Source organism: Poecilia mexicana, unplaced genomic scaffold, assembly GCF_051168715.1.
Source record: "Poecilia mexicana isolate PSO_F unplaced genomic scaffold, ASM5116871v1 scaffold_2, whole genome shotgun sequence".
In the NCBI taxonomy this organism is placed as follows: Eukaryota; Metazoa; Chordata; class Actinopteri; order Cyprinodontiformes; family Poeciliidae; genus Poecilia; species Poecilia mexicana.
In genome coordinates this window covers 1,831,169-1,975,347 of record NW_028263371.1, presented here as the reverse complement: position 1 = coordinate 1,975,347, position 144,179 = coordinate 1,831,169, and the positions used below count along the sequence as shown (strand labels likewise).

General features: G+C 39.4%; 6 protein-coding genes across 8 annotated transcripts in view; 4 read left to right on the top strand and 2 right to left on the bottom strand.

The window, feature by feature from the left end:
• Nucleotides 1-9,352, top strand: part of klhl2 (kelch-like family member 2) — a 14,655-nt gene extending 5,303 nt beyond the window's left edge. The window contains exons 5-15 of one of the 2 annotated variants that reach the window (XM_014974391.2): nt 485-647; nt 844-953; nt 1,043-1,159; nt 3,822-3,971; nt 4,076-4,193; nt 4,625-4,822; nt 4,927-5,028; nt 5,337-5,465; nt 6,204-6,344; nt 6,433-6,576; nt 7,994-9,352. In XM_014974391.2, the coding sequence (XP_014829877.2) occupies nt 485-647; nt 844-953; nt 1,043-1,159; nt 3,822-3,971; nt 4,076-4,193; nt 4,625-4,822; nt 4,927-5,028; nt 5,337-5,465; nt 6,204-6,344; nt 6,433-6,576; nt 7,994-8,022 (1,401 nt within the window). In that variant the 3' untranslated portion in view covers nt 8,023-9,352. The remainder of the gene's footprint in view (nt 1-484; nt 648-843; nt 954-1,042; nt 1,160-3,821; nt 3,972-4,075; nt 4,194-4,624; nt 4,823-4,926; nt 5,029-5,336; nt 5,466-6,203; nt 6,345-6,432; nt 6,577-7,993) is intronic. The other variant, XM_014974392.2, reaches the window with a different exon arrangement.
• Nucleotides 9,353-9,960: 608 nt separating this feature from the next.
• msmo1 (methylsterol monooxygenase 1) lies at nt 9,961-15,386 on the top strand. Its single transcript, XM_014974393.2, has 6 exons — nt 9,961-10,003; nt 11,599-11,869; nt 11,957-12,105; nt 13,064-13,190; nt 13,286-13,440; nt 14,617-15,386. The coding sequence occupies exons 2-6, from the start codon at nt 11,615-11,617 to the stop codon at nt 14,804-14,806; spliced, it is 876 nt and encodes a 291-aa protein (XP_014829879.1). The 5' UTR covers nt 9,961-10,003; nt 11,599-11,614; the 3' UTR covers nt 14,807-15,386.
• A 947-nt stretch (nt 15,387-16,333) lies between these two features.
• Nucleotides 16,334-34,073, top strand: cpe (carboxypeptidase E). The gene is made up of 9 exons (XM_088008800.1): nt 16,334-16,751; nt 26,988-27,184; nt 28,478-28,645; nt 29,305-29,422; nt 29,732-29,914; nt 30,911-31,050; nt 31,405-31,504; nt 32,476-32,594; nt 33,018-34,073. The coding sequence occupies exons 1-9, from the start codon at nt 16,505-16,507 to the stop codon at nt 33,114-33,116; spliced, it is 1,371 nt and encodes a 456-aa protein (XP_087864926.1). The 5' UTR covers nt 16,334-16,504; the 3' UTR covers nt 33,117-34,073.
• A 15,149-nt stretch (nt 34,074-49,222) lies between these two features.
• tll1 (tolloid-like 1) lies at nt 49,223-100,477 on the top strand. Its single transcript, XM_088008798.1, has 21 exons — nt 49,223-49,916; nt 70,021-70,143; nt 70,279-70,356; nt 70,939-71,112; nt 71,209-71,326; nt 72,255-72,433; nt 74,191-74,296; nt 74,884-75,008; nt 76,528-76,643; nt 76,870-76,972; nt 78,505-78,621; nt 78,854-78,999; nt 80,778-80,973; nt 81,203-81,328; nt 83,721-83,881; nt 84,003-84,183; nt 87,222-87,347; nt 92,030-92,157; nt 94,799-95,012; nt 95,274-95,524; nt 97,015-100,477. Exons 1-21 carry the CDS (start codon nt 49,736-49,738, stop codon nt 97,147-97,149), a joined length of 3,084 nt encoding a protein of 1,027 aa, XP_087864924.1. The 5' UTR covers nt 49,223-49,735; the 3' UTR covers nt 97,150-100,477.
• A 3,979-nt stretch (nt 100,478-104,456) lies between these two features.
• On the bottom strand, nt 104,457-129,798 carry stox2a (storkhead box 2a). 2 transcript variants are annotated; one of them, XM_014971168.2, is made up of 4 exons: nt 129,367-129,798; nt 119,524-119,676; nt 112,272-114,783; nt 104,457-105,354 (listed from the first exon to the last, which is right to left on the bottom strand). In XM_014971168.2, the coding sequence occupies exons 1-4, from the start codon at nt 129,722-129,724 to the stop codon at nt 105,153-105,155; spliced, it is 3,225 nt and encodes a 1,074-aa protein (XP_014826654.1). In that variant the 5' UTR covers nt 129,725-129,798; the 3' UTR covers nt 104,457-105,152. The 2 variants fall into 2 exon arrangements, with proteins under 2 accessions (XP_014826654.1, XP_014826655.1); XM_014971169.2 differs by lacking the exon at nt 129,367-129,798 and adding an exon at nt 120,931-121,191.
• A 2,133-nt stretch (nt 129,799-131,931) lies between these two features.
• casp3a (caspase 3, apoptosis-related cysteine peptidase a) lies at nt 131,932-141,744 on the bottom strand. The gene is made up of 6 exons (XM_014971170.2): nt 141,406-141,744; nt 141,065-141,204; nt 135,578-135,706; nt 134,677-134,852; nt 134,468-134,576; nt 131,932-134,378 (listed from the first exon to the last, which is right to left on the bottom strand). The coding sequence occupies exons 1-6, from the start codon at nt 141,468-141,470 to the stop codon at nt 134,149-134,151; spliced, it is 849 nt and encodes a 282-aa protein (XP_014826656.2). The 5' UTR covers nt 141,471-141,744; the 3' UTR covers nt 131,932-134,148.
• Between the last annotated feature and the right edge of the window lie 2,435 nt (nt 141,745-144,179).

Here is a 144,179-nt window from a genome sequence, read left to right as displayed (position 1 = left end):
CGAGAGGAAAAATGGCGGATGCACAGAACTGATTAGTTGTAAATTCATGACCTTGTTTAGCAGTTCCACAGCAAATACTGTGACGGAATAGATGAGAAAATGTCCTGGACTTTAGAGAAAAAGAAATGGACTGAAAAAAATGACCCATAAAGAACATAAAGATATCTGTGCAGCACAGAGAATACATGTAAATTATCTGCTCTCCTACACACTCAAAGAGCACCAAAAATGTATTTAAGGGTTAAAAAATTAGATTTTTCATGGTATGTCCCCTTTTACTTCCACTTACTTCCATGTCTTTGCTGAGGATGATGTCACCACTCCCATGTTTCACAGTGTTGGTGGTGTGGAACATTAGTTTTCAGAGTTATGGTCTCATCCAGAACACCTCCCTTCAGCGGCCCCCTGCTCAGGTCTATGCTAAACTGTAACCATGACAGCTGCTGTCTTTCTCTTTGCCACTCTTTGTGTTTGCGCCCGCCAGGCTCTGCTGCCTGCAGCGGGACTGCTGCAGCTCAGCGAGGTGAAGAAGGCCTGCTGCGAGTTCCTGGGCTCCCAGCTCCACCCGTCCAACTGCCTGGGGATCAGAGCCTTCGCCGACCTACATGCCTGCTCCCAGCTTCTGTCTCTGGCTAACAGCTATGCAGGTTTGTGTCCTCAGACTCTGGCAACACTTCCCACTGCTTCATTAAGTGCAGTTTGCATTTGTTCGGGTCTATCTAGGACGGGGGGGGGGGGGGTGGACGAGACAGAATGAGGACAGGTGTAATTAATGGAGACGCTGTGGAAAACTTCTGTTGGTGCCTGAGAAGTAGTACCGACGCATTATGTCTGTGCTGACAGAGCATAATTTCACGGAGGTGGTGGGGAGTGAGGAGTTTCTGAACCTGGGCATGGAGCAGGTGTCCAGCCTGATCGCCAGTGACAAGCTCACCATCCCGTCAGAGGAGAAGGTGCACGTCCCCGCCGGCCTGCGCTCAGGTGTGACACAGCAGACACACACACACACCTCAGCCTTACTCAGGTCTGTGTTTCTGCAAAGGTGTTTGAAGCAGTGATCGCTTGGGTCAACCATGACAAAGATGTCCGACAGGAACACCTTGCCCACCTGATGGAGCATGTCCGCCTGCCACTGCTCTCCAGAGAATACCTGGTGCAGGTACGCTCAACCTGTCTGCTTTTTGTTCATCAGATAAAATACCTACATTATTTCAGCAGAGAAGACTTCTTCTTACTGCATGAGCCATGAGATTCCAACTTTTACTTCATCAAAGGGGGAGTATCAACCTTTTTGAGCATTACATCATGTTATAATGTTATTCCCTCAAAAACCATATCTTGGGCATTGCTTTGATTCTTTCATGCATGTTTGAGAAATCCTTTAATCTCCATGGCAACCATTCAGCTGTGGAATCTATCACCACCTTTCAGTCGAGCTGCTCCTCAACAACTGAACCTGTGAGCTGCAGTTTCCAAGCTTCCACCTCACAGGAAGCTTGGAAACTTCTTGTGAAATTCCTTCAGACTAGCCAGTGGCATTTAGCAAACACCTGGTGGAACTGCACATCTGCTGAGCTTATATGAGCTACTTCTCAGTGAAATGCTGGTTAAAAACATTATTATAGGGTTAATTTAACCCTTTTCACCCCTTGACATCACACCTTTCATTTATAGTGAACTGGAGTGACTGTATCTGGAAGCTTGACTCGCCTCAGGATGAGTGATTTTTAAAAGTGAAGCGTAGGCAGTCACTTACTGTCTAATTAATTCATCTTTTAAAGCCTGACCTCTTGGGGAAGTCATGTCCTTTCAGAAAAATAAAATGGATTGGGATGGTGGTGAACAGTAATGCATCAGGTGAAATTGCAGCATATGAACATTAATTCTACCTCATTGATCCTAGCATAAAACTGCTGTCGGAAGATGGCAGATCTAAACACATAAACATGGATACTTCTGAGACGTGACAGAACCTGAGTTAATTACAGATTTGTTTGTTGGAACCCCCTGCAAAAAGGACAAACATCATTTGTGCTTTAAAATGACTTTCGTCAAATAGTACAGTAGGAGTAAAGTAATCTCCAGACAAGCCCTTTTTACACCAGATCAGTAAAATTAACAGTTTTTGCTATAGATGGAGGCATAGAAACACATACTGTAGTCTAAATTATGCAAAGTTTACATTTAATAAGTCAATGCTGAAGATTTGATTAATTATGTGAACAAATTCAGTTGAGATGGACAAAATTATTTATTTAAAACCTGAGAGAACATGCAGTCTAATAGAAACTGAATCTGAATTGACTGAAAGCATCCAACTGTGGTGAATAAAACACCTTGACACAAACAAGCGGAGCAAGAAGCTCTCAGTCGACATCCCAGCTGATTCAGCAGCTGAGGTCTGTCAGAGATGAACACAGATGGTCACGACTCAACTGTTCCGTACGTTTGTTTCTGACTGAGTGCGAGATGATTATTCATGCTTTAGTCTCATCTTATTTAGACTCTTCTAATAATCCTTTTACCTATTCAGTAGGAACAAGTTGGCTTGTTTCCAGGCAGAACTCTTTACACCTGCTTTAATCTCTTTACAGTGACTGCTGGTAAGTCTTGGCATGAGTTGTAAAATTTCCAGTCCTCCTGTTCAGAAGCAAAGCTGTCCAGCTTCAGTTTTTGAGTCTGAGTAGTGACAGTTTGTCTGGTCAGAGGGTAAATTAGTAGTACAGACTCATGTAGTGCGACAGCAGACCATAACGCATCACTTCAGTCTTTGACTGCTGTACATTATGCTGAAATCTAAGTCATTTAGACTTAGATTTATGTTATTGTCATTGCACAAAGACACAACAATGAATTTAGCAACAACATGTCACAGAAAAATCACTGAAAAACTATAAGTATTACTATTTATACATGCAGAGACAGATGTATACATATGAATACATACAAGTTACTGGTGCAGGTGACTTAAATTAGGTAAATGTAAACAGAGTTTTGATGGTGAGATTTTATAATTTCTTGTTTTCATTTTGACTTTAATACTGTTTTAGGTGTATCACATTTATTTCTCTGTGTTGTGAAGCACTTTGTGATTTATAATTGTGAAATGATTTATATAATAAGATGATATTTACTGTAAAATTGGCGATTTGACATGTGAAGTTACTGAAATAACCTAAATATCCCTTCTTAAGTCCTGGAATAAATTGTATTACTTTTTAGCTGCTAAGACAGGGCAAACAGAATAACCTTTGACTTAAGAATTTAAATGAAAGAAGTAACTGCTATCCAGGATTCCAAAATCTTTGCAAATCCTGTAGAGTTTAACAGGCCAGGTCAGTTCAATGTCACATTCACAGAGATGTTTGAATTCAAATAAAAATGATTGATCCCAAAGGAAAATTTAATCTTGTTGTAAATCATAGAAAAGGGCCAAGATGTCATCCCTGAGGTACGCCACCCCTAAGCCAAGCCACTGCAGCTAAGTAACAGCAAGTCTCCTGTTAATTTAAATGGATGACCTCAACAAAAACGCTGTGATTGTAGACATTGAAGAGAGTGCAATGATCATTACTATCTGAGCTGATTAAACTGTAGTGGATGAGTATTTGCACATTTTAGACATTTTATATTGTATGTTTGTTCTACAGTTCTTGTCTCTGGCAAGAAAATGTTTGCTCAATTTAAATCAAGAGTTTGTCGATGTAAATGGCCAATACCAAGAACGTTTGCTTCGGCTTTCTTCGAGCTCGTCCTTATGGTTACCAGAACCTGGTAGCTGGCTAGTTCCGTTTTCTGATTGGTTTCCGTTTGGCCATCAGCGTGTCGAAGAAGAGTCCCTGATAAAGAACAGCAGTGCCTGCAAAGACTACCTGATCGAGGCCATGAAGTACCACCTGTTGCCAGCCGACCAGCGAGCTCTGATGAAGACCGCTCGAACCCGGATGAGAACGCCAGTCTCCTGCCCCAAGGTGCAGATTGTCACCACTCAGAGCCTTTTCTTCAGAGGAGCGGAGATGTTCCAAGTGTTGTTCAAACACTCTTTTAAGTGCTGTGTCACTTCTCTTGCATTTAGGTGATGGTGGTGGTTGGAGGTCAGGCGCCGAAGGCCATCCGAAGTGTTGAGTGTTTTGACTTTGAGGAGCAGCGATGGTACCAAGTGGCTGAACTTCCTACTAGAAGATGCAGAGCAGGTAGGAAAACCTGAACTGCTAAAACTGCCTTGTGATAGTATTCTCACCCCGTGAACTTTTTCCCACATTACTGCCACAAACCTGAAAATGTTTAGCTCAGATTTTATTTCGGAGAGCAATTCAAAGTTGTACTTAATTATAGCAAAGTGGAAGAAAAACTATGGAGTGCTTGTGATCGTTTCTCCCTCTAGAGCTGTGGGCCTTGATTTGGTGTTTGAACTGGGTCAAATGTGAAATCCCTTCTAGGGGAGTGAATATATTTGCACTGCTCTGAATAAAGTGCTGTGTACTCTGAAGATGGTGGAAAGCTGTGTCTCCAGAGTACGAATGGACCACCCTAAGGCTTCCTCTAAGATTTATTGAAACCTCTAAGAGAACACCAGTAAACAACTACTTGGTGTTAAATTCACTGGTGTGTGTTGGGTCTCCAGGTGTGGTGTACATGGGTGGGTCTGTGTATGCCGTTGGTGGTTTCAACGGCTCTTTGCGAGTGCGGACGGTGGACTGCTACGAACCGGTGATGGACCGTTGGACGAGCGTGAGCAGCATGCAGGACCGCAGGTCGACGCTCGGCGCCGCTGTGCTCAATGGACTCCTGTATGCCGTAGGGGGCTTCGACGGCAGCAGAGGTACCGCTTCCTCCTTCTCTGGTTGAAACCTGACGAGACGTGTTTGTGAAGTGATGGATGACGGACGGTAGTTCCTCTTACTGGTTCGTTCTCTGTGACTGCAGGTCTTTCCACAGTTGAGGCCTACAACGCCAAGACTGACGAGTGGTTCCACGTGTTGCCCATGAGCACCCGGCGCAGCAGCGTAGGAGTTGGTGTTGTCAACGGTGATTGCAGCTCTGTTTTTGATTTGAAGGTTGACAAATAGGCGGTACAAGAAAATGCGCAAGAAATAACAAATGTTTAGCCGACCGCGGTCTTAGGAGCCGGGTTCATTGAACCCCGCAAGCTTTTTACTACTGTCCAGAGGAGTTAGCTTTTTAGAGTTTTTTTCTTTGCCCTCCCCGCTGTCCGAACGTGACACCTGCCATGCTCCTCCTTAGTGCCACGCTGAGACCGCTGTATTTTAGTTTTACAGGAAACCACTTTAAATACCATTAGTTGTTCAATTTGAAATGATTTCCGATGCTTCCAGGGATCCTGTATGCTGTGGGAGGTTACGACGGAGCCACCAGGCAGTGCCTGAGTACAGTGGAAGCTTACAATCCTAAAAACAACGCGTGGAGCTACATAGCAGAAATGGGCACGAGACGCAGTGGAGCAGGTGTGTGTTTGTGTCATCAAATGTGAGAGTTTAGGTTTTATTAAAGGGTTAGTGATATGTATTACAAAATTAACTTTTGTTAAGCTTTACATCATGTTACAATTTTATATCCTCAAGTGTCACAATGATTCTTTCATGCATGTTTGAAAACATTTTTTAACTTTCCATGGCAACCACTCAACTGTTCAAGTGGACCTTACACAGGTCCACTCTGAGGTCAGAGGTCAAACGATAAAATAAAAATAAATAAATCTCAGTCAGTGAGTCCATGACTCCATGCAGTCTGCAGGGTTTTCTTAGAAATATAAACTTTTTCAACTACTTTGCTTAATTAATTGAGCACACAGTATTGTTTGATAAGTAGGATCAATTGGAATGTATGTGTGATTGAATTGAAATTATTTTTTAAAGTGCCTTGAGACTATATTTGTTGTGATTTGGTGCAATACAGATAAAATACAATTTAATTCAGTCGGTGATTGCGCCACATGTAAGAGGCTAATTTGTGCAAGTAACAACTCTTTGATGTAGAAGTTCTTACTGTGGGAAGAAGACTCATAGTTTGGTGGTTTATCTATCTTGATGTCTCTAAAATATAAGAAACTACTAGAAAAACGCGTTAAAAAAGGCACACTACTAATGTTGACAGCTCTAATCCTGCTTGCTGGTAAAATGAGATACTCAACAGTTGTGTTACTGCAGCACAATAGATCTGATCCTGTACGGTGCTTTTCCCAGGTGTGGGTGTGTTAAAAGGTTTGCTGTACGCTGTGGGGGGGCATGACGGTCCGTTGGTGAGGAAGAGCTGTGAAGTTTACGATCCAGCCACCAACAGCTGGCGGCAGGTAGCCGACATGAACATGTGTCGACGGAACGCAGGTGAGTCTGGAGGACTAACCCACTCGGAGGCATCAGATGCTGGTTTTTCCATTGGTGGATGTTCGTTTCTGTGTGTCTGTGCTCTCAGGTGTGTGTGCCGTAAACAACCTGCTGTACGTGGTGGGAGGCGACGACGGCAGCTGCAACTTGGCCTCAGTGGAGTTCTACAACCCAACCACTGACAAGTGGACGCTACTGCCAACCTGCATGAGCACAGGCCGCAGTTATGCAGGTCACTGAGCAAGTCGAGCCCCAGACACAATGTGACTTTTACCAAGTTTTTTTTTAAAACCCTTTTTTTCCAGATAAAAATAATTTAAATGTGAATTACTGGGTTCATACTTTGAAAACCACATTTTGCTGCAATTAAAGCTGCAGATATTTTGGAATATGTCACCTTCCACATGTTTGCTGTGCTCTGGACTGAAACACATTTGACTTTCCTCTACAAGAACACTCAGCATGTCCACTATGGACTTAAAGTTTTATCACAAAATTTTGTGACAAAATTTTGTATTATTATTATTATAACAATCAAAATGACGATGGGAATTATTTATTTTTTACTCTTTTTTTTTTTTTTTTTTTAGGTATTCCTGTGACTGCATGGCACAACAATCATAACTCCTTTAGTAAACCTGTCACATGAATATAGTAACTGCATTAATCATATTGATATGCCTTTATTGAACAAACAGTGGAGAAAAAAAGCAAAACTAACAATTTCGACAATATGGACAGTTTTAGGGGTTTTTAAACTTCATCAATTGGAATTTAGTGGGGCAAGGATAAATCAAAATTGTATTGTGATAAATTTATCACAATAAATGATAGATGATACAACAAATGCCTGACCCTACGTCTTCCATCCTCTGCTCAAAAGAGTGGTGACAAAGGCAGGAAAATTAATATTCCTTAAAGTGGCAGTATTGTGTAGAATACTGCCTCTTGTTTGAGCTTTACATCATGTTATGTAACATTATGTAACATGATGTAACATAACCTGATATGTTACATTTTGTTATGTTGCATAACATGTCTTTCATGCACGTTTGAGAAGTTGTTTAATCTCCCATTACAACCAGTCAGCTCCAAAACACCCGGGTGGACCTAGCGCCTCCTTTGAGGCACAGTTTCCAACCTTCTGAGACTCCCCCTCTCCTTCAGACTAGCCAGTGGCAATTAGCAAACCACTGGTGGAACTGCACATCTGCTGAGCTCATTATAGGAGCGACTTCTCAGTGCAACGCTGATAAAAACATTGTTAAAGGGCTAATAGAGGAGTGATGTTGTGGTGACTTCCTGAATGCGGAGCTTCAGAGAGAGCAGGAGCTTCTTAAAGAGGCAGAGAGGCAAGGCGTTTAAGACAAAATTCTTTTCAGTCATATTTGATATGTACAGCATTTTTACAACAACTGAAGGTAATATATGTACCTGATTGTGCTATAAAATTGCAGTAGGTACCTGGAAAACCCCTTAAATATTGTTGCTTATCTGATAAATCCTAAATATTTAGCAGTTCTAGCTCTTGTGTTGAAATGTTCCCATTTTATGTACAGTTTTCTGAACATCTAAAGGACTTTCATTTTATATGACCTATGTGTGTGACATGGCAGCAGTAATGCAGCTCTACTTCCTCCCTGTTGCAGGTGTGACGGTGATTGACAAGCCCTTATGACTGCTCCTGACTCCTGCCTCTGATTAAAAAGCGGAACGCGTTCTGCTGAACACCGATCTTGGATCTGTCTTCGATGCCAATGCGGAGATGGGCAGCATTAGCACAGCCACCGACGAAGATGTTGATGCTGGGAATGATGAAGGTTCTTGCACTTACATTGGGAGGCACCGCAGCGGACAAGGGGCGTTGAACCTGCGTTTAATTTGGCTCCCGGCGAGACTGCGGCTGCGGAGGGGACAGTCAGGTTGGAAGCACCACCTGGATCACTGCAGTGCCATCGAAACGCTACTGATATGAAGCTGCTATGACTGCAAAGTTACTTTAACACTAGTTAATTTTAACACAAACCAGAAGCGAGAGAGAGAGACCACCTGTCAGATCTGTGGGGGAGCGAAGGAGAGGAGGAGCATTTCTGTTTTTATTCCTCTGGGGAGGAAGCTGGTGTGCTTGCGCATTAAGGTGCTCCATTGCTCGCACATGTAAGCATGTTTTTGTTTGCATCAGAGAGTCCGTGTGGTGAGGCCTTTTTTCGACGCTGCATGAACACACTTTGTCTGACTTCTTAGCTATCCCAGTGTTGCAGCGAGGCCCCGACGAGTGCCTGAATGTCAGAGTCCTCCATGTTTGTTTTGTAGCTTCGGTACCAGAACCAGGACAGCCGCTATTCTGAGATAAACAAATCATGGCTTTAGGACGGTGTATTAGCTAGTGTTGAGGCAGAATAACAGAATGTTAAAAAGCACTTGAGAACTTGATTATGTACTTTTTTTTTTTTTTTTGTTGAGATAGGAGACTTTAATTTTGTCAGGAAGAGAGAGAGTGGAGTCTTGTTAACTAGTGGCCATATTTGCCGTGGTTGGAAACACTAATGAAAGCAGCAGCCGCAGACTGAACTCAATGCATTGACTCTGTCTCTAACCTGTTCGCCAGTTTCCTCCTTTCCTTTGGTGTAATGACGTTTATAACTACTGCACACCCTGACGTAATATGAATGTGCCAATTTTAATGTCTCCTTTTTTCTGTATCTTTTTATGGCTCCGTGTTTCTGATCTCTTCTCTCTTTCTGGAAAGTGACCAAACCTCCTCCTAAGTTTCTCTCTCTTCTGTCTCTTTCATCTCCTGCTATTGTCAGAGTCGCTCTGAAAAAGTGAAAGTGGTATCGCTGTTTCTCGTCAGTGTATTGATGAATGTCATGTAGACTTATAACTGAAAATGTTTTATTACATGTTTTATATTATCATTAATAAATATGCTTCTTGTATTTAAAGCTGTGAAATGCTAATAATCTGTTTTTAAAACTTTGCCAAATCAGTAAAACATTTAAATTACACGTGTCGTGTGATTCTTCTGAGTTTGCTTGTTGTACATGTGCGTTATTTCTCCTGGTAGTCTGATTTTATTTACATTTCCTGTGCAAAATAAAAAAAATAATAAAAAACTAAAAAATGTTGGCATGTAATTTAAGGTTAAATTAATTATTCTTATACACATCATCTATTTAACTCAAGTTTTAATTGTTGTACAAGTATTTTATTTTCATAATGTACAGTTGTAATTAACTTATTGATGGTGGTAAACAATTCTTCCTTAGACTTGCATTGTATTTGTCCCACGTTTTATTCAGCTGAGCCTTTAAGTCTGGAGGAGCACGTAGCAATATTGGAAAAACAAACTAAAGCCAAACATTATATAAAAAAAAAACTAAATGTGACTAAAGTTCTCAGGGCAGACACCTCCACCACCCCATTTCTACCCTTATCCACCCTGCTGGACTTATGAAAACAGATCCGGGCTCCTATTGGCTTTCACTGCAGAGCCCTCCAGTCTCACTATCATCACTCCATTCCGCGAACCAATCATTGAAGTCGCTCTGGTCATGACGTCACTCTCCTCTTGTGTCGGCCAATAGAATTTTCCAATATTACTGTACTTGACCCGGCAGTCCGCCTCTTCCTCAGGTAGACGAACGCGCTGCGGAAAGGTAAGGCTGTCAAGTTGTTCAGTTCTGCAGGGGAAACAGCGGATTTAAAAGTTATTAAAACATGTTTTGTTAAGTTAAAAAGGTTTATTATCTTGTTTCGATATTTACGTGGGATTTTAGCTAATAAGATGCATATTGGGCTAACGGTGTGGCGTAAGTAACTTTTTATCTCTAATAAGGCTAAATATGTTATTGTTGCTTGAGTTTTGATATATCCTTTAGTTGGTCTTGATTTAATTAAGGTTTTTGAAGGATTTTAAACACTGTAACAAATAATAGTCTAAAGTAGGCTGTCTAATGTACGTATTTGCAGATATGTGGTATGAAGTTTGGTAGACGCAGCAAATGAATCTTTATTTTGTAAAACTCGACACCGTATTTGCTTAATTTAAATTGGTAAAAATAAGAAACCAATTCTATTTTGTGTCATGACCAAAAAAGTGTGTCGCCTTAGTTTTGAACATTTTGCTTCCAAAACGCTGGAATCTTTATAGTGGTCAAAATTCAGAGTGTTCTAAAAACAAAGTTCAGAAGCACACAGAGTGACTTTAGAAACATATAAAAATGGTCAGAATAACGTCTACATAACATAAGTCATTAGACGAATAAATAATAAATAAATGTAAATGATAAATAGTTTTTCATTATAAAATGACATTGTAGCAAAACAGAACAATCCAATTTATGAGGATAAAGACAAAAAAAGATTAAAAGAAAATCTTTCATGTCCGTTATATTCTGTATTTCTCTCTCACTGACTTTCTTGAGGCTTGAAGAGTGAAAACGCCTTAAACCAGCAGTTTAATTCAAAGTGTTTTTGTAATTTAATATTTTGTTAGTCCTTGCCTGAAATTTTGAATGGTTCGTCTGTGTGTGTTTTAAAATGCAATTTTGGACATTTCATAAGAGAAACATAAATACTTTCTTCTTCCTATTTGCATCCTTGACTATCAGTAGCTCACTGACAGTAAACATAGCCAACTGAGTCTCCTACCCTCAGTAATGGCATCTGCAGTGAAGAGTGTTGTTACAGGAGACCTGCTTTATGCCGTGTCTGTTGTTTCGTTTCCAACCAGCCAATCACCTCTCAAAACTGATCAAAGGTCTGATTCCGACCACAAAATAGCTTCTAGTCTGTCTTTAAATTGGTAACAGTGTGTGTTATTTTGATGATTATAGTAATTTCTGCTTAATCAACAGAAATAAATATGACCTTTGTGTCTTCTGGGAATAAAGTTCTTGGGAGAGTTCCAGCTTCACCGATACAGGCACAGAGCCGGCTCAGTTTAGCAGCTGTTTTTTAATGGCTGAGTGATTCTTAAGTTGTCAGAGTTTAACAACTTAAGAAGCAAAAGCAGCTCTCTGAAAATGGGATGAGACAGAAAATAATTGAAAAAGTAGCCAAAGTCCAAAGAAAAACCATGAAAGTCTAGAAATGAAGGCCCAGTGCTGTACATATAGCAAATAGACTTGAAGTAAAGTGACACATACTGATAAATGATATCTCTGAAACAGTGTAGTTACATTGATTTCTGCTTCTGACGTATAGCTACAGTGTAATTACTACGTCTAAGCGTGTTGGTCTCTTCCTCCAGACTGCATCCTCACATCATGGCGGCAAACGGGACGTCAGACATCCTGAGCTCTGCCTTCCTGGCAGTGGAGTACGTAGATGCTGTGCTGCCAGAGAACCCCCTGCAGCCCTCCCTGAGGCATGCCTGGGGTTACATGCTGGACAACTACACCAAGTTCCAGATCGCCACCTGGGGGTCGCTCATCGTCCACGAGTTCATCTACTTCCTGTTCTGCCTGCCTGGCTTCCTCTTCCAATTCTTGCCCTTCATGCAGAAATACAAAATCCAGCAGGTCGGTGTTTGTTCTACGCTGCTTGGCGTGGTTTTAGGTTTTGATATGTCGCTTGTGCACTGTGACAGAAGTGTGTGTTCGTTGCAGGACAAGCCGGAGACGTGGGAGAAGCAGTGGACGTGTTTTAAGATGCTGCTGTTCAACCACTTTTTCATCCAGTTTCCTTTAATCTGTGGAACATACTACTTCACAGAGTTCTTCAGCATCCCATACGACTGGGACTCCATGCCCCGCTGGTCAGTGAGAACTATTTTACAACAACCTCCCACATAAACCATTTGATATTAATTAGTTGCATCATATTTGTTAGTTTGTTAAATATTAAAAAGGCAGTATTATGTAAAATTGACTTTTTTGAACTTTACATTGTGTTGTAATATTATTTCTTCATCAAAAACTCCTGGAGTCTTTTCTTGATTCCTTCATGCATGTTTACAAAATCTGGATGTAGGGTGAAACAACGATGTCAGCTTTCTGCCAGCAGTGTGCTACTGGTCGCTAACAGATCTTAGGCAGGAGTTTGTTCACCCTACCAACTCCCTACATCCTGCGTTGGTGCAGGTTGCCACCATCGATAGTAGCCTCACAGGCACACCCGCTAGAAGGAAACAAACGCACCCCATACAACACTTTAATTCTATTGGCTGAGACATTGCCAGGCTACGGTGCATTTTTGTTCCAGAAGCAAGCAGAAAATGTTTTGTAAGCGAGCAGAGAGTCCAAGCAGAGGCTATGTCTGAGTGCGAGGAGAAGTTTTGAGTTCAAGCATTGCAAGTTTTGAGAAGAAGTACATGAAGTCCTGCTTTCAAAATGAAAATGTAGGCAAAAGTATTAAATGTTTTGAGAACAAAAAACATGATATCCTGCTTCCAGACTGAAATGTGTGCTCTTGGATTATGTCAGAAAAATTCACCCATACACTATGATTATTTATGCAACAACTGAGTGCAACAAATTAGTTTCACTATACTTTTAAGATTGAAAGGTATAATTTATTATGAAGTCAATTTTTAATAGTATGTTTTGTAGGGTTGCATCAATCCACAAACAGTTTAAGATTTTTCAAAATTGAATCTGAATTGACTGAACTGTGGAGATCAGATTTATTGGACGTGCTGTAGTTTGTCACTGGTCTGTCAGGTGAGTCACTGGGTTTTTGTCTAACCACTCCCCTCGTCCTCTGCTGTCTCACAGGACGTCTCTTCTGGCTCGGTGCTTCGGCTGCGCTGTTGTTGAGGACACCTGGCACTACTTCCTCCACCGTATACTGCACCACAGGCGCATCTACAAATACATCCACAAAGTCCACCACGAGTTCACGGTGAGCCAAGCAGCCGGGCCGATAAACAAACACACAGTCTTTACTGAAGAGTTACTTATTAAATGTGACGTGACGTGTCCTCCGCCGTGTCCCAGGCTCCGTTCGGCATGCAGGCGGAGTATGCCCACCCTCTGGAGACCATCATCCTAGGTGCCGGCTTCTTCATCGGCATCATGATCTTCTGTAACCACGTGTTCTTCCTCTGGGCCTGGGTGGCTTTCCGTCTGCTGGAGACCATCGATGTTCACAGGTGGGATCAGACCTTTAACATCTGCCTGTGGTTCATGGGGTTGACCATTAGAGGGCCACAGAGGACAGTATTAACACATTTCAGGAAACACGAAGCTTGTTTTTTGTTGAAAAGTATCTCAATAATGTTTCTTGTGGATTTTATTTATTGTTTTTGGCTGGTGGAGAAGAGAAGAAAAGTCTCGTTTGAAGCAGAAATTGAGCTAAAAATGTTTTAGTTAAATGAATGAAAAGCCGCTATGTTATTGAAATATCTGTTTTAGCCCATACCATTCATTAGACTGTTTTACAAATCAAGTGTTTTAGTCAGAAGCTTCTTCAAATTTGCTGTAATACAGACTGCTACAGGAGATCTAACCTGCCAACAGCCATCACCATCTAACGAATTTGAATTAATATGAGTTAGAACAATATTTAACTTCTGCTTTGGGATCAAAAAAGTATTTTTGAATCGAATTGAATTTATCTATGTATTTTTGCCAATTCTAATGAAATTAATGAAATATTTTATTGTCTTTGTATGTATGCCACTCTTGTGAGAAATGATTGTAGTTTCTATTTAATCTAGTAAATAAGTGGCATTTATTTCACTTTAACTCCTTTTAGAATTAAAACTCACAAAGTACATCACATTATAATGTGAAAACCACAATAAATGAAAAAAGAACATAAAAATGGAAACATTTCAATTTTTTAGTTGAATGTCACACATGAAAGTAAGGCATGCATGCATTGAAATAATGTTTTTATGTTATGTTTACCCTGAAACAAACAAAAAATTTTCTAGTAGTTAAAGTAAGTAAAGCAGTAACAGATAAATCATCCTTTATTCAGCAGGATTGAATTGATTTGTAGATCAGACAAAAGTTTTCTTACCAAATTAGAAAAATGCTGTAGCCTATTATTCTAACATACTGGTGTAGTTGTTTGCATTAAAAGGCAGTAATACTTTAATAATAATTGGAAACAAAAGAAAAGATCAGATGTCTTCTTTGTTGAAATGACGATTGTGACTGAATGTGTTTTTAAGAAACCAACAAGTAGCAAAACACAGCCATCATTTCTGCTGTGTCACAACTAGATTACCTCTTCCTGTTTTAAGAGAGGAGTCCTTCTCCTCTGCTCTCTCTCTCTAAACGTGACTGACCTTCATCCCCTCTGTCATGTCTCATCACAGCGGTTACGACATCCCTCTGAACCCGCTCCACCTCATCCCTTTCTACGCCGGCGCCCGTTTCCATGACTTCCACCACATGAACTTTGTGGGGAACTACGCCTCCACCTTCACCTGGTGGGACAAGCTCCTGAACACCGACAACCAGTACAACAAGTACCTGGAGAAACAAGGAGGGAAGAAGGAGCAGTAAAGCGGACTCTGTCCAGAGAGGACTGTTGGTCCTCTCTGCTCACTGAATGAAACATCCAAGGAAGGGGTGTGGAGAAAAACAAAACCCTGCTCGGTTGTGTTGTGAATCCGAATCAGACTGAGAGCTGGCTTCAGTTTGCCTCCTGTGCCTTAATAATCATGCTATCTCTGTCACCAGCTGCAGGCTGAATAAAGAAAACATCAACATCCTCATTTTGCTCTTTGCTTTTCAACAGATGAAATGTGAAGACGTTGCACCGTGTCACTGTTGTTGTGAAATGCTCCTGTTTACCTCTGAATGTTTCAGAACTTTAGCACTTCCTCCTTTAGCTGTTGAGTTCTTCCAGCTAATCCCCAGGCTTCAGCAGAAACTATCTGATTGGGGTTCGATGCAAAAGTTCTTGTAAATTTTAGGTAGAAAAAGGGAATTGGCTCGTGTGTCTCTTCCGTGTTGTCCCACTCTATTTTTCATATAAGAATCAAATGCCTTTTTTTAATTTGAACGGTAAAAGAAGCGCTGACTGTGTATTGTTTCTTCTGTACTTGTGTTAAAATAAAAGCTTGTAAATACATAAAGTGGATATTTTGGTTGAAGTTGTGTTTTTTGATCATGATAATGGTCTGAATATTATATTTTTCTTTTTTGAAGAGAATATGTTTGCTATTTTGCACCATCAAATATCCCCTGCAGCTTCAACCAGCACACAGGCCTACACAGTGTAGTCGACTCATCCAAAAGCAGCTAACGCAAACAGGAAGTAGGGTAATACTTTCAAAACATATTAGTAAATAATTCAGAGAACATGCAGGTGTTGCAATTTAATTTCATGTTACATGTATCAATTTACATTAATCAAGTCTAGAATAAAATAAAACGTTCTCGGAAGAAAATGTTTTTTAATAACTACAATAATTGTTTTATGATTGAAGAACACTGATCGTAGCTTTTTGTTAAATTTGATATTTCGAACTTGGGCATCATAACTTGTTTTAACTTTTCTTTTTCTTCTTTCTTGATTTTACTTTTGTCTGTTCGAAATGAATAAATAAATATTTACTGCATTGCATTTGTGAGTCACTTTTGATAACAGCGTCCACCGAGTGCATAAGCATATATTTCGTGCATTTTATTGGCTATGTAATTGAAAAGGTTATGTAAATGTCTTCGTCTCTTCAAATATAACCCAATAACTTTAATTTATTTTTATTTTGCAGGTATGAAAATTTACATAGAAAATTAGTTGGAAATTACCGTGGAAATTTCTGAGTTTTCTTGCAAATTTGCAACTTTTCAAACTCATAAATGTCCACATTTTTTGTAGGAAATATTTTAGATTAATCTAAAAAAATTCGGATTCTTTTTTTCTAGCAAATTTGCAACTTTTCGAACGCAGAAATTTCAAAGTTTTTCTCAGACTTCTCGGCGGAAATCTACTCCTTTTATTTTAAAACGCTGTCATATGAACGCCTTCATTTTGGAAGTTGTGACAGGAAGTGCGGGACTTCTGTATTGGCTTCACGTCTCTCGCGCTCCTCTCAGGTACAGCAGCGCATCACGCGCAGAGGGAAGCAGAGGGAGGCAGAGGGAGAGATATTTATAGCCCAGAGCGAAGCGGCTGCGCATCGATAAGACTCTGGAGCAAGCCGCAGGCAGACGAGGCTGACTTACGGTTAAACGAGGAAACGAGAACGAGACGAAATGAAACCGCTCTTTTCTTCTTTTCTGTTCGCCGCCGCGGCGCTCGCGCTGGCCGCCGCGGCCAGTACCGGTACCGAGCCCGGGATCTCCTTCGAGTACCATCGTTACGACGAACTGCGGAAAGCGTTGGTATCGGTGTGGCTGCAGTGCCCAACCATTACCCGCATCTACACCATTGGAGAGAGCTTTGAAGGCCGAGAGCTGCTCGTGCTTGAGATGTCTGACAACCCCGGGACGCACGAGCCAGGTCAGTTTTTACGCACACAGCCTGCGTGAAAATACGCTGAATTTATACATCCCACTTATTCTGTCGGGTTTATTCTGCTGTTGAGAAGATGTCACCACTTCTTCTGATCACATTGACACACGAGGCAGTTTGGCGCATAGCAAATTGTTTATTCTTATTGTATGGAGTGTATAAAAATACATAAAGGAAGTGCGCAGGTGTGTTTAATCTGCGTCTCCAGACCCTGGTGCATCACCTCCCAGATATTCAGATGATAGATTGTAGCACCAGCAACGCAAAGCCGCCATTTTGCTGGTTGATCAGCATCTTTGAGTCGTGATTCTGGGAAAACACCTCTCTACCACACCTCAGAAGACTCTGAGAGATGATGAACCACACTTTGTGCTAAAGCAATTTGAAATCCACTCCTTCACAAAGTGAGAAGTGTTTCTTTCAACCCTTATTGGCAGCCTACAGGGGAAGAGAAGCCACAGTGGGTTTTTTTTCTGTTACAAGAAAAACAAAAGTGGGAGACTGGTCTTAGATTAAAATCATTATATATTTTTTTAATTTAGCTGCATTTACATATCTAACAATTTGTACAGTTTTGTAGAGAGAGGGAAAATAAATTTACACATATACATATCTCAAGTTTTTATATATATTCAAGGGAGGAGTTGAAGTATAACTTATTTTGTCCCACCTCTGTTCTAATCATGTAATTACTTTATTCTGCTTCCAGTTTTATGTCAAATGTCCCAAGTCTGATTAAAGACAGATCCACAAATCAATATATAGCTTCTGTACTCTAATAAAATTCCTGACAAAATTTAAAAAAATAAGTTGCGAACGGCCCTGCGACAGACTGGTGACCTGTCCAGGGTGTACCCCGCCTCTCGCCTGAAACGTTCGCTGGAGATAGGCACCAGCACCCCTCCCGACCCCACTTGGGACAAGGGTGTAAAGAAAATGGATGGATGGATGGAAATTGCGAACGAGGTTCCCAAAGATCAGACTTAAAAGTTCTCAACATACTGCTTTGAAGAAAAATGTAAAGGAGTGAAGAAAACCTAACCTGATTTCACACCTGGAGACAAGCCTGGAGGAAGGGTGACATTCTGGGTCTGCTTTGCTTCTTCAGACCCGGGATGATTTATTGTAATCGATGGAACCATAAAGTCTGCCCTATAACTACAAAGTTCTATCTTCACTTTGTGACCTTACATTCTAAGAACACTACGGTTACTCAGCAGGCCAGTGATCCAACGCACTACTGCAAGTCCACCTTTCTAATGGCTAAAAACAAAAAGGTTTTGCAGTGTCCTTGTCAGTTTGGGTTAAGACCTTAAATAGTCCATTAATTCTAGAAAATTCTCCAAAGTGTCTGAATAAAGACAATTCTGACAGAAAGGGGCCACAGCAATTTAAAAGACCTATTGCTAGTCTTTGAGAATAAGACTTATTAAAGGGCCAGTATTATGTGTTTCCCAGGCACATAGTATCATTTTGTTGCAAGTAACTATGTTACTGCTGTTAATGTCAAATATGACTTTAAGGAGATTTTACTTTGTAATTTAACGCCTTAAAATTGGACCTCTGTCTCTTTAAAAACTACCTGAATATATAGAATAACCAGGCTTTTCCATTAATGACAACACTAAGTAGAGATGTGCTGATCAGGTTTTTTCCTGCCGATTCCGATTCCGATCACCCATGAGGGCCGATCACGGCCGATCACCGATACCGATCACATAATTATTATTTTTTTAATCATGAGCACTACCGGCTACATTATATGGAAAAAGGAACCATGAATTCACCTTAATTTAGACAAAAACTTGTTTTTAACAATTTTTTCCAAGAAAAAACCAAAGCAGGCATTGTGCAAATTTTACGCTATCGGTATTGCTATCTTTAACAGACTGAAAACATGAAGGCTCTGAAGAGGCTAACTAATGCAAAAAGTCAAATAAAACCTCTCAACATTGCCAAAAAATTCAAGTATAAAACTTAACATTCAAAGGCAAATACAAGTTCCATTATAATAAACAATCCTGAGTTACTGAATGAAAACTTCCCGATATCATGGCGGCTAGCTGATTACTGCTAGCTCTGATTGGCTGTTTCTGACTGAGTGGAGTAATTATGCAGAACAGGGAGGAGATCGATTATTTTTTTCAGAGATTATTTGTCTCATGTTATGACAGCGAAAGTTTTAATACGTATGTAAAAATAAATGTTTAAGTTAGATGCTGCAGCTTTAAGCAGAGGCCGATCGATCGGCCGATTATGATCGGTGGCCGATCGATCGGCACACCTCTAACACTAAGGGTTAATCAGGGCCAAACTGTGAACGAAGTAAATCAAAAATTCTTTTCACGCATAAATTGGCTGCCACAGACTCTGGGCCTTACCTTTTTTTGTTTTGTGGTCATTTTTAATTTTGGGCAGGTGGAATCTTTATTTGCTTCCCTTTGGAGAAATTCTGCTAGAAAATCCCAGCATACAGCCCACAACATCAGAAAAGATCAAGTAAATAATTTGTGAGGAATTTCCTCACAAATTGGACTGAGTCACAACCAGTGTATGTTCATTTATAATGCAACCCTGTTAAATTAGTTGGATAAAAACTCTAAATCTTATTCCAACTTGGAAATTATGTTGCCTGTCACAAGTTCTGAACCAGAACCAGAACCAAAGCCAAGTCCTGAACCAGAACCAGAACCAAGTCAGGCTGAATGTAAACACCACTGGTTCTGGAGAAAAACCGGTAACACTTTATTTGAAGGGGGTTGAATAAGACTGACATGACACTTTCATAAACATGACATAACATGAATAAGCCTATTCATGTTCATGACATGTGTTATGTCATGTTTATGAAAGTGTCATGTCAGTCTTATTCAACCCCCTTCAAATAAAGTGTTACCGAAAAACCAACTGATGTTCAAATCCTACTGCCTGTACCATCCAACCAGACCAGGTGATAAGTTAATGATTTAGGATTCTCTCGTGTTGCATTCAGGTACAGCTGGGACACAAGGCTGTCACAGAATCCAAACAATTCTAAAGTGATTTAAATATGTTTTATCTTAAATACGGCCGTAGTCTTATTCACCAAAAAATGTAGACATCAACTTTGAGCATTTCCGTATGGTTATAGGCATTGGCTGTGCCTGCCTATAGCCCACTACTTTAACCAGATCTACAGTCAGCTCTATACTTTCTGCTTTTTGACATTTTAGAACAAAATAAAATGAAAATATTTTCAGAATACTATAAGTTCCACCAAAAATAAATAAATAAATAAATAAATAAATTGTTTCATTTGTTGTTTTAATTCTACCTTCAGTGCAAATTGTTTACTTCAGACAAGAAAGCAGCTTGAGAAACACGCCTGGTCCCAATTAGAGAGGTAACGGATTAGCCTGCAGTTCTTTTATCCTTTAATGATGTTTGGGAGTGGTTCACTGATTCCTATCTTAGACAGCAACAATAGATTTACTGTGACAAACATCAGGAAGTGATTTACTTCTTAAAAATCCTCTCCAACCTCTGGTAGGAAATAACGTTACATAACCCCTCCCCAAAAAAAGGTCATGGAGAGAATTTTGTTGGATTTTAAAAAATGTTTCATGCAGCATTTACTGCATTAAGGTGTATTTTCTCCTCCGGCAGTGTTTGGTCTGGCCGCAGGACTTCAGTGCAGCTCACCTCACACGGTCTCACACACACAGTAATGATCGTACACTAAATAAGCTTGTAATAGTGTTGTGGGCGTATACCGGCATGAGTCACAGTAGCAGACCGGAGCCCTCATTACTAACAGATGAGTTTCCAAGCTGCTGCTGCTCTTCTTTTTCTCTTTTTTTTCCTTTTTTTTTTTACAGCTCCCTCATTTTGCTGAGCAGAGCATCTGGCAGTGGAGCGCAGGAATACAGGCACAGAAATGTGGGTTTGATTTGCGGAATAAAATCCTAATCGTCCTCTGAGATATCCCTCAGATATCTGTGCACCGTGTTCACATGAAGGTGGAGCTGAAATAGCTGTTGCCAGGGCGACAGATCGGCTTAGTGCGCTGAGCCGACTGCTCGGTGATTGGCTGGCTGACTGCTTCTGAAAGACTATGGTGGTTGAATGGATGTGTCTGTCGGTGAGCAGCAGCCATCTGTCCGCGGCACAGGGACTGCCCATAGCCCAGCATGTAAACACAGGCCACAACTAATACAGCAGTTTGTTTTGCTGTTGTTGTTTTTACAGAAAGAATGTGACATTGTGCTCTCAAAAGCATTAACTATCCTAATTTATTTTCATATTTGCATCCAAGTAACCACAGCTTCTGCTAAACATTTTTATGTATTATCAAGCCTTTGCTAAGTGTGTTTTTATTTTCACTAATTTGTGAAATTCTGTTAAAATGTGCTTGAATTTTTAGTCAAGCTGCATATTTTTACAACAAGAAGGGATGAACCGATCCAGTTATTTCAGTTCCGATGCCGATTCAGATATCTGAGGTTGAGCCAGTTGGTACAGAAAAACAGTCCTGAATTTACTTTAAACCTTTCTTTTTTTAAACGCACACAGAATTGTACTGAATTGCATATTTATTTGGTAACTGCACCAGTATAGCACACTTAAATACAACAATAGCTTTGGTCAAATATGTAAAAACAACACAGCTTTAATTTGTCCAGTCAGTACAATTAGGAGTAAAATAAGTAATAATGAAACTAAAACTGACAAAAATAACAGGCTGACTACCTTGGTTAAATATGTAAAAATAAACTGCAACAAACCTTTCAAATGGTCCAGAAAGTGCAATTAGGAATTCTAAATATAATGTAAAATAAACAAGCCATCACTCAGAGCTCGTCTCATAAAATTAGATTGAATAGTTCGGTCCCTATTGGGAACAGAGTCTTCGATACCCGATGTAGAATTTTTTCAGTATCAGGACAAATACAGATATGAATTTCTTTGCTAGGTTTGATATTTTGTATAGATTTGACTCAGGAAAGGGAAAAGAAAATGGCTTTATGACAAGTTAATGATAACAGAGTGCTTAAAACGCCAACATTTGTTTCTTCTGTTCAATAGACATTTTATGCTTGATCGAATCGTACATCGGAGTGAAGTTCATTACACACACTGTGTTCTGTTTGTCAGTTTTCTGTTTCCAAGTATTTGGAAACAGAAATCTGACCTGCCAATGGAAATTTTAATAACTCTTGTAATAGAAAATTTCATTTTAAGTATTTCATTTTAATTTGATCTAAATTTGGATCGACAGTGCTTTGTGTATATGAATGTTTTTCTTTAATGTTTTGTCACTGTGTAAGTGTGAGAGGGCTTGCATCTATGAGTTTATTCTCCTCTAGTAAGGGAGAACCAGAAGTTTCTGTTATGACTCCTTGTCAGCTCTCATTTCCTGCCAGTCATGTTGGGTGTGAGTTTTTTCAACAAAAGTCCAACTGAAATTGTTCCCTCCAGTGAGGTGAGGGTCAGTGGGTAAAGATGTGTCTCTGTTGTCCACCTGGTAACGGAGATCAGTTCAGACTTGGGGTGTGTTCTGTTTTACTGACTATATAATAAAGTGATGTGTGTCCTTCAGGGCTTTTCTGTGTTCAGTGAGATGGGTTTTCAAATGCTTTTGCTTTTGAATAAAAATAAAGACAAAGATTAATCTTTCTCTAGTTATTGGAACAGACTTTCCATATATGATAACAGAAATGTCCACTCTAAAAACGAGCAGCATTCTAGATAGATGTTTAAGAACAAAACACACTTCCACATAGAGAGCAGCCAGAATCCCAGCTGAATATGTCATAAGAGTTGAAATGCAGTGTACTAAATATAAAAGTGCTTTTTGAAATGAAATGAGTTTTGTGTAGAAAGCCAAACATCACAGAACGAAGAGCAGTTACTGTGTGCATTTTTGGACATTTTGTTCCCTTGTGGACTTGGATCCTCTTCCTGTTGGATGGAGGAGGAGGTGATGAGAAAGAAAGAGATAAAAAAAGAAAAGAAAGATTGTTGAAGAATCTGAACATATGCCCTGAATGCAGACGTGACAAGGGACATGTAAGAGTCAGGTGGGCAAACAAACACAGGAGTGTTAAGGGAAGCTGAAGGAAAGGCCAAGCTGTCAGCTTGAGGTCATTTATTATACATCAGACCACCAAAGCTGCTCATTTCCCTCTGACGTCATTCTGCTTTTACTTTCTCACAGGAATGTCCTCCTCAAGGAAGGAATAACAGCCAAACAGAAGAGAGAAAATATAACAATATTTGAAATAATAGGAAATAAAGAAACCTCATAATGAACGATTTTTTTTAGTTTCTTAAGGCTTTTTGTAGGTTTATTTATTTATTTTTTTTTTTTATTGCAGTGTTTGTTTAATTCAAATAACAGAAGAACATCAACAGCAACTAGAAGTTGATGTTGATGTTTTTTTTTTTTTTTTTTTGCTTCAGAATCTTTTCAGAAATCAGTTCACCAGAAATAAAACACACCCACAACATGATGCTGCCACCACCGTTCCTCACCATGTTCTCAGTATTGTAAGAGTCTCCCTTTTTCCTGCAAAATTAATGATGGCCATCATAGCCAAACGCATCAATTTTAGTGCTATCAAAACCGTTGTTAAAGGGCTAATAGAGGAGTCCTGTTATGATGACTTCCTGAAGGAAAGAGCAGGGATTTCTTAAAGAGATAGAGGCTCAATTTCAAGGCAATGAATTACAGCATTAACTGTTTTAAGTCATATTTGATATATACAAAGTTTTTATAACAACTGAAGGTAACATAGTTACTTGATTGTGCTTTAAAATGGCACTATGTGCCTGGGAAATATATAATACTGCCTCTTCAAAAAAGCAGGTTGAAACCTTCAGTCATGACACAACTATACTACGATACAATCCAAAAGAATCTATACATCACCGTGGTTTTCTCGTTTGTGTGCAGGGATGTCAGTAATACAAGCTGTCAGAGCTTGTATTACAGAGCTAACAAATATCTCTCCTATGATAGTGATGCTCTACTGGAAGGACCAGCAGAGTGTGTTTGCTCAGTCTGCCGCTTCGTTTGTCTCCTTAAGCACCTGCTGCTGTCAGGGTTGCCACGATGATGAGGGCACTCTGATGTGACGCTCCATTACTGACTCTGTGGCCGCAGTCATTACGGCCAGGTCACCTTAGAAACCTTATTGATCACCTGTCAGACAAGCGGAACAAACAAAGTAGGATGGGCCGGGGGGGAATTAGGAGATGTGTCACATTTACAGTCAGGAGTCAGAAATCACCCGGAGTTAGAGGAACAACCCGCGTCTTTATTGATTTGATCAAATTTTGATTTTGACTTTTGTGAAATGGATGAGAAAATGTTTGACTTTTGAAACCCAGAAATTTAACATTTTTTTTAGAAACTTAATGAAATTGATGTCAAAATTTGTACGATTTTTTTGACAGCAATGTACTCATTTTTTTCTATCTTCAATGGCCCAAATATGCAGTCGTAGTCCAAAAAATATGTTATTTTTGAGGAACCTAAATAAAGTTCAGTCTTAAATCCACCTGAGATGCTGTGGCACAATCTTTAAAAAGCTACTTCTGCTCAAAACTCTCCAATGTGTCTGGATTAAAACCATTCTGCCAAGAAAAGTGAGCCAAACATCCTTCATAGTAAAATACAGCACACACCGGTGTAATCATTTACAGCATATAAAACATGGCTGTTCATGTAGAAGGGGCCTGTCTCCAGGTACAAAGCATAAATCCAACTTCTAGTAGGTGTGTGTGTATGCGTTTGTGTGTGTGTGTGCGTGTGTGTGTGTGTGCATGCGCACGTGCTTCAAAGTCTGTAAAACCAATTCACCAGTCTTGAAACCATTAGTAGCAGAGAAACCAGATTTGAGCGTTTAAAAATAACCTTATAACAACCAGATGTGTGTGGGGGTGAATGAGTGGATGTGTCACACACTTCAAGAAACATTAGAGAAAATAAAAAGGACAAAATAAACAAGCTTTCACACCAGAATAGGGGTGGCCAAGATGGACTTAAAGTTTTATCTGAATATTTTGTGATAATAATAAAAAGGACGATAACAACTATTTATTAGTACTTTTTTATATAACTGTGTGGTTCAGCAATCATAGTAGCCCCACAGACACAAATACTGCTCCTGAGAAATGCACAGAAGTGTGATTTGTATCACTAAACTGTAAACAGTGACTGAATTTAATCATATTTTCAAAGGTATTGACATATGGAATTTATCGTGACGATAAATCAGAATTCTTATCATGATAAGAAATGCATTGCAATAAATTATATAATAAATGCCCACCCCTACAGCTGAATAATGATTTTGATATTATGATTGTCTGAACAGCATCATTGAGACAAAGTAAAATCAGAGTTTTTACAACCCTTAACAATGTTGTGAGTGGATCTGAACAGCTTTAAACAAACCAACTCCCACCTCATGTTCTCCCCATGTGCCAATGAAGAACTCTGATTCTCTACTGAACAAAAGTGTTTTTGTTCCCCAACACACAGAGAAGCTCTTTTGTTTCCCAACAGCTGCACAAAACCATTAATAGTCAAACACACGATGTTTACCAGCGCCCGCAGTGGTTAGCACTGCTGCCTTGCTGGAGGAGGGTCTGCAGTTTGAATCCCAGCAAACTTTCTGCAGAGTACATGTTCTCCTTACACATGCATGCTTCCTCTCTGGGCATTCCAGCTTCATATAGCAGTCCAAAATCATAAAGTTAACTGATTATATACTAAATAGATGTTTGTTAGTCCTGTGTGTCTGTGTGTTGCCGCGTGATGGACTGGTGACCTGTCTGCTTCTTGTCCACATATTGCCTTACGGTGTGGTGTGAGGTGAAACTGTGTGTGAATGTGTTAATGGAGCTGTCAGCAGCCGGCGGCCCTGCACCAGCCATCAGACTGATCAATCAGTGGCTGCCTCACTTTAGTCTGCTGCCTCCAAGTCATTACTGTCTGAACACGGCTGCAGCGTTCAGCTCTGGTTAGCCTTCCAGCAGATGAGTCAGGGCAGACATTACTGCTGGGTTCCTGATGTACCACAGTGCGACAGGTTACTCTGGGACAGACGTGTCCAAATGTCTGTTTACGGCCCCTGGACTGAATTTGTGCGGTCCCTTGAATGATACACCTATGCAGGTGTAGTCTTTATTTTATCCAATTAGGACAAAGCTACTTTTTTTAAATAAAGAGCAACCTAAGTCATGTTTTTAATTGCTGAGAAATGACTTAATCTTTTTCAGTTGTCTACAGCCCAAAATAAATTAGCAAAATGGTTGCTGAGGTTTTGTATTCATAATGATTCCTACAGAAAAGTTTGACTATATTGTCTTTGTTTAATTAAAATATTTCATGCTTTGTTGTTGTTTTTAAGCAGGAACAAAATTCTTTACAAAACCTTTTAGTGTTTTTGTCAAGTCCTGGGTTGCTTTGAGATGATTTGGGGTTTGATTCATTGATTCTAGTTTCATTCCTTAGTTTCTTTCTTTGATTAGAAAGAAACTGAGGCCTTGTTTCTGTTTTACCATAGTTCTCTTCTTCCTAGTGATTCTAGTGTGTTAGGTTTATTACATGTCTGGCTATTCTTTACTTTCTTAGATTCATTTTCTTAGTTTCCTTGTTTTAACTCCCTCACCCTAGCTGACCCTGTCTCTCCTCAGCCTTCTGCTCTCTCCCCTCACACCTGCAATCCGTTTCTAATCAGCCATCTCTTCCTTGTTCAGTAATCAAGCTCCCCAGTATATTTACCACTTATAAATATACTAAGACGATTCTTGGTAATTCTTCCCATTACGTCTTAGTTTCTTCCTGGTTCTCATTTCCCCGTTGTTAGTTTACCCTGACTTGCTGCATTGTTTCTGGTTGTTGTAAGTTTTCATGTGTATTATTAAAGAAAATTTAACATTATCCATGTTCCTATCTCCTGTTTGCATTTTGGGCCATCCACAAACTCAGTGCTCATGCCAGTTTTAGTTGGGGAAAAAAATTGGCCCTTGAGTGTCCTTGATTTTGGCTCATGTAATAAAAGGTTTGGACACTAAATTGCTTTAGGGGTAGACATATCTGAATGATGACTTCTTGCTTTAAAGATAGTGGCTGTTGTCTCTTGTGCTGTCATTGGTTAAGGAAAAAACCTGAATAACAAGTGTAGTTCCTCCTCGACTGAAGTGATCTTAGAGCTGTTCCTGTTTTGTCTGCAGGTGAGCCTGAGTTTAAATACATCGCCAACATGCACGGCAACGAGGCCGTGGGCAGAGAGCTGGTCATCTACCTGGCTCAGTATCTCTGCAATCAGTACCAGCAAGGCAACGACACCATCATTGAGCTCATCCACAACACCCGGATCCACCTGATGCCCTCCATGAACCCAGACGGCTTCGAGAAGGCAGCCTCACAGGTCAGGACACTGCCTGAAAAGTTTGACAGATTTATTACACTTGCATCAAAAGTCTTTTAAAGAGGCGGCATAATGGGAAAAAAGTAAACTCCAACCTTTATTTGATTACATTCTTTCAGTGAGAAAAGTCAGAACCAAGGTTAAAACTCACAAAAACTAAGACGGAGAAAACATTTTCATTACCTGAAAGAAATAAACATGACAATTAATGGGGAAAAACTGGAACTAACTGGAACTATGTTGTGCGTTTATAAACTAACTAAAACATACTGATATTCTTCTATGAAATATATGAAATATATTTTCCTATCCAAGCAGTTTATGTCAGCTGTCTGCAAATTACTATGTTCCAGTTTCCTGCTGGCGGTGCTCATGGTAATGCACAAAATGACAACAGCAATAGTTGGGAGAAAACTCCAGTCAGTTCTTTATTCAACAATAATGGAATCCACCCATCCATTTTTCATCCACGCATGCACAGGGAGAACATGCAAACTCTGTGCAGAAAGACCCAGGCCGGGAATTAACCCAGGACCTTCTTGCTGCAAGGCAACAGTGCTACCAACTGCGCCACTGTGCAGCCCCTTACCCATTAACCAATTAATGTATATTTAATCACAATACAATACTGTGTCTACATCTAAAATTAACCAAAGTATTAACAAACTATAGCTACTACAATATTTAATAAAATAAACTAAAATTGGAATTCTTTATTTTTACCACAAAACCAAGTGATTTTTTTAACATAGAAGATATTTATAAATATGGGAAAGTTTTTTAGGGGTTCTTTAGGTTTGGGGTCTTTACATCATAATAATTGATCACTTGCTCCTAAGCTGGATTTTCCTCTCTTCTTCTCTCTTCGCTTCAGCTCAGCCCTCATGTTTTCTTTTGGATTCAGGTTAAGTTTCTGTCCAGGGTCTTCTGTTTTCATCTGACCTCATGTTTTGGATCATAATCTTACAGAAAGGCCCAGTTTTGACCCGTTTTCAGTTTCCTGGCTGAGGCCAAAAGGCTTTAACTTGAAGCATTCCTGCTACATCATCATAATTCCTCCATCATACTTGTGGGCTTTGGGTCCTTTTCCGCATATGTCCTTTGTTTAACATCTAATATAATTTCATCAGACTGTTATTTAAATATCTATAGCACTTTATTTTAAAGTAAGGCCAGGGTAGTGTGATACGCTATTGGTACAGAATTTGTACAAATGTTGGCTGCTGTATTCAGCTGCATTAATTTGTGTGTTTGTACATTTTCTAACCTCTTCTTCCTGTTCCCCCTGTGAAGCCTGGAGAGATCAAGGACTGGTTTGTGGGCCGGAGCAACGCTCAGGGAGTGGATCTGAACCGCAACTTCCCTGATCTGGACCGCATCGTCTACATCAATGAGCGGGAGGGCGGGGCCAACAACCATCTGCTGCAGAATATGAAAAAAGCCGTGGATGAAAACACGAAGGCAAGCAATTAGTCAAAGTGATTCAGTGACTTATTTACTCAGCTTTTGCAACTCATCCCCAAGCCAGTTCCTTCCTGTTATGTCAGAGATCTTTACAGTACTAAGCAAAAGCTTCAACCCGCCCCACAAATCATATTTTTTTCTGCTTTAAGGGAGCCAAAGTTTCTTGTCGTTTTGTGAAGTGGTCCCTGGACTTTGTCTAGACTGTCTTTTTTCCAGTCCAGTTTTTAAACAACTTGCTTTAAAATGACTAGAGGGGGAATGTCTAAAAATAGCTGACAGTAAATATTACTTCAAAAGATGCTTTTCCTGTAAATTTGGTTGGTAGTGTAGCTATTTTACATTATTTATTTACCAACATTATTTATTTTGTATACAGATTTTAAAGGGGCAGTACTATGTAATATCAACTTTTTTGAGCTTTACATCATGTTGTAATGTTATCTCATCAAAAACATACCTGGAGTGCTGCCTTGATTCTTTCATGCATGTTTAAGAAATCCATTAATCTCCCGTGGCAACCATTAAGATGTGCACTTGGGTGGTAACAAGTGCAGGTAACATAACTACTCGATTGTCCTATAAAATGGCACTACGTGGATGAAAAGTGCACATTACTGCCCCTCCCTTTAAAAATAACATGTTTTCTGTCTTTCCAGCTGGCTCCTGAGACCAAAGCAGTGATCCACTGGATCATGGACATTCCCTTCGTCCTGTCAGCCAACCTGCATGGAGGAGACGTTGTGGCCAACTATCCCTATGATGAGACCCGCAGTGGTGAATATGAATCTTATACACATCTTTTTGTTCAGTACGAAGGTGTTTTTGTGTTTGTCATTAATTTGCTCAAAAATATTTCAGCTATAATAAAAACACCAAATACTTTATTAGTTTAGTCTCTCCTCATAAAGTTAGTTGAAACCAGAAGGAAAGTCTTTGATTTGACTCCTGCCTCTGTGTTATTACAGAGCAACCAGACTGTTGTCTTCTAAGGTGGAACAGATGCATGTGTTCTGCTAACACTTTATAATGGCTGTTAAACATTTCCTGGTTGTTTTTCTTTCGCCTCACACCGATCCTTTAAAGAATCCGCCCACGAGTACAGCGCCAGCCCGGACGATGTGATGTTCAAGTCTCTGGCCAGAGCTTATTCCATGTTCAACCCCGTCATGTCCGACCCACACCGACCTCCCTGCCGTAAGAACGACGACGACTCCAGCTTCAAGGATGGCATCACCAACGGAGGGGCCTGGTACAGTGTGCCGGGAGGTGAGACTTCCTGCCAGGCAGCGTTGTTCTGGGCAGCTCTTTTCTTTCTGCTGTGTTTTGTTATATTCGATTTGGAAATCACCTGTTAAAGAGCCAGAGTGTGGGATGCAGTGGCATCTAGTGGCTTAAATCGCACATTGAAGCCTGGCTTTTTCCATGTGGGGAAATTAAACAAAGCAGACTGGGCTGTGGTTGCTAATGCTGGACATGGATTTTTACTTGACAACATATGTTAAGAATAATAGAATTTAGATAAATTGGAATGCTTAAAAAGAAACTACACAATGGGAAATGCATTTATTATTTTACCTATTTATTATTAGTTTTCTAAATGCTTTTTAAAAACTGATTCAAATGGTGGCTCAACAGAATAGATGTCCATCTAAAAATAAAACACAAATCTTATTGAAAAGTTCATGAATTTTTGTGACTCCATCACTAAGTGAAACATAGATTAATTCAGACACAGATGATTTTTTAACCCTTTATTTTTGTTAATTATGAAAATGTACAGTTATTTAAAACATGACTTTTGATATAGTATTACATTAAACCATTAAAAATGCTAAATACAGAAATGTGGGTTTAAAGAAAAGTGTGTTTAATAATTGGCTAAAGGTTCTTATTTTTAATCCGACCAATGAACCTCAATATATTTTCTATGTTATTGAGATGTACCTTCATTAGTTTAGACACACTTGGGCAACCCTCTTATTGCAGGTTTTTTTTTTTAGCTTTTTCAGTTTTCCTCCTAACAGATTGCTCCTCAACTAAATTGCACAGAATAAATATCACATTATCTTCTCCAAGAAAGCTTTGAAATGAATTACAACGGTCTCATTTTAGGAAATCACCTTAAAAAAATAAATAAATAAAATTCTTGCACCTTTGAGATCCATGTGAAACTTATGTGTCTATGGGGGATTGTCAGTTATCTTCACTTGTATCATCAGTTTCCTGGTCTTCCAGCTCTGTAAAACTACTGTCCTGTTATAGGGATGCAAGATTTCAACTATCTGAGCAGCAACTGCTTTGAGATCACCCTGGAGCTCAGCTGTGACAAGTTTCCCAACGAAGAGATGCTGAAGAACTACTGGGAGCAGAACCGCGACTCCCTCGTCAACTACATTGAGCAGGTTGGCATCACTCTGTGTTTAGAAATCCTGAACGTCATTGCCTTGTGTCAGACACAACTTAATCAAGAAAATATTCCTTCATTTCAAGTAACGAGACTCCAGTTTGTGATACAACAAAAACAATCTGGCAGCTGTTTTCAGGACAGTAAATCATAGCAAGTCACCACAGTCAAAATAATATTAAGTTGTGCATTTGTTGCTGTAAATATTACATCTTTAAAGGAATTCTTATTTAATAGCATAAATGAAAATCTTTTGCACTTATCTTATTCTTTTTTTCAATAATGTGGTGACATCTGCCACCAGAAAGCTTCTTTGCTGAGTTTTAGAATTTTCTTTGTGCGTTGGGCTCAGACTCATCGCGGTGTGAAGGGCTTCGTCCGGGACCTGCAGGGAAGCCCCATTTCCAACGCCACCATCTCTGTGGAGGGAATCGACCATGACATCACCACAGGTAATGACCTCACAGAAAATGAATAAAGCCCCCATGACAAATCTGATGTGCAGCATGATAGAAAAAAAACAAAAAAACACACATTTCGACAACTCAACGACCCCATCTTGTGCCCAAAAGGTGTACTTCATTTTTTTTTTCTGAATGAGTCTATAGGTGACGTGTTCATACAGTGAGCTGCTGAGGTACTGACGGCGGTTTCATTTTTTACATTTTGTCTCACTAAATAGAAACTTGAAGTGGTTGCTCTGGGGTTTCATGACGTTGTTATGTTCAGCCTCCACACTTTGTAAGGACCTCTGTTTGCTGCAGTTACAGCTGCTGGATGTTTAGACTCTATCAGCTTTACACATCTACAGACTGAATTTCTCCCCATTCTTCTTTGTAAATTAGATTTTTAAAGAGACAGAGGTCCAATTTCAAGGTTTTAATTTACTAAGTACAATTTCTTTTAAGTCATATGATATATATATATATATATATATATATATATATATATATATATATATATATATATATATATATATATATATATATATATATATATATATATATATATATATATATATAACAACTCAAGCTGACATAGTTACTTGATTGTGTTATAAAATGTGCCGGGAAGATATAATTCTCCCCCTTATAGGCAATTTCTGAAGTTTTGGGTTTTTGCATAAAGGGGGCTGAATGCAACTGCACACCACACTTTTCAGATTTCTGTCTTTAAAGAAATGTGAAAAACATTCATAAATTTCCTTCTGTTTCACTATTATGCCCTACTTTGTTTTAGTCTATCATACATAATCTCAATAAAATACATTACAGTCTGTGATAAGAAAAAAATGTGAAAACATTTCAAACGGTATGAATACCTTTACAGAACTGTTGATCACGGCATCAGCGAGGCAAAACACTGATGTGATGCTTTTCATAGCTCAGTATCAAACATTAAACCATACATGTGTGTCTTACAGCCAAAGATGGAGACTACTGGCGCCTCCTGGCTCCAGGAAACTACAAGGTGGCCGCCTCTGCTCCAGGGTTCCTGACCGTCATCAAGAAGGTGGCTGTTCCCTACAGCCCTGCCACCAGGGTGAGACCCGTAGGCAGTGACAGCAAACCAAAACAAGTTCTGTATATCTCTTCTCCCAAACTGAATGCACTCTGGTTCTCTTCATCTCCTGTTCTTTGACCTTAGTTCCTAGAAAGAAAAGTTGAAAACGGCATAGTTGTTGTCAAAAATGTTGGCGTCACCATTTAACTTCATTTTAAAGCTGTAGAAAGTTTTCACCTGTGAAACCTTGAATCTACTTGTAAAAACAACATGTTCTGTGATGCAGAGGGAGGGTCTCTCCCAGGTCACCATTTGGCTTATTAGATCTTGGTTGGTTCATACTGACCTAATCAAAGTGTTTGAATCCTGCTGGAGCAGATTGCATCATCTGTAATTGCATCAGTATCATTCTGTGCACCTTTTCAGAACAATAGTAACATGTTCTGACCACTCTGGTCTCAGGTGGACTTTGAGCTGGAGTCCCTGATGGAGCGGAAGGAGGAGGAGCGGGAGGAGTTGATGGACTGGTGGAAAATGATGTCGGAGACGCTGAACTTCTGAGCCGTTTCAGACCACCTGCACATCCGTGTAAAATACATCCATCTTGTGTGCCCGTCCCACTCTAAAGAGTATATATTGTCTCTCTTTTGTTCCTTTTACATTAATATCAGCTAATATAATTTGACTTTATCTTCATAATACCTGTAGATTGTTGAAATATGGAATAAAAAGCTGAAAACTAAGGAGGAGCTTGGTGGCAGGTAGTTTGGTTGCAGTGAGACTGCTCTTTGTTTCTGTGGTGTTATTTCACATGAATGGTGAACATGGCCTATATAACAAATTGATGACTGAAGTAATGAGTAATTATGTATGTAGAAAAGGTGTTTATATCATCTTTTTGTTGTCCTGTTTTAAATGTCTCTGTTTCTCCAACCTTTAGTACAAAACAAATCCACATTTCCTACACCTTTTAACAACTGTGAGCACACTTGCTGATCATTCACCCTGTTTATTAAAAATAAATCAACAACACTATGGTTCTGAGGTAATCAGGGACATTAAAACCACTGTAACTTCAATGTAAACAGTCTGTCAAGACAGGCTGATAATCCTGTATGTTATTTATTTTTTAGATTTTCTTATTTTAATCTTAAGCACACACTTAAGCTAAAAATGGATGTCCATAATATATACTGTATTTATAAACTGCATATAACTAGAGATGTGTGTCGTTTTTGTTACTAAGATATAAGAATATGAGGCCAAAAATGCTTAAAAATATTTATTTGAAAGCAATTCCTTTGCATGTGCACTGCACAAAAAATAGTATGAAACATAGTATGAAACATATATATATATATATATATATATATATATATATATATATATATATATATATATATATATAATATACCAAGTTTGAGAAGAGTAAAGGTTGATTGAATGTATAAATACAGAAATAGATGTGAAGCGTGAAGAATAATCTGATTAATAAAATTCCCCTCTTTATGTTGTCAAGCTGTTTTTTTGTCTTTCTTTTGTTCAACTCATTCCAATATTAGCAGCCTCCTCAACCAGAGAGAGCACACAGTCATGGCAGAATATTTATGTCTGGAGTTTTTTTTTGTTGTTTAGATAAAAATAAAAGTGTCAAATGGATTTTATGTGATTGCAAAGAGCTTTGCTGCACCTTGTAACCCTCCTGCGGTCTTAGCATGTGTTACGCAGCAGATGTTACTGTCAGACAGCGGGAGGGTAGGAAGGTGTACCATCAGACTGTCAGTTCATGGAACTACATGAAGTTTTGAGTTCGACACAAAACTCAGACGTGTAGGCGGAGTCAGTGCGACCTCGCTGGATCACGCAAAGGGCAATGAATAATTTGTGGGGTCAATTGACTGTCTTTTAAGATTTTTAAAAGCATGCAAGACAGTAATTTTTTCACATTTTTTTATGTTACAGCTGCAAAATTGTGTTTTCTCAAAATTTTATGCAACAGACCAACATAAAATAGGTAATAATTGCTAAGTGTAAATAGAGTAATACATGGTTTTCAATAAGCTAAAAAATAATTTAGGATACTCGGAAGGTAACTAAATTAGTACATAGAGTCCAACTTTTTTTTTTTCTTACAGTTTTTCTGTGAAGAACTCAGAGCTAGAGAACATTAGTGAACAGAGCATCATGGAGAGACATGACCTGCATGGCCAGCTTTAACCAGAGAAACAGATGCGGGAGTATTCTAATGGGTTTTTTTTTTCTCTTTCTGATGAATTTTCCTTCTGACTGTTTTAGATGTTTGAAAACTCTTTTGTTTTCTGAAAAAAAAAGATTAGCAATACCATGTGTCCTGTTTGGTACCAGCCACAAGAGAAATGAAGAGTATCTTCAGGATCATTCTGGTGATGATCTGTGGATTTTCCAGCATGATGGTAAACTGATAACTATGCAGTAACTCAGAGAAGGTGACGGTAAAATATTTGAAATGCAGCCACAAAACTAAAGCTCTGAGTCAGGATTTAGTTCAGAAGTTGAAGTCCATCATGATACATCGAAGTAATAAAGTTTCAACATTGGACTCATGCATTTTTTTGGATCTATTTGACAATGAAAGTCAAATAAAGAGTTATGAAATTGTTTTATTTTCTCAATGGAAGACGGGAATATGCCAAATAAAATCATAAATCTGTCAAATAAAATGTTGAAGCCCTCAAAATGTGATGCTAAATGATCATCAAACTTCTACATATGACTGTGCTCTCTGGTATCTAAGGTCATGTTACTGAAGTTTCTCTTTTTGTTAAATGCTATATTAACTTCCTCATTTTGATTTTGTTTTATTTTATTTTATATTTAAGCATGTACTAGGAAAAACATCATGTAGCAGAAACTACCAGAGCCATTCAGCCTTTAATATGTTTTTATTTGTTGTGATATTTTCTTTGATAGAAATGTAAAGAATACTTTATGTAATCACAACTAGCTTAAGAATACTTTCTTCAACAAATGTTTTACAGTAGCTTAACTCATCAACAGGCCAAATCAATTTAGTTAACAAAAAATATCTAATTTAAAGACATATTTGTCGTAATTTTATGTTAGGATTGTATTTTTCCCCTGAAATATTTAATATACACAGAATATTAAACTGTTGTCTCACAGAGTAAGTTACCTGTATTTTGAGCCACTAGATGGCAGAAAAATATCTATCTGTGTTTGTTCTTATTTTAAGAGCAAGAGTTGAATTTTGTTAAACAAACATGACCAAATAGTTCTTCACAATCGTTTCATACGTCATTTTGTAGTTGTTTTTTCTGCATCATTTATGATTTTTGTCCAATTCATATGTTTTCATTTCCTGTCTCTGACGTCATGGAGAACTTTACTATTATCTGTGGAAGATGCCATCAAAATACATGTATTTACTTTACTTTGCTGCATAAGAAAAAATGCATTTGGCGAAGGCCAGCAGAATTTATAGAGCATCACTTATTTTCTCAGGAAGACAATCAATAATATGATATATGCTGTACAAAATTATCTTTATCTTAATTTTCAATTTTACTTAAAAAAATCATATTTTACAAGATTTTACAAGCTGCTATGTCAGTCAAAAACATAGTAATATTAAGTTCAACTCTTACAGTTGTCCTGCTTCTGCAGGGTTTACATAGTTATTTCAAATTAAAAGTGACTCTACTTGGTGATTCGAGTTTATTTGTGAAGCAGATTTCAGCAAGAGGCAGTTCAAGATGTTTTACACCATAAAAACATAAACAAGCAATAAACATTACATTTTCTCAAATGTCATCATAAAAAAATAATCAAATATTAGAATAAAACCTAAAATTGATCAAGGTTGCAGTTAACATGAATTAAAGGCTACTCTGAACAGGTGGCTTTTTTATTTTACTTCATGTTTTTTGCATTGATTTAAAGAAACTCGGTGTTTCGGCTGTTTTGCAATTTTCTGGAAGTTTGTTCCAGATTTGTGCTGCATAGAAGTTGAAAGCTGGTTTTCCATGTTTGGTTCTGGTTCTGATGCAGAGCAGAACCAGAACCAGAAGACCTGAGAGGTTCTGGGAGGTTGATACAACAACAACAGCAGACCTTTATTGAATTGTGATGCTAAATTGTTCCGTGATTTATAAACTAACAGCAATATTTTAAAGTCTATTCTCTCAGTATAGGGACTGTAGAACTGGGTGATGAGCTCCATCCTTCTGGTTTAGTGAGAATTCTGAGGAGCTTCTTCATCTTTGACCTCCTCCCGGTACTTTTCATACAGGCTGACCCATTTTCACCCTCTTAATCCATCTGTTTCCAAGTACAAAGTCACATATTTTCACTCTAATTAGTTCATTGTCCAGATCCTTCTAGTTCTTCCCCCCAAAAAGCTTCAAACTCAGTTACAGTCTAATGAGCTTGAATAAGTGAAACTAGCAAGCACAAAGATAAACAGCAAATAGAGATCAGGAACAAGAGGGAGGAGCTGCATTCTTTGTGATTATCATGGACGTCGGAACATCCAGCTTCGGACAAATTTGTTGGGGCTTCAAATATAAATGTGTACAAATCTTGTAAGAAATTCACATGTTATAGCATTAAATCACACTGACATTTTTCAAACTTTCAACATGAGTACTGAACTTGTCTCACTGAGAAAAGTTCAGTGAAAAGAAATAATTTTTTAGCAAAGTAACCAATAGCACGATTGCTTAAATCTCAATCAGCCTCTTTATAGGGGCAGTATTAGATGTTCTTCACATAATATTATGCCATTTTCTGGCATAGTGAAGTTACCTTCACTTGTTAGGAAAACGCTCTACACCAAAAGGACTTGAAAGAAATTTGACTTCAATTTAACAACTTGAAATTGGGCCTCTATCTCTTTAAGAAACTCCTGCTCTTTCTGAAACTTCCTTCAGGAAGTCATCACAACATGGTTCCTCTACTAACCCTTTATCAACAATGTTTCACTGAGAAGTAGCTGCTGAAATGAACTCAACTAATTGCTGATGCTAGTCTGAAGGAGCTGAGTGAAGGAGTTGAGCAACACTCTCTCACTCAGCAACACTCCAGGTATGTTTTTGATGAGGGAATGACATCATAGCATGATATAAAGTTCAAAAAAGTTGATTTTTCATAAAACAAATATAATTTGGGAAAGACTAAATCAGTTATTAGAGCTTTTAATTTGATCACGTCAAAAACATATTTACTTCATTTGCTTGATTGAGGATCTATGAGGTCACTAAAGAGGTGTTGGAGAATTTTATGTAAAATGTGTAAAATTAAGGGATGTGTTCAACTTTACATGAACAGCAAATGAGACTAACAAATGCATAGGTATCATGAGGTTATGATGCTTTATTTCTATCAAATTTGGGACACATTTACCTGTGCTTTTAAATGGATGTGTGGCATCCCTGCTTTAAAAAATAACTGCACATATCTTATAATGTGAAGACAAAACAAATCTGCATACATTTTAAGCAAATCTTTTCAGTTTTGTTCTCCAGTAGAAGACACTGCTTCATTTCCCTCCTCTCCACTTCCTCACCAAGCAACGGTGGCACTTTTACTCCAACTCTGTGGCTGAGTCTGCAGTTTAAGCTTTGGATGCTAACTCTGCAGATCAATGAGAACCTTTGCCTATTAGTCATAGCGACCCTATTAGCATCTGCTATTAGCATCTTGTCATCAATACCATTGATTGACCAGCTCTGGCCCGAGGACGCGGCGCGACTCAGAGGAGGAAGAGGACATTAATCTGATCCGAAAGGCCACATCAGTCAGATCTGATATTAGACACGACAGCTGATGTTTTACAGTCTGATAATAAATCTGCAGCAGATTTAAGTGATAAACAAGGGTGCTGCTGCAATTATAAGTCAAGTAAATAAAGTGATTTTTTTGGTTGGCAGTGTTATAGACAGTAAATGAATCAAGAAATTGACAGAAACAAGTGCATGTTAGCATTTTTTTATTTACTTTCCTCATTCAGTCTGTCTACACAAACATGGTATGAAAAAGTTAAGATGTTCTTATAATTGGTGTTTTTCTTCCAGGTAATATTTCTTCACAAATCGTAACTTTTCTGCTCTACAAGAATCCAAGATCCAGTTTATTTATGAAGCACATTTAAAAACACGCAAGCTTGCCAAAGTGTTGCACACATTAATAAGAAATAAATCAAACAAAAGCAAATAAAAACACATAGGTCCAGCAGACGTTTAGAGCAGAAGAAACAGAAGAGCAAATCAACATGACTAATCGAAGGAAAAGGAAAGAGACTTAAAAACCAACCGGAAGTGAAGATCTGTGTTTAAAGAAAGTTTTGCAGCCATAAAGGAAAAGGCTGGATCTCCTCTAAACTTTCGCCTTGTGTTTAGGACCAAAGGAAGCAGCTGATCGGCTCCAGGTACAAGGAGAAAGACCATGCAAACTTTTATAAGCTATCAGTAACATTTTAAAATGAATTCTGTCCTGCACAGGGAGCCACTGAGGAGAAGCAGGACAGGACAGATCATCTCTCTGTCCATCAGTCAGGAGGCTGCAGTGAAAACATGGAGCTGGGAATCTTCCTGAGACTGAGCACCTGAACAAAGTGACTGCAGGAGAACAGCAACGACTCATCCAGGAGGTCACAGCTAACCCAGAGCAACTCCTAACAGTCTGCAGACCCCACTTGTCTCTGTTAAGGTCAGAGTAAATAGAGATGAAATAGACAAAATGAGAAAATAAAGCAACTGGGCAAAAGTAGCTAAAACACATTGTGTTTCCATTGACAACATAATTGTGGAATTGGAATAAAGAAAATAAATTTGCTTAATGCAAACATTGGAATTAAAAAAACCCTCACAATTATTAAGTTTTTGCACTAGAATGAGATGGTTTTTCAGTCTCATCAAAATGAATATTTTGCTAAAAAATTAAAGTGTATTGATCATTGAGAAGGTGTATGTGCACTAATATTAACATAAAAGTAATCATTTCTCAATAATGATGAAGGGTACTTCTTCCATTGGCAGATTATTTTACTTATTACAAGACACTTCTCCAATATTGCCAATGGAACAAATACTTTTTCAGCAATATTACGAATTTAATACAAGCTCCTATTTCTTGCTGAAAGTTACTTGTAAGTTAGTTTCATCTTATTTCAAGCGTACTAAGATAGAAACCAGACCAAAAGTACTGGGGATGATGTTGTGTTTTTACAATGCACTCTGTTCCCAACCCTAATCGTAACCCATAAACACCACTTCTTGCTCACAACATAGTGTTTGTTGACAAAATGGACCTTAAAATGTATTAAATACAAGGACACACACACACACAGAGTGTGTAAGGTCCATGCAGCATATTTCTGCTGCTTCTCTGAAAGGAAGCATATCTGCAGGGAGCAGAGGCCAGTGGAGACTCTGCTGAGTTCCTGCCATTTCAGAGGATATTACATTTTCTCTAATCTGAATTTATGGGGACTAAGTTTAACCCTGATGACCTCATGCTGACCTTCTAAGGCAGGACCCAGCTCTGAAACTTTACCTGTTTTAAGCCATACAATGTGACCGTAAACAGATTTATGTTGTTATTAAAAACAGACTCATGCACACACACATTGCAGTTCCTGGAGAACTGCTGTGCCGATGAATGAAAGCTCGGCGCCCACTTCAGCTTCTACACAGCAGGACGGTGTGAACGCGACGATTCAGTCGCTCCAACGGTCATTGCTCTGTTTGCACGCATTTTATGGCTTCCACTTCATGCAAATGTTGTAGTCTCACTTCTCTCTAGACTTCTTTTATCCAGTTACCCTGCTATTGCAAAAGTTTAAAAGAACAAACACAAAAACATTTTTTATTATTTTTTCAGGTTATCAGAAAACCTGAGGTTACTTCAATCATGCCCAAACATAATTTGACTCGCGAAATATATATACTTTCTTTTTTTCTAGAAAAAATGTTCTTTGGTTACAGAAGCTCATAAAATCATAGAGTGCACAGACCATATTATCAGAAACACTATTAATGATTATCTGATAGGTTTAGATTAAATGTCAAAAATATTTCCCCCCATATTTGCTAAAACTGTTACCATGTTGTGACAGTGTAATATGAGACAAATAATCAGTGAAAAGAAAAAAAAACTCCTCCCCCACCTCCCAGTGCTACTGTTACCAAAAACAACCAATCAGAGCCAGGAGGAGGGGCTTAGCGCTGTCAATCAATGCTGTTTCTCTGCATTGATTGATAGCAGTCAATGCAGAGATTGATTGCTGTCAATCCAAGTCAAAGATAAAAATTGCCCATCATGTTCATATCTGTACAATCAGATGTAAACAGAGCTGATGTCCAGAATTATAAGCAACATCTATAAGAGTTTTGGGTAAAACTGTCAGGAGGCTGCACTGCTTCTTGCATGAAATTGTGAAAAACTAAGTATTTCAGAAAACCTCTAGAATTTCATTTACACACAAGATACGTACATAATGCTTGGATTTAAAGAGGATGCCCTATGAATTAGGGCATCCATTTTAGTATTTCTTGGAAATTGTTTGCCTTTTGTCATTTTCATTTTCCATAAAAATCACATATCGTTCCCTTCTTCTTCCTTTTATTACCTCGATTACAGAATCATTCTTCAATCTTTCAGAGACACGACAAGAATCTTTTCACTTAGGTCACAAAACTGACACATGCCCACTCAATGGTTCACACAGGCCTGCCGTGAAACTCACCAAAACCAGAGGTGGAGAGATGAAAGTGCAGAATTGTGTTGCACAAAGGAGGAAATAATAACAGAAGGGAAAGAATGGCACTCACAGCTTGGCATTCAAACAGAGGATTTCCTCTCCGTTCCTTGTCTTCCCTCCTCTCTTTCTGTTTACCCACGGCTCATATGTGGGTCTCGTACGCGGAGCGGGTTAATGACCATCTCATCACAGTCTGAACCTGAAAACTTGGAATCTGAAGTTTCCCCGCCACATCCTCCTGTGGAAGTGAGTTGGTCTCTTCAGAGCTCGAAAACTTCCAAGACTCCCCAAGACGCCACTAAAGGCGAAATGAGATTTCAGCAGCAGAAGGGATGAGGATATTAAACTTCAAAGACATTTTTTGGGCTTACTGAACAATATCCAAGTATTATTCATAGTTTTACTATGTTGTTGAGTCAGCAGACTGTCTTCCTGTGGCATTTCAACAAAAAAAAAAAGGTGATGAATGTCTCGGGCCAAATATTTGCTCCCTATAGGGGAAGTTCATGAAACACTTAAGACACTATCACAGTCAGCAGGCCTGGGAGAAAACATGTTGTTTTCTTACGTTTGCTGCACTTCTCCTTCCAGCCTCATAACAGACAAAACATGATGAACCGGTTTTATCTAAATGTTCTGCAGCAAACTCAGCAAAAATAATTACATTGTCACTTTTACCTTGTACTTAAAGCTGCAGGGTCTAACCTTTACAAAAATATGTTTTTACATATTTGTTAAAAGTGTCACTATGTCATGATATCAGCTGCGTTTCCACTGACTGTGCAATTTGACATTTTGAAATTCACTTTGCTTAATGGACAAAACACTAATTTTGAAAAATCTTGTTTTTGGATAGAATGTTTTGGTGCTGAGATGAGGTGTGGGGGTTTTTTGTCTCCAATGTTAAAATTGGTTTATATCGCAAAATTTGCATCACGAGTCACAGTGGGATGTTGCCACTGGAGAAAACCATGAAGAAGAAGATGACAGGAAGTAGTTGGATGATGATGTAGCTGCATGATTTTTTAATAGACTTATCATGAACAAATATATTTATCTATGATTTTAATTGTGTTTCTTAATTAATGGAAACACTGCAATGGTGAAATTGTGCTGTTTTAACTTTAGCAGAAAGTAGACAAGGTTTTACACACGTTTGTAATGGAAACAAAGCTAACTTAAACCTAACGTCAATGTCAAATTTGACAGCATATCCATAACGAGAAGGCAGAGAAGTTTGATTATTTGTCTCATATTATACTGTCACAACATAGTGATAATTTCATATAAAAAACATTTTTTTTAATAAAAGTTACATACTGCAGCTTTAAGCCTTAATGAAGGTCATAAACTAACCCAATAGCCACTCATTTATGATTTCATATTTAAGATATTCATTTAACAAAAAGGTATGAGCACATTTTGAAATGCCTGATCAATAAGAGGTGCTGCCCATGCACAGGGAGAACAAGCTAAGATGCACTGACTGGTCTATTTGTGTACAGACACCTGGACCTAGCTCCACCTTCGACGACGAAGCTATAGATGCAGCTTCCAAGCTTCTTAGTTTCCTCCTCATAGAGACCTACCCCATGACTCTTCCTCTTGGCTTCTTCAGACTAGTCAGCAGCAATTAGCAAACACCTGGTGGACCTGAGTATCTGCTGAGCTCATTATAGGAGCTGCTTCTCAGTGAAGTGCTGGGCAAATGTTGTTAAAGTGCTAACAGAAGAGGGATGATATCCTGAATGTGGAGTTTCATAGAAAAAACAAAAAACAAACACAAAAAAACAGTCTCTGTCTTTTTAAAGAGACAAAGACCCAATTTCAAGGTGTTCAATTACAAAGTAAAATTTCTGTTAAGTCATATTTACATAGATAGTATTTTTTAACAACTGATGGTAACATAGTTATTGTATTGCCAAGTATAAGATGCCACTGTGCTTGGAAAACACATGCTGCCCCTTTTAGTCTCCAGCCAGCAGTCAGATATGTTATAAATGAACTTTAAATTACCCGTTTTCGTTACTTACGTGCTTTTGTTTGGTATAAATCATATCCTTCTTAGGTAGACATATAGGGTAACCCTTGTGGAATCCAAGGCAGCTCTCTATAGATTTATTGTTTTCAGAAGAAGAAAAAAAAAAGAGCTAATAGTAATAACAGGAGCTGCAGAGCGCAGCACTTGGCAGAGCCTCGAGGGACTGTTGTTCAGTTTGAGCGTTTCTCTTTTATCGTTATGTGTCTGTGTGGAAGCGAACGCAGCTTCAGGGTCGGTGTGCAGGGTCAGAATGCTGGCGAGGTACTTTCACCAACTTTCAGAGACTTGCCAATCAATAACGACTCTAAATGGGGACAGAAATACCTGCACACAGCACTTCACTCCCGCTGCTGGATCCTTTTTAAGAAAGGAAGCATTTTGCTGAATAGATTGTGTAGATGTTGCCCACACGGAACTAAAGGGAAGTGGATGCAGAATGCCACTCGAGGCCTTCCACAGGCTTAATAGGCAATTAGCCTGGAGAAAAAAAAATGTGATCATAAATGCACATCTAAAAAAAAAAAAAACACACACACACACAAGCAGTCCCTGTTGGAGGAAACGACTGCTGTTCTGGAAGGGCCTCAGTAGTTAGTTAGAGAGCTTTATGGAGAGTCGGGTTTTCCACAGCTCAGCCTGGAGAATCTGTAAACAGGACCACTGAGGAAATGGCTTCCTGCTTTGCTTTGGAGAAATGAACATTTATGATCAGAGGGAAAAGCAGAACATTTAATATACAACATATTTATGCAATTTTTTGGAAAGTACCCAAGTTGATACGAATGAGTGGAATGGAACAAAGTAAATGAGCAGCACCTAAAAATATTAATATTAATTCATGTAACTAGTATTTCTAAAATAGTGATACTTTATCTAGGCTTGGAGTTGAATAATTGAAACTGTATTTTATTTATCTGTATATTTATGCATGTGTTTACCTGTAACAAGGTGGTCCTTTGTGGTGCAGACAAATGCCGAGGCAGTAAAGGTTTATTCATCACTACAACAAACCAAACATACAACCGCAGCTTTAAATAGTCTCAGCTGAACTAATCATCAAATTCACCTGAGAACTGGTGAAGTCCCCTTCAATTCACAGGGAACTTCACCAGCTCACAAAGACATTTACTGAATACATCCTATTTACTTTTTATACATATTTTATGTTTTATCCTTACAGCAGAAGCGCCTTTATGAAACACCACAAAAAACCTTCCCCCACTTCTCCATGGCCTCCCTCAGAACATATAAATGGCATCTGGACCCCCAGGGAAGTATTTGTCCAAACACAGACAGGCGAGTCATTCTTAGCACCTCCACTTCAATTTTGCATCCACACTTAACAGATTCCACAAAAATAAATAAATAAACAAAAACATTTGCTTAAGATTTACTAACCAGCAGCTCTTTGCTCTGTAACAGTTATCCTCTCCTCCACCTCGCTGACGAGCAGCTGTGTAGAACCTGCATCAAAACGCTACATGCTAATTATTAAAACATTCAATAAATATTCCATGGATACTTAAAACAGTAAAGTGCCAAATCAAGTGCAAGTTATAGTTTTAATAAATTGCTGAAGTAAAAATAGTCCTATTAATGAAGAACTCTTCATTACACCACTCTTTGTTTTTATTTTCATTTTTTGAGCTGAATTTCATTTTACAGCCCAAATGTTGATTGTGGATGAGAGGTGTTCAACGTTTGTTGGAATGTATGTTTTCTAAGTTTCATTTAGGAAAAAAGTCAATAAATTGTAAACAAAAATGGACTAGACAAACTGTTTGGTTTCTGTATAAACGTTACCTCACTCTGAAGACACCCTGACCATGAAACATGATGAAGGCAGCATCATGCTGTGGGGAGACTGTGATCAGCAGGACAGAGTTGAATACAATCCTCACTGGAGGCCTGAAAAACTTGATTTGGAAGGAAGCTCTAGACATGAACTCTAAACCAGATCTGAAATGAAATGTGTTAGGATGGCCCAGTCAAAGTCCTGACTACAGTCCAATTAAGAATATGTGGCAAAACAAAATGTCAGTTCAAAGTGACTCTGTTCAGTCTGAATGAGCTTGAGTTTGAAATAGGAAATGAGTGAAATGTCCAGAACTGGTCGAGGCAAAACCCCAAAGGTGTGGCTTGAATTATTTTCTAAAAATATAACTTTTCTTCTTACTCATATTTAAAATGTCTTTATTGAGAAGAAAGTGGAACCAAAGTCAAATTCCTTTTTGTGTGGCTAAACGTGAATAAACGGTTCCAATTTTTACTCCTGAATACAGAAGAAGATTAGTAGGGAAAAAAATCTGACTTTTTTCGCAGAATTAATGACATTTATCTTGGAATTCTGACTTTTGATCTTAGAAGATTAAAGTCAAAATCCTGAGGGAAAAAAGACAACATTTTGAGATTAAAATCAAAATTCTGAGATTGATTTTTTTTTTCTTTCCAGATTTAGAACATCACGCATCATATTTCTTCCATAACACCAACATGCACTTTTCAGTGTTTGTGAATGACAAAGAATCCCAAACAACAAAGAAGGTAGAAACGGGGCAAAATGTGAAATAAATAAATAAATAAATAAATAAATAAATAAATAAATATCCAAGGGGAGTGAACACTTTTGTAAGGCGTTGCAGAGCTGATCTTTTTTGCTGACCTCAGCACTGGTACTTTAGCACCCCCTGCTGGTGACGGCCGACACTATGATTAGTTTTGCCTTTCTGAACAGTTACAAAAAAAGAATGCCACAGCTAAAAAAGTTTTTCAGTAGTTGAATAAACTCTCTTCTCCCTCCCGTCCTCTCTCCTCTCTCTCAGAGATTAAATACGGTTAGCGTCTGGAAGCTGCTCCATCCTGCTCCTGGTCCTGGTTCTGGTTCTGGTTCTTTCAGAGACTCGACGAGGTTTATTTTGGGGACAAAGATCAGAAGTGTGTTGACCCGCAGCAAATTAACTCCGCATTTGTGTGTGCGCGTGTCTCGGTGTGTGTGTATGTGTGCGCGCGCGTTGCCTCCAGGGGATTTGCGTCCATGCCTGCGGGGACGTGGACAGCTTGCGGATGGATTGATGGCGTGACGTCACCTCTCCCAGAGGGCAGGATTAAGTCAGGAGGGACAGAGACAGCGCTCCGGTAATCTCCCCGGTGATACACGGGGGAAGCGGACACGGTCGGAACCGTGGGTACCGACTGACCCCTCCAACCCCCCGCCCCAGCCCACCGTGTCCCCCCTCCTCAGGGAAAGCTCCCAGCATGAAGGGTCCAATGCAAGCTCCGCGGGAAGGCGACGCGCCCCCGGACAGGTGAAGGCAGCAGCAGGTAAGCTGCAGAGCCGCGCAGGGTGAGCTCGTTGGCGGAGGATTTACCTCGGCAAGGTGTTCACAGGCTGCAGCGATTGTCTGTCAACAACTGCTGCTAGTACTGCTCCTGTGTGTGTTTGTGTGTGTGTGTGTGTGTGGGTGTGTGTGTGTGTGTGTGTGTGTGTGTGTGTGTGTGTGTGTGTGTGAGAGAGAGAGAGAGAGAGCTGCAGTGGAAAGATTGGGACATTTTTCTTTTTTAGCATAAAATTGTAATGAAATGAGCTTTTCAACAGCGTTAATGTTCACGCATTCATGCAAACAGAGGAGGATGCAAGTTAAACCGAACTGGCTCAAGTGTTTTAGTGTAAAGCTGACAGATTTATTGGAACCCCGAGGAAAAAAAAACCCAAATGTGTATAAAGCCTTCAAATTCACCTGGTAGAACAGCAGCTTAGTCTCCAAGGTAAGAAATAATAGTTTGTAGTGCAACCACAGATGGACTCAGAGAAGAAGAAAAGCTCATTTTATGTCCAATTAACCATTCCTCTTCTCATGATTCTCCTCAAAGTCCCGGTGAGAAGATCAGTTTTTTTCTGTCAGAGGTCACAGCAGTTTTACTCAGAATCCCAGAGAGTCCATGGTTTCATCTAGCAGAGGTTCTGCAGACTTTACCATCCAAAGAGTCAACATAAAGACGAGGAGGAATAGATTTAGAAACTAAGTTAAACCTGCCATTTAGTGCTGTAACTGTATTTAAATCAATTATTTGGTTATTATTATTTTTCTTTTTTTCATTTTTGGCCAAAGTTATTAAGATCTCTTTTGGAGTGTCCACTTGCGGTTCCGATTGCTGCTGGTTGCAGACCCCTCTTCAGGTGACGGCGGCCCACAGCACCACACATCCTCCACCGGGTTTAACAGGCAGCATCAGAATTGATCCACATCCTTTAATGCCAAACCTGGACTGATTGATGAAAACATCCATTTCAGTCTCATCTAGACTAAGTTCATATTTGTGGTTACAGTTCTTAATGTTATGAACATCTTGCTAACTCCGTGTTTATGTTTATGATGCTTGGAAAGAAGATACTTTTTTTCTAATGTCACATAGTTTTTTATGTCGATACAGTCATGTGGTTGTACTTTGTTATCCTGGCATGTTTTGAAGTCTTCACCACTCAGCTCCTTCAGACTGAATGCTGTCCTCTGTTTTCTTTCATGTTTCTCACAGCAGCAAAGAGAAACGAAGCTCTGCATAACACCACATTTCTGCTGCAGTCCTGAAATGATAGAAATTAATCAATAAATGGTAAAAATACTTATGTTATATGCATTTTAAATGTCACTCACCTGTCTTTTTGTATCGCTTGTTATAAAACACATATAAATAAAGTGAATAAGAGATGCACCAGTCAGGTTTTTCCTGGTTAATACAAATGTTCATGTTTCCTTTCAGGTCTGATGTTTGGACAGATTTCCATTTGTTTCTATTTTCAAGGACTTTTAACTCATAAACGTGAAACAAATATGCTGCTTATTCTTTGGCTGACAGAACTGTTTTGAATCCAGCAGGCAACAAAAGAATTACATCTTCGTCATTTACCATTAAAATCAGATTTTCATTAAGTTCCAAAAAAAACTGAATCAAAGTAAATACAAACAGGTCCAATTCATTTAATAACAGAGGAAAAATTGATCATTTTATCAATTAATAGATTTGATCAGTCAAACACCAATCGGAGTTCATTTATCCAAAATCAGAAATCAAGATTCATATGAAAATACATATTGTCACCTTCCTAAGATAATGGCTGAAGTTTTTTTTTGTTTGTTTGTGTTTTACCAAAAGAGGGTTTTTTTTTTTTTACCAAATTATCTTTCGTCAAAAAGTGAAGATTTTTGAAAAGAAGAAGAAGAAGAAGAAGAAGAAGAAGAAGAAGAAGAAGAAGAAGAAGAAGAAGAAGAAGAAGAAGGAGGAGGAGGAGGAGGAGGAGGAAAAACAAACACTTTTGGCAAAAAATGACTTGGGCCATTATTCTTGGAAGGTGTCGTCTAGTTTTTCATTAAGATGATAAAATTCAAAATCTGGGGATGTTGATCACTTTACTGCCATTTTCAGTTGTCCTCCCTCTTTAGGCGTGGAATACTTGGGTTTTTGTGCTTCTTCCATGACAATTAGGAGAAAAGGAGGGAATAAAAGACTGACTTCTCACGCCGTAGCTACATTTCCTATATGCATCTCTGAGCATTTATGGTTTTGCTCTCACCTACTTGGCAGTTTCCTCTAAATAACCAGAAAACCCGCAGGCAAATTTGCTGAGGTCCTGTTACTTTTACCGCTACCGGTTTTTAATTCACGCAAGCAGTCTTTAATTTGCGGGTCTGGGCCCAATGCCCTGTAATAACCAGAGCGCGCTTATTCTCCTGCAGATGCGCTGAGATCAGAGAGGAAAGAGCGCCTGCTTTCCCCCCCCCCCCTTTTTTTCCTTTGTTGGGTGAATTCAGCCGCAGAAACTCTGAATGAGAACAAAAGAAGTGAAAAGAAAGTTTTGAAAGCGTGCAGGTATGCAGTGGTGGCGGTACGTGCGTGCGTGCGTGTGTGTGTGTGTGTGTGTGTGTGTGAGGGCGGTGCGCTGACACAGCCTGAGAGAGACAGCAGAGGCTGAACCCCAGAGAGGGAACGACATCAGTGCGGGGCAGGCTGGGAATTATGCGACGCGGATGCGTCCAGTCCTGTGTCCGCGCAGCAGAGAGACACCGCGGCGCGTCTTTGCGCTCAGAGGCCGCCTCGTCCTCACCACCTCACCGCCGTTCTCTCTTCTTTCTCCCACTCCAGTCTCACCTGCGAAGCCCCGACGGAGGACCGCGGAGCTCCTCGGCGCTGAGCGACTCACGGATGCTCCGGTTAGCCATGAAGACGCGCGGGGCGCAGTAACTCCTCGCCGACATAGAGCCACGCGACCATCACCATGACCCTTTAAAGTCCAGCCGTCCATCTCCAAGCAGAAGAGGAGGCGAACAGAGAGGCCTTTTTAAAAAATATATTTTATTTTATTTTTTTGCTCCCTTCAGTCCGCAGATGGACCGAGTGCCCTTGGCACTGGCCGCTAAGATGCGCTGGATCACACTGATGCTTGCGGGCTTGACTTTCTGGGGGAAACTTTCTATTTCTAACTGTTTCGACTACGAGGAGCCCGGATTTGATTATTATGAAGAGGAAAAAGTGGAGAGCATCGACTACAAGGACCCGTGCAAAGCTGGTGAGTCAATTTTCCAACTTTGATTCGTTTTTTTTTTTTTTAAACGTTTCAGTGATGACATGAATAATTATCCTCTGCGTGTGGGCACAGTGATCCTCTCACACATCTGGCTCTTATCAGGCACGTGTATGTGTGCATGAGCAATGACAGCCCGCGTGCGTCTGTGCGCTCGTGCCCAGATGATCCTTTTCAAGCAGTTTTTCGTGGCGGGATGAGTCCCGCAGCCAGCAGGTCCTGCTGCGGGGCCCCGCCGCGGATCAGCCTCGAGGCGCGCTGCTTGTGACTCTCGCCGCTCTCAGATCAGATCAGAAGCCAAAGTCATGCTGCGTTCTGAGACGTGGTCGGGGAAAGCGGCTCCAGAGCGGTTTCAGCGTGTGTGCAGATGAGAAACAGCTGGAATCCAGTGTAGCATCAGGCGCTGCTGTCTTCCTCACTTTAACTCTTGAACAAATTATGCGAAAAATAATTTAGCGGCAGACTTGGAGCAACTTTGAGTAAAGCATGTTTGATGGAAAGCCGCCATGGAAGAGGTTTATGTGAACATAAAATAATTAAGCCGTCACCAGGTTCAGTTCATTTTCAGTGGAACCTTGCTCCCTTTTTAAGCAGAGCTGCGCTGTTACAAAACGAATTTTAAAGTTTCCACGATGTTTTACCGATCCACTATTTCAGTTCCGATACCGATACAGATTTCTGAAGATTAGTATTGCTGATACAGATCCATTACAGAAAATAAACAAAAAAAAAACTGTGCTGAATTGACTTAAAACGTTTGTTTCTTTTACACACAGACATGTACTTAATTTTTTGAAAGCTCTGCACCAGTACACACTTAAATTCACCAATGGCTCCACAAGCTTGGTCAAACCTGTAAAAACAACACAATTTGTTAAGTAAGTTCAATTAGGAGTAGAACAGTCAATGTAAAATAAGTAATAAATAAACTTAAACTGACAATAACAATAGGTTGGCTACGTTGGTCAAACCTGTAAAACTAAACTGCAACAAACCATCTTTCAAATGATTCAGAAAGTGCAATTAGGGTTTCTAAACGTAATTTCAAATAAATAATAAAGCATGATGTCACTCAGAGCACAAAGCATAGAATTAGACTAAATAGTTATAGCCTTATGGATCAGGTACACTGTCATCAATACCTGATCTAAAATTATGTTCAATATCTGCACTGATGTGGATGTGAAAATCAGATCAAAGCATCTAAGTAGAGATGCTTATGCTACACCATTTTACAACACGTAAAACAAATAAAAATTGATTTTCTCTTTCAAATTGTATGGTAATAAAGTAACTCTTATCATATGAAAGCAACAAGAAAAAAATAGAAAAGGATGATTTACTTATTAAAGGGACAGTATTATGTAAAATTGACTCTTTTGGGGTTTACATCATGTGAGCCACGGGTGGCTCACATGATGATGTTATTCCCTCATCAAAAACACACTTGAAGTGTTGCTTTGATTCTTTCATGCATGTTTGAGAAATCCTCTAATCTCTCATGGCAACCACTGAGATGTGTAAAACTCCTGGGTAAGCCTAATTCCGCCTATAGGACAAAGTTGCAGTTTCCAAGTTTCCTAGTTTCCACTTCACATAGCAGCCCTCCCCCCTGACTCCTCCACTCAGCTCCTTCAGACTAGCCAGCAGCAATTAGCAAACACCTGGAAGAACTGCATTTGTTGAGCTTGTTATAGGAGCTGCTACTCAGTGCAACGCTGGTAAAAACATTGTTAAAGGGCTAAAAAAGAAAAAAACATGTGATGACTTCCTGGAGATAAAGTTTTAGAAAGAGCAGGAGTTTTTAAAGAGATAGAAACCTAATTTTAAGGCTTTATATTTCAAAGTAAAAATTCTTTAAAGTCATATTTGATAGCTGAAGATGACGTAGTTACTTGATTGTGGCATAAAATGGCACTATGTGCCTAGAGAACATATTGTACGGCTCCTTTAATAATAATTTGGGTGATGATTAAATCTAAATCTTGAAAGGGTTCTTGTGAAAAGGTGAACGTTTATCATCTGTTATAGAATAACAGATGATAAACAGTGATTGCCATCTGAAGTCCAGATTTATGTATTTTGAACCTGTATGTGTGATTTAGTGGTTTGGTCATGTTTTCTGTAATGACACAAACATGAACTCCACCCAGAGTGATGACCATCTGTGAGTTGATCCCCATGCATTCCCCTCATACCAAGTATACAGAGCTCACAGCCCTCTCTGTGTGTGTTTTGATGTGTAAATTGCACAGATCTGTGTAGAAGTGATTTCTTCTTGCCACTCCGTGGCTTTATGCTGCACTAAAAACATACACTTTGTGTTGTGTGAGTGTGTCTGGATGGAAGCCCAGCAGGTCCACATGGGTTTGACTCCCTGTGCGAGTTCTGTAGGTTAAAATAACCGAGTGAAATGCAAGTGACCAATGTGTTTATTTGCAGAAAATGTATGACATAATAAATTTATTATACTCACTGCGTCTAGATTCACTGCAGAAAACTGAAAATAGTCGAGCGACTATCTGATTTCCTGGAGTTAAAAATTCCATGTTTGCCTTGGATATTAACATCAAACTGTTTCATTTAGTTCTATTCACAATAATTTCTTGGCTGTAGGTAAAGCAAAGTTAATTAAAGTGTATTAAATGCAGTGATTTCATGTTCCTGGATATGAAATTCTTCAAACTTGGTTAGCATATGATTCAGAGATAAAGACAGTTATGTTCTTATTACAACAGAACAAACTTTTGATTGGACTGCAGTGAAGAAAAATCATCTGTTGATTGTTACTGGTTGATTTTCAGCTTGGTTGGCGACAACAATCATCTCGATTTCCCTTTCAATGGCAGACTACTTAGAGTTAATTACCTTGCTCAGAGACACATCAGAATGAGGCAGGAGGAACCCACAATGTTCAGATTTCAGCTCGTTCCAGTGATCCCCAGGCAGGAAGTCATCACAACATGGCTCCTCTATTGACCCTTTAACAATGTTTTTTTTTTTTTTTTTTTTACCAGCGTTGCTCTGAGAAGTCGCTCCAATAATGAGCTCAGTTGATGCACTGTTCCACCAAGTGTTTGCTAATTGCTGCTGGCTAGTCTGAAGGAGCTGAGTGAGGAAGTCGTAGAGGAGGGCCACTCCTTGAGGCGGAAGCTTGGAAACTGCAGCTCCATGGGGGAATTGCGCCTCGTAGGCAGTGCTAGATCCCACCAATGAGTTTGCACAGCTGAATGGTTGCCATGGGGATTAAAGGATTTCTCAAACATAAATGAATGAATCAAGGCAACACTCCAGGTATGTTTTTGTTGAGGGAATAATATTATAACATGAGGTGAGGCTCAAAAAAATTTGATTTCGCATTATACTGTCCCTTTAAGTTATTGTGTAACCCTCTGTACCTCTGAAAACAAACACATCTTAGAATTTTAATGATTTTATAATCTTGCAAATGCAAAATAAAGTGTAATCTTCCCTCTTGCACACACTTTTGTAGCTTTTTTTTCCGGGCGCAGCTTGGAAGACCTTTAAGCTCAACTCATTCCAGGCCTGACCCTGTGGCATCGTCGTCGGAGCGGTTGGTATTCCGCCTCCTGTTTTTGCTGGGAAAACACAAGGGGGGTTGAGGAGGTTGGGGGGGAGTGTATTTGGCTGTCTGCTTATCTCCTCCGAGTCCCGCGCTGGCAGACAGGGGAACGCGCACTTCCACGTCCTTTGTGAAGCCATTTCCCCACGCGAGCACTCCAACCCCAGCTCGCCCGCGCGCTGGATACGCACGCAGGCAAAGCTCCCTCCATTCACCCTCGCTTATCTCTTCCTGGTTGTCTGCATCCTGCCGCTCAGCTGGAGATGACACACACGCGTGCACGCAAACACACATGCTTGCACGCGCACGTGCTCCTTCTTTTACTCAAGAGTCATTCATACTTCCTTCCAAATCACTGTTCTCATTAAATGCTCACACACACTCGAGTGCAGGCTAAACAAACTTAAGTGTCCAAACGCTGAAAGCTGTTTCTTCAGGAGGGATCCAAGAAAACAAATACCTTTCCTCTTTTTTCCCCCCAAAGACAACAACAGTAATCACAGAAGGACGCAATGACACTCTGTGGGTTTTCAGATTTTTTTTGTGTGTATTAGAATTGGCTTACGTCTCTATGCTGCTGAGACAACAATTCTGGTTTTCCTGAACCGTTTAGTTTAATGTGCCTCTAGATAAGTGACATTGCTCAACTGATTTATGTTTGCTGTATAAAAATGTCCCTTTTCCACATGTCAGCAGTTTATCTGCACCTGTTCAGGATCCAGTTTGAGGATTTGTAAGCACAAGTTCCTTCTGTTCACAAACTGCCCAGGCTTAATGTGGCGCCATGCATCTCTTCTGTTCTCCTTTACATGTTCTTGTGCATGTTGCCTGAAAACAAGATGTATTTTAATGTCGTGGTTTGTTTTTTCCCGGTTTTGTTTTTGTCGTATGCATCGGAAAGAAAGGTGGAAAATCCACCTGGTACTGGTAGTTATTGTTTACTCTGGAATCACTTTCTCATTTTTTTATTTTACACAATGATCACTCTACCATCCAAGGATGAATGTTTAATTATCTGTCCACAGTTATTAAGTGCTGGTCATCTAATTATTACCTAAAACAATTAGAAAATAAGGCCAATCCTGGAATTGTAAACCTCTCCAAGGATTCGTCATGCTGGGTTGAGTGAGTTCTCATCAATGCTGCATGTCTGCGTAGCATAGCATGAGCTCTTCATTGGAGATGCAGTTTTTAAGCCTCTGAGCTTCTGCTTCAAAAAGCAGCCCCTTCGCCCCCCCTCCCCCACTCAGCTCCTTTAGACTAGCCAGCAGCAATTAGCAAACACCTGGTGGAACTGAGCATCTGCTATGCTCTTTATAAGAGCTACTGCTCATAGCAACGCTTGTAAAAATGTTGTTAAAGGGTTACTAGCCATGTTGTGATGATTTCCTGAAGATGGAGTTTCAGAAAGAGCAGCAGTTTTTAAAGAGACGGAGGCCCAATTTCAAAGCATTAAATTACAAAATTCAATTTCTTTTAAGTCTTATCTGTAACAACAGAAGGTGACTTGACTGTCCTTTAAAATGGCACTTTGTGGTTGGAGAATACATAATGAATGTTACAAATTGTAGAGTAAATTTTGGAATGATTCAAAAAAGACAAAATTTGCAACCTGCATCAATCAGCATCATCTTTGGTTCAAGTTATTTTATTCACTTTTGTTTACAACTTTACTCCAATCTACCTCCTCTATTAAAAAACCCGCAGCACTGCTTTACCTTTACAGTCAGGTTTTCGCTACAGTTCGTATCTGAATACAAACAAAGTTTCCACCAATAAGCTTCTATGTTTTATAGTCCATAGGAGGAAAGAGATTGGAATGTGTGAAAGATGAAATTTGCAGGTCAGACCTCAATGAAAAGTGGAAATCCGCATTAGCCAAGAAGGACCTGATTAGCACCAATATTGGTGTCTTCATAAATCTCATTAAGGAAAACAGAAAATGGACTACAATATGACATAACATATGTTCAATAATCCTCACAGCTGAATGTGAGAAGCAGCTGCCCCAGATGTGGATTTAGCTGAATTAAGGCAACTGAGAATTTGTTTTTCCTGCTGTTTGGAGGCTGATGTACACTGTAGCTGTTCATGTAATCATACACAGTGTGTGGGTGTGTATGTGTGTGTGAGGGAGTCTTGTTAAACTGTCCTATTGCTTGCATTATTATTTAGTTCTTTATTTTGTTGGTGAATGTGTCAGAAAAACAACAGCAAGATGGATTTAACTTCCTGTTTATTGGGTTTCCACATTTTTTAATTGTTAACAGTGTCTCACAGTTCAAAACCTTTGTTCCTCACACTGCAGCAAACTACAATGAGTTACCAGAAGACGCATTTATGTTTCTGTCTCTTCAGTCTGTCTGGTACAGTTTTGATTTTTATTTTATTTAATTTTTTAAAAGAAAACTTTTTTCCTTCTTTTCTGCACCTATTGAAGTGGATTTTACAGAGACAGTTTCAGATGTCTTTTTCTGCTCGTCTGTTTCTTTTAGCTCTTGTTGTTCTCTCATAAAATGGAGCTCCACAGTTGTGGAATAGCTTAAAATTTTCATCACCTCCTCGTCTGTTCGCCCCAGTTTTTGTGCCTGTTCATGCGCAGCGCTCTGAAATGGCACAATTTCCTTACTTTGGTGCCACAGAGAAAATTCAAAAATTCGCTTACATTTTACAGTTTGATTATATAACGTGACAGCAAACTGTGGCTACTGTTCCCTGCTTCCGCTCTTCCACGGTAGTGAGGAAGCTACAGCAATGTGCGGGCTGCACTCTTTAATGTGTGTGTCTGTGAGAGAGCAACTGGTCTCACTCATGTCATATTAAACAGGATTTTCCCGGGCAGAGTGCTGCTGCCACTGAGCTTCCCAAGCCTTCCTCAGGATTCCCGCTCCAGCACAGATGCGGTGAGATCCGACTGTTTGTTCTGGAGCGGGAATTGTTCCGGCCCCTGTGAAGCCGTGAGTCAGCACTGCCAGCATTCTGCCCACCTGCCACGCATTGCTCAATTATTAAAGATGTGGGCGCTTTTGTCACCTCGCTATTCCTGCTGGTATTTATAGCAGCAGAAAATCATTCACCTAAATCCATCAGAGGCGAAGGAAAACCCGCTTCCTCTGCACAGCAAAACTCATTTTTATGTGGACTATAAAAGTAATGCAGCTTCACATGAGGAAGATATTTATTTATTTATTTTAAAAAAATTGATTTTGGTACATTTATTATTATCTTCTTTGGCCTTCTCATGCCTCATGTGTGTTTATGGAGTGATTATTCTGCATCAATTTTAATCCAGATGAATACAAATTAGAATATGTTGCATGTCTATGAACAGACTGCAGGCTCCACATACCTCAGTTTTTAAGTCATTTCAGGTTTGACTCTGAGTTTTGTACATTTTCATGCTTTTTCTGCTCTGTCTCATTTCCATAATAAACTTTCAAACTTTGGATATGAGTAAACAACTGTATTTTTAAAGAGTCAGTATTGTTTAAAATAATTTTTTTAAGCTTTACATCATGTTGTAATGTTATTCCCCACATCAAAAAACATACCAGGAAAGTTGCCTTGATTCTTTCATGTATGTTTGGGAAATCCTTTAATCTCCCGCTCCAACCATTCAGACATGCTAAATGTTTGGGTGGAACTAGCTCCGCCTTCGAGACACAGCTCCTCCTCTGAGCTACAGTTTCCAAGCCTCCACCTCACAGAGCAGCACCTCCACCGTCACTGCCCCACACAGCTCCTTCAGACTAGCCATCAGCAATTAGCAAACTCCTGGTGGAATTGCACATCTGCTGAGCTCATTATACAATCTACTTCTCAGTGCAACGCTGGTAAAAATGTTGTTAAAGGGTTAATAGAGGAGCCATGTTGTAATGACTTCATGAGGTTTCAGAAAGAGCAGTGATTGAAGAGATAACAGCCCAATTTCAAGGCGCTAAATTAAATTTCTTTTAAGTCATATTTGATATTAATAACATTTTTAAAACAACAGAAGATTGCATAGTTACTTGATTGTGCTATAACATGAAAATATGTTCCTAGAAAATACATAATACTTTCCCTTTAAGGAGGTTTTATCTGTTAGTTGTTTGATAAAATGATTCCAGACATGACACTCATCCTTTCAGACCACAACATGAGATGAACAGTTTATAATAAAACAAAAGTTCAGTCTCTTTAATTTCTTCTCCTGATCACAGTGAATTAAATAGATTAGCCTCAACTTTAGAGATGCAGTTGCTGCTGCCCCTCAATCTGGGAAGGGCTGCAGGGTCATTTCCAGACAACCTGAAATGCATCTTTCTGAAGTAAGAAAGATTCTTCACAAGAGGAAAATATTAACAAACATAAGTAAAAATAGCCTCGGCTGTTAGACTTAATTCTGTTTCTTCATTTATCCACTTGTACATAGTGTGACTATTACTCACACCCTGACGAAATCAATGGAATTAAAAGTCATCTGGTGTTTTGAACCAGAAGGACTACGGCAGTCTTCAGTCTCTTTCTGTTATATAAGAGGAATCTTCACTTTGCAGGAAATTAATTCAAGAGTTACACCAGTACTCTGTGTTTTTCTTATGTTTTTTCTGTTTGTAGGTCTAAATATGTATATTATGGGATACTTGTTGTACTAATAAGTTAATCTTTGTGTAACTGCTCTGCTTGCATTAAGTTTGATGCAGTTTACCTTGATAACTCATTTACAGTGAACAATATCTGACGTGACAATGATGTTTAGATCATTCTCGTGTTTTTTTACTTTACCAACATGCTGAAATATGGTGATAAAAATTTATTTTCACTAAACCTATTTTGGGCCACTGACTACTAGATGTAATCTAGTGTCCTTTTAATGTGTTTAAAGGTGAATTTTCTGATTATTATTCCATCCTAAATAGTCTCACTGTTTTTGTTTTTTTTTCTAAGAATTTAAAAATTATCTATCAATTTGCATTTGATAGATAATTACTACTTTTCAGTAGTGCCTCCATCCAAAACACACAAATGATTGATTTTGATAAACGTCTACTTTAAGAAATGTGTTGTCAGTTTTAAAGAGCCACAAGGCTTTAAGTTTAGAAATTAAGAAAAACACAAAACTTTTGGAATAGAATAGATATATTGAAATGTGTGGAAAATTATGTAATAAAAGCAGATAGTTTTCAACATAAAGACATGCAAAATATATACCAAAAATGTTACTACATTGTGGAAATTCAGTGGAATTAATCTATAAAAAAATAATCATTTACACTATTAGATATGTATTTTTTTTATCTTTACCAATCTCTGCATCAGAATCTTTGTTTTCAACTAAGAGGCAGCCACAAACAAAACACAAAAGTTACACAGTTAAAAAAAAATAACAAGTTATTAAAAACAGATGCACGTCAACAAATCAGCCTAAAAACTTTTAGTTTGGAGGTTAAACGACTTAATGAGATTTCAGTCAATTTCAAGTTTTGGTTGCAGGTTCCAGGAAATGAGACCAGAGAGAATAAAAACCTTTTTACCAAATTCAGTCCCAGCAAACGGGACAAGAGGAAACAGTAAGTTTGTTCTTTTGCAGTTCAAACTGAAGCCCAAGTAATGCCTCATAAATAAAAATTAACTAATGGAAATTCCTATATTTTATATGTATAAGTATATTTCCTTATCAGATGAGCCAAACTTATTTGGCATATATTTGTATTTTTTCCATTTATGATCCACTGTGTGTGTTTGCAAACAGACTTTGAATCTGAATGTGGTAACACTGCATTGGATTGAATCATGGTAATCTGACTGAATTGGGCTGTACTTTAGAGTTATGTGGGGCCTGCATGTCTTGAAAAGCAGCTTGAGCATCGTTTGTGGAGGTATGTCGCCTTCGAACCTAACTGGGTTCATGAAAACGACTTCCAGTGGAAAAGCTAAGTCACATTCAGCCTATCTGAGCTGCCCCCTTGCTCTCCACATATCTGTGGCATTGGGCAGTGCTTCCTCCCTGTGAACGTTTAGTGTTAGGTTAACTTAAACAGGACATCTTGCACAAACTGCCTCAACATGGTGTAGAACAGTGGAATCACTTTTACTTTGACTTTGATTGACGTTTTTGTTCCTTTTACCCCAAACTTTGGCAACCGCTTGTTTAAACCCGAACACCCGTGACAGGCATACCAGGAAAAACAGTGACTGCTTTGACTGACTCAAGCTCTTAACAGGGAAAACATCTGAGATGTGGGTGGTTCATTTAGCTCTAGTTTTAAAAATTGAAGTCACATAAAGGCTGGCAAGTCATTTGATGTTTGCTCAGAACCTTTATTTGCAGGCTTTTTTTTTGTGTGTGCAAAACTTTAAATCTAAGCCAACCACAGCCTCTGTTCATAATGAACCATGCCTTTTTTACAGCCTAATTACCATTTGACGGGAATGAGAGTTTCTTGGGTGGAGCGACAACTTAGAAACCCATTCAGCTGGAAAACATGCCGTAGCATTCAAATTTTGAGACCCTAAACTTCTTTCCCTCATTACCACCACCACTTCAGCAGTCGTGGGACATTATTAAGCTGCGACTGCAGCACCTGACGCTGCCCTACAAAGTTAACGTGGATCAGAACGATTAATTTTAGAGAAAATCCTCAACTGAGGCCCAGATAATCCCTTTTTAAATTTACAGTACGCTCCCAGCTGGAGTTGTATACGATATGAGAAATTCCAAATGTAAGAGCACGTCCATGAGCACATGTCGCTGCACGTGTACACTCATATTCGCCCACCTGCAGCGTGACCTCATATCTGCTTAATGAGGAGCTCGGCTCAGCAGGACTATGTAATCTCTAATTGTGTGTGTGTGTGTGTTTGTGTGAGATGCTTCCCTGTGTGTCCAACACGAGGGTAAACTTCAACAATTACTGTCATGATGTATACGTTTAAAAATGTTTAGAAAACAAGACTGTTTCTCTGGGATCGTTCAGATTAGTGTAGGAGCATTAGAAGTTAACACTCAGATGAATAACAGCTGATTAGATCATGTATAATTAATGCCAAAAAGCACCAGTGTGCCAGTCTGGTGGTTCAGCGTTGGGCATACTGGTACCATTTTGTCTGATGGCAGCAGTTGTAAAAGTTCACTGTGAGGGTTTGAGGAGTCTGTAATGTTCAGAACGTGGGCCCAGTTCAGGATCCCAGTGGTGTTCATCAACACGATGAGGTCATCAGAGGTCTGAACGTCCAGGACTTTAATGCTCTGACTCTCTGTCATCAACAGGCTGTTGAACTGATGGGGTTTGTGCTCTGGAATTTGATTTTCGTCTCATATTTTTCATGATGTTTTGAGTAACAGGTTGTTGTAGCTGTTGAATTTCTTCCCTCTACAATGACTTGTATTTCACTTCTGTGGTGTCTTCTGCAAACTATTTGACCAGGTTTTCCGCTTATGAGTCTACACGGCAAAGGGCTGAGCACGCGACCTTGTGGTGTCCCAGTGCTCAAAGTCAGGGACCCTATGACTGTTCCTGTTGTGGTTTGGCCAGGTTAAAACATCTCCAGTATTTTCCAGCCACATAGTGGTTAGCGATGTTACCGATTGTGGTAACATCGCTAACCCTGGGAGGGTCTCGGCGTTTTTTTTTACATCGATTCAGTTGTTAATAAAATGCTGCATATATCAAATATGACTTGAAAGAAATTTGATTTTGTAATCTCTCACCTTGAAATTGGGCCTCTGTCTCTTTAAGAAACTCCTGCTTTTTCTGAAACTCTGCCTTCAGAAAGTCATCACAGAATCGCTCCTCTATTAACCCTTTAACAACATTTTCACCAGCATTGTTTTGAGGAGTAACTCCTATCATGAGCTCAGCAGATGCTCAGTTCTACCAGATGTTTGCTAATTGTGACTGGCTAGTTTGAAGGACCTGAGTGAGGCCAGGGCTGCTCTGTGAGGCAAAAGTTTAGAAACGTGGAACTAGCAGGATCTGTGTCTCAAAGGCAGAGCTATAGTCCACCCAGGTGTTTTGCACAGCTGAATGGTTGCCAGGGGAGATTAAAGGATTTCTCAAACATTCATGAAAGAATCAAGGCAACATGTGCACCACGTTTCTGATGAGGGAATAACATTATAACTTCATGTAAAGCTCAAAAACATTTTTTTACATAACACTGCTCCTTTAAGAACTCAGTAGAGGATTATCTTTTTCTACAGTATCATTATGTTTCCCACCAAGGATAAGACACTAACATCTGTGCATTTGCTCAAAGGTAGATCACATTTAAGACTGAATATGATAGAAACATAAATGACAGTTTCACGTTTGAAAGATATGCAGTAAAACTTGCAGAACCTTGTAATTTCACCATCAAACAGAATAGATAGGTCTCAATACTTGATTGATCCCAAAGGGAAACCAAAATAACTGGTCTGAAAACTGTTCTGCAAGTTGGAACTGTTTCCTCAGTTTGTGTTTGGTGCATTACTGCATTGGACTGTGTGTGTATGTGTGTTTGAATGTGTGTGTTTGCTGCAATGCCTCTCCTGAAGGGCAAACAGTAAGGCCCCGGTCAGCATGATGCAGGTCTCCTGGGAGGGTCTCGGCGTTTTTTTTTACATCGATTCTTTTCTTCCTGCCTCTTACGAGCTGCGCAGTCCTAACTAACCCCTCCTCACCCCAGGCTTGACTTTGGGCTATTTATGGCATCCCTGTGGACTAACAAGACCCCAATCGATGAGCCAAAATTACTATCACGAGCACACTCTCTCCTCTCTCTTTGCATATCAGCTTGTGTCAGCTCTCTTTTTCTAGGAAGCCTTTAATCATTGTAGTTCCCTTTGTTAGGCTGAAATTATATATGAAAAAAATACATATTTAACTTCCACTACTGTAACAAAGGCTTCCTACATTTAGAAACAACCGCAGTATAAAAATGGTTTGTAAGAGGCAAGACTACCCATCGTACATAAAATACACCACATGTTGTTAAATAGGTGCTTCTTTTGTGTTTGTGAAGTTTTGTCATTTTTATGGGTTTTATTTTTGCGTAACAGGAATATTGCTGTGGCAAGAGACACATTAGAGGGGGTGTTAGTTGAAACTGTGGCACCACTGGTAAAGCTTAGCGTCATAAATGACAGATGAAACAGGACCTTAAAAAATAAGTACTTATATAGAGTGGCGCACCCACATAAACCCCCTCAGAATCAAATAAACTGGTTTTGCAGTTCATAAGTGGCAAAAAATGTCTTAATTTAAGTTTTTAAAAGATCTTATATAATTACATTTTTGAGGCTTTATATTGGATTATTTATTTTTGGCTTATTTTTATGTAATCATGGTGATTTCATTTGCTGAAATCATCTTTAAGAAGTTTTTGTTTGTGACTAATTTGCTTCATCTGATGCCAGACTATATATAAAATTTATCGCGTCTTGCTAGTCAAGTAGTAAAAAGTGAGTTGAAAACATCCAACAAGTGAGTTTACTCACAAATCCAGGCTTTAAAAGTTGGAGGGATTGTTTCTAGCCATTGTTATGAGGTGTCTGTATATATCTAAGATCGCTAATGCAAGTCCAAGATATTCTAAACCAGGGATATTCAAATTGTGGCACAGGGGGCCCTTTGTGGCCCTTTGGAGGATTTTCTTTGGCCTCTCGTCGGTCCACAATTCAAAAATCTTGCAAATTTGCAATTAATTAGAGATTTTTACAGACAAATAAAATCATCTAAAAACAATACAAAGTATTTTAAATGAGAACAATAAACCACCAAAAAAAATATGTAAAAAATATTTACCTGTCATTTAAAACAATTGTTCAAGACTGTGTTTATATTTTGGATTGATAATGATCTTTGCTTTATTAAAATATTGTCTATTTAGTATGTAACTGAAACAATAAAAACAGTAAATGTCTTAAGTAACAAATCTTTTAATGTTAAAACATGTGGCCTTCACTTTGACATTTTTGGCCCTAATGGCAAAAAGTTTAGGCGCCGCTGTTCTGAACGATACACAAGGTCAGGTAAACTCTGCTACAGTTATATTTTCATTTTTCATTTTTCATTCTTTAATTTGTTACAGGGGAAACTTGAGAGCGCACTTAGTACATAACAGCTTTGATAAAGTAAATGTTATGATCAGGTATGTTGTACAACAAAAAGAAAAATCCTCTTTAAATCATCCATAATATGTAGCTTCTGGGCAACACAGCCCACGTTTACAGTATTTTGTAAGTCACTGGTCCCTGTGGTTTGCTCCTGTCTCCTTCAGCACAATGGACTGTAATGAACACAATAGTCTCGTCTTCTCCCCCATTTCCTTCAATAGCTACCCTGATTAACCAAGTGACAAGCCTCTCCTCGGCTATTGTTAATGTGTTAGTGTCTTTAATCCCCATGGAGAGCAATAATTAAGCACAGATAGTCATCTACAGATGGTTATCTGTTAGGCATTCACAACAATGTCATCCATATGAACTGCTGTAAATACAGAGAAACCAGCTGGATGAATAAGAGAGAAAAATGTTACTTGTTTGATGGAAACAAATCTAACTGCAATCTCCATTCCCACAGAAAAACTACTTTGTAAAATGTTCGACTGATGATCACATGACATTTAGCCCTACTTCTGTTTATTCTTAAGGTCCTTTTTTCTTTTTTGTTTCCTGCTCAGTTAAAGCAGCTTCAGAATTTTTTCGGAATATGAAGATCATTTTACTTTCCAAGTAAGATCATTCATGTCAAAATGTAATATGATTCCATACTCCTTTTGATACAATCCATTGTCTCTAAATATGGTCTATGACGAAATCATTCATACAAAAATTCTTTTTTGGGTGTATTCACACCAGCCCTGTTTAATCCACTTCAATCAAACTCCAATTCATTTGCCTACAAAGTTCAGTTTGTTTCGGACGGTGCAACGTTGAACTCTGATGCAGTCCAAAAAAGCAAACCCTAAAAACCATATCTCACTTCAGTTGACTTGAACTCTGCTGTGATTTGAAAGTATATGTGAACGCCAAGCAGACCAGATGCAAACTATACCCCAAGGCATTCTGGGTAAATACAATCAAAACAATCGCACAAGTGTAGTGCTAGCAGGAGAAATGGCTCAGGTTCTTTTATGAAAAAAACCACTAAAATCTGGCGCCACTCCATTTTGCAAAGAATGAAATTACATTCATTGTCTTCTTCTGATGCTTTTGTGTTGTTTCCTTCAGTGGTTCTTGAGGATGGGAACATGTTTTTCACGTAGTTTGGATCGTTTGACACAGTGCAGTATGAAAGTGAACTGCACCAGCTGAAAATGTAACAAATATAGCAGTTTTGATCTCAAATCACACACAGTCTATTGGACTACCAGGTGCAGAAACACCCTTAGACTGCTTTACAGTTTCATTCTTGACGTTCTGATCCAAAAAAGTTGGCACTCTATGATTTTAGGAGTTCCTCCTGTTGTTCCGCTTACTTAGTTTCTTTGGGGGGAAACATGCTTGTCTTTGTCTTGTAATTAAGATTTAGAGTAAGCTAGATTGGGATTTTACTTGTCACTATGTATAAAAAAGGCTGGGCTGCTGTTACAGTTCAAGCACGTCTTAATCCAGGGTTCTTCAAATCCAGTGGTAGAGGGCCGGTGTCGAACCACCTCAATTGGCTGAATCCCTTCCTCAGTGCATGAAGTTCTCCAGAGTTCTGCTTGTTATTTGACTCAGGTGAGTTGAAGCAGAGGCGTGTTTAAAGTTGCAGGACAGGGGGTCATCCAGACCCCCAGTGTAATAGTTAACAGGCAAATCTCAAGATACCAAACAGCTGAACTCACAACCTTTTGTGGCAAGAAATTTTCCAAACAATCTCTTTATTGTCCAATTTTGGTGAGCTGGTGTGAATTGTAGCCTCATTTTTCGGGTCTTAGCTGACAGGAGTTCCACTTGATGTGGTCTTCTGCTGCTGTTGGCCATCTGCTTCAAGGTTTGATGTGTCATATGATGGTATTCTGCATTCTTTTGTTTTAGTGAGTTGTTGTTTGAGCCGCTGTCGCCTGTTTACAATCTCGTACCAGTCTGCCCGTTCTCCTTTATCCTCTGATGTCCTTCTTCCACACAACTTCCACTCACTGGATCTGCTTCTTCTTTGGGCCTTTCTTTGTAAAATCAAGGCCAGGAGATCAGCAGTTTGTGAGCAGCCCGTCACCAACAGCCGCACCACAGTCAAAATCACTTAGTTTGAAGTTCAGCAAGTCATTTTCAGCACATATATATATATCATTATTATCTTTTATATGAAATACTAGTTCAATAAACCTTTAATCTATTTGTCAAATCTCATATCCTACAATGTGCTAAATCAAGTCATTTGACTCCAACATGATCAACAAGTCAGAAATCCTTCTTAGAGTTGAACAGAGCCAGTAGAAGAAGGTTTATGGATCTGCTGTGATTGTTTCCTGGAGCAACTTCCACTGGCTGCTGTTTCCAAGCCAGGACAGGTGGAAGAGCTTCCAGCATAAAGTCGGTTCATTTTGGATTAATTATGTCTTCATAAAGCATCTGAATCCTTCGGTAAGAGTTGTTTATTTGACTAAATGAGCTGCATTTATTTCCACTTGTACTGCAGGTGCAGACACAAGCACCCAATGAACTTCTCCTGAAGTGTGTCAAAAAATGTCAAATTAATACAAAATCCTAAAAGTTATAGAGATGCTGGTAACATGTTCTATGGCTTTTCAAGCAGTTAATAAGTTCATGCATGAACCAGTATCTCCACGACCATGTTCAATATATTCAGTACTCTAACAGTAAAAGCTGCTGTGTTTTCGATGGGTTTAAAAAAAACTGTTTATTTACGACTATAAAGGGAGAATAGAACTGTCTGACTGAAAGTTACAGCTGTGAAAACACAAAGCAGTTAAACTATTACTTATGTCTCTCTGTGAGCCTTTTGGTGCATGGCTGTATCTCAAATCTGCCATAAAAATGTCTAACGTGACATATTTATTCCATAGTAAGTGATTTTAGGTCTTTTGATTTAGAATGTGGGTTATTGATGGTGGTGAATGGAAGGTGAAACCGTTAAACATGTGCAGTTCTGAAGCTTCACATGCAACATTTGTTCTTGGTTGCTGGAGTTCTCATTCATTATAAACCATCAACCTCCATGACATCAGTGGGATGTGACTTCCCTTCATCAGAGGAAAGGCACAGGGACAGTACTGTGTATTTTCTAGGGCTTTTTATAGCAACAATGCTGTCTGTATCAAACATGACTCCAAAGAAATTTGACTTTGTAATTTAATGCCTTATATTGGGCCTCTGTCTCTTTAAGAAGGAGCATACAGAGAGAGAGAGAGAAGTAGAGAGAGAGAGGGATCCTCTCGTTTTCATCTCTTTTATCTTGCTGATGGTCTCTGTTGTTCTTTAAGCCTGGGGACTGAGATAACCATGGTAGAAGGTTTATTTTGTGTCCTTTGAGCCATTTCTGTGTTGTTCCCTCCACATGTTTTAGCTCATTATCCAGTAATTACCCATTGTAATTAATTACCGCCCCCCCTCCCAAAACAAAAACAGAGCCACAGCTCCTCCTCCATGCTTAACAATGGGAATGAGATGCTTCTGTAGATATTTATCCTTCGCTACGCACCAGACCTGCCTGGAGTGTTTGTTACTGAAAAACTCAAAGTCTCCTCTGACATTGGCACACAACTCCTAGTAAAAACCCTCACAAAAACTCAGCATATATCTGGACTAAGAAGGCTTTTGCCTGACAAATAGCATGTAGGGTCATAACAGTTTAATGGCTGTTATGACCCTAAAACATCACTTTTTGCTGAAGTTCTCAAACAGTGATTTTTTTTCCCACCTCAGTTTATCATCCTCCTTGGTGTGTGTGGCGGCAAGCTGAACAGGGTCCTAGTTCAGTCGTTTGACCAGTGGCTGATTTAACCTTGCCTCTGTGTCACTTGTGATTTTTCTAAGATTATTTGTTTTTAACAAAGGACTTTTCTCAATTGAGTAAAAACTCAAGTGAAATGTTCCCCTGAATTCCATTTTTAAGCATGAGATTATGCAATTGTAATAAAATGGAAATATATTTTTCACACCTGCTAAGATAAGGCCATTGAGCATAACATTAACCTGCACTTTACCCGTTGTTACAAACTGTTGATTAGTCCAAGATTCCTTCAGCTACATCCTGCTCTAAGGAAATCTGTTCACATCCTGTGCGAGAAATTAATTCTGTGAATTATAACTTTGAACGTAAGCCTGCGTGGCTCACATTCAAAGTTATGTCAGAAGCCGATTGAGGAGACGGGGAACGGGTAGAGAGAATTAGGAAGGCAGGATGGAAGTTTTCATGGGTCATTAATGAGAACAGCTCTCCAGAAAAGTCCTACACATGACCTGATGTCAGACCACTGTAAGACCACCGGCCTGGTGGCTCAGTGTGTGCATTTTTGTGTGGTGTGTAAGTAAGCAGTAAGTAAGCAGTGCAACTGGCTAAGCTGGTCTAAGCTCCAGCTGATGTGAAACACAAGTTTCTCAATGTGCATAAGAAAGTTTAAAGTGAGACCCCATGCTGCTGCATGACAAGGTTTCTGAAAGTCAGCAAGTTGCTGGACTTCAAGACATCATTACAGTCACAGGCAGTGGCCAAAAAATGGAGTGCCTCATTTTGAAGTCAATTAGTTTGTAGGGTTTTATAGAATTTATTATGATTAGAAATTAGAACTGAAATCAGATGGTGGCAGCATATTTATTCACTTCACTTCGGACATTCACCACACAGGACCTCTGGTACAATTCAAAATGAGAGGATTTACTGTAGCAAAAATATAAATACAAAATCTAACAAAAAAACTAATCAGAAAGTCATTTTATTAAGAGCTGAATATTCCGAATGTGTAAAGTATGCCTGCGACTGGCTTCCTACTTCCTGCTCTTCCTTCTCCTTTTTGAGCATGTTAAGATTATTGTGATACAAAAATATGTTTTTTTGCATTCCTTGTTCTTGTTCATGATTTTATACTAATATCATATTTGAAATAAATGAATAAATAAAGATTGGGTTAAATGTGCTTGAAGTAATGAAATAGTCAACTGCTGTCATTTCTGGAGGCAGTCTTTGGAGATTTTAACCTGGGTGAGGACTTTTTTCTACTTTTACTTGAATAAAGTCAGTCAGGCAGGTCTGCTCGTACCTGGGTATAATTTTTTAATGTCTGTACCCACCTCTGCATATCATCTGTGAACATGAGTATTAGCTTGTTTTCCATCAGACGGTCATGTTTATGTATATTTTTTTGGAAGGCAGCAGTTTGGCCAACACAGATCGGATCACATTACAGGCTAATTCCTTTAAAAAAGCGTCTACTCCAGGAGTCGTGTGGACTGGTTTCCCTTATGTGGGACAGTTTCTGTATCCTAGATCTCTGTGAACTGAGGCACATTGTATTAACCTAATCAAAGGAATTTAAACCTTCTCACAATAAGTGTTAGTAGGTCAGTCTAGGTCAGATCGAATAAATCCAAGCCTGAACAACCTTAAGAATCTTAAGGCCAGGCAGATCTTAATCCATTCTCAGAAATTCACGTGTTGGCTATTATTACAAGCAGCTTTTAAGTGAGTCAACTTCTTTTCAGTGACATTGTTGACTTTCAACTAAATAACTATAGTTCATTTGCAACAGGCACTTGATAAAACAAAAGATGGCTGTGGCTCTTTGTTGACCGGCAGAAATCAGCACTGACTCTCTGCGGCCTGGCAAGGACAAGTGGTCAGAGAAAATGTCCTGATGAAGCATCTTAGTAATAATGTGATTTCTAAGAAAAACAGAAGTAGGAAATAAATACTAATAGCAGTAGTTGAAGTCATTTCATATTTCTGAAACAGTCTCTTTTCAAATGAGCTTCTTCAAAAACAAGTGACTCGTTAAAAACATTTATTGCAATTGTACTGAGGCTATTGGAATAAATATTATGATATGAATTAATGTGAGAATTCAAAGCACTTTTAAACACTCACTTTTAATCTTTGGCTTTCATCTTTGCTGAAGTTTGACGTCTTAGTTTTTTATTAGGGCAGGATAATAAATTAATAACATCATATAGGTCTTATAGAATTTTTAATAAATTCACTGAAGTCCTGAACTGCACAGCATTCTGGGACATGTAGGCAAGGGAAAGGCTATAGATACTCAAACTCTAAGCAAGTTCAGTGGCATCCATTAACTCACTCACTCTTTGGTTACTTAGCAACAAAACATTGAGTAATCACGTAGCAGCAGTTTCAGGTTTCACTGTTTTTTTATAACTGATAAAAAAAACAAAACAAACAATGGCGTGGAGGGAGAAGAGAAAATAAAAACAACTTAAAACAGAAATGGTCACATCACAAGTTTGGCAGTATTTTGTATATTTAAGACAAAAAACTAATCAATAATTATCAATATCGACCGATATGAAATATGACAGGTTTTACGGTCACACCACCATGTTGACGCGTATGTTCAGCATTTTCTTCTACTTGCTTTCAGCTGTATTTTGGGGTGACATCGCCTTGGATGAGGAGGACCTGCAGATGTTCCACATCGACAGAACGATAGACCTCAAACAACACACACATGTGCGTTCACACTCCCGACAGGGACACACTTCAGGTGAGTGCCTTCTTTCAATGCTGACTCACACTCTTTTCATGCATTTTCAGATTTGTTCAGAAGCTGCTGCATAGAAGCATAAAAGTAGACAAATATAAGTTTATGTTATGTGTTTTTGCTTGTCTTCATAATCAGGAGGCCTTGGGGAACATGAAGATGTGAAGAGAGGATCGTTATACCTTCTACTGGAGAGAATACGCAGATTTGGCTTTGGTATGCAACATGAAATTCACCCTGACATTGACTCTTATTTTAGAGAGGGATACATTTAGTTCTCTTTTGTGCCTTTAACAAGTTAGTATCCATGACACTGGAAGCTGTCTGACATGTTTTTCATTGAAAAATGATAAACCAGATTTGGATGGGCAGCAACATCTGATCTAACATCATAAGTAATGCCTGTCCTTTCAGCTCCTTCAGACTAGCCAGCACAAATTAGCAAACACCTGGTAAAACTGTCCATCTCCTGAGCTCATTGTAGGAGCTACTTCTCTATGAAATGCTGGTAAAAACATTGTCAAAGGGTTAATAGAGGAGCCATGTTGTGATGACTTCCTGGAGGCGGAGTTTCAGAAAGAGCAAGAGTTTCTTAAAGAGACAGAGGCCCAACTTCAAGGCCTTAAATTACAAAGTCAGTTTTCTTTTAAGTCATATACATGAAGCATTTTTATAACTAGAAGTGACATAGTTACTTGATTGTGCTACAAAATGTCCTGGTGGAAAAACTCTAGAACTGTAATATTTAATAATATGTAAAAATAATATAATGGCTTTTCTCACTTCACTCTAAATTAGACTACATCCCGAAGAATGAAAGCAAGGGAGCTGCCAGTTCAAAAAGCCAAACCTGGAAAGGTGGGAGTCCTAGCGAGGCGGCGAAGAGCCGTGTTCCTCGAGCGGCCACATCCCGAGCTGAAAGGATCTGGCCCGGGGGAGTCATCCCCTACGTCATCGGAGGAAACTTCACTGGTAACAACTCCGCTCAGCTGCTCAACCCTCGCCACGCAGCCGCATTAATGCACACTTAATTGTGTAAAGGTAGGATGTAAAATGTGTGTGTTTTAGGTAGTCAGAGGGCCATGTTCAAGCAGGCCATGCGTCACTGGGAGAAACAGACGTGTGTAACTTTCATTGAAAAGACGGATGAGGAAAGCTACATCGTCTTCACCTACAGACCCTGCGGGTAAGACTGGAAGACGTCTTTGTATGTCTTGGATTGTGTGCGTGGCTCTGTGTGTGTGTGTGTGTGTGTGTGTGTGTGTGTGTGTGTGTGTGTGTGTGTGTGTGTGTGTGTGTGTGTGTGTACCTAGGGTTCACTAGTGACCTTGTCACAGTGAGAGACGATATGGTCACTCAACAATGGCTTTGCTTTCCTTCCTGTCCTGCTCCTGTTTCCCCATCCCACCAATCACGGGACTCGGTTTTAAGTGTTTGTATGTTCGGGCAGTCCTTTTGTTCCGACTCGGCAGAAGTGCATTGTTCTGTCGAGTGGCAGCACGGTGGGGTCAGAGTGTGTTTGGACAGCAGTGACACTTCACTCACTGGATGTTGTGAGTCGTGATTCTTTACAGTGACTGAGGATATTAGGGTTGATTGTATCAAAAAAGAAAAGAAAAATGGTGAGCGGACAGCTGGAAAGCAGGACATCCAGCTTTGTGTACCATATAGAGCATTGATGTTTGTGAGAGAACTACCAAAGCCTCATCCTAATTCTTATGGTTTAAATTTTAATCTATTTAGCTCCACTGGTAAATTTTGTGTATCTGTTTTTCTGCGTTATCTATTCGTGCTTGTGTTGCAACCTGGCTCCTGATCCTCACCATGCAATCAGCTCACTGGATAACTTTAATCAGATTTGTTGGCCTGGCACCGATGACCGTAATAATCAGGAAAAAAAAAAGAATCAGGTTCTCTGTTCAGTCTTACAAGTGATTATTCATGTAAGCTTAGAAAACTGCAGTTTTATGGTATTAATATGATTAAATATGAGCTTTCCACTGTGTTTATGAGTTCGCTGTTGACTAAGTGCATTTTATCCCCCCCAAACTCCTCACTACTAAACCTGTGTTTAAATGCCTCCCTGCTGTGAAATTCATACCAATCCATCACAGGTGTTGTTCCTACGTGGGTCGCCGTGGCAACGGACCCCAGGCCATCTCCATAGGGAAGAACTGCGACAAGTTCGGCATTGTGGTTCACGAGCTGGGCCATGTCATCGGCTTCTGGCACGAACACACTCGGCCCGACCGTGATGATCATGTGACCATAATCCGGGATAACATCCAGCCGGGTGAGACTCATTACCGCAGAGACACTAACGTCTCAGGGCCGCTCAGGGTGCCGCCTATTTATAGGCAACCCCAGCGGTCACAGGAGGCAAGCACGGCTTGCCTCGGGTTCGCGCTCACGCCTGGGTTCCAGCAGGAGGTGTGAATGGATCTCCTAATGACTGTGAAGGCCCCGAGACGACCGTCTGTCACATTTCCACAAACACACCTCTGCTCTGTCACACAGCCAGACAGCTTCAAATTACTGGGCAGCAGATTTATTTAGAAGCATCACCACCTTCAGTCCCACCACCCTCCACCCTTCACATGCTCTGAGTTCCTCACCTTCACATAATACTGATGCAGCTTCTCTGCAGAGTTTAGTTTATTTTTTGCTTTGTTTATCATTAGGAATGCACCAATAAATCGACCGGCTTATAAATTGGCCCCAATTTCCCTAATTTTGGAAGATTGGTGATCGCCTGACGCTTAAATGTGAAGCCGATTTTTATCCGCCGACCTTATTTATCTCTCAAAGGTCTAAAAATCAATTGGCTTTTGTATTCTTAAGCCAATTGTCCTCTTTTGCTTTGCTGTGAGAGAGGTTTGACCAACTAGTCATGTCTGCACGCTTGCAGTTAACAATAGTCACCCCAGTGTTGCCAACTCACAGACTTTCTTACCATATTTAGCAACGTTTAAGACACAACAAAGTCAGAATCGGCCAAAATCAGAATCGGCAGGTCAGGCCAGAAAACTGCAATTGGTGCACTCTGGTTTATCAGCCTCTGACAGACAAGCATTTGTTGACAATCAAATGATTTAATTCTGTTTTTCAAACAGCAACGGCACAATTTTAAATGCAAAGTAGACAATTTATTTTAACAGAATAATTATTTGCAGATGTCAGGTGTACCTCAACGAAAGCAACATGGAGTTGTACCTGAAAAAAACAAACAAACATAAACTGCTCTAGTTTTAGAGTAGTTTTGCTCAAGATTTCAGAATGAATCGAATCAATTACAGCTTGAGCAAAACTAATAAAACTAGCTGTAACAAATGAGTAAATTTTTTAGTGTACTTTAACATCCTTGACCTCTTTTTGCCTTGCCTCTTCTGTTTTTCCGTTTTTGTCAGCTTTTAGCAGATGGTATTTTTCCATCGTAACTTGCGTAACACAAATGATCTGGTGAATAAAAGCCTGTTTGCCCTGGTTGCAACTTAATTATGGTTGTAATAAATATCACAAATATATCAGAAATCTTTGTTAAATACATACAAAATGATGCAAAGAGCTATTTTAGATCTGCCTCTGCATCGACGTTTAAAATTAGGACAGGAAAACTCATATTTCACTCTTTCAAATGACTTGGCAAATTATCTGCCAGTTTAAATGCCATGTAATGTGCAGACACATCACTCCCTGCCAGCATGCCCAGGTGGGCCCCATATGGGGGGAAGGAGGACTGACATATGGGTCCCATATGGGGTCCACCTGGGCATGCTGGCAGGGACTGGTTCATCCCGTGTGTTTAGAAGCATTTGTATGTCAACTTATCCCGACCTTAAAAACTGTGATTCAGAGGTTGTCTTAAACCAATTTTTGCATCATATCAGAAAAACCACATTAAAACATTTCACTTAAACTGGATCAGTATTGGAGGTTAGCTGTGATAAAAATGTTTTAAATGATAATGTAATTAACTTAGAAATAATATTTCTAAGATTTGACAATCGAGTGTTAGCTCTGTTTGGTGAAAATGTGTCTATATGTGTGCAGGTCAGGAATATAATTTCTTGAAGATGGAGCCAGGAGAGGTGAACTCTCTTGGAGAAGCATACGACTTCGACAGCATCATGCACTATGCCAGGAACACCTTCTCACGGTAACAGCTCCAGCGTCTTGGCAGCTCCATGGTTTGTTTTTGCAGCAGTATGCAACTTTTACAAAAACCTTTCTTTTTTCTTTTTTTTAATATATTTGTTAAAACTGCCATTGCCACAGCAAAATGATAATTTGAACAAATATGTAAAAAGCATTTTTTTGTAAAAGTTACATGCTGCAGATTTAAGACAGAAAATGTTTTTTTTTTGTGTAGAAATGCCATGTTTTGCTAAAATGTAAATTAAATTCTTAAAAATATTGTTTCCCCAAAACCTTATGTTGTTTTATAATCTTTTAAAATTTCCTATTAGAAATAAAAAAATATATATAACATTTTGAAATCTAAATGGGTCAGTAGTATGAATAATTCTGGGCTCTATATGATTTAATTCCCTGCAAAAAACAGTGTTATGTTGAAGTTAGACTTTAATGAACGAAGTGCCGCTGCACTGATATGGATTCCAATAAATGTTCCCAGTTTCTGAAATTAGAGGATTTATTTTGACCAGGACACCTTGTATTTTACTGTTCTGGTGACACATTTATGTTCTGTGGTGGAAAATCGAACGTTCGCTTTCTTCCCTGCAGTGGGATGTTCCTCGACACAATACTTCCATCCAGGGACGAGAACGGAGTCCGGCCGGCTATCGGCCAGAGAACCAGGCTCAGCAAGGGAGACATCGCACAGGCAAGGAAGCTGTATAGATGTCCAGGTATTGATGCGTTTATGATGTTACTGCGTGTTTGGGTTTATGAACATGTTTATTGTTTTCAGCTAGAAAGCTAAAGATAATGGCCCTTATTAAGCTGTTGCACCTTTAACACAAAATTCTCCTGTCTCTGAGGCACAGAGGTGGAATGTAGCAATATGTTTTTCCACATGACCTTTCCAATTCGTCTTCACACGTCTCTAACACATACACCCACACACACACACACACACACACACACACACACACACACACACACACACACACACACACATGCATGCACGCAGGCTTATTCATACATTCAGTTCTTGAGCACACCCGTACAGATCTGGCGTCATTCTGCTCCCTGGTGAGGAGTTCCTGACATGATCTGGAGCTGCTCACTGAGTTGGGGTGCAACGCTGTAAATGCTGTTTGTAAATGGTACCGAAGCTCTCAGCCCACACACACCCACACACACACGCACACACCCACACACGCACGCACACACTCTTTATAAAAAACAGCTGTGCTTTCATTTACCATATAAATACACAACTTGACATTTAGAAAATAAATTTGCTCAATGGAAACACTGCAATTTCGGGGGAAAAAATTCTGTTTGTAGAAAGAAACGCTTTGGTGCTAGGATGATGTGTTTTTGTTGTTTTTTGTTGTTTTTTTTTGACCACATTGAAATAGTTTTTATTTTTTCGCAAACCTGCATTGGAAACACATTTTTTCACATCACACAAGTCACATGACCAACAACCGCATGTTGCCACTGGCGAAAACCACAAAGAAGACGATAACAGGAAGTAGTTGGAGGATGATGTCACAGCATGATTTTTAACAACTTGTCATGGGAATAAACGTATTTACATGTGATTTTACTTGTGTTTCTTATTTAATTGAAACACTACATATTGAGAAATAGTGTTTTTTTTTTACATTAATGGAATATTGACAGTTTTGCGCACATTTGTAAAAGAAACACAGCTAATGATGCAGTACTAAATGATAAGCTGTATCTTTATTGCATTTTGTGCTTTCTGTGTTGATTTCTCCTGAATATTATGTGGCCCATAAGTAGCAAGTTCAGTGTGTCTCAGTGGAAGCTATAAATCGATATTATACTGAGAATGTATTAATGTATCCCAGCTGGAAACAGATACAACTTGAACCTCATAAGGTCATTCTAGGGCGCTACCATATCCACTGACAGATGAACTGAGCCCCAGGGCATTGTGGGGGAAAAAGACAGCATGCATGATGGGACAGGAGGGGCACGTTTGGCTAACTTCCTTTTGAGAGACAGCAGCAGCGTTATGCTCCGAATGAAAACCAACAATGGTCAGATCATTTGCCCAGAATGCCCAACTCAGCTGTTTTACATTTGTCAGATGTCCACAGAGTGACAAATTACAAGACGCATATAGTATATGTTCACATCCAGTAGATTACCGTTTTACAGAGGAATGTTGAATTCAGAATACGAATAACCCAGCCGCTGACGCTCAGCTTCCTTCTGGGTGTGTTGCAGCTTGCGGAGAAACCCTCCAGGAATCAACCGGTAACTTCTCCTCACCTGGTTACCCCAACGGATACCCCTCATACACTCACTGTGTCTGGAGAATATCTGTCACTCCTGGAGAAAAGGTGCACACCCACATGCACACGCACACACACACACACACACACACACACACACACACCTACACACACACACACGCACGCACACACACACACACACACACACACGCACACACACCAAAACACAGTAAAAATTAGAGCGTGATGACAGATTGATGCTGTCTTCTTTCACTGCTCTGTCACTGATGCTAACGTCCACAGTAACTAAAGGATCTTTCATTTGATCCTCCAGATTGTTCTCAACTTCACCACTATGGACCTGTATAAAAGCAGTCTGTGCTGGTATGATTACATCGAGGTCCGGGATGGATACTGGAGGAAGGCTCCGCTGCTCGGTAAGATCTGTGTGAAAGATCCAATTTCTTCCAGATGTTATGAAATTTGTCTCAGCTCCTGAAGACTTTACAGCCAAAAACACAGCGCTTTCATCTGACTTTCTAGTTTTTGACCAGACTTTTAAACAACTGTTTAAAAATCGACTGTTTGTCAATGCAACACAAGACTAGCAAGATCAAGTATTCATGTGAGAGTGTGTACCAGAAATCCTTGCCAGTGTAAACTGCTTAAAGAGACATTATGATGTATTTTCTGGAGATATAGTGGCATTTTATGGCACAGTCGAGTAACTATGTTAACTTCAATTGTTATAAAAATTCTATATATATATCAAATATGACTTAAAACAAATTTGACTTTGTAATTTAGTGCCTTGAAATTGGGTCTCTGTCTCTTTAAGAAACTCCTACTCGTTCTAAAACTCCGCCTTCAGGAAGTTGTCACAACATGAATCCTCTATTGACCCTTTAACAACGTTTCTACCAGCATTGCACTGAGAAGTAGCTCCTATAATGAGCTCAGCTGATGTACAGTTCCACCAGGTGTTTGCTAATTGGAGCTGGCTAGTCTGAAGGAGCTGAGGGGGGGGAGTCACAGGGAGGGCCTCTCAGTGAGCTATAAGTTCCTAAGCTTGGAGCTTCTCCCCAGGTGTTTTGCACAGCTGAATGGTTGCCTCGGGAGATTAAAGGATTTCTCAAACATGAATGAAAGAATCAAAGCAACACTATAGGTATGCTTTTGATGTGGGAATTACATTATAACACTGCAAAGATTATAAAAGTACATTTTTCATAATACTGCCCCTCTAAAGCTGTTTGACTTTGGAGGTCCTACCATAGTAAATACCCTACTTTTTTTGGTGAGTACAGTGTTTATTTAGTTTATATTTCCCCCCAAAGCGGATATGTTTTTACTTTGCCACTGTGGCTCACTTTCTGTCTCATCAAACTGCTGTGTCGCTCCAACGTAAACAGACCTCAGGTCTGTCTTGGTCAGAGAGTCAGAGACCGAGTCGTAGAGAATCTGCGACCTTAACGTGTTTCATTTGACTTGGTTTTCCGCTGGATTGGAGGCCAAAATAGATCCGATGTGTTTTGAGCATAAGGACTGTCTAATAATGATTACTTCCTCATAGGCAGTTCATGGAACATCAGCATATATCAATATGAATCAGCAGACATTTATGAAAATATATCATTGTCAAGATTTTCCACATTTTTATTTCATGAAGGACGCTGAAAGAAATAAAATTAAATAATTTTGATAAAGAAAATTGAAAGTTGAGAAATGTCATAGGGATTGGCAAAAAGGAAGTCATTGAGGTAGATACAGAGCAGAAAAGAAGGTAGAACTGATAACACACTGCTGGATGAAGGGACAAGTCCAGGAGAAAATGTTTTGAATTTTTTTAGTTATTGGCCTGGCAGAGTGAAGATAATTTAAGTTAAATTGGGCTTATAAGGGAAACACTTCTTATAATCAGTTCTTAAAGTGATTTTGTTGATTTTCATTTTCTGTTTGTGATTCTCAGGCAGGTTTTGTGGAGACAAAATCCCTGATGTCTTAATCTCAGCCGACAGCAGGATGTGGATCGAGTTTCGCAGCAGCAGCAATTGGGTGGGCAAAGGCTTTGCTGCTGTTTATGAAGGTAGCAGCTCCTATAAATTAATAAATCACTCGGATAAATTGCTGGTTAACATGCATATGCATTCGTTTGCAGCATAGGCTTATGTCTGATGATTAAACATGCCTGGTTTTTGAGATTAGCTCCATTACTCATGGTGCAGAGAGAATGTTTCAGGTCTCTGCGATCAGCAACGGTTGATGCTAACTCATCCTGTCCGTCTCTGCCTGCTGTGATTCTCTGTTTTTCTGTTCAGCCATCTGTGGAGGGGAAATTACCAAGGACTCTGGGCAAATTCAGTCTCCCAACTACCCTGATGACTACAGGCCCTCCAAAGAGTGTGTGTGGAGGATCACTGTGTCTGAGGGATACAATGTTGGACTTAGCTTCCAGGCCTTCGAGGTGACCCACTCTCTCTATCTCTGTGTGTGGGTGTGTGTGTGTGTGTATTTGTATGTTTCCAAGTGTGTGTGCGTGTCACTGTGTGCATGAGCTCGGAAAGTCTGGGTCAAATTTCACGCTCGTATTGTTGCTAGAAAGGTAGTAAAGGTTCCAGCGGATGCTGTGTGTGAATCTGGCGTTTAATCCCATAGTTCAGATTATTCTCTCCATATTTGTTGCTGTGTTCTGCTCTGCTCTGTTGCATCAATTACTTCCTCTGCTTTACAAACAGCAGCTGTGAATGTGCAAAAGTCAGTGTTCTTTCTTCATTAAAATGTGAAAACCTAGTCTTTGTTTAAACCACTTTCAATAATTGTATGGACAAATGTTCAAGGAGAAATTTGTGTCCACAAGTGTTCATCAGTACATCACATAGGAATTAGCTGTGTAGTCCCGACTTTCCTGCAGCTATATTTAGTTTGAAACAAGCCCCTCCCACACTTGTTTACTTTAGGGTAGATCCACTTGTAAAGTCCTGATTGTGTCAGTAGCTGTTTCCATTACAAATGTGAGCAAATCTTGGTGCTTCCATTAAATGAGAAATGAAATCAAAATCACATGTTAATAAGCTAAGTCACACGATAAGTAATTCAAAATTACAGTTACACGATACATATCATAACTCAGTCATGGTGCTGGTGCTCATCATCTATCATCCATGAGAGGAAACAGTGACGTCTTATTCAGGAGTTGGAGCAACAAGCCCCGCCTTGTATGCGGTGTTTTGGGAAAACTGTAATTGGAGATTTTACAGAAGAGTTTTGACTTCAACACGTTGGAATGGCACAACTTTTTATGAACTGTGATGCTGTGAGAGCTCTGGAGGAGCCAGCTGCACATTGTCTGCAAAAAAACAAAAACAAAACCACCATCCTCCTACCACTTCCTGTCGTCTTCTTCGTTATTTTCTCCAGTAGCAACATCCGGCTGTTGATCACTTGTAATGTGAAAAAAGTGTTGCCATTGTAGTTTTGTGAAATACATCAATTTCAATACAGCTGAAGCTGTTTAAGTGAGCTTTTTCAAAATTAGCATGTTTCCATTAAGTAAATGTATCTTCATCATTTCAATTTCCGCAATTGTATGAATAGAGGAAATGCAGCCAGTAATGTGAAAATTGAATTTAACTTTGAAAAGAAAAGCGGGAAAACTTGGCTAGAAAAGATACTTTGGCTTTCTGAGACATCCTGAGGACAGCTGCAGCGTAACGAGTGACGCAGTGTGAAACTGTGAAACACATTGCACTTCACTCCTACATCTATAAGGAGTGAAGTGCAATGTGTTACACTTCACTCCTTACAGGTGTAGAAAACTACAGATTGTTATTTGCTGTCAGGATTGGGCTAACTGTGGAGAATAATTATGTGGCGCCTTTTACTTCAGAGTTGGTCATTTTACATAAATGCTCTCAGCAGTTCTTTTACAGACACTCCTTGATTTTTCTCCCTTCCAATCATAAAAACTGCAAGTATGTTTTACATTTCACAGCAATGATTAATCTATATAAAGCAAATAAGGTAGGAAGTTTGAGCCATATGAGCTATTAACCCTTGTATGTCGAAATGGGGTCCAACTGACCCCACACACGTAAAACCCATATCATTTTCTATAGACCTTTACATTTGCCTCAGTCCTCGCATGCACAACGGTTAAACGGGGCACTGATGATGACTGTGACACTCCAAGAGTCTCACTGAACATGTGTGTGTGCGTGTGACTGTGACTGTGTATTTGTGTAGATCGAGAGGCACGACAGCTGCGCCTATGACTACCTGGAGGTTCGGGACGGCCCGCTTGAAACGAGCCCGCTGATTGGCCGTTTCTGTGGCTACGACAAACCTGAAGACGTTCGCTCCACCTCTCACACTCTGTGGATGAAGTTTGTCTCTGACGGGACGGTGAACAAGGCTGGCTTTGCTGCCAACTTCTTCAAAGGTGAGGGAGCTCAATAAAGGCGGTCAGTGAGTGTTTTTCTCTTCAATTTCTTTTTATGTATTTATTTATTGTCCTTTAAAAGTACTCATCAATAATGCCACCACAAGTCTTGCTGTATTTAATGAATTTACAGTGAAACTTCTTTTCTCGCTGTACCTGTTAGTTGTTTTTTCCCGTGCGGCTTTTCTCTCCAAGGCTTTTCACATGAATTTTGACTCGTGTGTTCCAGAGGAAGATGAGTGTGCCAAGCCAGACAATGGTGGATGCGAGCAGAGGTGTGTAAACACTCTTGGCAGCTTCAAGTGTGCCTGTGACCCTGGCTACGAACTGGCTCCTGACAAGAAGAGCTGTGAAGGTAACAATGAGTGTGTGTTTCAGCATTTCTTAGATCATAAGGCTCATTTTTCCAACAAATATTATGTTGTGAGGACCCATTGCTACTTATGGGCCCCAAAAACCTGATCTACATAACGAGAAGTTTTAGTTTTGGGGGTTATGTTTAGGACTTTTATGATGTGAATTGAGTGGATGTTAGGTTTAGAGTCAAGCATGTACTGATAATGGTTCAGTTTGGGGTATGAGTCAGAGTCAGGCAGTTAGGCTGTGGAGATGAATGAAAAATGAATGGAAGTCACTGCAAAGTCCTTTGAAGTTAGAAAAACATAAAATGTGCGTGCGTGTGTGTGGGTGGTATGTGTGTATGAGGGACTGAGAATGTTCATTCTTGTTCACAGTGTTTTGTGTTTTATGCCAGTTTGACTCAGAAACATCCAAACAGCTTCCATCAACAGGAAAAAACACGCAAGACAAATCAAACAGGGAAAAGGGCTTTTATTCCCACGATGTAGACCATCTGCTAAAAGAACCAAACAAATATCATTCAACAGAGAAAATGGTGCATTTTAAATATTTCAGCTGTATAATTACTTCTGGGAAAACTTTCTTTCAGGATTATATTTGCATGTTTAAAGTACTTAAAGTGACAACGTATTATAAGGAATTGGTTAAACAGAGTCAGTCAAAACAACATTTAATATGACTCCTGTCAAACTTGATGATTTGATAATGACACTTTCTTTCTTTGTACTCATGTACTCTGGACCAACTTAGCTTAAAGTAAAAAGCTTTCAAATTTAATTTGCAATCCGTTGAATGGTCTTCATTTTGTGCTACACATATGTGCCTTTGACACACATTTAAACTGCATGGAAACGGTTAAAGCGGCAGTACATAACTTTTATTTAAGAAATTGTTCTTTTACATATATATTAAAACTTCACCATGCCGTGACAGTTTTACATGAGACAGATAACCAGTGAAAACATCAAGCTCTCCTGGCTTCTGCCTGTGGTAGACAGTAGAAATGCAAGTTGATTGAATTTCCATTGGAAATTTTCTTCACTAGTTTGTTTTTGCAGGTTGTTCTTCTATGGAAGGTTGAATGTGATTTGTGAAGTGTTTTTTTTTCTTCACATTTGTTTTTTTTTCTTCACATTGAAGGACTCTATAAAAAGTTTTATACAGCGCAGTCTGATGTTGTCAACTTTTTCTATCTGGCTGCGAGCGTCCACTTCTGAATTCTTTTAGCCGTTTACATCTTCTGTCACATCATCAGTAAACACTGGAGACCGAGGCTGTTGGGAATCATTCCAGTCTGAAGCAGCACACAGCTTCCATGGAGCTGAACAGACGATGCGTTCTGCTTCGGGTCAGGTGTCAGTCTCTAACCACCCCTCCATCTTGTTTTCTTCCTGCCATTTTGAAACAGAAGGAAGAAATGCTGTTATGACTTTTTATTGTTTGTTTTTTTTCGCCAAAGTTTAAGCGAACATCATGACAATTTTTTGTGAGCTGCTTCCTGGTGTTTTCTGTCGTTCTCCGGAGGATTTGTCTTGCCTTTAAGCTTTCTCTCTTAACTCCTTTTGCTAGTTTTCCTTGTAAATTCATTCAGTATTTTTGCATTCACAAACATTTCTTCAGCCACAGAGAGCAACTTATTGTTTTTAAAATCAAAAGGTACTGTAAACCTAAGCCTGCCAGGGGTATGAATAATTTTGAGCCACCTGTATGTTAAAACTTAGTCACAAATCAATTGCATTCATTGTTTGAATTCTACCTGTTAATGACCATAAAACTTGAAACTTTATAGTACGGGTCATTTTTAGCAACTCTAAACACAAATGTTATGATTTATCTTTTAAAAAGGACAAGAAAAAAAAACTGTTTTTTTGAGGCAGTATAGAAGATGAAATTTGATGTTTGAAGGAAGGAAAAGGAAAAAGAGAGGCAGCTCTGGTTGAAATTAAATCCTGCTGGTCTAGTGACCAACATGGCAGCTGAGTCGCCTCTTTCCTGTAGTCTGTCTCTGTTTTTGACCAGGCCCACCATAATTGTGTCAACTGCAATCCTGATGGAGATTGCTGCTGTGCTGGGATGTGCAGACATGAACATCAGAGGACTGAGCACAGACCCTTGTGCTGCCAACCCGGACTGCTCGTGGTCCAGTAGCCAATCACAGAGAGACGTGTACAAGCCCAACCTCTCCAGCTTCTGGATCAGTTATTGTGGGATGATGTTGTTAACTTTGACTTGTTTGCTTTGTTCTTGGGATTAAATTTAGAAAAATCTAACTGGACTAAACAGGGGAAATCACTGTAACGTCAGTATACCCTCAGTGCGTTTCATGTACAAAAATAACCATGTTGCTCGTTGCTGGGCCTGACTTGTTTACATCTGTGTGTTTTCAGCTGCCTGTGGCGGTCTTCTGTCCAAGCTGAATGGAACCATCAGCACTCCTGGTTGGCCTAAGGAATATCCACCCAACAAGAACTGTGTGTGGCAGGTGGTGGCCCCCACTCAGTACCGCATTTCCATGCAGTTTGAGGCTTTCGAGCTGGAGGGCAACGAGGTAACCATGTCCGGGTGTTAGAGTGCAGCTCGGCCGACCGCAGGGCTTTTAGCAACACGTTAACGATTCCTTCTTCATCAGCGCTTTAAGACCCTAACGCGATCCTCATGTGTGTGTTTAGGTTTGTAAATACGATTATGTGGAGGTGCGGAGCGGCCTCTCGTCCGACTCTAAGCTGCACGGGAAATACTGCGGCACAGAGGTCCCCGAGGTCATCACCTCTCAGTACAACAACATGAGGATTGAGTTCAAGTCGGACAACACGGTTTCCAAGAAAGGCTTCAAAGCTCACTTCTTTTCAGGTAAAACTTGAGCACGAGTGTGTCTTTGGCAGAGTGCTTCGATTGAGCATCAAAATGCAGGACTTGTTCTCACTTATGTATCGGTTTCCTGAGAATCTGATCAATGAGTGATGAGCAGGAGGAGAGATTCCATCAGGACAGAAAAGAGACGGAGAATTTTACATAGTGAAGACAGAATGTTCAATTCACATGTACTTACCCTTATCAGTGCTTATTCAATTTACAAAAGTAACATTTATTTTATACACTCTGTTAGAAAACAATTGTTTTCTCCTAAAACCTTTTTTGGATTAGAAATATTAACAGAAATGAACTGATAATGTCACAAAATGTCATCAATTCAGTCAGGAGATCAGATTTCTCTAAATCAAATTAGAATAAAAACCTGACCTGATTGAGAAAAATAGATGTCATTTTTTTGATTCAGCAGTGCAAAAATAATCCTAATTCAGTTGAAAAAACATAAACAACTTCCTAAAGATATGTTTTATAACCTGGTGTTATCAGCATGAAATCATTCCACCCGTTAACATTGGGAGGCCAGACCAAGGCACTCCGGCAGCAGCTCTGAACGTTCTCCTCTCCTAGACTGATTTCATTCAGTGGAACAACTGGTCATAAATTCTTTAAGGACCTTTTTAAATCCCTCACTAGACTCATAATCTGCTTCAGTTTTCCACCTGAAATGCCTCAGACAGTTCTTGGGTTCTCACCATGGTGCTCACACTCACTTCAACTGTGAGGAGCACACCAAAGCAAATGTCTGAGGTTTAAACAGGACAAACCTTTTTATTTGTGCTACTTGCTGCTTCTTTCTGTCTCTTTTGCTTGGACTGAGCTCGGTAAGAAAAGTTTCATTCACTCTGCTGCTTTAACCTAAAACTTGCTACAGAGAGCTTTGAAATTGACTGAATTTTTCTGACTGAGCGCTTTTACCTCCAAACTAAAAGTTCTCAAGTCTGATTCAGTGACATGCCGGTGTTATGTATTTTCCAGGCTTGTAGTTTTATAACACAATCAAGTAACACTGTTACCTTAAGCTGTTATAAATTGCTGTATATGTGACACATAGCTTAAAGGAAATTCAACTGCGCAATTTAATGCCTTGAAATTGGGCCTCTGTCTCTTTAAGAAGCTCCTGCTCTTTCCAACACTCTGCCTTCAGGAAGTCACCACAACAACCGTTACAACTGCTCTTAGGAGCGTTGCACTGAGATGTAGTTTGTATGATGAGCTCAGCAGACTCACAGTTCCACCAGCAGTTAGCACTGTCTGCTAATTGCTGCTGCTAGTCTGAAAGAAAGAGCCACGCATGGTGGGGCGCGCCACGCCACGCCACACTATGTCACGCCACTCCACGCCACACCACACCACTTCACGTGTTTTTAGTGAGTAAGGGAGAGTCTTGTAAGACAAACTTTCAAAAATGTGGGGCGCTTGTAATATAGTTTTTTAAATTCAGAAATAAGCCTCACACTTTGCATTGTACAAAAAGAAAAAATAAAAGGCACCACCTTCTTTCTATAGACGTCCCTGTGTCCAACCCTGACCATCCTCTTTATGAGATGTTGGTTCACGCTCCTTCGCAGATAAACTTGTAAAACTCCAACTGCCTGCAGAGCCTCTAGAATTTGCAGCTTGGCGCTGTGGAGAAGTTCCTGGTGAACAGATAGCCCACGCTTATTTGCACCTTCCAGGGATACGTTTTGGTTGGCAAACAGCCAGCGGCTTTAGGGAGGTCCCCTCTGCCTTCCAAACACCACTAATCCATGTGTGCATGCGGACATTTTGTGCTTGACCTGAAGATGGCTACAATGAGCACCGTGCAACATCGGCTGCAAAGCCTCTTAGTCAGTGATAGGGTGTGACTGAGCCCACAATAGAAACTGTAATACCACATCAGACACAAACACACGTGCACATGCACACAGACTAGGATTTAGTGGTTTCATTAAAATCAGATCTAGCTGAGTTGGGTTAAGACTCATCATCTGTGTCTAATCTTACACCTCTTTGTAGGGAGTCTTGCTTCCAGGCATGAAAACATCACAACACTTGTTATTTTAGTCGTGGGGTTATCCTGTGCATCTGTCAACATGGCAGCTCCACGCAGATCAGATCTTCCACCCTCTGCTCCCTGCAGACTCCAGTTCCTCTGAACGGCTTTGTCGTCAGCAAGGCGGTCAAGAGGTTAACAGCACTACAACTCTGGTTTTGGTTTCTGTTTAAAAGTCTGCAGAGTCCAAAGGTTTCCAAATATTTCAGTTAAATATTTAGAAAAAAATATGTACAAAAAATGTTCATGTATATATGTTAGAAACAGATCCAATGAACTGTTCACCGCTTTTATTTTCACTCACTGGGAGGTTGACACTGGTTCGATTTGACAGCTCACACATCTACAAAACCGCATGTGAGCAATTTCATAGTGTAATTACTACAATATGGAAAAAGGATCATACACGCTTGTGTGCTGGAGCAGAGACACATCTAAAATATGCAGGACATTAGAAGAAATCCTAATGTGATATTCTAATTTTCTTCAGTCTTTGAAACTGCAAAAAATAAAAATAAAAGCTTGAAATATTTAACTCTATGTAATGAATCCTCGTAAAATCATGAGTTGACTCGCAAGAAGCATTGTACGTTTACACAATATTCACATTTTTTTTCATTATTTATTTTGTAAAGTTTTAGAGAGTTACTTTAGTCATATTTTGGGCTACATGAAATGTTTAAAGCTGGGATCTGTCCTTTTGTTTTAAACTTTGTGCCTTATGTTGAAATGTTTGCTTGAAAGCTAAATAATGTTCTGTCTGTGCATGTTCATGTTTTCACCACTTCTGTCACCTTCCCTTACATCACCTGACCTGCTTGCATTGGTTCCTCCCATCTCATCCCCCACACCCCGCATGTCCTTTGGGGCATTTTTTTTCTTTCGCCATCCGTTTTCTTTCCCCTCCCACTTCCCTTCATCCCTTCCACTTTGTCTCCGTTATTTCCACATGAGTGACGTGCTGCATGTGTGTCTCTCACAGACAAAGATGAATGCAGCAAGGACAACGGCGGCTGCCAGCACGAGTGCATCAACACGGTGGGCTCGTACGTCTGTCAGTGTCGCCACGGCTTTGTGCTGCATGAGAACAAACATGACTGTAAAGAAGGTGGGTTCCACTTGCACCCACGTGTTCACACACCGGAGTGAGAATGGCCGGGATGCATGTGCATGCTGATGACACTTTTGGTCATGAAAATGAGAAATTTCAAACCTAGGATCCACATCCAAAAATGTCAACAGAAAATGTTAAGCTGATCTATATAGACAATCTACCTGTTACATTTCAAGTAAATGCTACATTGTTAGCTTTTTCACTGCCTTAGTGAGTCTCTGTCTAGATAGATAGTTTCCCTTAGTGGTTCTTAATCCACATCGGACCCAATTAGAATTTTTATGCATCCTATATACACTACTGACAGTATATAGTAATGTATATAGTGTATGTAGCAATTAGTGTTAGTTCATGCACATATTCTTAATGTGCATGAACAAACACTTTTCTTGGTATACCAATCACTCAAACTCTTTTTACACTAGAAGTTACACTCAGCAGAAACTTGAGTTTAAGATTCCAACTCTAAAGAACAAAAGATAGTTATCAAATGTTCATGGGTAATTTAGGCCTAAGGACGAGAGATTAAAGGGTCGTTCCCACATGTTCATGAACTAAATTAGACCCAAAGGAGACTTCAGAGTTTGGATGTAAGATGAAGGAGGTTTAACCTTTTTATTCAAATTTTATCTCACTTGCAGTGCAAACACTGATCTAGAGGATATCTGTGCAAAATGAATAACAGATGAGTTAGCAAATCCCAGCAACACGAGTGGCTACCAGAGTAACAGGAAAGCTAGCTTCCTTCGAGGCTAACTTGTCTCTGCCAGTGAACCCATCCGAAGAAACTGCAGCCACAGCAGTCGCTATGGTTCGGCTAGCTGCAGAGTTCAAAAAGCACCGGGCAGTTCCCATCAAGACTCCGTAAAACCTCTACGAGCCTCGGTAGACTTGTTGAAAACAACAGTGGACTCCCTACAAAAGAGCCTCTCCTCTGTGAAGTCTGTGATTGAATGTCTACTCGCAGTTGACTCCTCCATTAACATGCTGAAAGTTTGAAATATCTCTCCTTTGGACTGACTTGATGACCTTGAGAAGTGCTCAGATAGAAACAGCCTCTGCATATAAAAGATCACTGACAGAGCTGAGGATGGCGCAGACCCAATCGAGTTCATTTCTGGTGTTTTGAGCTGGAGAGGGTACAGCGGTCTCCAACCCTCCGATCCAGTCAGCACAAATTCCCTTGTGTCTTAATGGTCTGCTTTCCCAGATTTCAGCAAGAAGAGGCTGTTCTTCACTGAGCTAGGGATCACAATTTGCAATACCAATGAGTCACAAGAAGGATCTGTCAACACCGCAGCAAAGAAAGGAGCAGTATTCCATTGTGTAAAACAAGTCCAGTTTCAGAAGAAAGTCAGCTGTATCTCACAAACCTGAGAATGACCCACAAGGACAACATGCTCATCTTTAATTCTCCCAAGGGAGGAGGCTCAGAAGTTCGTCATCCAGAGTCTAGGTAAAGACTAGAACACTGACTGGCAGCCATCAAGGGGTCAAATTATCCGTATTAGTAGTTTGGTTATCTGAGGATTCACCTGGCTGTGATTTTCTGAGCCATTTCTCTGCTGCAAACCCTTTATTCACAGACAACCTGTAAAGACAATAAACTGTGAGAAAGGAAGCTGAAGGAGTCCTGCAGGGTTGATTGCTCTGTGTCACACTGAGAGGACATCAGTTCCATCAGTGTGTGGACAATGCTCTCCACACCAGAACACTGAGATGCTTCCCATCAACAAATCAAACATAACTAGTGAGGGGGAAAAACTCTTCAAAGAGGGAGACAGAAAATTATATAGGAGTATACATTCTTTAAAAATATTGTTCCGCAAACTTTCGAATTTTTTAAAGAAATTTTGACTGCCTCTTTATTCCAGAAATCTCAAAATTAACATGATTAACGTTTGTTAATCTCTGTTTAACGATTGTTAACAGAGGCATCCATTATTTTTTTACTCAAACTGTGATTCACATTGACCCATTTCCTCCTTAAGTAACGTAGAAATCTGTGCAAAGGCACTGGCCTCGCAGTTAGAAACCATAATGGATGATATAATCTCTCATAATCTGACTGCCTTAACTTCAAGAGTTCAACCAGTATTCATCAGCCACTGTTCTTTGTCTCACCATGGAAACCGTCTCTCCTTCACTCTAAATCAGCGAGTGAAGGATCACAGGTTATCTCTATACGCAGATGATACACATAATGATCAAAATGAATCATAATAATTATACTTCTAAGAACTTCTAAGAAAGCCAGTCCAGGTGCTTTTTATGGAATCATTTAAAGTTCCTCTTTACTGTCATCGTGTTCATTTGATCTGGACTTTTAGGACAGAACCAGCAGCCTGCCTCGCACCACTTCAGATTTAATTTGGATTTGTCTCAGATGTCTCGCTCCACAAGGCCCTCTTTGTAAAAACCTGGAACTTACTGTAAAGACTTTACGACTGTTATTACTTTGAATGTGTGCCAGCGCACCGGAGATTTGGTGTCTTTGGCTTGTGGCTTCATCTGAACTTTTCTTAAACAACCGCTTCACAGTAACCGTGCCTGGGTTCACTTGTCCCAAACGTGCCCTTAAATTATCCAAAGAAGTTGAGACTCAGATCTTGTATCAAGTTTTCTGCTTGATTTGTACTCGGTTGAAAAGTGATAAAAGATGAAAGAGCAACAGGGCATAACAAAGGAAAATTAGAAAATTACAGCGTTATTATGGTTCAGAACCATAAGTATTATGTAGCATCCAGGGATTGGTGTTATTCAAACCAGATTTTTTAATCTGACTGACCTCTCAAGCATTCCCACAGTAATTAAAAACCTCAAAGCTTTTCAAAGTCAACTTTTGCACATGCACACCAACAAACACTACATCAGTGTCTGTATGAACGACTCGCTGAGGCTCCCCAGGTTTCTCATAAAGAGTGTCACGTTTCCAACATCTGGGGACTCCAAAGCTTTGCATGTTGCATTGTTGTCCTGATTGTCGACATGAAGCACATGTGTGTTTATATGTTCACTAAACCAGTGTGGCCCTGCAGCCTTGCAGTCAGATCTGCGGTTGTACACATAAAGCACTGCATTAGTGCTTAAGGGCATCAGAAGAGACAATTCACATTTTCAAGTATGCATGTCAAAGATCTGGTTGTATTCTTAACCAGATCATTGTAACAGTGTGTGTGGGTATGGCTGCATGGGTGAATATACTTAGACATATGTGTGTTTGGTGAGTCCATGGGAAAAAAAACTAACACAGAAAAAAACTGATAAAATAGACAATTAATTAACCTATATTTTCTTTAATTTTTTCTGATTTAGTATTGAGGATCCATCTGAAAACATGGTATGAATTTATGGGGTAGGAGTTCATAAGTTTCTTACTTCTTCCTGCTCCTTTTGGAGCATGTTAAGATTATTGTGGTACGAAAAAATATGTCTTTTGCGTTATTTTATACTGCTATCATGTTCGAAATAAATAAATAAATAATATAAATAAATAAACTCTGCCTGTATACATGTGCTGTCAAAACCAAAGGTGATCTGCTCAGTAAAAGTCCATGACGTAACAAAGAAGTTAAGCTTCCTGAACAATTGGATCAGGAGATTTTTTTTTCTTTCTTTCTTCACTCGATGTTTTGAGTAGAAGAAGCAGAATTAGACTGGGAGCACAGGTACACTACGTCTTTTAACGCCGTGCTGCTGAAGAACAATTATCGTTCTTCATCAGTCAGAAAAGGGGGGGGATGGAGAAAGCTCCAGAGTTATGACATAACAAAACATGAGAATCTGTGGAAGGCTTGAAAACTACTGATCATTGAAGCTCACAGTGCAATCTCACTGACCTACAGGTATTTTGCAAAGAATAGAGCTAACATTTCTAGAAGTTCTAAGCAGGTCAAAAAAGTATAGACCCAGGGATCTGAATCCAAGTGGACACCACACTTTTCAGATACATTGTGTTGGTCTACAACATAAAATCCCAGATGAATTTGCTTCAGTTTGTGGCATTATGTGTAAAATAGTTTGTCCTGACTCTATATATCTAGTTTTTATTTGTTGTTGCTGTATTTCTTATTGTTATGTGTGAAATTGTATGAATGTTTATATCTTCTTTCGTTTATGGAATTATGAATGGAAATTAGCATTTTGCTACGTTTATGACAACATTAATTAATCTGCACTGTCCCATTTAAATAATATCAGTCAATCAATCAAAAAACAAAAAGGTTAACAGATTTAATATATGTAGTTCCTTTTAGGTTGCTGGACATCATGTTTGTGTCAAATGAAACAGTCTCGCTCTGATTTACTGACAGCATCACTATGTGACTGGTCAGTGCCTCCACATGCAGGGTTTGAGTCTGTCTTTGACTCAGCAATCTGACTTTTTTTTTATTCCTAATTCAGCTCTTGGATTTGAACTGCAAACATCCAAACCGACCCTGTTTAGTGCAGCAGCAGGCAGCTTGTGCTGTACATGTGCGCCTGCTTTCCTTCAAACTTCACCCTGAACTTGTGACCTGGATGTTCTCCTTTGAAATCCCTTTTTTCCCCTCGTTCGGTTCTCGTGTTTCTCTTCTTCATGTTCCCTTTCTATTTCCTCTGACCTTTTCCTGTGCAGCCACGATTTTCACTTCCTTCCTTCCTGTGTGTGCTCTCGTGTTTCTGTGTGTGTCCAGCTGAGTGCGAGCATAAGATCCACAGCCCCAGCGGGACCCTGAGCAGCCCCAACTGGCCCGACAAGTACCCCAGCCGTAAGGAGTGCACCTGGGACATCACTGCCACGCCGGGACACAGAGTCAAGATCGTAAGTGAGCAAACCCAACCAAGCCGACCTAGTAACAACTTGTCGTCCTGGCTGCAGAATCATGGGGCATGAAGAGGCCTTAGGGCGTTTCTTCTCTTTTTCTTTCATGTCTGAATTCTTTGTTCTCGCTCTTTTCAAGAGAACCAAATGTGGATGGAGGAGAAAGCACAGATATTTGGGTTAACTGCAATCGCGTGCGCATGTGTTAGTAAGAGGCCTTGGGCAGAGGCCATCTGTGTCCTTGTGCCTGTGTGTGTGTACACACACACACACTCACACACAAGTTTGGATTTCTACCCACATTAGGACTTTGCATTGACTTCCATTCATTTTAGTTACTGCATTTATGGCTAAGACTTGAAAACTGCTGATATTTTCCCTAACCCTAACCATTACTAGTCTATTCCTAACGCTAACCTTAACTAAAACTTAATTCACATCATACCTCTAAACCTGTCCTCTTACCCTAAACAGGGTTTTAGGACCATTCTTTGGTCCCCATGCGGCCCATCGGTCTTCAGAGAGTTGGTAAATATGCCAGAAAAGGTCCTAAGAATAGATAAACAAGTACACACGCACACGCACGCGCGCACACACGCACACACACACACACACACACACACACAGAAAGATAGTTGTGGTGCTCACATCTGTGTGACATGACTTGATGAAGAGTCGTGTTAGTCACTGTTAGACTGAGGATTTCTGGTCTTGAGTTTCTCTTTTCCTAAACAACAACATGTTTCTCATCCCTTTTGTATAGAAGATAATTTTATGATTAAAGATCATCGAGGTTGGACAGCTGCAGGTTATAAAGCATGATCAGAACATGAATGTCTGTGATGCATAATTAGACTTGATGCAAACTGCCAGGTTAAGGTTTTGTAGAATCCATCATCAGGTCAGGGCCTGGAGTTAATGTAGACGGTACAAAAAAAGAGGCAGAGTTTTGTGAAGATGTTAAGGTGCCGACAAACATGGTTGATGTCTAAAATTAATGCTTTATTTTGCAGTTACAGAGCTAAAGTTTAGAACAAAATAGTCATACTTCTTCTAGATTGCACTTATTACATTTTATCAACCCTTTTCAGTAGTTTTTTTATTTATTTAATTTGGCAAACCAACAAGCAAATTAAATCAGTGATCATTTCTTTCCACTTTGACTCTGGCTTTGGTGTAAGAATAATTGTTGTTTTTATGTGGCTGTGATGATTAATCTTGAGCAAAAGGGCAACAACATTCTAACCTGGCTCTGTTTAGGTATTTAAAATTACAAACACTTCATGACACATAACCTTTCATGTGCAAATAGCCCTTAAGCGCAAAATCAGATGATGAATGTTGCAACAATGAAATGATCGCAATAAATAAACATATTGGGATATTTTTTTTAACAAATTCAGCTAAATAAATTAAAAGAAATTGTGCCTTTGCAACAATATGTTTGAAAATTGGTTCTGTGGAAACTTGTCTATGTTGTATAGACGCATCTCTGAGGAGGTGGAACATTTTCACGCCTCAGTGTATGGGACAGATTTAACAGGTTTAACAAACACTGAAAAGACAGTCTTCTAAAATCAGTAACGGCTCTGAATATGAGTGGCCAACAATCAAAAGTAAAACAGAAATCTGGAGAAGACCTCTAAAACACATGATGGATTTCTTCTTTGAAGCAAATATTTTCAGAAACTGGGATGCCTAAAAACATCTGCATAGTTCTGTGTGTATTATAGGCAGAGAGGTCTAAGCGGTCAAGAACATGGTCACTTTTTACTGTGCACTTCACATAATCCTCTTAAAGTGCATTGATATTCTATTGTAACCACACAAAAGGCTTTCCTGTAAGCACAAACGCACACACACACATACACATTGTCTACACTCACACAAACACACATTCAGCATAAATAGATCACAGTTTGTAGATCAGGACTTGCATTCCCACTTTACTTTGACGCTGCAGCTACACGCAAGTCTCAATGCAGGATTTCATATTAACCATCCACTTCCCATTTGTTTGTGTAATCTGCCTTTGCTGCTTATGCAACTGGAAATATGGCTCATCGACCGGTGACACAGTGGCACAGCTCTGCACCTGTTCTGAATATTTGACGTGAAGTTTTGTAACTTAAAGAGATTCATTTGTGGTTAATTATATCCAGTCCAGCAGTTTGTTTGAGCTAGACCACAAATGTAGAAAATACTGATCATAATGGTTCCATCCATCCATCCATCCATCCATCCCAAACACCCACCCACCAATCAACCTACAAACTAAAAACCAGCCCACCCCTCCAGTGTGCCCTGGGTCTCCTCCTGATGGGTCGTGCCTAGAACACTTCATCAGGGAGGCGTTATGGCCCGAGCCACCGCAGCAGCTCTACTCTGAGTCCATTTCGGATGTTCTGAGGCTCTCACCTTGTCTCTGAGGGAGAGCCCGGACACCATGCACAGGAAACTCATTTTGGTTGCTTGTATCCGTGAATTTGTTCTCTCAGTCACTACCCAAAGCTCCTGACCACAGGTGAGAGTAGGAAAGTAGATCGACCTGTAATTGGAGAGCTTTGCCTTTTGACTAAAAATGTTGCAAATCCAAGGAAGGTGGTGGAGGCATCTTCCTCTGATTGCTCTTTCTCTGCAGGCCTTCAGTGAGTTTGAGATTGAGCAGCATCAGGAGTGTGCTTACGACCACCTGGAGGCCTTTGACGGGGACAGCGACGCAGCGGCCATCTTGGGCCGCCTGTGCGGCAACAAGATCCCAGAGCCTCTGGTCTCCACTGGGAACAAGATGTACCTGCGCTTCATCTCTGATGCCTCGGTGCAGCGGAAAGGATTCCAGGCTTCGCATTCCACAGGTAAAGAAGGCGCCACAAACACACCTCCATGTAAAACACTGTGGGAGTTTGTGCAGAGCATCAATCACCGTAACTGGTGAACTGGCGTTCTAAGGAGTAATATCTCCCTCTAGTGGTTTGTTGAAGCAGGTGTATAGTAAAGCAATCTAAAAATGATTTATTAGAAGATCCAAAACAAACAAACAAAAACTCTTAACAATGCTATCCAGACATTGTCATCTTCCTAAAATAATCACTTTCCTTCATCTGTTTGTGCTTCAGAGTGTGGAGGTCGTCTGAAAGCGGACGCCAGTCAGAAAAACCTTTACTCCCACTCCCAGTTTGGAGACAACAACTACCCGGGTCACACGGACTGTGAGTGGCTACTGACCACCGAGCAGGGCTACGGCATCGAGCTCAGCTTCGTAACCTTTGAAGTGGAGGAGGAAGCAGACTGCGGCTATGACTACATCGAGCTGTACAACGGATACGACGCCAATGCACACCGCTTAGGCCGCTTCTGTGGTTCAGGGGTAAGCTTCATTTAGGATTTTTCAGGAAGTGTCAGAGTTTCACAGAAGCTATGCATTTTTTTTTCTTCCTAAAGCAAGTTGAAAATGTGATTTGGTATTGATGCATAAACCAATTCATTACGTCCATTCACTTCAGTTCTTCACTGCATATTTGTTAGTCAGAGCTGTTCAGTGACTCAAACAGAAATGTAGAACGTTAGAGTTTTTTGTGTTGGAATGAGCTTTAAAGTTTGAAATCATTGTGGTTTTGTGGTCACTTCTTTTGCCACCACAGACGAAGCCAAAACTTTCTATTCTTTTAGCATTGGTCTCACTTTGGAAAAATGAAGTTTTGTTATCCACATGGGAACATTGGTAACTGACATATTTGAAGTGAGCCATCTATCTGAGCTGTTGCTGATCCAACATTATCTATTTACCAGTAAAGTTACCAAACTTTGACAAACGGATCAACTCTTTAAAGGGACAGGATTATATGTTTTCCAGACACATAGCGCCATTTCACAGCACAATCAAGTAACTCTAACCTATCAAACACAACTTAAAATAAATTTGACTTCATAATTTAACGCCTTGAAATTGGGCCACTGTCTCTTTAAAAACTCCTGCTTTTTCTGAAGCTCCACCTTCAGGAAATTATAACAGCATGACTCTATTAACCGTTTAACGACGTTTTTATCAGCTACTGAGCAGTAGCTCCTGTAATGAGCTCAGCTGATGCTCAATTCCAAACAGGTGTTTGCTAATTGCTGCTGACTAGTCTAAAGCGCTGAAACCGCAGCTCAGAGGAGGAGCTTTGTCCTGGAAGGCGGGGCTTGGCCCAACCGTTCTGCACAGCTAAATGGTTGCTAATTTCTCAAACATGCATGAAAGAATCAAAGCAACAATCTCAAAATCTGAGCTTTGAGATCAAGGTAGATCTGTTTGGCCATAATGCATGAAAACTAAAGAGAGCACAAAGTATGTTAGACCAGCTGATCAGCATGGAGGTGGAGGCGTTTTGATATGGGCTGTGTTTTCAGCCTGTGCACCTCGCATGAGTAAAGCATAAACTGTACTGTATTACAAAATATTCTATTGGCAATCATGAGGTTTACCTGGAGTGGGTCACCAGCAGAACAACGGTCCTAAACAGCACAGTAAATCTACAGCAGACTGGTGGAAAAGAGAGGAATCATGGTGGACCAGTTAAAGCCCAGATCAAAGCCTGAATGAAATGCTGTGGTAGGACCTGAGGGGATGTGTGCAAAGAGAAATTTTTCCAAGCCTTAATGAACTGAAACAAAGTATTATAAGACAGTAGGAAATCTGTAAAACTGATCAAATAAGACAAAAGTGACTGGTAGAAGCTGCTGCTGCTAAAGATGCTTCCACAAGCTGGTGGTAGGGTGTACTTACTTTTTCATACCGCAATTCTTTGTTGGATTCGTTTTCTTCTCGTTTTCTTTTCTTTTTTTTTAACAGATCTTTCTCTGTTTTTCCATCTTCAGCCCAGAGAAGGGATTTATTCCCCTGGAGACGCCATGCTGATCCGTTTCCATAGCGACGACACGATCAGCAAGAAGGGCTTCCACGTCCGATACACAAGCAGCAAGTTCCAGGAGAACCTTCACGCCAGGAAGTGACTCTACACTCAGCCGGCGACCTCCGCGGCACGGCAACCAGAAAAATCCACTTTCTTCCGTCATCTCTGACCCACGGACAAACGAGGACGTCCACCAACCACCTGACTGGCTGGCGGGTGAGGGGGGAAGGGGGACAGCTGTCGGTGCAAATATTTGTTTACAAAAGAACCGTCGAGACTTTGAGACGAAGTGGAAACGAAAACGAGACATGGAGGATCGGGTTTGAGGCGTTGTTCACTGACACAAACGCAAAGGAGCCGCTTACAGACTCGTATTTTCAAAAACAAACTACGGCTATGAAGGAGACTAACAAACAGAATCCAAGCAGCAGTTCTGTGCTGCTCCTGGATCCCTGAACTGTGCAATTTACTGTCACCGGACGGCTGCTTCCATCCACAGGGACTCAGACTGCTCACAGATGTTTTACTTGCCTTGGATGGCTGGGAACTGGCCTCTTCAGCCCAGCTCAGAACGGCTGCAGATACTTTGATTTCTGTGTATTGTTAAACCCAACGTGTTTACTGTGAGTGTGTGTGTGTGTGTGTGTGTGTGTGTGTGTGTGTAGGTGTGTATGCATGTGTGTGTGTGTGTGTGTGTGAGGAGAGAACAAACAAAAGGCCCATGTTGGTCCTTTTACTCCTGGTTGCTCACGGCTCATGCAGACCATAGTGGAAAAATGGAAAGGAAAACAAATATATGGAGATTTTATAATCTGTAACATTGATGTTAAGCCTTGCTTTATGTTGTGCTTTTGAGTTTTACTGGTGGTTTTAAGTTGCATATTCCCAGGATATTTGTATTCATATATATATATATATATATATATATATATATATATATATATATATATATATATATATATATATATATATATAAACAGATATCTGAAGGGAAGAACTGTCTGTGGAAAGAGAGACCCTCATGGTGCTAAAATAAAACTGAATGAAGGTTTTTAAATGGAGGTAATATTACTTGCAAAGGTATTCATATCCTTTCAACATTTTCTCCTTTTGTGGTGTTGCAACCACAAACTGAACAGCTTGGGGATTTTATGGGGTCATAAAAAGGATCCATGGAATCTAAAAAGCGAGATGAGTTTGAATCAAGAACAAACGTGCGCTGCTGTTACAGCACCGCCCTGAGGCAGACATTTTTGTCTAATTTTTTATTTTGTAAAATAGCTGAAGCTCTCTCCACTGGTCTTCAAATCTTGCTACTAATTCTCAGCTGGATTTTGACCTAGACTGTGACAGGGCTGATGATCCAAAATGTTCTGTGGTGCATCTGGTTGTAGGTTTATTGCCTTTTTCCCTGTTGGAAGGTCAAACTTCCGCTTCGATCTCAAGTTTTTTGCAACTTGTAGAAGGTTTTCCTTCCTGATTGCTCCGTACCTGCTGGAGAAAAGCGTCCCAACCACTGCAACCTGTCATCTACAGAAAGAGCACATTGAAGGTTTTGGCAGCCATAGCTCAGTCAATGATGGCCACCCTCAAGAAAAGTTCCACAGCTAAAAGAAAACATCAAGGCAGGTAAAATGTCTATGGAGAGGGAAAAAAACCTGAGAACATACTGAAAAATGGAGAGCAGTAAGAAAGAGCAGCAGAGGGAGGGACAGTGGTTAGTAGTTGAAGCCTGACAAACCTCTGAGGCCTTCACAGAACAGCTGCATTCACACTGAGACTGAAGCACACAGGTGACTTCTGGATTTATTTAGGGTTGTCAAATTAAGATGGCTCAATTGAACATCACATAAACATCAGTAAAATATGCTGAAGTTTGTGTTTGTAATGTGGCAAAATGGAGGGAAAAAAAGGGATATAAATACTTTTTCCTGGGCTCTTGTCTAGCCACTGTGCAAACGGCCCGCTGCAACATCAGCTTGTATCTGTGGAACCACAAACTAATGCCTTACAACCAACATTTATGGTTCCACAGGTGTCTCTGATGCTCTTGCACAGATGTCTATGAGTGTTTTGGCTGCGTCTTAGAGAGGTTTCACTGTAAAAAGAAAACACACCGAGAGTGTGATTTGTACATGCAGTAGCGTGTCCACAGTGCATGTGTGTTTGTGTCGGCGATGCTAACATGCTAGCAGAAACCTCCTCATGTCTTTTCTTGCGTTGCAACAGATTCTATCTGAATGCTTCCTCACGCAACATCTGGAGCAAGAAGGGGAGGAAGTCTGAAGGAATATCAGCGGTGTTAAGCTCTAACGTTTAAGTGTGTGTTGTAGCTGATTTATAAGGAAAACATAACGCGTGTTTGTCTGTAAGTTGTATGTGCTTAAACTCACTATGTCATTGTACGTGCCAAGCTCCAAGTGATCCACTTTGATCCAAACCAGTTTTTGTTTTTCTCACTCCGTGTCCGTGTCTGTAGTCCAGAGACAGGGACGCTGCGTCCGCTGCATCACTCATTAAAGTACACACAGGTTCAAAGCTCTCGCCTGCTTCAGTTTGATGTTGATGTTTTCAACATTTTCAGTATTTACTAGGGAAAAACCCTGCTCTAAGTGTATTTTCAACAAATTTACTAGTGCTACAATTATTGGTACCTCCACTGTGGAAACAAATGAAAAAATTGCCTAAATTGATCAATCATTAACAAATATGTTTATTTTCAGTACTTGTTCATCGAACCACAAAGCCTGAAAAACACCAAACTTTATGCCTGCACATATTTCAAAAGTCTTCAGTCAACTCTTATTTGTAGGTGGTGCTTATAAGGAGCTGGTTATTGGTTAATCTTTTAAAGTTTCCTTAAGTGTTTCGGAAAATATATACATTCAGGCTTTGCTGCTTTTTAATTTATTACAATTTAATTGTTCATTTTTATATAGATTTGATTGTGTTCAAGTATATTCAGCTCTGACCATATTCGTCTATATGCAGATGACACAGTTGTATGTTTATGTGCAGAAAACAAACAACAGACTTGCAGACGAATTTTCTGCGTTAATGATTATGATCCCTGGTTGGTTATGTAACTCATGTCTGCATCTTAACGGCAATAAAACTGTATGTATGTTCTTTTCTTAGGTGTTTAAGTCAAGATCCAGATTAACATGCTATAGTTTCAGGAACCTGACTGTATGACTATGTTGGTGTAATAGTGAAATCAAAACTTTCTTTTAAAATCCAAGTTTGAAAAGTTCATAAAATAAGTTAAATCAGTTTGAATAATGTTAGACATTAGAAACCATTTACCTTCACATGTTAGATACAAATCAGAAAGGCTATAATGTGATCAATTAAAATATGTTTTAACAATAATTAAGGGATAAAACTACTACTGCAAAATTTTAATTAAAGGAATATATTCTGTTTTACATGGTTTTCCCTCTTCTACTAAAAAGTAATCCCATTAATAAATCTAAAAATTGATCCACAAGAGTTTTAACTAGAGAAGACACTAAGATGTAGCAAAAAGTTTGTCTTCTCTGAAGGGGCAGTTCTTTCTTGGAATACCAGCAGAATTGAGGACTATCACATTCCTAAATCAATAAAATGGTGGTTTCTACAGTTGCTTATTGAAAATTTGTATTGTTATTGTTTGATTAATTATTTGGTATTTTGTATTTTATAAATCATGTGATGTATATTAATTTTTCCTGTTCTACTCCACCACCCTGCCAGAGACTGCAGATGAAAATGCCTTTTTATGGCGAACTCTGGCACAATTTTATGCCAGACTGACATTACATGTTGTTTAATGTGCGTTAAACAAACTAAAATGAGCTAAACTTATCCAACTGTTACGTAGGAATAAAAAAAAACAACTTTTGAGCTCAAGAGATGAAAGTGTACAACAAAAAGCTTTAAAAAGGAAAGACATTAAGATAATCAAAAGCACTGACGAGACCGTATGTTTTCCTCCAGGAAACTGTACAGTGCTTTACTTCTTTGTAACCACTAGAGGGCACCAATGCCGAGTTTATCAAAGGTCAGTGCTTTGAACTGGAGCTGGATTTCCCAGTAAAAAAAAAATTCTTTTCCCACATAATTTATTGAGGTTTTCTGAATAAAATTGAATACGAATAAAAGCAAACCAAAACAACAACAACAACAACGAAACAACAACACAATAAATGATCAAATTAAGCCAGACGGCTGTGTGTTATATAATGAGTCCAAAGCTCGTGGTGTTTTTCTTGTGTAAGATGTTTTGTAATCTACTCTCTCCGGAGGAACTAAAACCATAAGCTGTGAGACTGGGTCAGCTTGTTGTTGGCTGAAATGGAGGTTTCTCCTTGTTGCAACGATATTGCAGCAGCTTGTTAAGCCGCCAATCCGTGTTTAGCTCCACGTAGAGGTCAAGCGGGGAACTGCAGTCAGTTTGAAATACCAGAGTTCAACAATTCAAGCTCTAAGTTTACGACATGTTCGGTAAATAAGACATAATTTTTACTCAAATACGGAAAACTTACAGCCTACATTTCTGACCTATGAACCACAAAGTCTGTTGCTATGTAGTCTTTCCCCCCGTGTTGCTTGCTTTAGGTTTGCAATGTTTTTATAAGTAAAGTAGAAAGTACAGAAATTCCATAACTGGCAGCTTGAATTTTCAAAGTCTAATTCAGGCTGACATACTGAAACAGCAGATGTCCAGTTTAAAAATAATACATTTGGAAACTTTTTCATTACAATCAAAAATGTTAAGAACAACACAATGTTTATATTTTAATAAATGTCCTTCATTTTAACTTCATGGTAAATCGGTTCACAAATATCCATCAATGTTTACTCAAAAGCAGCTGTCTGCATTTATTTTAATAAAACATATTTACCAAACCATTATGTTTTGGATCTTTAATGATTTACAGATCCATTTCCCTCAAAAATAACTATTTGCTGAGCTGGTAAACAAAATCACAAACTTTTTAGGGTTTTTAAACAGTCAGCATGTTTTATGGTCTGCAAACAGTTTCAACTTGATGATTTCGGCCCATTTGAGAAAATTTTTGAGTTTACAGGAAATTATTTTTGTAGTAAAACCAGAAAACTTCCTATCTTCTGTTCAGGTGCATCTCTCATTCTTGTAGTCAAGAAGCTGTCCATCATGATAGGCATTGATGGGTGTTTGTTAGCGCAGGATGCTAACCTTGAAATACCACAGAATTAGTCCAAAACACATTTTAAAAAGGCAAAATATAATATAACTGCTTTTGTTTAAAACAGATAAGCAACAATTATTCCTACAGCTGCAAAAATACTTTATACCAAAATATCACTGCATGCAATATTATTAAATATCACAATTAATCAGTTTGGCTTCCCAGAAAGTTAGACAATTACTCAAGAGCAGCAATAAAATAAAATAAAATAAAATAAAAATTAATACACAATCATGGGAAATTGTAAACAATTGTCCAGCTGACAGTCATCAAAACCTCCACAAGGTGGCTAAGCCACCAAAGGTCTCTACTGGAGAAGTTGGCTGGAAAATTGAGAGGAAGGAAAAAGTATGGTAGAAAGAGGTGTGAAAGCTATAACCATGGCCCTGAGAGAATTGTGGATGAAAACTCATTCAAAAGTGTGAGCAACATTCACAAGATACAGCTAAAAGAGCTGCTGCACACAACTGACAGATTCCACTCCTGAACCACAGACTAAAACGCTTTTCTGTTGAAGTGCTGCGCTTCATTTGGAGAGCAGGATCCGGCAGTGTGGAGGAAAAGGAGAGAGGAACAGAATCCATGCTGCCTGAAGTCCAGTGTGAAGTTTCCACAGTCAGTGATGGTTTTCTAGAGCAGGGGTTCCCAAACTTTTACCTCAGACAGCCCTAAAAAGCTTTAACTCCTGGAAACATCAACTTTTACAATGTTTTTTTATTCATTATTCAATAATTATTACATTCATTTAGCATAAGTGCTGCCTCACACCTTCAGATGTTAGATGCCCAGGAGTTCTGTGGCAGGAAATTTTATTATCAGATAATATATTATGACTATATTACCACATAATACAATTTTTAATCACAATCCCCTCTTTTGATTATAAGAAAATGTAAGATTTTACATGAATCACATCAAATTTGATTGTATTCCCACAGCTCATAGTTTTTGTGCAGCACTTCCTTTGGTCTTTTTCTTGTCAGAAATGTTTCCATATCTTGACAGCTTCGCGAGATTGAGGAACAAAGCTAGCATAGATAGCATCGATCTGACAGGCAGCCAATCAGAAAATGAGCATCAGAAATAACATTGAAATTTAAAATGATTGGAAAAAAAAAAGATAAGTAAAATTAAGATAAAAAAAGGGATTCAATTTTTTTTTTCTTTTGCAACTTTTGTCTCATCTTCCCTCCACCTTTCTAAGATCTTCTATCTGCTGACAAGCGGTATGGAGATGCTCATTTCATTTTCCAGCAGGACAGGGTACCAACCCACTGTGCCAAAGGAACCAGAAGCTGTTTTAAACCCATGGTGGTTCTGTTGGTTAGCCCACATGGACCAGAACCCCACAGAGAGTCTGTGGAAAAGAGCAGGAGGAAGATGACAAACACAGGAACCAACAATGAAAAGCAGCTGAACACCTCAGCAAAGGAAATAGAAAACAAACTGTCCAGGACGTAACTTCCATCTGACATTTCTTTTATCAAAAATTATTTTTGTTATTGGTCTGATTTAAAAACTTCCTGATAAACTGAAAATTCTAGTTTGCATGAGCTGGAAGCCACGACTAGGCCTGTCATGATAGCAAATTTTGCTGGACAATTTATTGTCCCAGAAGTTATTGCGATAAACGATAATATTGTTGTTTTGAGATCATTTTCAAGTAATATAATGGTAATGGCACAACAATGCAAGAACACATTCTGAAGGATCAATAAACTTTAAATTCTAACAACTTCTAATACTTGAACTGGAAGACATTTTAAACAAAAGTAGGATTAAGCTAATAAGAGTGACAAAAGGCTCACTGATGTGATTTTTGTGACTTGAAACATTTCCAAACAGACAAATTAGGATTTCTTGTTACCAAAGGGATACATGAAAGAATCTTCTTTGCACAACTGTTGAGCAACAAGTGGGGGAAGGTAAGTGGTGTCATTCAGAGTTTCACACAGCCAGAGGAAAACCACTGCAGCACTTTCTCTGGCTTCTTGTTTGCCAGATTTTTGCTGAACCTGCTGTATCTTGATCCTGAAACCGGCCCATACTGCGTCGTTTCTAAAAAACTACAGACATTTCTTAACTTCTCTGATAGAAAGCAGGAGTCTGTAGATCGGACAATAAGAGGAGTTTGTTGCTTTGTAATGTGTTTGTGCAGGTGTGGTGGGGTGAAGCTCAAACCATCCAAACGTCGTTTTGGTCACATAGCATCTTTAATACCACCATTATAATAATTAGGATATCAAAAGTATCGAGTATACATACATAATTTGCATTGCGGTACACAAATCTGAGCTGATTCATGTTTTCATATCTTTCATTTGTTGTTCTCAGGGTCAACTTTTATTATCTCGACATTGTGCTGATACATTAAATTGTCCTGGAGAACTCAACGCTATTTCAGGAAGGAGAACATTTAATCGGACATGTATTGTTAAGCGATATAAAAAGCTTTTTTGATATTTCCAAATGTAACTTGAATCCTATAGTCTACTACTTTCCAATACCAATATTCAAGAATCTTGATATAAGCCAAACTAGAGTCCATGTCACCAAAATCAACGTAGTTTAGTCGGTTTCTGCACCTGCTGCAGCCTTGATATTCTGTTCTGTTCTTCTGGGGGTTTTTGCAGTTAAGTTCTTGATGCTGTAGGAACAGTCTCTTGAAGCCATGCCTGTTTTTGTAACAGTCCCAGTAAATGGATCCTCAGGAGTCTGAAGATGTGTGGATTGTTTATGTGTGTGTGTGTGTGACTGGTTGAGGAACGCAAGGGTTAGAAAAAGAAAAGAAAAAAAAGAAAGAAAGAAAGAAAGGAAAAAAGAAAACCAAACTGGTGAAAACACCTCATTTCAGCTCCATCACCTGGGCCGTCTCAGTCCGTGCTGTCTGTCAGACGCTGGTGATGGAGGCCAGGCAGTTCGATGACTTCTGCAGTTTCTCAGGCTGCGTGGTGGGGGGCTCGGGGATGGCGCGAAAGCTGAAAGGCAGTCCAATGCTGCTGGTGCCAATGTGGCCTGGGCTCAGCGCCGGATTCTGTCGTCTATTGCTTTCCACGATGCTGGATGTGTTGGATGCAAGGCTTTCACGTGTTCTGCACGACAAACAGAAAGTTAGCTTGGAAATTAGAAATTAAAGTCAGTTTTTTATAGTGTCGTGAAAAAAAAGTTTTTGCTCCCTTACAGGTTTCTTGGTTTTGGCTTTTTTTTGTTACACTTACAGTTGTCGTGACAGTTTGGTATGAGGCAGATAATCTGTGAAAAAATTGAGTTCCTATGCCTTTTTCCAGAGCTCCCAGGGACCAAAAACAACCAATCAGAGCAAGGAGCAGGGTCTTTGTGCTGTGATTCACGTATCCGTGTAGCGCTGCTCATCCCTCCGTTTCCCACTCCTCTTGCTCTCTGTTACGCCACAGCTAGCACAGCCTCTCATGAATGCTAAGGCTAGTGATCATGGCCACCAACAAAGGCAGATAAATAGTTTTCTTGTAACAGTAAGTTGTTTCTTCGCCATTATCACATTTGGCAAGTGCATTCATGAGGTTGACTGACAGCTCTAAGCCCCTCCTCCTGGCTCTGATTGGCTGATTTTGCTCAGGAGCGGTGCATTTCTCCAGACAGCTACAGCAGCTCAGGAAGGAAGTGGAGCAGATCAATATTTTCCCAGATTGTTTCTCGTATTATACTGTCACTGGAGACAGCTTTAACAAATATATAAAAACATGTTTGTTTGTTTGTTTCTTTTTACAAAAAAGTAACATAGTGCACCTTTAACTTTGTCAGGTTAGCAAAAGAATTTTCCAGCACAGAGTAACTAAATACCTCCCTCAGCGGGCGACGACTGGCGTCAGGTGTTTGGGATAAGTGACTATGACTGTTTTGCAGAGGAATTTTGAGCCATTAAGCAGAATGGTTTTAATTCAGTCCCAATGGAGGGTTTCCTAGCAATAGCAGCTTGTTTGGGTTAGGCTGCAGCGTCTCAATCTGATTTTAGTCAGAACTTTAAGTAGGCCATTTGAAAGCCACTTGGGTTTTGTGGAGACATTATGGGGTGAAATTGCTGCTGCTCTTTGGATAATTATCCTGCTGTATGCATAGCATAAGCTTGAGCTCTAAGTCAAAAACTGATAGCTTGATATGCTTATTCTGAATTTTCTGCCACAGTGCAGAACTCATGCTTCCATCATTCAAAGGAAATGGTCCAGGTCCTAAGCTGTTTGTTTTGCTACAATGTTCAAATTTTGAAATATTGGTAGTTTTACACACATTCCAAAAAGGTAACTGAACGTTACATCATTTTTTTTTTTACCTTTTTAGCCTTAATAGACAAAATCATGTTTGAAAACTTATTTTGTTTTTTCCTCAGAATATCTTTGTCTGATCAGATTTTTTTAGTTGATCTGAAACATTTAAGTATATGGAAAAAAAATTAAGGGGAACATTTTTTTCACAGCTTTTTTTCACAGAACACCAATACACGCCTTAAATTTCATTCCATGCAGTCAAATGCAATCCTTATTATGATATAATACAATAAAATGTAGCTTTTAATTTCATATTAAGATTTGTCATGTGTCCAAGGAAGTCCAGCTGATTACATCTCTGACTTTGTAGCAATCTCTCCTCCTGAGTAAGCTTATGGCTACAGTGGACTGATGAGTGGTTGACTTTGCAACATTCCCTCAAATGGATAAAAACACATCATAGCACAGAAAAAAATGTTTTAATTAATTAAAAAAAATAAATAAATAAATAAATAAAATAATAATAATAATAATAATAATAAAAACCCTTTCAGATTTGTTGTGTTTAAGTGTAGTCAATTCCTACAGGAGAATGAACCATGGAGGTAAGATGAATCACAAAACTGAAGATGGCATTAGACAAAATTGTAACCACAGCATGGTGCAACCTACAACCCTGACAAGAGGGACAGCAATTCTTTTGAATCAGTTCTACTCAGAAATGTTAGTTCTAATTGGAAAACTGTCCAAAGCCGAAGTCTAGTCAGTTGTAGATATGGCAATATTTATCATAACTTATGCAACCAAATAATGTTTTTCAAAGATTTTATTTTATAAAGCAGAATCACAGAATGACACTTTTATGATTTTAAACAGTGACAAAGTCTGTCATGCTAACTGGACTCATTTAGCTAGCGATAATTTAACAAACGTAATCTCTCAAAAAAGTGAAAACAGTTTTCAAGCAGTCATGTTAACGTCAAATATCATGCCAACTATTTTTTAGTAAAGCAATAACACATGACTCATACTTTTTGTGTTTCTGCGAAGCTAAGTGTGGGGGTCAACACATGTTCCACTGAGTTTTAAACTAACTGTAAAAATAATTCAGGTTTGGCCTGTGCAAAGGGAGCAAAAACAAAACTAATACAACAATGGGTTTCTACAACTATCCCAAAAATATTTTGGTCCCGTCTGTTTGTCTTTTCTACAGAATCAGGGTTACCATCATCTCACTAGCCATCTGCATGACATTACGGTGAAACACTGTAGGAAAGAGAAAGGAAGTCAATAAGAGAAACATAAAGAATGCTAATGCTTTATTAGAGCCTGGGATCTTTAAAAGTGATCCAAAAGAAACACTATGGCAGAGTTTTTATTTACTTTCTCATTCATTCATTTTTTTACTTTTTTTTTTTTTAGTCTTTTTGGTTAGCTTTCTTAAACCTAGTTTAGTTTAAGCCTACAATCTCAAATAACCAAATAAACAACAATAAAATTGAGCTTATTTATTTTAGTGCAGTAATTTATTTTAGATTAAAAAAAACAACAACAAAAAACATTACATTTACATCCCACTCTGACTAACAGGTGATGAATCAGCAGCCGCTTCACTTATGTGCAAATAATTTTCAGAGAGGCTGCAGCCTAAAAAGGACTGCTGGGCTGCCTCTGGGGGCTTTAGGGCAGTGAGGGGGTCACAGCTGCACCCACCACTCATTCAGAGAAACCATACTTCACTTCAGACTCACCAAAAGTGTCAGAGAATGCAACCAAAATAAAAAAAATTACTAGATTTATTATTTGTCCCTATGTTTGAAAAAAGTTTCTAGAGGGGTATGAAGATTCACGTTACAGCACAGCAAGGCGTACGAACGATTACAGACCAGATCCCATAAAAACACTAAAATTGCAGATTTGCTCACACGCTAAAGAACTTGGGAATATGTGGCTTGCCCATGGGTACACCAACATGTGACCAGAAGAAGCTGTAATCAAACACAACCTTCAGATTCTACCCACTGTGCCACAGACGTCCATGTGCAAGATTCAGGATAGCCTTAAATAAAGCACTGAAACATGTTTAACACATAGAATGAAGGTTTGGGAAATCATTTTAAAGGATCCATAAACAATGTAAATAATTCAGGTTTGAAATGTTGGTGTTGCAGCACATTTTTGTCTTGTCTGTCACTCAGTTTATTTTTTCAACTTGGTGGGCAGAATCTTAGCTGCCAACGCTGTTCATTGTTCAAGTTATAATTTAGCCAAACGAGCTTTACCTCTTCTTAGCTTAAAAACTACTAACTAGCTTATGTTTGATCAGTCTAAATATTTCAGATTATGAATAAGAGACGATCAACTACAATCCACAATTCTAAAACTGCACTGAAATTGTCCAAATATGAACCAGCAATAGCATATCAACATTAATATCAGCTTAGTAACTGCGGTGAAAGTGTCAGTTTGTGTTGTCAGATTTGGATTTTGTAAATTGGATTTTATAACTAAAATTATTTTAATTTTGTGAGCAATATAAACTAATTAAAGTTTGAACAATCAGAAAAGTTTTGAATTGCAACCAGAACTCTGCTAATTGTTTGTAAGGTAATGTTTTCCGCCTGTTATCACAAAATAATTTGTGTTGTCTGACACTGTTAAATCTTCTAAATCAGATAATGAGAATGATGGTAAATTGCCCTTCTGACCACTACCAGGTTGATGCCATTTATTCATTATTTAAAGTTTGTGAGGAAATGTTTTATCCTAATTTAGCTAAACTGTCCCAAACAAAATCATGCTAACTGCAACTGGACACTTGTCTCATTAGACAAGTAAGAAATATTGTGATGTTTTAATAATCATTATGTTATTATGGCACAAGATCTGATTTTATCCATGGCAGCAATTAAACTTTGATGACACTGAGATTATTTTTCCTGCTAATTCTTGGTCAGAGTGGGTCCAAGACTGAAGCTGGCTTCTTCCAAGTTAAAGCAACACCAACCTTAAAAACGTTATTACAGATGATATACTGTTTTATGAACCTTTATACAACCACCATAATTTTTCAAGATGGTTAGGTACATGCTAAATTCAATACAGAGGGGGTTAGGTTTTGGAGATCTTCCTCTACAAAATCTATATACAGCTTTTCTTAAAGCTGAAGTATGTAACCACTATAAAAAATGTTTTTTACATATTTGTTAAAACTGTCATGTTGTGACAATTTAGTGTAAGACAGATGATTTGTGAAAAAAAATAAAAATCAAACTCCTCTGTTTTCTCCTATTACTATCTGCAAAAATAAACCAGTTGGTCAGAAACAACCAATCAGAGCCAGGAGGTCTTAATGCTGTCAATCAACTTGCTCTCTGACATATCACATCTTGTTCTTCACAACGGAGCCTGCCACGAATGCTCAGGCTAGTTGGCATGGCGACTGATGACAGCGGGTAAACAGTTTTCCTGGAATGGTAAGTTGCTTCTCTGCCATTAGCACATTAATCAGTGTGTACACGAGCCTGATTGACAGCACTAACACCCTCCTCCTGGTTCTGATTGGTTGCTTCTGACAATGGTGATAGTGGTTTTCTGCAGATGACAATGGGCAGAGAAGATGGAGGATATTGTCTATATGTGTCTGTCAATATATTTCTAGTAAAAATAAAAAGACATTTGAAAGAACAGATTATCTGACTCGTATTATACTGGCAATTTTAACAAATATGTAAAACAACAATTTTTTAAAAATAAAAGTTAAATACTGCAGCTTTAGTACATATGATTAAAAAGAGTATATAAAAATATTTGAATTTACATTCAATTTTTGAAGTTTTATTGGTATTATAGCATGTGCCATTACAGTATTTTTCAGAATCAGCCAATCCCTTCTAATAAATTGCTAACCATTGTTTTCTATGTTTTCACTGGTAAGTCGAACATTTAATTATCTTTGGTAATGTGCTCCAAGTTATTGAGGTTGGAAGGCCTCATTGTCATCATCATATTCTTTACCATCCTCCATAAATTCTTCAGCAGATTTAAGTTTGGAATCTGGCTGGGCCACTTCAAAACATTAACGTTACTTCCATTCAAAATGAACATCTTGATAAAATTGAAAGATTAATTACAGCTAAATCTTACAGGAGTAGGAATACTTCTGGGCTTCACTGAATTAATTGCTGTATTTTTGACAATATTTAATAAAACTAAATTCTCACTGAAGCTTGTTCACTCTTTTTAAGTTTCTGTTGAAATTACACTGCCTCATAAAAGTATCCCCTTTACCTAACCACAAACTTCATTTTACTTTTGGGAATGTTATGTAAAAGAACAAAACAAGAAAGTACTTTGTTATAAGGTGGGAAAAAAGATTAATATTCAAATTTTTGAAAAGTGTGGGGTAGATTTTTACTCAGCTTTCCTGAGTAAACATAAAGTATTTCTGATTCTGAGGGAGACAGATTTTTTTTTCTTCATCTTCTCTTTTGGCTTTTCCCTTCAGCGGTTGCCACACTGAATCATGAGTCTCCATTTAGTCCTATCCTCTCCATCCTCTACCTTTACAGTATCCAACCAGATCCCTAAATTTCTGGTTTGGTCTACCTCCTGGCCTCCTGCTCGGTGGCTCCAGCCAGGATCCTTCTACCAATATAATCATTGTCTCTCCTCTGAACATTTCTAAACCATCTCAGAATGGTCTCTCTAACTTTATGTCCAAAACATCTAACATGAGATGTCCGTTTGATGTCCTCAATCCTAAAAAATATGAATCCTCATCGCTCCAAAACAAAACCTCAACATCTTGACCTCAGCCAGCTCCAGTTCTACCTGCAGTCTTTTCCGTATTGGTTCTGTCTCTGAACCACACATAGCTGGTCCAGCGACTGTCTAGTACACCTTTCTTTTCATTCTTTACAAAACCCTTTTATCACATATGACACCTGACTCCACTCATCCCAACTTGCTTGCACACCCTTCTTCACCTCTCTGCCAGACTCTCCGTTGCTCTGGGCTGTTGATCCTAAGTACTTAAAGTCCTCTACTTTCTTTACTTCTACTCAATGTAACATCACCTTTCCACTGTGCCATTCTCATTTACACGTGTATTCCATCTTGCCGTGACTAGTCTCCATTCCCCTCTCTTCCAGTACATGCCTCCACCTCTATGTTTTCCTTTACTTACATGCTGCTCTCACTGCCTATCACAATGTCATCTGCAAACATCATAGTCCATGGAGACTCCTGTCAGCCTGTCCCTACCTAAAAACCACTCTTTCCCTTGGAATCAGAAATACTTTATCAATCCCCACTGGGAAATTCTCAACATTACAACCAGGCACTAATTAAAAGTTAGGAAAATTGAGACAGTAAAGAAAAAAAATAGATTTAAAAACAATGTATAAAAGTATATTGAGTTGCAGAGGTCACTCACATTTTAGGAAGGAAGAAACTTACAGTTGATCATTTCCCAACTGACTGTTGTGCCAATCCAGAAAATAAGTTTAATAAAGTATTTGTATGGATTTATAAATCATCCTATTTGTTTAAATAAATGGCAACTGAACTTGTATTGCTTCTTCAAAGGCGTTATCTTTTTAAGCACTGAGGATTGCCATGTACTAACAGCTGATTGATCTTTAGATGCTTGTATGTGGGTCTGACATTTCAAAATACTTGTGATCTGGCCACAAACACATGGATTTGAGACTTGAGGCCACATTCCATTATGATAAGTTTTGAATGATGCACAGTTTGGGTCTTACCTAGGAGAGTTAAAGCCACTGTCCACTGTGACACTGCTGCTGTCCATGCTGTCCAAGCGGGCAGAGTGGGCCGACTTCTGGCTGCTGCTGTTCTCCGTCTCCTTGGGGCTGAGCAGGGTCAGATTGGTCTCCAGTTTCCGCTGCAAATCGTGCTCCTTCTCCCGTTCAAGGAGCCACTGCATGGTTCCTTCTCCGCCACCACCACTGCTGCCTCCAACATTTCCACCTCCTTCCCCATGGTCTTTGCTGTCCTCTGCTGTGGCCAACTTTTTGTGCGAGTCCTCTTCTGCTTCTTCCTCCTCCTCATCATCTGATACGTTATAATAGTCAAAGGATGCAGAAGGGACTGTTGGCTCTAAGCTGCTCTGTAAAACTGCAGGTGACGCTGAGGAAGTGGCTGAATTGGAAGGCTGCTGGGGCTCAGGATTGTCTAGGGCCTCTGTTGATTTGGCATGTGAGGCTTTCCGCAATGTGCCAGACTTGGTGTAGCTGCTGTCCACATAGCCAGTGGACAAGGCATTATGTGGAGGTTTGAACAAAGTGTCCTTGCTGAAGATCTCTTTCCTCTTTATCACCAAACTGCCTCCTCCCCCTCCAGGATCTACATTGTGTTGGTGTGGTGTCAAACGGGCATTTTGTGCTGGTTCTGGCGTCTGGCTTGGCGTCAGTCGCGCTGAACCGCTCTGTCCCTTTGCTGCCGACATGTCCTCTTTGTACTCCATTGTATGAGGAGAGGTAAGGTGAGGAGTTTGCCGGTCAGCTGGAGAGCCCTTTCGGAGTCCCCCTGATGAGGTTAATGTGTCATATTCTGATTTTGCCTGAGGCGAAGGGGCAGTAAGGATTGTTTCATTTGATGTATTGCACTGGAAGTACTCATCCGTAGAGGGCTTAGGAGAAAGTCCCATTAGCTCATTGTACGTCGGCAAACTGTCTCTGCTTTTGTTCCTTTCCATTGTACTCCGGATCCTTGACTCATCCAGACTCCCTTTCCCCAAATCAGGCACATTAAAGTCGGAGTGGAACTTAGCAGCAGAGAACATGATCCTTGAGTAGTGGGAGGACTTCTGGGTGGCTCGAAGAGTGCCATCATCAGTGTAGTAATGACTACGCTCCTCCAGACTGGGTTCAAAGTCTTCTGGGGCTCCCAGTGATGGACCCTTGAGAGAGTTGTCCATTGACCGAGATCGTTCCTTTGCTTGATCTGACCTCTCGTGTCGAGACTTCCTGTCCTGATTGTGGCTGTGACTTCTTTGCACTCTGGACTGACACGTTCCACGTGAAGGCTCAGGAAAGGGCATCTCAGTCCGTCTCTTGGCCAGCTCCCCAGACACGTCCCACTCAGGTGTAACTGGGCAGTACGATTCAGTAATATTGGGGTTACTGTGAACCAGGTACGTTGCACCTCCACTTCGCCTGCGTTCCAGAGTGTACATAGCTTCCCGAGGCGAGCGAACCAACGAGTGGCTAAAGAAACGATAATCCCTTTCCATGAACACAAGATCCCAGTTTGAACCTTCGGATGGGTCTCCCCTGGATGTCCTTGGTTTGCTGTGAGAACGAGACTTACCATGTGGTGCCCTCCGGTGGCCCCGGCCCCTCCGGCTGCGTGCACTGTGCTGGGCAGAAGACCCCGCCTTGTTCTTCTGTGTACGCTCTTCCTCCAGCCTCTTCATTACAGCAGTGTGCCTCGCAACATTCTCCACTGTTAAGTCAGGGTTAATCCTCCGAATTATCTCCATCTCCACCTCCCGTGGAATGGGTGTGGTTGGTACATCCTCGTCACGTAGGGGCCATTCCTCAGGGGGGAACTGGGCTGAGAAGGTAGCCAGCTGTCGCATTTTATCCTTCTTGAAACTTAGTCTAAAAAGTTTGAGGCCAAACCTTTTGGTTTGCTTCTCACCACTTCCACCACTACTTGCCTCTTTCTTTTTGGTCAGAGTGTCAGCTTTATAAGGGAAAGAAGTAATGCCTTTGCTCTTATCAGCTTGATCTTGAGAAGGCGGAGACTGTATAGGAGGAGAAGTGGGAGCCGGGGGATGGGGATATGATGGCGGCTCTCCTCGGTGTTCCCTGGTCGACGTGCTTGGAAGGGTCTCCCCACCATTTTGATCCTTGGGTGGCTTGCTTTGATAGGAATCTCCCTTGTGCTCCTTTGGTGACTTACTTTGGAGTGCAGAGCCATGCAGTCTTGACTGGTCCTCACGATAGGGATTGTATGAGTCATTGTGGTTCTTGCGAGAAGGCCTATCTCTCATGCAGCCTGGTGTGGATGGTGTGACATTCCCAGACTGAGGTGAGGTACAGTTCTGTGGCTGTTGCTGTTGCTGCTGACGCTCTGGCAGCCGATCCTCCAGGTGATACCACTTGTTGTTTGTTCTGATAAGGGAAGGAGTGATAAAGTACGTCTGGGGAGTGACGATGAAGTAGCCCTCTGGAGTTGGATATATCTTCCTCTCTCGCACCAGCATGTTCAGAGTGTGTCGCAGGACCTCTGGGCTGGGTGTAGGCACACCTGCAAGAAGCACATATTAGACTCAATAAAGTAAAATGAAAATATCAGTGGAAAGAGTAGTAGACAAATCCAGTAAAGTCAAGGGGCAACTTGTATTAAACATGTTTTCATTAAACTCACATTTCTGTATTAAAATGTTTTTTATAGGTCTGATGAAATATTCTATGTTCTAATTAAGCAAAAAAAATTATATATATATATATATATATATATATATAATTTACTTATTGAAGGCTTAAAGGCATCAGTCTGTGTGGAATTAAGCTATATAATCTGTTTCACAGAGCTGAATAAATGAACTTTTAAAAATAATACTCTCATTTATTAAATATGGCTGTATATTCTCCTGTTTTTTAAGAAATAATGTAGACTTCTCCATGTTTTACAGGTTATCTAGTTTTAACTGAACAGAAACATAAACATTTTTAACATTTAATTCCTTGCAGTATGGTGCATTAATTATTTACAGTTGGCAGATCTTGACAGATGCTTACATTCACTGTATAAACATTACTCTTTTGTGTCAATGTTTGACACACTCACAGAGCAAGAAGCCAGTAGTCCTGAAGCCACATTAAAAGCCAGCTTAAAGACTGTGCGTAGGGACAAAGCCCTTCATTTTTGGAAACTTGTCCTGTGGTGGTCATAACCTCCACAGTAAAGTTTTGTCATAAACTTAAAGAAAGTCACAAGAAGGTACTACTAACTGTACCACTGTACAGTCATGTATGAAAATATCTGGTTTCAAAATTGGACAGATTAATAAAATCTCTGTCTAGATCAATCCAATAAATACAGTTCTTTAGGGAATTATTGGAATTTTTTTGAAAATTACAGATGAGGCACTTACTGATTTTAACAACTGCCACAAAATTTCCCACTTTTGGTAATAAACTGTAAGTAAAAAACAGACCAAACCTCTCATTTAAGTCAGTTAGAATTAACAAAATTATTTCTATTAACTAAATTCCACAAAAATGAAAGAAAAAATAAGTCAGAGATTTATTTTTTATTTGTGTCATTTATTTATTTATTTTTATTTATTAATTAATTATTTATTTTCTAAATTAAATGGTCATATACATTCCCTCAGTATTTTGTGCCTATAAACTGTATGACATGGATCAAACATTTTGTGTTTCCCTTCACAGGGTTCTCACAGTAGTTTGCTGGAGTTCTGGTCCGTCCCACCTGACAGAACTGTTGGAACTGAGTCCATTTTGTTGGCCGCCTCACTCACACACACCTTTCAGATCTGCTCACAACTTCTTAATAGGACTGAGATCAGGGCTTTGTGATGGTCATGCGAGAACATTTACGTTATCTTTAATCAAACCACTTTGTCTGCATGCTGAGGGTCATCTTCAATTGGACCTAAGCTTTCACTTTCTGGTTGATGTCTTTAGATGTCACTTCAATATTTCTACATAATATCATTTCCTTGTGATACCATCTATTTTAAGAAGTGGACTAGTTTATTTGAAAGACATTAATAAATAAATCCCAGACGTTTTCCCTCAAATTGTTGTAGCATTTAGTATATAGAAATAATTTTGGTAATTCTGATGGACCTAAAGCAAGAGAAGTTTGATCTGATTTAACTTTAGACAGGGAGAAAAAAGGCAGCTTAAGTCTGTGTATGTAAGCTTCTGGTTTCAATTGTAGGTTTGAAATGGCAGGAACAAATATAAACTATTCAAAGTTTTGGCTTTGACTACTTCAAAGTCAAAACTTCCCCTTGTGTTGTCATTATGATGGATGTGCTTCTAGCTGCCACCAGTAGCTCAGTGGTCGATGTAAGTTCAGGTTTTCACAGCAGCAATAATCGGTGAAGGTTCTCCTTGGGCTACTTGCATGGTAAAGCAGTTGCTCACACTCACCAGAATAGCCCAAAGACAGTGAGAGGCCTTTTGTCTGAAGCACTTGCTCCAAAAGTTATCAAAACAGCAAACTGAGACAACTTCCTTCAATAGGACCCATAAGAACTTTTAAAGGGTCAAAATTATGTATTTTTCAGCCACATGGTGCCATTTTATAGCACAATCAAGTAACTATTTACCTTCAGTCGTTATAAAAATGCTACATATAGCAAATAGACTCAAAAGAAATTTGACTTTGTAAGTTAACGTCTTGACATTGGACCTTTGTCTCTTTAGAAACTCTTACTCTCTGAAAGTCTGCCTTCAGGAAGTCATCATAATATGGCTCCTCCATAAACTCTTTAACAACATTTTTAAAGAATTTCTCAAAAACGAAAGAATCAAAGCAACACTCCAGGCATTTTTTGATGAGGGAATAACATTATAACATTATGTAAAGCTCTGAAAAGTCAATTTTACATAATACTGTCCCTTTAAGTTTACTAGACATGAACGCCCCCTTGCCCCCTACTCATACACAAACAATATTAGTACTATGTGCACCAGACTGATACTCCACAGACAGAAATTAGGCAGCTTTACAATTTTTCATTTAACATTCAACGGTTTTTAGACTAATATTTTTTTCTTGAAACATAAACATTCTATATTACAGAAATGTCTCTGTTGGTATAGGCTATGTTCATTCCGTTGGTATAACATCACTGTCGTAAAATTGAATATGGTTGCTGAAGGACATTAACCTTATATGTCTATTTTTATTCATTTTTGTTTTCTTGTTAAAATCATATGATTAATTCCCCTTCAGATCACTCCCTGGATTTATCGAAATGCATTGAAAAAAGTCAAAAACAGATCATGAATTTTAGCAAACTGTATCTATAACTGTATTTCACTAATCTTGAAGTATTATGTATTTTTATTTTTTCACTTGCTTTCATTCTCAAAATGAGCATTTACATTTTAAAACACATGTGAAACATTCCTACTACTAAAAAATGTCTAAATATTGGAAACTATTTGTGTTGTAACTAACTTCACCATTGGCACAATAGCTTTAACCTTTTGTCAGCGAATTTTTTTTTTAGTGTTGAGAAATGTCATTAACAGAATTAATGATCAGTAAGTAAATCATAATCAAGTGCCACGATTACGTACTTATATCTACCTGATCTGTTTCTGTACCCCGAAGCAGATCAGGTTATGAGCCAAAACGTGAAGCCATAACAAAGATGGCTGAAAAAAGCATTTACCCCATCACAGATTTCTTTTTAGTTTTACAACTCTTAATTGCTTTAGATCATCAAAGAAAACGTAATATCAGACACCTGAGTCAACACACACACACACACACAAAAAAAAAATTGGGATGTGTTTTTCATTTATTAAGTTATTATTATCGGTGGATGAACTTTGGGCCATATTTATTTGCAGAATAGTTTAAATTGAGACATATTGGAGGCTTTTCAAGGTTGAAAAACCTGTTTACCGTCATGCAACAGCATCTCAATCGGATTCAAGTCCAGCACTTTGACTGTGCCCTACGTACTGTCATTATGGTTAGGCTTGTTGGTGTGCTTTCAATCATAGTCTCACTGCAAAACCAAAGTCTGTTGAGCTTTTGATCACAAAAAATGGAGGAATATTTTTCTGGAAGAGAGCAGAATCCATGACTCCAATCATTATGGCGAGTTGTCCAGGTTCTGAAGCAACAAAGCAGCCCCAGACCATCACACAACCACCACCATGTTTGATTGTATGATGCTCTCTTTATGAAGTGCATTGTGAAGGGGTGTATGGTATGATGATATCAAATATATATATATTTCTAGGCAACATTTTTACTTGCTGTGGAAAAATATATTTCTACATATATTTGAACGTTCAGAGTCAACGTTTAGTCAGCGTACTGAGCATCCATTTCCAAACATTCAACTTTCAGGGGACATTTACTGATCTGAACATTTGCTTGCTAGCTGGGTACAGAGGAACCTACAGCTGCTCCTGAAGCTGCTACTGGAATAGTTGCTAATACCACATTAGTAAATATTTAGCAGGATACTTGAGTCTTCAGAAGGCCTGGTTTGTCAGTTTAACTTGTTATTAGCTAATTAGAGTTATTGGACTGATTGCAATGGAGAGTCTGCCTATATCATGCAAGATCAGTTCAGTATATTACAAGCTTGGTGGGCCTCCAGGCCTTACTTGCCTCCCCACCAGTGTCATTTTGTTTATTTTAAATAGGTTTTTTTTATATATACACCAATAACCATGATGTATAAAGCATTAAGCTAGGTTTATAGTTGACACATCAAATTGGACGCAAGGACATGATCATTGGCCTCACATGCTATCATTTCTAAATTATGATGTCTGCCCATGCACCTCTGAATTTTTGCAATTTTTTAACATTTTTAACACAACAATACGATGGGCTGCTGGTGGACTGCCTAACGCCTCTACCACTGGGCTAGTGGGTTATCTGGGGGAAGCCCTGACACCCGAATAATAACAAGAGATTAATGGAAATTCCTCACCATAATATCAGTACCAGAAATAGATTATCCACAACAGAAAGTTAGTAGATCTCTAAGTTAGTAGATCTCTAAACAAACACTGCTGTTGTTTTTTTGTCTTCTGATCTGACCCAGTATTTTTCTTTCTCTGCTGTGTGTTTATTGTTCTACATTTGTTTTATCTTTGTCGAATACTAAAATTTGTTTGATGGTCTGAATCATAAAAGTGTAGCAAGAAAGCAAACAGAAGAAATCTGTAAAGGGGAAATCTTTTTTCACTTCACTGTACATTTCTAATTCATTTTTCCCCCTATGTATTCCACGTTTTTTGCATGGATTTGTACCTGGAAAACTGGCAGTGAGGTGCTCCATCAGTGCCTCCTGGTTGACAGGCTTGTGGGCAGAGTTCATAGCAGAGACGGCCAAGCACAAGATCTCCCCCAGTGGTATGAATTGTGACTGACTGATAGGTGACATACTGATCGGAGACACATCACCTGCAGAAGGAGGAGATGGAGGAGGAGGCACAGGCACAACAGTTAGATCATGAATGAACAGTGGGCGCAGCGTGTGAAGCTATGATGTAATGGTCAAACAGCAGCAGTGTGCATGCTGCCAGGAACGGCTCCTCCCCTCGACTCTGTGCTTCCTTAGCCTCTCTTTGCTGCTGCCGCTGCCTTTTCTGGGTTAGCAAAGCGAGGCATCTGCCGCAGCAGAGTGAAAAATCCTTTGCAAACCGCTCGTCTGTTTCAGAGAACCAGCTAAAGCATTCTCAAAGACAGACCTGCTCAAAATTCTGCTCCTAGCTAACCCACGCAGAAATTCTCAGGTCCGCCATAAGCTGGCTTTGCTGTCAGCCGTAGCGAATGATGAGATCATCCCGTACCGCACAGAAAGCCCAGGCTTCAAGCTCTACCCGAGAGCCGACATCTGTCTGGCTGGAAGGTTGTAAAGCAACACGCTGCATGCAACTGCTGCAGCATCTGTGCTGTAGTGACCCTGTCCCCTGACCTACATCTGAGAATCACACGAGACGATGAGGAATCTAATATCCAAAGCTCAAGTTTGACATGAAAATCCCCCCCGTCTTCACATCGAAACAACAGAATCGGCATCACCCATCTGAGTTGTGCTTCTTTAACTTTAGCTCTGCCTCCTCAGCAACACTCAGCCTTTAATGGTCAGTTAAGCAACACGATGACGTTATCTCTGTTTAGTATCTCAAGCCTTTTAAGCCTCATGTGGCTTTGTGAATTTGCACACGAATGCGTTTTAGCTGTGTTAAACCAGGACACATAGACGGTCTAATACAATGAAAAGGAATAAAAGTGTTTGTTTTGCAAAGTGAGAATGGTCCTTCATAGTCTGAGATGAGCAAACACGCAATAAGAGTAAAGGACAAGATTTCTCCCAAAGGTAAACATCCTACAACCATTTATACAAACGGTACACGCTGTACCTACTTTACCTGTTATCTACATTTCAAAACATAGCTCAGATAAAGTGCAATTATAAAAATATATCAAGGATAACACACACAGATTTGACCCCACTGAGATGCCAGCTTCCACTGGCATAGAAAGGAAAAGCTTTCCCAACAGTTCTTACATCTCACATCATCTCCAATGGGTTGGAGCTGATTCAAAACTGATTCCACATCACTTTTTCTAAACTCTTAGCTGCCTTAGTGTAGAGAAGGTGGAGCTTCTGGCAGAAGAGGGGGTAGGGGGTGGGGGGAGTGTCAGACTCACCTGGCGCACGATAACTTGGTGGGGATGGAGAGAAATGCGGAGGAGGAGGAGGAAGATGCTGCTTCTGCACACGGATGTCCTTCTCGCTACGAGAGAGATTGTGATCCAGCGGGCGTTCGGGAAGCTCCGAGCTGGGCCAGGCCCGCCGCAGATTGCCGCTGCGGTTCTTCTTCATCGTGACCCCCCCTTTTTTTCCCCCTGTTTTTTTCCTAACCCGGCGGCCTTCACTCCCCAGGGACCTCTGGGATAAGGAAGCGTGGGGCAAAAAGGGGTGGCAAGGGGTAGGGGGTGGTGGGAACTGGTGAAATGGGGGGGCGGGGGGAGAGAAAGGAGAGAGAGGGGGCGGGGGAGGGGGGGAGGGGGAAGGAAAGGAGGGGAGGTGGGGAAGGGGGAGGTCGACCAACCTCAGGCTCAGTGCCTCCCCCGCATCAGTGAGAACGTCCCGCTAGAGCGATCACACACCAGACATGGCAGGAACCAGTGTGCGCCTTTACACACATTCACGCATCTCATTTACGTCCACGAGCGAGCTACGAACGAGCGCGTCGGCGCTGTGGGCTGTTGTCATCGGCTGATCCGGGGCGACGGCGGCGGAGGAGCAGGTGACTGCGCGAGGCATCACCCTTTCATCGACATCAGTCCCAGCCACCATTTGTAGCATCCCCATTTGCATGCGTAGGGAGGCACATTACGTAGCCACTCTGATGTGGGAGGAGGGAGCGGGAGAGATGTTGGAAGGGTGGGGGGGTGGAGGGAGCAGGGGTAGAGATGAGGGAAATGGGGCATTGGAAGCAAGGAGGACGGTGAGAAAAGAATTTCAGCTGAGCTTTTTTTTGGGTGGGGGGGGGTGGACTGAAAAGGGAAGCTGCGCGTTCCCTTTTCAGAAAGTAGCAGGGAAAAGGGGGGAGGGGGTTGGTGGGGGGGAGATATCCGGAGGAGATTGATGGTATGGTCACAGAAGCAAAAGCTTTAAGAGGCCCAGTCTTTGACAATAGCTCAATTCACCACAGGAGTGCTCGGCCGATCCCCCTCCCGTAAAACAAAAGAGCTGGCTTTAAAAAAAAAAAAAGAAAAAGAAAAAAGCCCGAAATAAAAAGCTCCATTCAGGCCCCGACGGGCATTAAAACCTCCGTAGTAAGCCCAGCGCCGGAGACACCATGTTCACCTCCATCTTTATCCCATCAGCCACAAGACCCCATCGTCCTTTCGACAACAGCACACCAGCGAGAGGGGTGGGGAGAGGAAAAAAATGGTGAGCATCGAAATGAAATAAATAAATTAAGTCAGGAATAGATATCCACAGTTTCCCCCCCACGATCCGACGTTAGAAGCTCCCCGATCCGATCGCCGTAGCATCCATTCATTAACGGGGGAGGGGGGCGGAGGGCTGAGAGGGGGTGTGGGGGATGCAAACTCCAGTCAACGGCAAAAATCTCTTTCAACGCTAATGCTGCAGCTGCTCCCAGCACCTCCAGGAAGGGTGTGTGAGTAAGTGTGTGTGCGCGCGTGTGTGTGTGCATGTGTGTGTGTGACAGGGAGAGAGCGAGAAAGAGAGAGAGAGAGAGTACGTATGTGCGCATCCGCCTGCTGCGCGTGATTCTGCGTGAGCATGCATGCGTCTGTGTCTGGGTGATTGAGGCTGAGGGGATGGGAGGAGAGGATGCAAGGGAGAGAGAACGAGGACATGCGTTAGAGGCAGAGAGGAGAGTAAATATGAACACACACACACACACACACACACAAAAATAAATAAAACAAAATATAAAAAATATCCACTCTTCTGGTAAAAGTCCAGGGGGAAAAAAGAGGAACACGTCTCTTTGGCTAAATTTCCATTTCCATTGTCTCCCTCCACCTTCTTTGCATCATATGTCCTCTTTAGGGATGAGGGGGCCCTCTCTCTGCCTTTCCTGGCTCTATATGACAAAACTCACAGTCAACAGGAATCACTTAGAGACAGCAGGGCTGACTTTTAACACCTGAAACAGCTGAAACTTTGCTGAACTGCAAAAAGAAAAAAACACAAGAAGACGACAGCAAACAAGCAAACGCACTCCATGCTGACTCACATGTGTGGAGTGTGAATGGACGGTTGGAGGGACGGAACAAGGAGCAAAGTGAGAGGGGCAGGACAGGGCAAAGTGGGGAGGTGATGGAGCGGGTGGAGGGAGGTGGAGGATGGTGTCACAACCAATCTGCTCCAGTTCACTGATACCAAAAAGAAAGAGGAGAGCAGCAGGAGGAGGAAGAGGAGGAGGGAGAGCAACACAACGCCAGCCATTTTATTTCTCAGTTGTGCTGCAACAGCCTTTGTTGCTATGACAACGCAAGCCAATGAGCTCATAGCTTTTAGCTTTTGAGTGTTGGTCCCTTAAAGAGCCAGTTACCCAAAATAGAAAGTCGACCGAAGCACATAGACAAGGACCGGAAAAACTAGGATCCCCCACGTGACTGTTCCACAACGGAGAGAATATAATATAATATAATATAATATAATATAATATAATATAATATAATATAATATAATATAATATAATATAATATAATTCCTAAGATTAGAATGTTATTGAAAAGTTTAAATAATTTTATTAATTCAGTTCAAAATGTGAATATAGCATATTTTACAGGGATGTCTGATGTATCGGCACTAGCATCGGTATTGGTCCGATAAATAACTGGGACGATATTAACAAGCAATATTTATTTCCATCTTGTTGACTTTGTTTCTGGAGTGGGAGACTGGGTGGGGGGATAAGTGAACGGTCAAAATACGGGAAAAAAAAAAATATATATATATATAATATGTATATATGGTATAGAATTGGTTATTGGCAATGACAGCAATATTCATATCGGATATCAATATTTGTATCAGTGCATCCCTATTATTTGTCCATGTCCTCATGCTGGCAGCAGCTCTGTTATGTTAGCTCTGGTTTGCTCTTTTTTTCCAGACTTTTGTTGATATTTTTTTGATCTAGACACTGCTTGTTTGGACAAGTTGTCCTCTGGTTCTGGATGTCCTGCATCTGGGAGGACTTTTGCTCTAACCTTTTCACTTTTAGACATGATGTGTAACCGTGGCAACAAGGTATTGGTTCTTTACAATTCGGAGTGGCTAATTAGCATCTGAAAGGTTCAAATAGTGCCTGAACTTTGACCCAACTCTGACTCCAAATTCCAGAGGAGTTGAAAAGGAGATTTAATGTATGCAGGGCGGGACCAGAAAGCAGGGAGAGAAGGAGGATGTTCAAACCGTCTCTTCCATCCATCATATTGGGCAAAGATCAAATCCCAGACTCTAAAAGTTTCTGCCCGGCTTTCTAAACAGACGGCCAGATGGAACAGCAAAAGCAAAGGAGGTAGATTAGCAGATCTTGCCACCAACTGATGGATTCATCCAGGACAAGTCACTGTGGAATATTGCCTCTGCTGCCTGGACACTGAGATGTTAGCATGTCATACATTTTTCAAAGATATTCTAATTTATTGAGATCACAGGAGGCGTGTCAACACACTCACTTGATTTTGTCAAAATCACTTTTGCCATAGATTTTTTTGAAGGCTTTGATCTACATTAATTTTTATTTCTTTGTTCTAATGCAAAAAAAATAAAAAAAACTTTATGTCAGAGGGCAGACGCTCTTACATAAAATAGAGAGTCTGCCCTGAATTCTGATTTGTAATGTTATGAAAAAAACAAAAAAAAAACAGGGTTTCACAAAGATAAATGAACAAAACTAAATAAAAAGCTCCCAGAGGGTTAGTGGGAGCAGAAATGCTCTCAGATTATTCAAGGTGAACCTGCTCTTACTGTCCACTGCTAGTAAGATAATGACTACTCATGATTATTCAGCACAAGTTCAGAAGAGCAAAGTTGTACTTCCAATAAGACCAGAACTGGGCATTTTACAGCTGCTGGGTCACATTCACATGCTTCAAACTGACCTTCAGGGGTCAGAAAATAAAACTGTCATAAAAAGTCTCAATTCAGTACATAAAACTAAAAAGTAGAGCTTTTATTTTATAGCTACTTTAGCACCATTGATTAAACCACAATACCTGCACAGCTTAAAAATGATCATTTTTCTGAAAGATATAATGACTTAAAAACGGCAGATGTCAGTAAGACATACCACATTTTATTGTTCAGTTGCAATGACCAGCTCTCAGCAATAAATACAGAAACTAAAGAGGATTTGGTCAAATGAAATGCCACTACTGCAAAAAAATAAAAGAAAAAAGAAAAAAAAAACATCAAGAATTTGCCATATCTTCATCATTTGTAGGATATAAGAAATCTCAAATTTAGCTTTTATAGAAGTTTTATATCTTTTTCATATAGAGACAATGCTGTTCTGTTGATGTGAGACATCTAACCTGAAGCTTGTACTTGTGTATGATGATGTCACAATTGAAACAGTGGCTAAATAAAGTTTTCCTATGGGATAATAAAGTGTTTTTAACTTTTATCTTTTCATCTTGAATAAATAATGCTGGACTCCATGTAAGAGTAACAATGTGATTTTTGTCAAGATCTTCTCACAAAAACTTTCTTAGCAGTGAGTGTGCCCCTCAGTGGCTCATTTAACCAAAATCTCATTCTCAAAGCTAAAAGTAAATCAAAGACATAGAGATTTTTACGTTGATATCCAAAGTAAAACATATGTGAAATATACAGCAACAGCTTCTGCTACGTCAAAACATTTCCTCCTATTCTCTGCGGAGGCCCTCCCTTTCCTTTCAGCGAAGAGCTGTGCTGAGCAGTCGGGTAGAGTTTTCCTGAACAAACACTGCATTTTTCCTGCCTAAAGAGCACAAACCCCAATTCTTCAGCCTCTGCTAATCAGATTGAGTAGTCAAAGAAAAAAAAAAGTCCTTGTTTCTACATCAGAAAGTCTGAGACTTTCATCTGGACTTGTTAATCCAGCAGCAGTTTAACTCTTTTTAGGGGCCTAAAGTCATTATATTACAGTATATTATCACTCTAGTAAACACTGTAAAGTCAACAGGAAATTGACTTTCCTGAATGTGACCCAGTTTTAAAGAAATGGTTTGACATAACTTACTATATTATAGCAAAATCAAATTTGCAATATTTAGTAATAGGCAAAAAGTAAGGCATGTTAATGTGGATCAAATTGAAATTGTGCTCCGAACCTCAAAAAAACAAAGTTAAACAGTATACATTTCAGTGCAGTCATGATGTGAAGCCAAAGACATACAGCATAAGGACTCTGTATTTATGCTAACTATTAGTCTCTCAAACGACTTCAGGTATGGAAGTGTTGGGCACATAAAAACTAAGACTAAACCGGTTTGTCACCGACTGAAGAAAACAGTAAACAATGATAAATGATTCAAGTTATTATGATCCAGCTAAGAAGATATTCATTGAATCGAATATCTTCAGAACAATTCAGTACTGCACGGATATTGACCAAGTAAACTGTATTTCATGTTGTCTTAGAATGTCTCACACAGAAACAGAAAGCTTTGTTAAATTCCTGCAAGCCTTTGATATTTAAAAGTGCCTTTTAAAAAAGACAAACTTAAGCAGGTAGTACACATATTCTTCAGTAAGCTCACATTTTTGTTTTTAAAATAGTTGTATTTATTGATGTGATGTATTATTCTAATTTTAAGTGTCATATCTTAATTGGAAAATTGTAATAATGTACAAAGTTTTTCAAACATCAATCTGTGTGCGATTATAAAATGAATTTCACTTAGTGATAATGTTCCTGAAATACATAATGTTTTTCAATAATTTATTGAATGGGTCTGTATCATGGTCAGTGTTTCCATTCATTAGTCATAGGAAAGGTTTGTTTGTTTTAATTTAAAATAAGCAGATAAAGCTGAAGCTGCATGGGTGTCGTGCTGGTTAAACTGTGGCTGATCTCTGTGCTCACATGGCCTCACTATTAATGTGAAGACCGACTGAAACAAAAACAGCCCATCCTGTGATTTTCAAAGTGCACAAAAACTCGTGAAAACATGACTCGTAAAAATTCACTTCATACACACAACATTTGTTAAATTTGCACCAACACAGAAAGTCTTTTGGTTTGGGCATTATTAATTTTGGTGAGTCATTAGCTATAAGACAAACATTCCACAGCTTATCAGTGTCTGCTGGTACCGACAAAAACAGGGAAGAAGTCCAGCAGCAGTCCAGTCATAAGTCAGTCTGAGCAACAGTGCAGAGGTGTTAGACTGTTGCTCTGATATTATGTGTCTATCAAGGTTATCATAGTTAACTAAAATGAATCAAATAACAAAAACTGAAATTGAGAAAACATTTTTGTTAGCTGAAATACAATAAATGGTAATTAATGGGAGAAAACTATAGCTAACTGGAACTATGTCATGCGTTTATAATACTGACTAAAATATGTTGAAATTATAGTTATAATATCCTTTGTTATGACCCGCTTATGAATCTATTTAATAGCCTTTCAAATTGAAATACATTCCCCCCGCCCCACACAAGCAGTTTACGTCAGTTGTCGGCAAATTACAGTACTCCATACTCCTCTGGGTGGCAAAATGGCAACAGCAAAACTTGGGAGAAAACACCAGTCAGTTTGTTGTTCAAAAAATAATTTTTTTGAAAATGGTATCTTCTGTTAAGTATTCATTACTCAATCAATGTATTTATGATCGAAAATGTTTGTCGATTTTCTGCTAAGGTTGGAAAAAAAACATCATTTTGCAATCATGGTGTTCATATTAAATGAGAAATTAAATTAAAATCACGTGTGAATAACTTTGTTCACGTGATAAGTTGTTAAATAACATGTAATGCCATCATCCTCCAACTACTTCCTGTTGTCTTTTTCTTTGTGGTTTGCACCAGTAGCAACATCAAGTTGCTACTGGACTTGTGTGATGCGAAAAAGTGTTTTCATTGTAGTTTTGTGAAATAAAGCAAATTTTATACAGCCAAAAAACCACCTCATCCTACCGCCAAAGCTTTTCGTCAAAAAACAAGAGTTTTTTTTTGTTTTGTTTTGTTTTTTATTTTGCAATTATAGTCGAGGCAAACATAGCTAGTGTCTTGTTGTCACATTTACTTCCCAAACATTCTGAGTTTCATTCAGGTGGTGGGATAATTGTCAACAGAATGTCTTGTATAAATCTACAGAAAACCATAAATTTTGTGTTTTTACTCTGCTTTTCGTCAGTGCACAGACCATGCAACACATCATCTACGCGCAACTGAAGCTGTGACCCACATGAATTGGAAGAACTCTGACATTGTCCACGCCTGTCTCTGAGAAGCTGCTGTGGTCGAACCTGCTAAAAGAGACGCCCCAACATGCCTTAGCATGTATGTGAGTTATAGTTTTGACAGAAAAAAAATCATGGGCCTATGTACAGAAAAGTTTAACTTGAGAATAACTGGGCCCAGTTCCTGAACTCGTCTTTGTGAATCAGTAAGAGTACACGTCATAAAGCGGCTGCTGCCACAAGGTGAGATGATACATAAACTGCCTTTTAATTCCAACTAGCTGCGACTGGTTGGATGCAACCCAGGGGGCATCTTCACTGGAATCACAGACGAATAACTTCCTATTAAAACTTTGGCTAGAAGTATTTTACCTCACAGCTCCTCTATGCAGGTTTTAACATGGTTAACAGGACTTCAAAAAGAGATCTATAAAGACTTACATTTGAATATGTGACATTTTGGTATTAAAAGCAGGTTCTGTTATAGTTTGTTTTTCACTGAGACATTCTGGTTGTCATAGTGTGGAGTGACAGCAAACACCCTGGTGGTTTTTCGATATGGGTAATGTGACTCACTCAGAGGTGGGTAGAGAACCCCCAAAACTATACTCAAATAAGAGTAGCACCACTTCAACATATTTTTACTCAAGAAAAGGTGAAAAAGAGCCATCCAAGAAATTACTCAAGCTCTGAGTGACATCATGCTTTATTCTTTAATTTACATCACATTCAGAATTCCTAATTGCACTTTCTGAACCATTTGAAAGACGGTTTGTTGCAGTTTATTTTCTATGTTTGATGAAGGTAGACAACCTATTATTTTGACAGCTTCAGTTCCTTTATTATTTATTTATAGATTGGCTGTTATACTTCTAATTGCACTGACAGAATAAATTAAAGTTATTTTTACATGTTTGACCAAGTTCGTTGTGTTTTGAAAGTTATCAAAAAAAAAAGTTACTCAGTACATTTATGTCTGCATTTTTAAAAAAAGAAACATTTTAAGTCAACCCAGCACTGTTTTTCTGTATTGAATAGGTATCGGCCGATACTAAACCTCAGATGTTAGTATCGGTACCGGTCGTGAAAAAAGTGTATCGGTGCATCCCTAAAAGATGACAAAAAGTTAAAGATTTCGAGGAGTTACATCCGTTTACATGGTGTCCTGATAACTGATAGACTCTGAAGCTTGTTACCCACCTATGCATCTGATATGAAAGCCTTGCGGTGGCTGCAGGGTCCTCCTGGTCCAGGCATTCCTGAGCTGCTGAAGATGCGCCTCCTGGCTCTGGAGGAGCAACACGCGCTCGTCTATCCAGCCCAGGAAGAAGACCTCCGACAGAGCCTCGATCAGCGCCTTGTTCCAGAAGTGCTGCATGTTGACGGCTTTAAAGCTGGCGAAGACCTCGTAGCCGGTGTGATGCTCTAACTTTTCCCACACCTCTGCTGCATCTGGCGGCGGTGGTGATGATGATGGTGAACCCTTCTCATCTTCCCCGCAGACCCGCGACAGCACGAGAGCCAGAGAGAGCGGAGTTATGTGGGAAAACTTTTCCATCCCTGCTTCGCTTTCCGACAGAAAACTGACATTTCTGAGCGGGAACCTCGTTATTAAGTTCTCAAACCTCTCATGCGGCCTCGTGTTTCATGTTTAAAGGTAATTTGTAGAAGAAAGCTGACCCTAAGTCAGGTCAGGTGCTCCATGTAAGCAGCCGTCAGATACGCTGCTCCCAGACTGTAACTGTCAAAGAGCATTACGAACTATTTTCAGCCACAAAAGAGGCGAGGACTTTGTGCTGCGTTCAAAAACTCCTCGTAAACTACTACGCTTACATTTTAAACGAGTTTGCGCCTCTATTGTTACCGTTATTATTCCGAATGAGAACAGCGAGTTAAACCCCGAACAGGTAACGCACCATTGGACCAAAGAGACATTTATTTTTAATCAATGCGAGAGAAAAGTCCGAAAGACATGAGGCAATCCAACTTCTTGATAGCTTTTTTCTCATAACCATGTCTTTAAAGAAATAATACGGTGATCAAAGATATACATTTAAAAACTGATGCAAAAAACTAAACTTTTACAAAAGATGTTCATTAAATACCGAATTCAACTTGGAAGATTTTATTAGAGATACATAAAAGTGGTTTATTTTGAGGTGGAGGGTAATTGTAGTTTTTGAAAATTCCAAATACATTTCTGAAACGTGTGGCTTGCATTTATACCTCCTATTGCTTATATTATTTCTGCAAGTCTTTTGTCAAGGCTTTATTGGCTCTAGTGGCCTTTATGTGAGAGGGGCCAGACAGGAAAGTGGAAGACATGCGACTGTGAAACATGGTTGTGGCAGCATAGGAATTTTAAAAACGTATATTGTTTTCTTTCCAGTTTAGTCATATACATATTTATGTTGCTGTCAAATACTATAATATGCACATTAACACTGGTTCAACCCTGTCTTACACGTTTGTAAAAACACTATAAATACAGCCTTCTTTATTTCACATCCATTTTATGCATTTATATTTAAAATGTCGAGAAATTGGCAGTAAAACGGAACTGAAGTCCAGTTATTTGAGTGCACTGATCCTGATCAGCTGGCAACCTGTCCGGGGTGTACCCCGCCTCTCGCCCGTTGACAGCTGGAAATAGGCACAGGCCTATGGATGGATGGATGATCCTAAGCAAATCCAGAGAAAATATATTGAAAATTGTTTTTCGTCATACAGACAATTTGAAGGGATGTACTTTTGCTAAAAACTGCAATGCAGTTTATACATTTCTGTTTTGTGGTGACCTGTTCAGACCCTACATTAATTTTGATTGCCTGATCACGATCAAAGTTGCAACCTCTATAAAACCTGCTGTTTTAGTAACTTGCTTGTCTGGATCATATAGGTTGGTGTTTGGTTAGGTGCTCTATTTCGAGCCATATAAAAGAAAATAAAAACATTTAATCCTTTAGTAGGTAAAAAAAAAAAAAGAACATATATGTACATCCACTTGTACACAAATATATACAGTAACATATGCACAGTAACGACAAGACACCAAGTAATCCAATTAATGTTTTTTTTATAATATTGTATTAATATTTTAAAAAACACTAACTCATTTAACTCAAAAAGGAGTGGGAGGAAAAAACTTATTTACTCCCACTCACTGTTCACATGTAGAAACTGTGTGGTTGCCACTGTAATGTGAGATTTAGTAATTACAGTGTTATGTACACTTTTTTGGTCATGATGCATTTTCTTGTTAAAACCACTGATATCATTACCAAGTTAACATTTTGATAATTTATCAATTATATATGTATACTTTTCAGTTCTGAACTAAATTATATTTATTAATTCTATTAAGGTATTGGTGCAAACGGTAATCATAATTATCTTGATACAACACCAAGATGTGAAACCATCAGCAATGACCTAAGAGAAATTGTTATAAAAGGTCATCCTACAAGCTGTGGAGTCATTGGGTGTACTTACTTTGTCCCTTTTTTGTTCCTGTACAGGTTGTCCTGGTTTTTGTATGAAGTGCATTGTCTATCTTAGTGAAGGAATAACATCAGCTTTGTGTTTTGCTCTGGAGCTCAGGATCTGGTTGCCTAGTTCTGACAACACGTTTACCCTTATAAATGTGTGGCTGTTCCAGAGCTCAGCTCCTCCAGGACTCGGCTCCGGAGCTGAAGATGTTTTCTCCAGCTGCCTCTATGTGCTGGTAAACCCCGACCTTCTGACCCTTCAGCCAAACAAGCAATGTCTGAGTGAAAGCGTTTATTTAGAAGAACAAAAACATTCCATCAAGCTCATGATGTAGCTGCTGATAAACAGTGATATTGTATATTGCAAATGTAAAAATTGTCCACCTTTCAACATTGAAGAAACTAAAACAAGTTATTATTGTAAGTGGATTCTCACAAAAGAGAACTTACTGGAACCAGAGTGTGCAAATGCTTACATTTACGAGAACCTAGAAAAACGATAGAAGTACAACAATCTGACGGTTTCCCTTCGTGAGGCCTAAATAGATTTGTTTTGCTCAGATAATTTAAATAAACTGGTACAAAAGGTTTTAAGGCAAGAAAGCTATTATCACAACATTTGGTGAATGGCTTCCATAGCTTCTGTAACCAATTAAAGAAAAATTTGAACCAGCGCACAGACTCTGTCAATTTCATCCAAGTAAATTTCATTATAAGAAAAAAAAACTTTGTTTGGGAATGAAACACTTTCTCAAGTCAGCAGTTTGAATTTACCCCAAAATAAAAAAAGATCAGAACGAATCAAAAGTCTGAAAATAAAAGACAACCCCATTTGCGAGCTTTGTTACAGCTCACATGCCGCTCCTGGCTATGTTAGACATTATCCACCAAAAGCCTAGCGATGCTTTCACATTATTGTTGGCAGTATGGTTGTTCAATTTAATGTCTGGTGAAATAGAGAATACAGCTTTGAAAATACCTGCCGCCTTTTCAGAATCTGATTGTGCGCAGATACATTTCGACAGTTTCATGATTAGAAAAGTACAAAAACAGTCAAGCTGGCTGAAAAGGGCATTTCCCTGAATTTCCCTGAAGTGTGTAGAGTGTAAACAGTAAAGTTGCAAAGATCACTGAGAACTGGTCAGTTGGAGTTTCTTGGTCTTGATGGCCACATAGAGCACGCAGTGTCATGAAAAAACATTTGTCCTTTACAGAGTTTTACTGAATTTGGACTCATTTAAAGCAGATTGTGCTGGCAAAGATAATTCTACTGAATACGAAATACAGTTTATAATTACACCACTTAAATCATAAGTTAACTAGCTAACCACTCTGTTGGGTTTACTTCCACCATCTGATAGTCTCACTGAATAATGAAATCAAACTACAGTTAGAGCCAAAGTTACTATGACAACGCTTTAACGGCTCATCTAGGAGGTCAAAAAGAACCCAGAACATCTGAAGACCTGCAAGCATTCCCGCCCCTGCTAAGATCAGAGGTCATAATTCCATAATTATGACCCTCCCTCCAACATCCCCCCCCAAAAAAAAGACATCTCGATGATCCATGAAAAATATTCTGACCAAAGTGGATCCTTTTGAAAGAACTGTGTGTTGTGTGACATCTGGTGTAAAACTAGCAAAAAAGGACATTGAACACACAGTGAAACACAGTGGTGGCAGTGTGATGGTCTGGGACTGCTTCGGGACCCTGATAACTGTTAATGAGTGATGAATTCTGCTTTTTCATAAAAAAAATAAAATAAAAGTTTAGCCATCAGTCAGCATTGGGATAGTCAAAGTCTGAACTTAAATCCTACAGAGATGGGCTGACATGATCTAATACAAGCCATTCATTCCTTCCTTTATTGTGGATGAATTCAAATAATCCTGCAATGCTAACTAAATGTATCCCATTACTTAATAACACTCCTATTTCCCAATATTGTTATTCCCTGATCAAGGAGCAAACTCCATCCTCTCTGATAAGAGCAGACAGGCCTGATCTGAGATCAGAACCACAATCAGTCAAAATAGGATGCAGTATAAAAGTTTGAGAAAACTATTTATAAAGGAAGTGTTTTTATGTTCATCTCCATGACTTTTCAAAATGCTTAACTTCCTAAAGAAATTTAGCGAAACTCAGTGACTAAATATGAAATTGGTTTGTTTAAAGGTACAAGGTAGAGTGAAACTAGATGCCTGTTGTTTGAGTTTAGCCTGAAAACGATTTAAAAAATAATTATAGAAATTCTGAAAAACAAAACAATAAAAAAAACAGGCACATGTGATATAAAATACTGAACACTATTCATGTCAGTCATACACAACACAAAGTGAGAAACCTATAATGCCAAGCCTATTAAATTAAAAGTATCCTGAAGTATCACATTTTCTCTCAAGAAGTGTAATTTTCACCTGAAATCATGTGGAAAAGCACAACCCAATCTGTAATCACATCTGCCAAGCTCAGGTCTGTGCTGTGAATTCAACATCAAGGGCAGAAATACATCTCTTTGGTCAGCATCGACACAATGCATGGGATCTGCTTCCTAGCATTAAACCCTGGTGAATTGGACACAGACTCAAACTCTACTGCCACCTTGTGGTTTACTCGTGTCATGATGTGCAGAAGCTCCAGTTCCCTTCCATATTTGCTGATCATGTCACACAGTGACTGGATAAACCAAGAGCCTGTCATTGTGTTCCTCCAGGAGTAATAGCCTATGACAATCACAGATTAATCTTAATTAATAATGTTTTAAAACAACAACAAAAAAAATTACCAATTTGAAAACTTATGGACAATTAACCTGGCGCAGTGGAGAAGGCGTAGAGGAAGTCTGCTTCCACAGGGATCTTTGCGGTTTCGTCTGCACTGTCGGGTTCAATACCCGGATCAAGATCGGTGCCTCTGCACGCCTAATCAGAACGGACGAGACAAAATTTTCTATAAATAATATGACAAACAAGAAGAAAGAAAATCAAAAGAAAAAAAAATCTAAGGATTGGCCTTGCCTACCTGGATAAAGAAAAGTTTGGGTTTTCCCACCAGAGTTTTACAGCGATCGCCTCGGTATAATGAGGTAAGGCTCTGGAGCTGCACCGGGCCATCGGTACCAAAGATCACGCCTTCATCACCGTGGCTCAGCAGAACGCAGACGAACGAGGCGGAGTTGCTGTGATCCTGCATAGATGCTGCAAAAACAAAGAAGTCAGTGAAAAGAGTCGTCACTACCGTCCATTAACAGAACTGGTAATGCTGTCAACAAAAATGTGCTCCCCTTACAGATGTTTTGCAGTTTGTTTATTTTTTACAGCATTTAACATTTTTCAAATCATACAACAATTCTTAACATCAGACAAAAGTAAATCGGAATAAGTACAATACAATTTTCAAATGATGATTTTACTTTTTAAGAGAAAACCTTCTCAAGTCTCCAGGCTGAGAAATGTCAGTGTCTCTGTTTGTCCTGATTGGGGCCTGATGCTTTCTGAGATCTTTCAGCCTACTTCATGTTACCAAGCAGGTTCTGCTTCACAAATGTCTTTATTAACCTGACAGTTCAAGCAGTAATCAGGCCTGGCCAGTGAAACTGAACCAAAATAAATAAATTTAAAAAACATTTAAAAAATGGGATCAATCACCGTCCGCTGCTGATTGAAACCCAGGCCTACTTTCACATGGGGTCACATTACTTTGGACAACTTTATAAATTCAACAAATAAAATCATCACTTGAAAACTTCTTTTTTAATGTTTACAAGGGTTATCTTTGTCTTAAATTAAAATTTGTAATTTAAGTGACAAAAAAGCAAAAGAAATCTGTTAAAGGACAAATGTCTTTCCACAGCACCGTGCAGGTAACTTTCCCAAAAGGGAGGTTCTCAAATCTGAAAATACAAGTTTTCTTTTGTACTTACTGGCACTTAAAATCTTCATCATCTGATCGGTTGTTTGATCATTGTAAATCTTCACTGCATAGCCCAACTTCGTAAACACTTTACACACATTGGCTGCATCAACGTCAGTGCCGTTTCGTTGATTCATACCTAAAAAGACAAAAAGAGGCAAAACAGACTGAAATATTTTTTATATATATATATATATTTTTTTTTTTTAAGGTGGGAAGTTTAACCTGATTTCTACAAGTTCTGATTGATGCACAATTGAGAGTTCTGGTAAACTTAGTGCAGATTTACGAAGGATTTATTGTGGTGGTGGTGGTGGTGGCAGCATCATGCTTTGAGTCAGTTTGTGTGCTGGAATAAAATATGTCAAAAATAAGAAACAACAAGACCTGCTATGATATGCTGATATTATTAGCAATGAAGAAATAAAAGACTCATGTTTACTATAATCAAGTGAATGTAAATTATTTGTCCTTAAAAAGACATATTTACCTCCTTCCAACTCACTGTAATATTCCTAATTTAAAGTATGATCATAAAGGGAGTCAATTTGTTTTAAGAGTTGAAAATCTTAAACTTTTCACAAAAAATTGAAAAATTGGAAAGTGTTGGAAATTTTAAATAGCCACAGATACTGTAAGTCAGTAGTTTCAGATGATATACCAATGCCTAATGAATAGACAAATCCACCTAAAATAACACATTGAGTAGGCGTATATGTTTAAGTTGCATGTGCCCAACTCTGCAATAAAACAACATAATAAACCAGGAACTGCTGCTAGTGCTTACCCGACTCAAACAGTAATCTATTAAAAGTGTTTATTGAACCAAGTGTGCTCTTTCAGTCCTGCTAGACAGGTTTTCAAGACATAGTCTGCTCAGTGAGAACCACAAGCATCTGTCCATCTGTCCGACTGAGGCTACGCTCGGTAGTGCTAATAACCAAATTACCTCCCAATCAACAAAGGCGCTCACTAAAGCGCACGCATTCATACACAGATTTACAGATTAGTGGGCAACTTTGGGTACTGAATTAAAGAATTGAACCCACAACCTTCAATTTCATTCTACTCTACTCTACCCAAGGATGTATCTCTAAGTTAAAATAGTGCGCGAGTCATGCATACCTGGTGCACCGATTACAAAACTATCGGACAAGTGGTGCAGAGTCAGTGACCTGTATCTTTTGTTTTATTTCTGAAAACTGTCAGCTTGAACCTGAATAAATTCAAACAAGGCATGTTGGACTTCACTCCAGTGAGCAGTATAGTTTGTCCTTATGAATTTGTCATGCTTCCTTTAAAAAGGGTGTGAAGCACACCGTGAAAGGTTTGAAAACCAATGCCCTGAGGGAAGACTTCCAGATTTGTAAAGTGCATTTTAGTCTCAGTAAAATTTCTCACACACGCCCAGTTCAGTTTGAAGTTTAGACACACCTACCGTAATGCCATGCTGCAATTCAAGAAGTCCAACTCCCGCTCAGAAAGCCACGCGTGTGTGGAGCACGCATGGCTCCACACACGCCATGCAAACTCTGGAAGGTATTTACAGGAATCCACAGAATGAAAGTGTTTGTTGTTATTTCTCTAACAACTGTCACCACAGGAACGGACGTCTGAACGCCTAATTAAGTATCAGGGGATGCAGGTAAATGGTTTCAACACAGACACTATTAAAGTTCACAATGGATCTATGGCTGACATTTCTGCAGCAGGCAGGCATGACAAATCTTGTTGTCTCTTGTCCAAACCTTCTCAGTCTGGTCTCTGACTTCATCTCTAAAACATCTAATATGGGATGTCCCTCTGATGTTCTCAGTCCTGAGCCTATCCTTCCTCGTCACTCCTGTTGGTTCCCGGCCATCACAACCTGAACTACATACAGGGAATAAAAACTATTAATCCCAGAATGCACTGCATTAACCCAGTTCCAGTTTCTAGGAGGAAGAGGAGTTTCACTGTGTGAATATGGGACATCTTGTTTTAACAAAAACTCTGTCCTTGAGGGAAGTCACCCTCTTTACTGCAAAGGGATTACAATGGTGAAACATTGCAGTCCCTCTGCTGGCCAAAAGGAGAACGCCACTTTGGCTATATTCTGGCTGAAGTCTCGACTCTGGGTTACTTAAAATTCTGCAGAAAGAATCTTTGAATTATAGATTCCCCTAAATGAGACTCTGATCCTGTTGCTGAACCGACACTGCTTCCATTTTCCTGGAAGAGGACGCTGCAGCTCCACAAGCCTGCTGTACAGGTACAGGGCCAAACCAAGTCAACCTTTCCCAACCACTAACCGGGCAGCCACTGCAATCATTAACGTACTCACATCTTTCACTGCCCCAGGCTGGACTGGGGTCCCCCGCTTGCTGAGTGGCAAACACTGCCATTTTCTCCAACTGCAAAGACTCTCTGATCATCCCATCATGTTTGTTCTCCGTTGCACGACTCACACACTACCGGAGATCTTTTTTGTTCTTAAGAATCTCTAAAGTAAGGCTTTGTGTCTGGGCAGAGGGAAATTAGTTTAGTATAAAACAATTTAAATAGTTTCTGATCATCCATTTCATTGTTTTTGTTGGGTTTTGCAGGGTTCCATCCTTCAAACTCCTTGGTGCAAACAGGCCACTGAGCCTTTGGTTGGTTTGTTTAAGAGACTATTGACTGAAAGAGTAGTTTTACAACATGAGCTTATTCCATTTTAATCAAACGTTTTTCCTTTTCTCTTTTCACAAGCCAACATGATTTAGCAGACATGCTAACCCATGTCCATTATCTGAATCCAACAGGTAAAAACCAAAAGCTCTGCAGTGTTTACAGATATAGTAGTAGTAGTAGCTATCATAAACAACATTGTACAAGTCATCATGCGCCTTTTGTTTGTACTTTGCCACATCTACCTTCATCATACACTGTAGCTCTTCACTCATCTGGGAGTCTTGACTCCTCAAAAAATCCACAACACTTTGTTTTGTTTTCACTATCTGGTCCTCTGCGCTGCATTTGTTCTCTTCACCATCAGCTTCATCTTCCTCTTCTGGAAGAAGGTTTGTACTATGACCATCTCCTTTTCACAAAGTCCACCAATATATATCCCTCTCCTGTCCTGGATCCCAGACCTGCCCATCACTTTCTTACCACCTCTGTTCCCTTCACCAACCTGTCTGTTAAAGTCTGCACCAATCACCCTTCTCTGAACTGTGAGGTAACTCCACATCACACCATCTAGCTCACTCGAGACCGTCAGCTTCTCATCTAACTCACATCTGACCTGTAGGGCATGAATGCCAACAAACACTGATCATCATGTCTTCAATTTCGAGCTTCAGATTCAGCCTGACAGTCTTTTCACTTGCAGAATGTTCCTAAGAAACCAATAAAAGAGGACACCAATTTTTAAGGACAAAAGAAAGGAGATGGCAATAGAAATGGGAATAGAGGGTGAAATACAGATATTTTCTGTACTCTACTTTCTTACCTACACAGACCTGGAAAATAATTAATTTAAATTCTAGACCTTTCCACACCGTAGGAACCCTGGACATGAAAAATAAACACCGAAGCTTCGTTATACACTTAAATAATGTAGTGAAATTCTAACTAGAGGTGCCACACAGAAATCAGAGATCAGACACATTTAATAAGCATCTTCAGTTGCCTTGGGACCAAATCTCACTTTAAATATGCTTCTGATCTGTCAGTTGCTATCTGATGATTTTCTATCATGGGTAAATCATTTCTATTTTGAATCTAATTTTTAAGGAAGTCATTGGGACATTGAGCTAATTCATGGATCAATAATGTGCTTATTTGAGCAATAACAAGTGTAACTGGTTGTGAAACAATGAGGTTCCGCAAGAATAAGCCAGCAGACCAACACCCTTTCAGACACATCAACCATTTTAGATATTGCTTATCACTTTCTGCCAGCAGTTTTACTCTGAAAGAACTCAGAGCAAACAAAACAAGCTCCAGTTAGAACCCAAGTGATTCCACGACTTTAACATAATCAGGGGAAGAAACACCCAATATTCTACATCATCAAAAACCATAAAGAATGAAAGAAATCAGTAGAATTAGATAAAAAAAAACTTTTGGATATTGATGTCAGGTGATCCTATCAGGCTTTAATGAAGATTTGACAAGCATTCTGTTATGTGTGCTCCAGCCTGACAAAGTAATTTGCATTTATTTTACCAAACAAAGTAGTTAGTAGTTCTTTAGAAAATGTATTTTATAATATACACTACTGGGATAAAGTGTTTGCCCCCTTACAGTCTACTATTTTTGATTTTAGTCAAACTGAAATATGTCAGATCAAATTCATTTTATTATGTAATATCAGACACAGATAACACTTTATGTGTTATACATTTACTAAGGTCATCTTTATGGAACAATAAACCTAGTTTATTCATCTGAAACAGTTCATGGTGACAAAAGAAACTCAAAGCAGGAGAAATCTACTTTGGAGTAAATTATTTGTCCATGCACTGTACATGGCAAAAACTGCAAAATGGTTTCATACACAACTTACAAAGCATGTATAGAATTAGCAATCACATTACAATAATCCTCCAAACAAGGTGGATATCTTTACATTCTGTTATTTAGAACAACTTAGTACTGCAATGGAACTGTATACAATAATCTCCATTATAGTTGTTGGAACGAAGTATCAATAAAGTATCATGTTAAGTTTTTGTGTTAAAGATGCAGAGTAACTGACTATGAATTAAGTCTTGTTCACACTAATATACAAAACAACCAGGTGATAAACATATATAAAAGATTTAATCATCATTGTAAAATTTTATATATTTTTTAATTAGAGGAAAACATGCAAGTGTGTTGCTCGCATAGATTGATTTAAACATTTCTTCCTAATATTTCTTATCCTTCATTACATATGTCCACTGTGAGCATCACAGGGAGTGAAAGATCATCCAAAGTAAACATCATTGACATGAATGACAGTTAGTTACAATATCCTGCCAAATATTGCATGCAAACAGTCCTTGATAGTCACACACTAATATTGTGCTCCTAGCTGCAGTTTGATACATTGAGCTACTGTTTTTTTTTTTTTTTTTAAATACTGCTTCTCTATTGGGGATTTTTTTTCTCCAAGTAAATACAAAATCTTACGTAAAAAAAAAGGCTTAAAACTGTATAGGTATAAGAAGCTTCTGCCTACCATTTTTGGTCTCTAATTTCTATAACTGCAATGGAGTATATTTTCAGTTTACATGAGTTCTGCAAATGGTTGTACTGTTTTAAAGTAATCATATCACTGTTGAATTAATATGCACCAATGTCAACAACTAAAATGGTACAACTGTAAAATGTTAACTTCCTTATTTAGAATGTGAACAAAATAAAATATGACCCAATTCTAAATTTTCTATAAGTAGATGGATGACATTTCCAGTCAGTATCGTTCATTCTGACTGAAAACATAAGAACTAGTCAGAGGCTAAAAAGAAATAGGATAAAGCATCACCTGTGCGCCTGTCAAAGTTCTTGTTGTTGATGATGATGCACTGGCCAATGCTGGGGTAACGGAGGCTGTATCTGAAGCTGTGAGAATGGGGCTTAGCATCAACGTCCATGGGCGAAGGAGCAGACAAAGACCCGGCTGGCCTGCAGAAGGACAAACCAAACCACAGTTCATCATGTTATTGATTAAAAACAACATTAAGTGATGCAGGTCAGAAAGTCAAACGAGGAACTCGGAGGTTCCGAGAGGACTCGGAGTCTGTTCTACTGACTTGAACATGACAAAGAAACAATGACCTGCTCAGGATAAAGGTCGCAGACAGCCTCAATAAACCATTGACTCACTGTTTTCCATTGTCTTGCCTCGCGTCTGTGGTGTCCCCTTCAGGGCCTGGTCTTCTTGCGGACATAGTTCTAAACAGGATAAAAAAAAGTGCCAACCCGGACGGAGAAACTACACGCCCTGAACGCTTAACAGAGGCACCAACTGCGAAATAAAAATGCACGCAGACGTAGACGTCGAAAAGAGCGAGCAGAGAAGCATTTAGCTGCTCTTACCCGCCCAGTAAACAAAGATGCCTACGTCATGCTAAGATGCGCTTGTTTTTGCCGTGCGGACATCCCGTGTTAGTTGGTGTTAGTCATCACGGGAAAACCAGGGTTGAACCGCAAGCGTAGACCTCCTGAACTGCAGTCAGGCAGGTTGTGTTGTTTTAACGATATATTTTCGACGTTGGCATAATAAATGATCACGTGTATGAACGTCAAAATTTAATGTTTTTTTATAACGAGAGCCATTTTCTCTATAGGGCTCTCATTGTAACGTGATAAATATATATGTCGTAATAACCTCATATATTGTATGGAAAACGTAAAAAGTGCATTGTTAAAACAATAACGTTTGCAAATTAAAACGTGATAGTTATATTTTTCTTTTGCCTGGGTGAGTGGCAGCGAAGCTTCCGTGTAAAACGAGACGCCAGCACCTCCATGTTGTCACAGGCAAGTTTTCTGTGGAAAGTGGTATAGCTGCTTGGAATTGGAGACAGGACAGGAGTTCTGGCATTAGTGTTATTCGGCACTTTTGTTCACATAAACAAGATATTTATTACGCGTGCACTTAAGTCTAATTATAGAAAAGAATTGTTGGAAAATATTTTTTGTAAATACGTATGTATACAGTATGGAAGTCTATAATCGTATTTTACAAAAGACGAAGACATGGTTGAGTGAAAGACAAAGTGAAGTTTAGATGTTAGCACAAATTTGTGAAAATCAAAATAAAAGCAACACAGAACACATGGGTGCTAAAAACTGCACTTAATCTACCAATACCCAACTACTAATATTTGGTATACTGTTGTGCTGTAAGTAAATATTATTGTATTTACTTACAGCACATACAATATTTGCTGTATTACGTCATGCTAAGATACGCTTGTTTCTTAGCAAGCGCATCTTAGCATGATGCACAGCATGCAAAGAGCCGCGTCGCTGGTAAGGCGTTCCCTCACGGAAGACACCGCCTGGTTCCTTCTTTACCTCGCCTGGACGTTTATTCGCATAAAAAAACTCAAACACATAAAACTTTATTAGTCAATTAGCAATCTAACAAATCAAAAAGATTCAAAACAAAGTAATTCCTAAGTGTTGTATAAATCAAAAAGATGTAGGCTGAAGCAATTCGACTTATATGTGCCTGCCCTTACACGTTCATTACAAAGAAACCATTTCCCAGAAAACACAGAATCATCAGTTAAATCCAGACAAACGAATCAAACAGACATATTAAAATATACGTAAATCGCCATGACGAAGGTTTCAATCAGATTTCAAATATTCAAGTCCCTTTACAGTTTTCTATGTTGACCCTGCTTGCTAAGAATGAGGCCGCAACATTCGAAAACATTATTCAGTCTTTCTCCAGCAATTTTCACATGTGAAACAATGCAATGCTTCACGTGTGATGAAAACAAGAGACAGTCAATAACATAGTAAACAATGGCCTCTGGAAATCTATTCTAGGAAAATACCTACTTTTCCAGTTACTTAACACTTACAGGTAATAAGTGGTTTTATTTCCTCTTCACATGGTCTGATTCCTTCCTGAGCTGTTGTCACTTTGTGAAGCGTTGGTTATCTAAGTTTCAACTTGTGATCTCTTCCTCTTCTGTAATACTTTGAGAAAATTAGTTCTCCACTTTAATGAGGTAAACTTTTGATACAGCAGTAGGCATACTAATCTATCAAAGTCTTGATTGGAGTAGTTAACTTTAATCTATAGATGTTGAAAATGTCTGTTTTCACTTCTGCAAATATGATAAACAGCATGTAATGTTTATTCTAATGAGCAATAAGGTACTCAATTCTTTGCCCAGTGTTGTTACATTTCTGTTTATTACATTCTGTACCCATGCCAGGGTTTTCTCAGAGGAAACAGTGCTGTCCATTCCTAGACTGGTCCTGTGCACTGCAGTTCAGCTGACTGAAAATTGTGACTTCACTTTCAGACTTCACAACTTAAGCTATGGTTAATGTGAGGGACCTGACTCAAACGTGGACAAAAAATTTTCAAAGTAGAAAAAAGTTTCAATTTAATTCTTCAAAAAAATCATTAACAAAGCATAAAGATTTAAAGCAATAAATTAAAGCTAAGTAACAAATTTGGATCCAAATTAACTGAGGTCAACTAAACTCTAACTGTACACAAACAAAACTGACCTACAAAGAATAAAAGGCTGCTTAAATAGGGGTGGAGTAACCTAAATTTACCACGAGGGAGGCACGACATAACAAAAGGACAAATAAATACAAAATTAACTAAAGCATTCTATGAAACAAATAAAGCAAAACTAACTTTAACTTAGCACAAATAATAAGTGAATATTTATTTAAGTGACAAAATTAAATAAAAATCAACTTGAAATCTCCCCCCCTTCAGTCTTTCAGACAATGGATTAATCCAGGTTCCTCCTCCAGCTGGTTTATATCAGCAGCACCTCAAATAAAAAACAAGTGTAAGTAAATCAGTCAGACAGACATTAACTAAAGTGTGCACCCATTAGATGTCTTATATGTCTAAATGAAATGACTAACTTAGACCAGAAGCTATACTAATA

What these genes read in the sequence shown, in the direction of transcription:
- msmo1 (XM_014974393.2), top strand. Translation starts at nt 11,615, where the DNA reads ATGGCGGCAAACGGGACGTCAGACATCCTGAGCTCTGCCTTCCTGGCA. An exon ending in AGAAATACAAAATCCAGCAG is followed by an intron (nt 11,870 to 11,956) that starts GTCGGTGTTTGT and finishes TGTTCGTTGCAG; the next exon opens with GACAAGCCGGAGACGTGGGA. An exon ending in GAGACCATCGATGTTCACAG is followed by an intron (nt 13,441 to 14,616) that starts GTGGGATCAGAC and finishes GTCTCATCACAG; the next exon opens with CGGTTACGACATCCCTCTGA.
- stox2a (XM_014971168.2), bottom strand. Translation starts at nt 129,724, where the DNA reads ATGGAAAAGTTTTCCCACATAACTCCGCTCTCTCTGGCTCTCGTGCTG. An exon ending in CCTCACTGCCAGTTTTCCAG is followed by an intron (nt 114,784 to 119,523) that starts GTACAAATCCAT and finishes TGCTTCTTGCAG; the next exon opens with GTGTGCCTACACCCAGCCCA. An exon ending in AGTGGCTTTAACTCTCCTAG is followed by an intron (nt 105,355 to 112,271) that starts GTAAGACCCAAA and finishes TTTGTCGTGCAG; the next exon opens with AACACGTGAAAGCCTTGCAT.
- casp3a (XM_014971170.2), bottom strand. Translation starts at nt 141,470, where the DNA reads ATGTCCGCAAGAAGACCAGGCCCTGAAGGGGACACCACAGACGCGAGG. An exon ending in AGGCAAGACAATGGAAAACA is followed by an intron (nt 141,205 to 141,405) that starts GTGAGTCAATGG and finishes GTCCTTCTGCAG; the next exon opens with GCCAGCCGGGTCTTTGTCTG. An exon ending in CCAAACTTTTCTTTATCCAG is followed by an intron (nt 134,577 to 134,676) that starts GTAGGCAAGGCC and finishes CGTTCTGATTAG; the next exon opens with GCGTGCAGAGGCACCGATCT.
- cpe (XM_088008800.1), top strand. Translation starts at nt 16,505, where the DNA reads ATGAAACCGCTCTTTTCTTCTTTTCTGTTCGCCGCCGCGGCGCTCGCG. An exon ending in CTATGATGAGACCCGCAGTG is followed by an intron (nt 29,423 to 29,731) that starts GTGAATATGAAT and finishes GATCCTTTAAAG; the next exon opens with AATCCGCCCACGAGTACAGC. An exon ending in CGACCATGACATCACCACAG is followed by an intron (nt 31,505 to 32,475) that starts GTAATGACCTCA and finishes TGTGTCTTACAG; the next exon opens with CCAAAGATGGAGACTACTGG.
- tll1 (XM_088008798.1), top strand. Translation starts at nt 49,736, where the DNA reads ATGGACCGAGTGCCCTTGGCACTGGCCGCTAAGATGCGCTGGATCACA. An exon ending in TGACAAGAAGAGCTGTGAAG is followed by an intron (nt 81,329 to 83,720) that starts GTAACAATGAGT and finishes GTGTGTTTTCAG; the next exon opens with CTGCCTGTGGCGGTCTTCTG. An exon ending in CAAACATGACTGTAAAGAAG is followed by an intron (nt 87,348 to 92,029) that starts GTGGGTTCCACT and finishes GTGTGTGTCCAG; the next exon opens with CTGAGTGCGAGCATAAGATC.